At 35.9% G+C, this 144179-nt stretch overlaps 1 protein-coding gene across 1 annotated transcript; it reads right to left on the bottom strand.

Moving 5' to 3' along the window:
• Nucleotides 1-34324: 34324 nt before the first annotated feature.
• On the bottom strand, nucleotides 34325-130898 carry LOC141674307 (uncharacterized). Its single transcript, XM_074481033.1, has 4 exons — nucleotides 130893-130898; nucleotides 130667-130787; nucleotides 34878-35648; nucleotides 34325-34797 (listed from the first exon to the last, which is right to left on the bottom strand). The coding sequence occupies exons 1-4, from the start codon at nucleotides 130896-130898 to the stop codon at nucleotides 34325-34327; spliced, it is 1371 nt and encodes a 456-aa protein (XP_074337134.1).
• Between the last annotated feature and the right edge of the window lie 13281 nt (nucleotides 130899-144179).

Below are 144179 nucleotides of genomic sequence, written 5' to 3'. Positions count from 1 at the left end.
GACTGAATCATCAATTCTTGAGCCTTATCATCTTATACATGTTGATCTATTTGGTCCAGTAAATGTCATGTCTATTGCAAAGAAGAAGTATGCGTTGGTCATAGTGGATGAGTTCACCAGATACACATGGGTGTATTTCTTGCACATAAAAAGTGAAACTGCATCTATCTTGATTGATCATGTCAAACAGCTGGATAAAATGGTCAAAGATTCTGTGAAAATTTTAAGGAGTGATAATGGCACTGAGTTCAAGAATCTGATAATGGAAGAGTTCTGCAAAAGCCATGGAATAAAGCAGGAATTTTCTGCTCCTGGAACTCCACAGCAAAATGGAGTTGTTGAAAGGAAGAATAGAACTCTCATTGAAGCTGCACGTATAATGCTTGAAGAAGCAAAGCTTCCAACCTATTTCTGGGCTGAAGCTGTGCAGACTGCTTGTTTTACTCAAAATGCAACACTCATTAACAAGCATGGAAAAACACCATATGAGATGGTGAAGAAAAAGAAGCCAAATCTGAAATATTTTCATGTATTTGGATGCAAGTGTTTTGTTCTCAAGACTCATCCTGAACAGCTATCAAAGTTTGATCTAAAAGCTGATGAAGGAATCTTTGTTGGATATCCACTTTCCACAAAAGCCTTCAGAGTCTATAATTTGAGAACAAAAGTGGTCATGGAATCTATCAATGTCTCTTTTGATGACAAGAAGATCACTGGTCTTAAAGATTTCGTTGATCATGATCAGCTGAGATTTGAAAATGAAGACTCATATTCTGATACTGAAAAACCTGACAGTCTAAGTCCTGATACTACAAACTCTGACGGATTAAACTCTGATGTTATTGAAACTGTGGTGACTACGTTAAAGGAAGATGCACCTATGCAGGGGGAACATACTCAAGATTCTACCACATCTCAAGAAACATCAGAACATGCATCTGGCTCTTCAAGTTCTGATTCGTCAAGTTCTGATAAGCCAAGTTCTGATAGTGCTGAAAATCTAAATACTGAAGAATCCAACTCAGAGAGCATAGTTTCAGGGGGAGCATCAGAAAATGAAAATGAAGATAGCATGGATCATGGGGGAGCATCCAGTTCTAGAGAAAACATTCCATCTGCAAGGAAGTGGACAAAATCACATACACCTGATTTGATAATTGGAAATCCTGATGCAGGTGTCAGAACTAGAACAGGTACTTCAAATGAGTGTCTATACAATTCTTTTCTCTCTCAGACTGAGCCAAAGAAAGTAGAAGAAGCTCTTCAAGATGCTGATTGGGTGCAAGCAATGCAGGAAGAGTTGAATGAATTTGAAAGAAACAAAGTCTGGACCCTAGTGCCAAGACCAAAGAATAGATCTGTTGTTGGTACAAAGTGGGTATTCAGAAACAAAACTGATAGTGATGGCATAATTACAAGAAATAAGGTAAGGCTGGTTGCAAAAGGATATTCTCAACAGGAGGGAATTGATTATGATGAAACATTTGCACCAGTTGCTAGGTTAGAAGCCATAAGGATATTTTTGGCTTATGCTGCTCACAAAAAGTTTACTGTCTTTCAAATGGATGTGAAAAGTGCTTTTCTCAATGGAGAATTGGAGGAAGAGGTATATGTTGAACAACCTCCAGGTTTTGTAGATACCAAACATTCAGATTATGTCTACAGGCTTGATAAAGCACTTTATGGACTTAAGCAAGCTCCTAGAGCATGGTATGAGACTTTAGCTCAGTTTCTTCTGGAAAGTGGATTCAACAGAGGGACAATAGACAAAACACTGTTCTACCTCAACCATGGAAAGGACTTACTTCTGGTCCAGATTTATGTTGATGATATCATTTTTGGATCTACAAATGACAAACTTTGCAAGCAGTTTGCCAAACTAATGCAGTCAAGATATCAGATGAGTATGATGGGGGAACTTAGCTATTTTCTGGGCCTTCAAGTCAAGCAGAATGAGGAAGGCACTTTTATTTGTCAAACCAAGTACACCAGAAACTTGCTAAAGAAATTTGGAATGCAAGATTGTTCAAGTGCATCCACTCCAATGGCCACTGCAACAAAATTGGATAAGGATACCCGTAAATCAGTAGATATTACTGACTACAGAGGTATGATTGGCTCTCTACTCTATCTAACTGCTAGTAGACCTGATATCATGTATGCTACCTGTCTTTGTGCAAGATTTCAAGCAGATACAAGAGAACCTCACTTAACAGCTGTAAAAAGAATCTTTAAGTATCTTAAAGGAACAGCTGCTCTGGGATTATGGTATCCTAGAGAATCAGATTTTAAACTAATAGGTTACTCAGATGCAGATTTTGCAGGTTGCAAAATTGACAGGAAAAGCACAAGTGGAAGCTGCCAATTTCTTGGAGGCAGATTGATTTCTTGGTACAGCAAGAAACAAAAGTCAATTTCCACATCAACTGCAGAAGCAGAGTATATTGCTGTAGGAAGCTGTTGTGCACAGATTCTTTGGATGAAGAATCAGTTACTGGATTATGGGGTAACATATTTCAAAATCCCTATTTACTGTGATAATCAAAGTGCTATTGCTATGACAGGTAATCCAGTTCAACACTCAATGACAAAGCACATCAGCATCAGGTACCACTTCATCAGAGAACATGTGGATGAAGGTACAGTGGAATTGCATTTTGTTCCCACAGATCAACAGTTGGCAGATATCTTCACAAAACCATTATGTGAAGCTACTTTTACAAGATTGGTAAATGAACTTGGAATGGTTTCAGGTTCTTTCTTTAAATCTGCTTAGACTTGTTCTGTGTTATCAGACTTTATGCTCAGTATTTACAGAATTAATATCATTGTGTATTCTGTGCTTAATTGATAAATGTCTTTAAGTACTGACTGTTGTCTGATATATGTTTCTAAACTCTGATAAGTGATATGTTTGTTCTAGTACCTATTCTATCCTATGAGGATAACTGTGCTAGATACTGACCTAGTAATCTTCAATAAACAAATGACTCCATGGAAGAAGTAATTATTTCAATGGAAATCTTATGACACTAGCAAATTCTGATAACTGAGCTTAGTTAAGTTCACTTTTTATATCTTATCACTAAGTCACAAATTAGAATAATGCTACTCATCTGTTAAGTTCTGATACTAGTTAAACTGCTGAATGTACTAAGTGCTGATAAACCTCCCTTATCAAAAGAAAAAGCAAAAAGATTAAAGAATAAAATCAGGTACTCCTTTGAGATCTAGAGTAAAAATGTGAGAGGGACGACCCAAGTGCATTGCTGGTATTAAGTAAATATGCATTAGAAAAGCAAAATATTTTCTTGGTGACTTTTCACACTCTATGATTACTGGAGAAATACTCTGATAATAGCATAAATTCTAATAAACAGTCGTGACTCACTTACACTGAGAAGCCACTGTAAAATAGAATTTCAAAAGATGCATAAAATGAGCACAAAACAGTTGAGGTGGACTCAAGCATGAACTCATTCATCAGTAGATTTCAGGACAATGACAGATCTTTAGCAAAAATTTTAGTTTTGCCTTATTTCTAAGATATACTGAAGTGAATCAGACTTTACTCTTTGTCTGTTTTTAGCTTAATGCACACACTAATCACTCCATCTGAATGATGAAAATTTCTGTGGTGGTCTATGTTATTTTAGATAAACAGTCATTGTGTCATTTTTGCACAAATTCTGAGGACAAGTTCTAGTTACACGTTCTGATGGTTAAGTTCTGACGTTCATAACTAAGAACTTGTATGAGGATTTACTAAGATGAGCATTACTTTTTCGAGTTAAGAAATTATGTTCTGATGACTGTTAAGTTCTGGTATAGGTCTAAGTTCTGATTTCTCAGTCTAATCCTTTACTTGGCTTATCTTTGAATGAAATTTAATAACAGTCTCAGTTTATACTCGCATATGTTGAAGTGGAAGATTAATAGTCACTATGATTAGGATTAATGGTTTTGTACTTGAACAGTCCACTGTTTCTTGTGTTTTGTGCGGTCTAGACCATGATTCCTCTTTCCAATGACTGTTATTCTTTTTGAAAGTCTAGGGAGCCGAGGTAGAATTAATTCTACCTGTCAGCATTAAATATCTTTGCGTCTCTTGGCATTCTTTTGCCTATTTAACCAACCACTTCACATCAGTCTTTCCATCACATTCTTCTCACACACTTATCCTCCTTCTTCTGTCAAAAACACAATGGTTCGATACAACATGTTTTTGAACACACAAACCTTCACCATGTAGCTCAGTTGTGCCGAGTGGCAGCAGGAGTGGCATGTAACAGTCATTCCTGAGGAGATCTGGGACTCTGTCCCACAGGAGGTGCTGGCTGACCTTCTATTCTTCGAGATGGATTATTATCGCCATCTGGAGCGCCTGGAGGAGGAAAGGCGGGAAGCTATCCGTCAGCAAGAGCGAATCATACGACTCGCCATCTTGTTCGTCGAAGATAGGAAGAGGAAGATGACTTAATCTCGTCTTCTTCCTGTTCTTCTTCATCCTCAGCTTTGTCAGGCTTCTTAGCTAGGACTAAAGCTGTTGACGTTAGGATTAGAAGCTTAGGGAAAATCTTGTATTGATGTACTTTCTATTTCATATATGTATTGACTTGATATATTAATGAAAACTATTTTTACTTCAAGATTTTGTCTCTGAGTTATTTTATCTTGTGTTGTTAAATCCTACTTGATATTCTGATGACCATTTAAATTTTGTCTTTATTTAAGTTCTGATTCTTTGTCAGCACTTATTCATCGAAATTATCTCGGTCATTTTTAACATGATTCATTTTCAGAATATTAATGTTGCAGTGAAAAATAATTCAATCAGTGCTAACGGTTTAAATTTTGAATTAAAACTGTGTCTCTCGATAAATGGAACGGTTTTTCCTTGAAACACGGCAACTGGGTAAGTAATCATTCCTGTTTTCTCGAGCCCAGTAACTATCCGTTATTACTGCATGTCTGACAGGTGTCCAACGGTAACATTTTTTTTTCAGAGTATAAGAACAACAGAGAGAAGATTTCTTTAATCTTTTATTTTCTTTATACTTTATCTCTCTTCTTACTTTTACTCTCTTTCTCATTCTTTCTCACGTTGGTTTTTCATACAGACATTATCTCAAACACCTAACAGGCATACTTGAATCTCAATATTTTTTCACATGGCACCAAAGGATTTAATCATTGATGGAGCAAAGTTTGTTCCAAACAACTATTCTGCAATTCTTGATCATGCTGAAGCTCCATCTGAATTGCACTTTGTGCAAGATCTTCTTGCACATAGTGAGGTTGGGTACGCCTTAACTCAGCCTGAATTATTTTCAAGTCAACAAGTTCTGCGGTTCTGGAGGACTGGAGTTTTTGATGATGGTGGTAAACGAGGCACTCCCAGTATTATCTTCCAAGTGGGTGATTCATCCTATGTAGTCACTCCTGGTACAGTACGAAGAGCATTACATCTTCCAGAAGATTGTACCTTCTCTATACCAGAGGAATCAGAACTTCGGGGGTTAATGACTGATTTGGGATATGAAAAGAGTCTGACGAAACTTGGACAGTTGAAACGGGCTAATATCAGAAGCGAATGGAGTTTCTTCTTCGATTGCATCACCAAGGCTTTTGGCAACAAGTGTTCAAATTTTGATGCTATTCCCATTATGAGTCAGCACATCGGGTATGCAATTATCAATCAAACTCATTTTGATTTTGCAACTGCTTTAATTGGTTTTATTGGGGATAGAATGACAGAGGATCGAGATGTTGTTTATTTTGCTAGATTCTGTCAACTTATTTACACTTATTGTACTGATGAACCTCAGTTAGTCAGCACCCAAACCCCACCTTTTAAAGTTGCAAAAAGGTACTTTAATGATCTAGTAAATGCTGATACTAAGAAGAAAATGGTTAGATCATTACAGATTCCTAAGTCTGTAAAACAGATCCTGGTAAATGATGATCCTGATACCTATAGATCTGTTTACTCTGATGTTCAACCACCTCCAACCACCCAAAATCCATCAACCTCAGAACCTACCTCTCATTCTACTCAACCTACCCTCAGAACTTATCTCCAATCCTATCTCTCCACTTCACAGACTGCTCAACCTTCTTCTTCAGCACCTACTGTGAAGCCTACATCCTCTAAGCCAAAGAGAACAAAGACTGTTCCTCACACACCTCAAAAGAGGAGGAGAATTACTTTGAGAGATGAATCAGATTCTGAGGATCAGATTCCTTCTTCAGAACCTGTGGTAAATGAAGCTGAGAAGGCAACTTCTCAGAAGGATTCTGCAATTGGGGGTTCTAGGCTTCTCAAGAGGCTTAGACGTATGACGGTTCCTGAAACTCCTAAGGAATCCAAATCAACAAGGAAGTACAAGAAACAGAGGGCACAAAGGCCAGTTTCAGATGATGAGGAGGAAGCAGCTAAGGAAGGGGATCAGGAATCTCTGATCTCACAAGACAAGGAATTTGCTCCAGTCACTTCTTCTCCATCAACTCCATCTCAGGAACTTGTATCTGACAAGGCTAATTCACCTTCTGTGTCTCTTGTTGATCCATGCATAAGTGCTGAAATTGATATTCAGAACCTGGTTGTGCCTGAAATACTTTTCTTAGAAGCTCCAACAACAAATAATCCTTCCACAACACCTGTTACTGATGCTGTTCAAACTCCTGAGTTATCACTAACACCTTCTCTGCATCAAGATGCTGATGATCAGATTTTAGGTGAGCATCAGGATATGGCTGTTGATCAGAACTTAATATCAGATCAGCAATTAGAGGATGCTGAAGCCTCCATTGCTACTCACACTGTTGTCTTATCAGAAGATACTGATTCTCTAAGTTCTGATGCTGCAAATGTTGGAGATACTGGTGAGGCTGCTACAACTGTAGATGCTGATGAAGCAGGTCCTTCAGGACATACTCCTCCACTGACTCTTCCTAAGTCTGAACTGGTAAAGGAGTTTGTTATCAGGGATGCACCAGTACCTTGGAGTGAAACTCCTGCAGGTCAGGAGTGGACTAAGGAATGGAACTCAGTTTCATGTGTTCCAAATGCTTTACATCTTGCTGAGCACTTGACTAAAGCTGATGAAATGTTACATTCTGATGATTTTAAAACCCAGCTTAGAGTCACTGCATTGAGTACTAAACATCTACAAGGTCTTCATTCTAACACTCATGCAGAGCTACACAAGATTCAGAAGAACTTTATCAAACAGGAACAAGTTTGGAAAATTGATAAGAAAAAGTTCTTCCAACCTACCATTGACAGGGTTGCTTATATTGAGAAAACTCAAGAGAAGCAACAAGCTCAGATTGATCAAATTCTGACAAATCAAGCTTCTCAGCAATCGCAACTTACTGAAATCCAGACCTCAGTGGAACTACTTATCTCTCTTTTATTACCTGCTGATGCCAAAAAGGGGGAGAAGGTAATTAAGTCCAAATGCAAAACCAACAAGACACTGCAAGGAAAGGATGATGGAAAAGATGACCAAAGAAACTCTGGAATGGGTAGTGGTCATAGTCAAGGTAGAAGGTTTACATCAAGACAAGATAGTCACAGAACAAGTTCTGATACTGGGAAAAGAATAAGTTCTGCTGCTGGTAAAAGGATAAGTTCTGATGAACTTCTAGATCTTGATGAGGAAATGTCAAGACAGTTATTTCTTCAAGAAAATCCAGGGATGGACTTGGAAAGTTTAAAGGAAGAAGAAGCCAGACTTAAATCAGAGAAAGTCACATCTAAATCTGAAGCTTCTGGTAAAAAGTTACTTCCAAAACCTAAAGGCATTGTGATCAAAGAAAGGATACATACTGAAGAAACTTTGGCTAGATCACAACCACAGATAGATCCAAGATCCAAGGGTAAAGAAAAGGTTGGTGAACCTATCAAGCCTTATGTACCTCCTGAGGAAGAAGAAATTACTGATGGAAAAGATGATCTTGCTCTGACTTCAAGAAAAGTTCTTAAAACAACCTCTGACATGGCTCAAGTTGTTCAGAGTCAAGAAATTGTAAGTTCTGATATTCAGAAGAAGCAAGTAACCTCTGACAGTGCTCAAGTTAACTTAATATCAGAAAATAGATCTAAAACACTCCTACCAGGATTCACTAAAGCAAAACAGACTCAATCTTTGAAGACTACTCCAAGTGGTTTTGAAGCAAGAGTAGTTACTGGAAAGGAAGCTAGAGATAAAACTGGATTGGGAAGTGCTGATGAAAGAAGAGTACACAACACTACCGATGATCCAACTTCCTTGAGTGAACCAGGTATTGGAGCAACTCCTGAGAGATTGAATCAACTAGAATCTGTACAGATGGTTTACCATACCTACTTGAAAGAATACATCATGTTGTATTTCATGACAGATGGTAGGGTTTATCATATAAGACAAAATGCCATTCCTTTGAAGTATTTTGAAGAATTGGAGCATGTACTTTTCTTACTTCAAGTGGATGACAGAATAACAGAGACTGCTGCAAACTACTTAAAAGAACAGATTCAGAGACAGAAAAGGCTTTATTCTGTTAAGTCTGACAGCAGATATGTTCCAAAGTACAGAGATCACAATGGGGATATTGTTGATATGAAGCCTAATACTGCACAGATCAGAACGTATCTTGGTATTAAGGGACTTGAATTCAATCTTGAATCTGACAAAGCTTATGTCATAAGACTAGACCAGGAGTTAAGGAAAGCAAAGATTAATGATCTCAAAGCTGCAATCTTTCAAACTGGTGAAGATACTGCAGAGCTTAAAGGTGTTAAAAGGAGAATGATTGATGAACTAAGATATGCTGAGAAATGTTTGTTGAAGAACTATCTCAGAACAACTCCTGACATCAGAGAGATCAGAAGTTGATGAAGCCAAGTCGAAGATCTACAACTGCTTAAATTCTGATATTTATGCAGATTGAAGTTGTTATCAGAAGTTGAAATTGGTAAAACTTTAAGGACTGTAAGTTGTAGTTATCTAGTCTATTTCTCATGCATTTGTACTTAATGTTTTTGACATCATCAAATATCTGTTTAACTTGTATATTTTGTTAATTTACAAGTTGGGGGAGATTGTTAGATATATTTGATAATGTCATGACTAATATGTCTTATGTTTAGCTTTCAGATCTTGTGTGAACAGGATAGATCAGTACTTAACTGTTGATCAGTACTTATACTGGAAGTCAGGACTTAAGGATATCAGTACTTATATTATCAGGAGATAATCATCAGAAGATAGATATCAGAACTTAAGTGCTGAAGGACGATCAGATAAGGACAGTAGCTGATTAAAGGAAAGAAGATAGAGATAAAACATAAGAAGAGATATGCATGAAGAAGGAATTCCGTGAAGAATGGAATACTTGGAATAGAAGATATCTGATTGATATATTTTAGGAAGCAGAATTATATTCCATATCAATTAGCGATTATCTTGTAACTGTGTAGTATATAAACACAGGCATAGGGTTTACACTATAAGTGTTATCATTATCAAAGTTATTATTCTATATAACCCTAGCGGCTCTCGTGATATTTGTTCATCACTGAGAGGTAACAGTTCCATATTGTAACAGAGTTTATTATTTCAATAAAGTTTGTTTTCTGTTACTCAAGTTCTTTAAGTTCGATTTGAGTGTACTATACACTGTATTCACCCCCTCTACAGTGTGTGTGTGACCTAACAAGCTCTAACACTCTTTAGTTCTTCAATCTTCTTCAATACTAGTCTTCTTGCAGTGACATTGAACCCAAAGTTCTTCTTGAAGGATGAATAAACTTTAATCAGTACAACTTGGCTCTCTTGAAGAATCCTGTGAAGTGGCCACTGAATCTCCTTTCCTCCTTTGTACTTGAACACTAACCTTTCAGGTAGGTTTCTGTATGCATCAATTCCCCTCACTTCATCTAGTTCATCCAGATAGAGGTTTAGATCAGAAAATTCTTTGATGTCACACAAGTACAAGTAGTCTCCCTTATTGACTCTGGGCTGAGCTTTGACTACAAATTTGGATTTGAGGGGTGACAATTTCACTTTCTTGACTGCCCTTGACTTTGTCCTTTTTGGCTTGCTAAGAATTGGTAGACTGAAGTCAGGAATTGGTATGTTGTCCCATTCTATTGGCTCATCCTTGGGCACAATAGGTTCACCATGAATGTTTCTGTAGGGATCCACTACCCTTATATCTTCAAATACCACAAAGGGCTTTGATGCTTGAGTTGTAGCTGGTGTGGGTTCCTTAGGAAATTGATCTCCCAATTCCTTGTCAATAATATCCAGTTTCCTTTTTGTTCTTTTAGCCAATTCTTTCTTTCTTGGAGATTTCTTCTGTTCTTCAACTTGTTTCCTTGATTCAGTAGCTTCAGATGGTTGAGAAGGAATTTGTTGTGATGAATTCACAGCCTGTAGCTTGGCCAAGATAGCAATCTGTTCTTTCTTTTGTTTAGCCTTCTTTACATCTAGAACAGCTTGCTTCTTTTCCTGTTTTAATCTGGGTTTCTTCTCTCTTTGCTTGAGCAAATTGAGGATGTCCAGCTACCACATAAATTTCCTTTCCATTTATGAATATCTTAACAATTCTCCTTATTAGGTCCCAATGTGTTTGTAGAAGGGGGGGTTGAATACAAACAACACCGAATAATCGAATTAAATGCGGAATAAAAAATGTGAAACAAAATTCAAGTTAAATAAGAATATTATTAAACTTGAAAGGTGTTACAACAACTGTATCGATTACAAGGAATTAATCTCAAATTAATTATCACAAATCTACAATAAATTCGACATGAACTTTTTCTATTTTTGTAATAAAAAGATTCAAATGCTAAACGCAATTTGAGATTAAGTTCTAGGGATTTTGATCCGCTAGATAGTTACACAAGAACAAGATAAAGATTTCTAGTGGTTTGGATTTAACTTTACAATCTAGAAATTGATCTTGAAGTTTGCAGATGAGATGAAATATTTTTCTGCTTCTTTTTCTTTTGTTCTCGGGTTCTGTTTTTGTTGGATGATTGATTGTGTTCTGCTTCTGCTTCTTTTAATCAAACAACAGAATAGAATCAACTGCAATGACAATCGGTGAGACAATCCAATTGTACTAGCAAGACAATCTGTTGAACTGGAGAGACTTTCGGTATGACAATTGTTTGTACTAGCAAGACAATCTGATTGAACTAGCAAGACAATTATCTTCCAGTGTAACTTTCGGCAAGACAATTGTTTGTACTAGCATGACTTTCGGTATGACTATTGATTGTCATACCGATTGTCATACTAGTACAATCAGTTTGACTTGCTGAATTTAAATGAATTTTAATCCAATTTAAATTCTGAAAAACCTTAATATTAATTCTGAATTAATTAATCAATTAATTTAATTAATCAAATAAATTAATCTTTGCAGATATAATTTATTTTCTTAATTAAATTATATGACTTAATTAATTAATAGAGAATTAATACTAACCCTGAGCAACAACCAATCTTCTGAATATCTTCTGAAAATCACTGAGAATTATGAATCAATTCCACCACTTCAACGTTGACACTCGATGTACTGTCTGGTTCATGAGTGACTAACTTCCGTGATGTTTCTTCATGTCTTGACTTTGATAATTGATTTTCTTCAGATTAAATCCTTGTAATTATCTGATACCCTGACGAGATCTCTGTCACTTGATTAAATCCACACTCTTGATTTATATCACTGAGGCATGATCAATTTCTTGAACTTCTTCCAGTGAATTAATTCCTCAAGTCTGTAGATGAACCTTGTTTCTGAATCCTTTGACAGATATTACTCTGTGAGATCTCTTTTGACGGTAGATCCACTATTTACTTATTACATTCTTATTTGAGTTGAGTTGAATCCTCGAATATACAAATAGGCTATGACATATGACTTACACTCCTTTTTGAAGCTGAATCAGTTGGATCTTTATAGAAAACAATTGATCTTGACAGAAGCTTCTTCTCATCAGGCTTGGGTGTCTCATACACAGTGTCCAAGGGGTTCTTCAAGGATGATTTTGAGTAGTTTGCCCTTGGTTTAAGAATCATTTCATCCTTTGGAGACTTGATGCAGGAAGATTGTCCTTTTTCCAGATAGTTCATGCTCATCTCATTCACACTGATTTGCTTGACTTGAGAATGATGGATGACTAATTTAACTGGCTCCTTGACAAGTTGGAACTTCTTCTGTATCTCCTCATCAATCTTTTCCCAGTTGACTAAACTCAACTTTTCTTTCTCAGCAGCTTTCAAGTTGGCTGCTGCTGCCTGAATCAGATCTATACCATCTGCAGCTGGTGGCTTTGAGACAGTAATTGAGGACACAATTACTTTGCTGATTTGTATTTGAAGTTTCTCCCCTTCATTTGGTCCTTTCTCCCCCTTTTTGTTATCATCAAGTTGAGGAGTCGGGCCTTGTGCTTTAGCCAGTTGTATGAGAAGACTGGTCTGAGACTGTTAATTTTGAAGAATGGTGACCACAGAGTTTTCAATACCTTGAACTCTGTTTTCCAATTTGATCAGCCTCTTTTCAACATCTGATTTTTTTCTTAATCTCAGTAATAGATCCTGCATGGTACCATATGGCATGACTGAATCCAGCTTCTTAGAATTATAGGTCTTCAAGTCAGCTATATCCTTTTTGAGTTCATCCACACTCAGATTCTGTCTTAACTGCTGTAGCTTCATGAGATGTAGAGAATCTAGGTGAGCTTGAAGAATAACCTTGGTACCAGCATTTGAGCTCTTCTGAATGGCCTTTTGGATAGACATGATTTGGTTGACCAAGGAGACATTAAATTATCCAGGTGTAGACTCCTTTGTCAAGGCCCATTCAGGTAAATCTGGAATAGAACTTGGGCCTTCATCTTCCCCTAAGTTCATGCTTCCATCAAATGAAATAGAGTCATTATCATTAGAATTTACTCCAAATTTTTCAGATGGCTCACCAGCTGTAGGAGGCATTAAATTGACAGCAACTTTATCCCTTTGTAGAGATTCTGAAGTATGCACCAGATTCAAAGTCTTTTCTGCCTCCTCATTGCCCTGAGCAGCCAACAGTTGATAGGCTGACACAGGATGAGTAAAAGTGTTAGCATCCAAGGAAATGTTATCAATTACAGCCTTGTAATGTTGCTGAAATTGTCTTTCCTTTTCAGCATCATCCACAATCATTGACTCATGAGCAATGGCTGGATCCACCCTTATACCCTCTGTACTTGCTTTTCTCTCGTGTTCTCTCTTTTGTTGCATCAGGGTCTCACCCTAGCTCCCCACCCTCACACCCTCACCTTCACCTTCTAAGGTGGGACTCCTCTCACTCCCTTTTGCCAATCCTGAAGAAATGGATTGCAGATTTTCACTCATTTCCTCTCCTTTTGCCTGGGAACAACCCAGCCTCTCACTCAAGACACTCTCCTCTCTCAATCCTAAGAGTGACTGTACAACCACTAAATCTTCTGCACTTGAAATAATTGAAGTTTAAAGTTGTGCAGAGATATTCGACGGATGAGTGATATCCATCGAGTGAGTTGTAATGCTATCCGACGGATAACTGCCGTTAGGCTTATCCATCGGGATATAATCACTACTCGACGGATGAACAATATCCGTCGAGAGAGTAGAAATGAATGAGTTGGGAAGAGAAACTATTGTTGACTCTGTGCTGATTGAAGATATTTAGGGCACAGATGTTACAATAGTTTCTGAAAGAATTGGCAAGTGAGCCAACAAATCATCTAAAAGATGATGCTCACTTGTACTAGATTTTGGCTTCCCCAACAGAGTTAAAGAAGGGGAATCAGGAATTGATGTGTGTATCATATCCACATCCATAGAGTTTGTTGGTGAGTATGGTGTATGAGGTGCTTCTATAACTAGAGATTTTGGCTGTGACTCCACATTTATTGGAGCCACATCAAACTGAATTTGAGAGAGTGCAGGGACTGTGTCTTGAGCACCAGTTTGCACTGTGTGTGTGCCCTGTGCATCCCCAGAGGTTTTAGATTTCTTCTTTCTTGTATAAGTTTGGGGTGAGCTTGTGTCCCTAACCCTTTTGGCCTGTGCTCTTGGCTGAGAGCTTTGTTCAATAACCACATTCTTTTGGGAGGATGCAGTTAGAAGTGAGCTTTTATCCTTTTTAAGCACTACAGTTTGTTGGGAAACTGCAGTGTGGCTAGGCTGAGATTCACTAAACTCTCCAACCTTATTCTTGGGGTTTCTTTGATGTTCACCCCTTCCCTCACCTAACTTACCCTCCTTCACACTCCCCTCTTTGGATTTGGTGGAATTTTCAACTGGTATCTTTTAAGAGATACCAGAGGGGGTTTTCTTTGATTTGGATTTGGAAATAGTAGTAGGTTTGGCAGCTTTGGTAGGCAACTGTTTGGTCATTGGTACAATTGCCATAGCTACTCCTGAACTCAAAGAAATTGTGGAGGTTGGAATAGTTGTAGGGATGGATGAACTTACCTCACTTACCTGAGGTGCCTGCATTACGGGAAAGTAGAACATTGGCACATCCTTATGATGATTGGCCCTGTTCAAATCTATAATGAGTCTTCTCTCTTGAACCCAACAATCTAGTTTGTTGTTAGGGTTCTCAAGCACAATCTCTTCACAGAGGTGGTTAGCCAATAACATGAAAAATCTAGCATAATACATATTTTTACCTCTTTTAGCCAACTCACCCAATTTAAAACCTAACTCAAATAGGACAAGGTCACTGAAATTATATAATTTATCTGTAACTAGCATATATAGCATGTTAAGCATGGAAATATTCACTGAATCAAAATTACTGATTTTTCCAGAGAAAACCTTAGTAACTACATCACACATAAAACTCCACTCCTTCCTAAGACCCATTCTCCTAATATCACTCAGTTTAGAAGTAGGAAGTGCATAATGCATGAAATTAAGCATATTGATAATATCAGTGTCATTGTGTGGGGAAGTCACATTATTATCAGGAATTTTGAAACATGCTTTTATCACATCACTATTGATTCAAAATTCTTTACCTTTGATGGTTAGAGTGATGGTCTTGTCAGTAGAGTTGTAGATAACAGTGGTCCACATCTCTTCAACAACTTCACAGAAGATTGTGGGTGATTCCAGCATGGCGTAATTGAGCTTACAATTCTTCACAAAGTCCATCATCTTGTGGTAGTCCTCTGATTGCTGAATACCCTTATTGACCAATGCAGTGAAATTGTTCTTCTCATAAATGAACTCAGTTTGAGACATAATCTTTACTACAGGTGCCATTGTTAGAGAATGAAAGCATGAAGAGAAGGAGAATAATTGCTTGAGAGAGAATGAAATTAGAGCAGTTGAATTTGAGAATGATAAAAGAAAATAATTGCAATGAAATAAGCTTTTATACTATCTCAAAAATAACTGATAAAAATAATAAAGTAAAGTAAATTAACCAATAGAAATTGCCTAAAATAGCCGTATAAAAATAAACTGTAAAAATTCCACCCATTATCCGTCGTGTTATGCTTACAGACTGTAAGTATACTCGATGGATAATGTACAGGGAATTAACGGCTAAGATTAAGACAATTCGACGGATGAGGATAGACTGTTATCCGTCGAGACATAAGATATTCCAGAAAAGTAATTGATTTTTATTAGCAAATAGTGTGTCGACGGATGACCAAACTCGATGGATAAGGGTCATCCGTCGAGATGTAAATTTTGACTTAGCCAAAAATTTCATCCAGAATTGAAAAATCAATTAACTTTCTGGCTGCATTTCAACTTGAAAAAATAACTCAGATAGATTTAAGAGTAATTAAGCATACCTAACTCACTTACCAACCTCGAAAAGGTGGATTCATCCAGTGGCTTGGTAAAGATATCTGCAAGTTGCTTCTCACTTAGAACAAAATGTAGTTCCACAGTACCATTCATTACATGTTCCCTTATGAAATGATACTTGATATCTATGTGCTTTGTCCTTGAATGTTGCACTGGATTTTCAGTGATGGCAATTGCACTTGTGTTATCACAGAAAATAGGAATTCTCTCAACTTGCAAACCATAGTCTAGCAATTAATTTTTTATCCATAAAATCTGTGCACAGCAACTGCCAGTAGCAATATATTCAGCTTCAACTGTAGAAGTAGAAACTGAATTTTGCTTTTTACTGAACCAGGACATAAGCTTGTTTCCTAGAAATTGACAGGTGCCTGTTGTACTCTTTCTATCAATTCTACAACCTGCATAGTCTGCATCTGAATAACCAGTTAGATCAAAACCAGAATCTCTAGGGTACCAAATGCCAAGGTTTGGTGTTCCCTTGAGATATCTGAAAATTCTCTTAATAGCTATCAAGTGAGATTCTCTAGGATCAGCCTGAAATCTAGCACATAAACATGTAGCAAACATTATATCTGGCCTACTAGCTGTTAAGTACAGAAGTGAGCCAACCATGCCTCTATAACTTGAAATATCCACAGACTTTTCAGTAGTGTTTAATTCAAGCTTAGTTACAGTGGTCATGGGAGTTTTTGCAGATGTGCAATCCATTAGATCAAACTTCTTTAAAAGATCAAAAATATATTTAGTTTGACTAATGAATATTCCATCACTAACTTTCTTAACTTGTAAACCAAGAAAGTAAGTTAGTTCTCCCATCATACTCATTTCATACTTACTTTGCATCAATTTGGCAAACTTTTTGCAAAGTTTCTCATCTGTAGAGCCAAAAATAATATCATCCACATAAATTTGAACAAGTATACTAGAGCCATTAACATTTCTGAAAAATAAAGTTTTATCTACAGTACCTCTTGTGAAGTGATTTTCCAAAAGGAACTTTGATAAAGTGTCATACCAGGCTCTAGGTGCTTGCTTCAATCCATAAAGTGCTTTCAGAAGATAATAGACATATTCTGGAAAATTTGGATCTTCAAAACCAGGAGGTTGACTGACATATACTTCTTCCTCCAATTCTCCATTCCGAAAGGCACTTTTGACATCCATTTCATAGACCTTGAAATTGGCATGGGCTGCATAGGCTAAGAAGATTCTGAAGTCTTGCAACAGGAGCAAATGTTTCATCAAAATCAATTCCTTCTTGCTGACAATAGCCCTTAGCAACCAATCTAGCTTTGTTCCTGACTACTATGCCATTTTCATCCATCTTGTTTTTGAATACCCACTTGGTGTCTATTGGATTCTTTCCTTTAGGCTTGGGTACCAGCTTCCATACATTATTCCTTTCAAATTGGTTTAGCTCCTCCTGCATAGCTAAAATCCAATCAGGATCAAACAAAGCTTCTTCTACCTTCTTTGGTTCTTCCTTGGAAAGAAAACTGCTGTATAGACATTCTTCCTGAGTTGCTCTTCTTGTTTGAACTCTAGAAGAAACATCACCAATGATAAGCTCAAAGGGATGATCTTTTGTCCATTTCCTTTGTTGAGGTAGATTAGCTCTAGATGAAGAGACCTCATTGTTGTCTTGATGTGTAATTGAGTTTTGACTAATTGAAACTCCCCCCGAGTTTGTGAATCTTTGATTTGAGAAAGGGGAACTTTCTGTAGGTGATCTGTCTTGACTTCCTGCACCTTTTGATAACCCGACGGATGGTGAATTTTGAGTACCGACGGATAAAGCAGATTGTCTCTCGACGGATAACGCAGATTGCCTTCCGACGGATGAAGCATTGTACAACTCGACAAATGTTGAGTTTTGTACTTCATTAGTGGTAGATTTATCTGCATTATCCTTAGATACACTCTCTTGATCACTTTCATCATCACTGTCATCACTAACCATCTCCACATTATCAAATTTGAGGCTCTCATGGTAATCTCCATCCTTCAGTCCTTCAATCTTTTTATCATCAAACACAACATGTATTGATTCCACAACAATGTTGGTTCTTAGATTGTAGACTTTATATGCTTTACCAACAGCATATCCATCAAAAATTCCTTTATCTGCTTTAGCATCAAACTTCCCATTTTGATCAGTTTGATTTCTCAGGATATAGCATTTGCAGCCAAAAACATGAAGAAAGTTTAGAGTTGGCTTCTTGTTCTTGAACAATTGATAGGGAGTCATGCATCTTGCTTGATTAACCATAGAAATGTTCTGAGTGTAGCATGCAGTATTTACAGCTTCAGCCCAGAAATATGTTGGTAGTTTAGATTCTTCAAGCATTGTCCTTGCAGCTTCAATAAGTGATCTGTTCTTCCTTTCCACTACTCCATTCTGTTGTGGAGTCCTTGCTGCTGAAAACTCATGCAGAATCCCATTTTCCTCACAAAATGCTCTCATGACAGAATTCTTGAACTCAGTTCCATTGTCACTCCTGATTCTTCTAACTTTGAAATCAGGATGATTGTTGACTTGCCTTATGTGATTGATGATGATTTCACTAGCCTCGTCTTTAGACTTCAGGAAATATGTCCAAGAGAACTTTGAGAAATCATCTACAATTACTAGGCAAAATCTTTTCCTTGAGATGGACAATACATTGACTGGTCCAAACAAATCCATGTGAAGCAGTTGCAAAGGCTCTTCAATTGTTGAATCAAGTTTCTTCCTGAATGATGCTTTGATCTGCTTCCCTTTTTGGCAGGCATCACACAGTCCATCCTTTGAAAACTCCACTAGAGGAATGCCTCTTACCAGTTCTTTCTTTACCAGCTCATTCATGGTCTTGAAGTTTAAATGGGATAGCTTCTTGTGCCATAGCCAACTTTCATCCTGACTTGCTTTATTGAGAAGACAAGTTACATATTCTGCTTTGGATGAGTTGAAATCAGCTAGATACACATTTCCTTTTCTCACACCAGTGAGTACCACTTTGTTGCTTCTTTTATTAGTCACAACACAGGCTTCTGAGTTGAAGGTTACTGAATTGCCTTTATCACAAAGCTGGCTGATACTCAACAGATTGTGTTTGAGACCATCCACTAATGCAACCTCCTCAATGATGACATTGTCCTTTGAAATCAAGCCATATCCCACAGTATAACCCTTTCTATCATCTCCAAAAGTAATACTTGGGCCAGCTCTCTCCTTAAATTTTGTGAGCAGGGTAGAATCACCAGTCATGTGTCTTGAACAACCACTATCCAAGTACCAAAGGTTCCTTCTGTTTCCCTGCACACATCAAAATCAAATCAAGTTGATTTTGGTACCCAAGTTTCCTTGGGTCCTGCCTTGTTAGCTTTCTTTTTCTGTTTCTTAGGTCTTGTCTCATTTGACTTAGGAATTTCAAATTCATCCTTAGTCATTTGGGTTGGACCTTTGAAACCATTCATTGCAACAGAATTATCATGCATATTATGACTAACAGGAAATGGCATGCTTGGTGTAAACATGTTATTCCAGTAAGGCATGCTAAATGGCATTTGTGGCATACTATATGCAGCATAATAAGGATTAGGTGCAAATGGCATATTAGCAAACTGTGCATTCATGTTCTGTGTAGGCATAGCATTAACAGGCATGAGAGGCATGGCATTCATGTTAGGAAATTGAGACTGAACAGACATGGGAGTAAGCCTGGCAGATTTGCCATTAACAGATAAATGATTTACACTACCACACTTGACACAGATTTTTCTAGGAGAATTTTTATCAGGTGTGTAGTTATTGTGTTTGTTAATCCCTACTTTACCATTCCTATTGTTTTTTCTTTTAGTCTCTATTTTTACCTCAATTTTCTCAAGTCTGTCACTTAACTGTTTGACAGTCATGTGACCAACATTAGCCTTTTTCCCTTTCTTAACTTTACTTGACTCTCCTGAAACAAAGTTCTTGGAAACAGACCCATACTTCTCATTCAGCTTAACTAGTTTGGCTTTGCTAATGGGCTTGCTCACAGCCGACGGATGAGGATTTTCATCATTCGACGGATAACACTTTTTGTTATCCGACGGATAGTCCTCATCATCCGTCGAGTCTACATCTGTTAGCAGTCCATCTACCAAATTAGGTTCTAGTTTCCCTTTGTTCTTTTTCCAGGCTTCATCACAGAAAGACTCGATTCCATGAACTTTGGTGATTTGAGCATGGACATCCCTGGATGTTTTCCAAGCTTTAATCACCTCTTGTTCACGCTCGAGCTGCTTCTTTAAAATTTCTTCCTTTTTCAAGGACTCAGTTAATTCCTCCTTAGCAATCTTACACTCAATTCTTAATTTCTCAAAATCAATAAACTGAGACTCAAGCACATTATTCCTCTCACTTAAAAATAAATTATTTTCTTTGATTTTAGCATTTTCTTTAGTAAGAGACTTAAGTGTAACACGCAAGTGATATAACTCTGTAGACATGTCATTTATGGCATCATTACACTCAGCTTTAGATAAATATGCAAGGTTTGTGGTAATTACCTGATTGCTTGAGGAACTTGTCTCTGTCTCATCAGACTTGGCCATTAGGGCTAGATTGACATAGCTGACATCTTCATCTTCATCCAGACCATCTGCTACCCAGTCATTTTCTTGTGTAATAAAAGCCCTTTCCTTTTGTTTGAGTAGATCAAAGTATTGTTTCTTATAATCCACAGACTCAAACTTTTTCTTACTGGAATCTGACTTTCTACACTCATTGGCAAAATGCTTAGCCAAGCCATATTTGAAACATTTGAATTTTGACTTATCCACCATGTTTCTATTTGGCTTGGCTGCTCCAAAGTTCTTCTTGAACTTGAGCTTGGAAAATCTCCTGGAAAGAAATGCTAGGTGCTCATCAATGTCCTCCATGTCATCTTGGCCCAATGAATCTTCACTTTCCACTGCAAGCGCCTTGCCCTTGTTTTCACAGACCTTTGAAGTTGATTCAACAGCTTCTATCTTCACTTCCTTCTCCTTTTCCAACTCAACAACTAGTGCAATGGATCCTCCTTTCTTCTTTCCTCTCTCCATCCTTTCATCCTACTCTATTTCAATCTCATAGGTTTTCAGGATGCAATACAATCTATCCAAAGTAAACTCCTTATAATCTTGTGAGTTTCTTAATGAGACTGTCATTGGTTTCCATTCCTTTGGAAGAGATCTAAGGAATTTCAGATTAGAGTCTTTAGTCTGATAGACTCTCCCATGCAACTTAAGAGCATTTAGTAGTTTTTGAAACCTACTAAAAATGTCAGTGAGAGACTCACTTTCCTCATTGTGAAAATGCTCATATTGCTGAATCAAGAGCTGCATCTTATTTTCTCTAACTTGCTCAATGCCATCACAGATTATCTGTATAGTATCCCAGACTTCCTTGGCAGTTTTGCAGTTGATAATGTTGTCAAACATGTCTACATCAACTCCATTAAACAGAATATTCATGGCCTTTTTATCCTTCCTGACTTGTTCAATGTCAGGATCAGACCATTCATGCCTTGGCTTGGGAACTGATGGCTTGTTTCCTGTTGCAGCTCTTATTGGAACATGAGGGCCTCTTTCTATGCAGGCCACATAGGCCTCATCTTGAGAAAGCATATGAAGATGCATCTTTACCTTCTAATGATGATAATTATCTTTATCTAGAAAAGGAATCTTGACTCCAACATCCTTCTTGTTCATCTTGCTGAATTATTTTGATCTTTAAACTCTTTGTTGATTAAGAGCTTGCTCTGATACCAATTGTTAGTCCCTTAACAATATAGCAAGAATTACAGAAGGGGGGTTGAATGGAATTCTTGAACCTTTTTCTTAAAATAAAATTGTTCAAACTCGAATATAAATATAAGTGTTTTGATTAGCACAATGCGGAATAAAAACTTAAGTGAATCAAAATATAAGTAATTGAAAACAAGAGTCTTTAAAAACTTTCTGGTGGATTTAAATAATTCCACCAGAGATATATATTATATCGAGAGAACTCTGTGTGCAAGAATGCTCACAGCTGCTTACAAATTTGAACTATTGAGAATACAGAGAAATGCTAATAATTCTGCTTACAAATGTTTCTCACTTTTTGTATCTCAGATCTTAGTTTCTATTTGCTACTTCTTGGTTTATATAATACCAAGATTACAAAGTCAAAAGACAGGATCATTATAAAAACTATTGGGTCTAATGCTTTGTTACTTTGTTCTCTATTACCCAGTTAATAGGCTTCATCATTCCATTTGCATACACTTCGACGCATGTGACCAGTTGTCACTATCAACTGATATTTGAATTCTTTATCCGTTGAGTACATGATCATCCGTCGACTTTTATGATCATCCGTTGATGGCTTCATTGATCATCCGTCGACTGCTATATAAAGCATCTATTGATAGCCATTTGATCATCCGTCGATGGCTTTGTTAATCATCCATCGGTAGCTATTTTGGCACTTGACTTCAATTCATTTATGCAGAATTACAAGACATCATCTATGTACAATTAATCAACCTATTCTGCATATCTAGTTAAAGTCAACATGACTTATATGCTACTACAGAATCTATACAAAGGTGTATGCAGAAATGTGCTACAGACTCATTATTACATAAGCTACTCACTCGATGGATAATAAGTCATCATCCGTCGGGACTATAATGAGTTATCCGTCGGGACTATAATTCTTATCCGTCGAGTGCTACATTATTTCACCAAGTAAAATCTACTTAGGTGTTTTGTTTATGAAATCATCAAGTACATAACATATGCACAACAAGAACATAATTAAATTAAGCTCTAAAATCCTAATTTTCTAACACAAGATAATGTTTGGCTGTTACGTGCCAACTTCCCTCGAGATGGAGGCTAAATTGGTGGCTCCAAGCTTGGACTTAGATTGCCTGAAAACGTTGTTGTGAAAGTGGTTTTGTGAGTAACTGGTGTACACATGACTAACCCAAACACAATACTGAGATGTGTGTTCCATGAAAATATGAAAAACATGATTCACGCAATAGATTTGAATCCAGAACATTTTAGCTGTGATATAAGTAACTGCTTTGTACTCGGTTTAAGTTGACGACTAAGAGATTGATTTTTATTTTATGAAGTTTTAGAATATAGGATTAGAGCCGAGATATATTAATATGGTCCATAACTTGTTGCAGAAAGAAAGATCAGTGGCAAATTCCTCACCCCAATAGATGTCGCAAAATATACTTAAAATGATATTTTATTTAAGAATAAGTCATAGTAAACAGTCCATGTCAAAAAAAGGGTCGTAGTAAATGGTCTAAGTATTATGATCGTAAATGAGATTGAGCCGAGTTGATTGTTCGTATATTGTTCATTAAAAGTTATTAAACTTTGAACCGGATCTTGAAAATTTGTATGTGGTTAGTTTGTTAAGAATAAGTGTCGTTTATGAACAGTCGATGAACACACAAAATTTCATGAACTTAGCTGGCAAATTTTTTAGAAATTATTTGTTTCGTCAAATTCGGGAATTAGGCATGGTTTCCCGTCATTTCAATCTTAAATCTGTTGTTTGGTTAAAAAAATAAAATTTAATATCCAATTATCAAATCCTCAAAATATGAGTTTTTCATCCCAAGTAGGGAGGTAGGGAGGTGGTTACGAATGAGGGGTATGAGTATCAACATTAATATTACTATATTAATTTATATTTAAGTAATTAGATATAAATATTAAATACTAAAACAAATCTATGAACCAAAAGTATATTAAAATAATAATTAAATTAATATATAATTAAATTAAATTTATTTATTTAACATATTTTAAATTAAATAAATTCATTATCGACCATTAACACATTCCTGATTCTCATATCAACCAGAGCGTACTAGAAATTTAAGGTTCTTTAAATTAAGCCAAATTATAATAAAGTCATTTCAATTCGAGGAATGGCTCTCAACTCTGGCAACGACTCTCTGGGTGCAACTAACGGGAAGAAAATTCAAATCAGTTAAACCAATGAGGATGGATCAAAAGCAGGCAGGAAGGGTTCTCAGGTGGATGCAGCTGGAAATAGTAGAGGTGATGTTGGAGAACAAATACTCAAAGATTTTGTTTGGGATCACAAGGATTTGTTGGACAAAAAGACAAGTGTTAATATCTTCAGAGATGATAAACAAGCTGTTACGGAAGCCCTTATTCAGATCCATTGAAGACGTTTGAAAGCAAAGAAAGGTTTGAATTGGAAAGAGAAGGGGAAAGATGAAGGGAAGTCATGGGGTGATAAGAATCTAGAGAGTACCAAGACTTATGCTCAAGTCCTGAAAAATGAGGAGAGCAATATAAAAAACAATAAGAATGTAAGTGAAGAAGGGGAGTGGCAAGTGGTTCAGAAGAAGAATAAGAGTAAGGTTAGTTCCTCATTAAGCTTTATGATTTTTTATATGAAATTTCAGATAAGGCTAAAGTTTGGGTGATCTGGGATTGTTTTAAGAACACTGAAAAGGTGCTAGACATTATTCTACCTAGAAAGAGGGACAAAAAAGGTAAAAGATATGGATTTGTTAGGACTTCATCAGAATTAGAGGCATGGACAATAATTTTAAATGCAAAGGAGAAGAGGGGTTTATGTTTAAAGATTAAAATGAGTCTTAATGGGAAACAAGATTTTGGAGGCCAAAATGCAGGAGATAGGAGATTGAATAATCTCAATGTGATTTTGGAAAGAGACATAAGATTTTTAAGGAAGGGCAAGGAACTATAAAAAAGGAGGTGGAGTTTAAGGTTAATAACAAGAGTGATAAGTTAAGCAAGGATTTGGGTACATAGATGTTCGGGTATATTGAAGCTGTAGTAGATAAAGATATTGAGGAAGGTTTGTTTGATATTAAGGTTGCTTACTCCAAATTTGATGAAACGGCTAGGTCTCTGCAGAATAAAATAAGGGCAAAAGGAGTTTCAGAAGTTAATGTAATTTGCTTAACTTCTAGAAAGTTTCTGCTTGCAAACATGAGTGAGAAGAGTTGGGAGGAGGTTGCCAATGAGCCTTTTAATAAGTGGTTTAGTGGTTTGAGAAATTTTGATGAAAAAAACTTAATTGTTCCAAGGACAGTTTGGTTGCAAACATATGTGATTCCTATGAATGCTTGGTTAGAAGAAAATCTAAAGGGCTACACTAGATGGATGAGGGATTGGGTCAGCTGGTCTTATCAAAAGGATGGGGAAGTGAATTTTTGAATCCAGGTATTTATCTTTCCACTAATCGGTTAGAAAAAATTGAAGAAAAGATGAATATCTTAGTTAATGGTAAGATTTTTCCAGTCAAGTTTGTTGAAGTATCAGAGTTAGAAAAGGCAAAGAATAGAATTCAACCAATGAATGATTCTGGTAGTGTTTTGGAAGTTGCAGCAAAGGAAAAGAAAAAAAGTATAGATTTCAAAGATAAACAATCGAAGATAGATAAAGAGTTAAATTTTAGAGAGGTGGAAGAGTCTTACTCAGTTATTGAAGACATTAAGGATAAGGGTACTGCATCTATAAGCTCGGTAACATTGAATATGGAAAGATTTAGTAAGAAGGGATTGGATTTAGATAATCCTCAGAGGGTATCTCCTTTAGAGTTGAAGGAGTTGGATGATGGTAAATTGAGTTTGATTGGTGAAAGGGCTATGGGAGGAGTTTCAAGGTTGGAAATCTTTCAACTCAATAGAGAAACACTTTTAAGTTCTGAATCTTCTTGTCATGAGAAAATAGTTGTACGGTTATCTAGTTCAGAGTTAGGGGGTTTAATTGATCAATCTCGTGGATCTCTTTATAAAGGAATTGATAAACTCAAAGTTAAAGGGGTTGGTAGAAATTTGGAAAGAACAGGAGGTTGGGACCTTGTTTGGGGTTTGGAAGATATATAGAAACTATTTCAGAAAAAGTAGAGAACTCAAAGGAAGATGTTGCTAGAGAAATAGTTGAATATGATGAGCAGATGGGTCTAGCAGTAGTAGGAGATAAGGAAATGGTTCTTAAAACGATTGCAGCCCAGCTGCACCACGGGGAGTTGTAAGTCAGTGATTGTTTAAGAATCATATTGATTGTTAGTTAAAATTAGTTATTATGTCAGCAAAAAATATCAAAATAATCTCTTGGAATTGTAGAGGGTTTTGTAATAGTGTGAAGAGAATACTGATTAAAGATTTAGTTAGAGAGATGGGGGTAAATATTTTGTGTTTACAGGAAATAAAATGTGTAAGTTGGAATAAATATTGGGAGGGAGCAATCTGGAATAATGATCAAATCGGGTGGTTGATACAAAATTCAGATGGTATGTCAGGAGGATTAGTCTTGGCCTGCGATAAGTTTTGTTATCAAATATTAGGAGTGGCTTCAAGTAAAACCTGGTAGTAGGTTCAACTCAAATGCATAATTTCTGGTGAAATTTTCCATGTGGTTAATGTATATGGTTCTTTAAGTTTGCAAGTTAAAAGAAATTTGTGGGGGGGAGTTTTCAGAAATCTTGACAATTGCAACAAGTGAAAGGATATGTGTAGTAAGAGATTTCAACAACATTAAGGATAATAGTGAGAGTGTAAATTGTAAGTAAAGAACATTGGATCTTCTGGGGTTTAAGGCTTTAATTAAGGTTAATAATCTTTGGGATATTGGGTTTATCAATGAAAAATTTACTTGGCTTGGCCCTATTGGAAAGTGTAGTAAGTTGGACAGGTTTTTAGTAAATAACATTTGGTTTGCTATGGAAAATTGGGAAGTGACTGCTTTGAATAGAATGATCTCTGATCACAGACCTATATTGTTGAGTCCTGAGCAAGTCAAAAGTGATCCTATACCTTTCAGGGCATTTAATTGGTGGCTTGAGGAGGAGGGGGTTAGGAAAGAAATAGAAAATTTCTGCAAACAGTGTCAAGAGAATGGATCTCAAGAGAACTTTCAAGTTCTCTTGAAGAATTTTAAATTAGGTTTAAAGCAGTGGTGTAAGGGGGCTAAAGATAAGCTATAAGTTGATATTGTGAAGTTAAAAAGACAAGTTAGATTATTTTGATAACAATCACACTTGGGGGGTTGAAGTCTTGTAATGTAATGCAGATCTGGATACATGCTATAAAAAGGGGGACTCTATGCTAAGGCAAAAGGTAAGGCTTCAGTGGAATTTGCAAGGAGATAAAAACATCAAGTTTTTCCATAAGGTAATTCTGAAAAGAAAATGTAGAAATAGAATTGATAAAATTATGGTAGATGGGAAGGTGTTGAATGATCCAAATAAGGTTAGAAATGCTTCTTTTTTTTAAATATTTCATAAATATTTACAATTTACAGAATAAAGAATTATTTGAGTTGGATTCACTGATAGATAGAAGATTAAGTGAGGAGGAAGTGAATTTCTTCAATTCTTTCAGTAATGATAAAGCTCCAGGCCCAAATGGTTTCAATATGAAACATATTAAGGAATTCTGGCTTTTTTGAAAGACAAAGTTCTGGAAGGGTTCAATTTGTTTGCCAGTTCAGGGGTACTTCCTAGAGGTTTTAACTCCTCATTCATAGCTTTGGTCCCAAAGGTGAATGCGACGCCCTCAATCTCGGGGTTAGGAAATGAGGACCCACACACCAATATACTAATACCATAATAGAAGAAATATGATAAATCCCGATTGTAACAGTATCTAAACTGGATAAGGTATGAGACAAGATTACAACTACTAATCAGAATATAATTATTACAACCCAAAATATAAATAAATTCAATTTATTCGATTCCGACTTAGAATCAACAGATAACCCAAAAGTATCTGATTCAACTATTACACTTCCCACCATTGCTTGCTCACACAACATTTACCTAATCTGGCATCTGAAATCCTACAACGAGGTAGGGACCACCAGGAACGCTCTTACAAGCGGTGCGCCTAAGTCTGGCCATCTTCTTGCTTAACTACCATGGTTAGATCAAAGCAAATAAATGAGCAAAAAATCTCAGCAAGTAACTATATAGCAGTTCTAAATATCAATATAAACAACATTAATTAAGGCATTCTATTTCCGGATAACACTGAACTAGGTGGCAGTATTCTTTTAACGGCTAGGTAAAGGCATTGAAAAAGGTTCCGGGTTTTCAAGATTCAAAGTTTTGGAGAAAGCCGACATTCATCATAAATCAATAACAAGATTCTCAAGAAGTTTCTTATTTCAAAGAAAGCAATCATTCAAGCTCCGAGAATCAATAACAAAGTAACAGGGTTCTCGACCAAGTTTCATAACTTTAAAGAAGATACTACTCATTCTGTTTTGTTTCAAGTAATTAAGCAAGTTGCTTTATCAAAGATATACATTACCCTTTTCATAAAATATTAAAGAACCCTGGATTGGAATATCTATCTTTTAAATATAATAAGGGTGATCATCATGTACTGACCTCCATCCGGTCATTAAGGTACCTATGGCATTATTTCAGCCTTATAGTGGACTAGCCCCGCTAGTCTTTTATATGACTAGAATAGTCCCAGTAGTCTCTTACGTCTCTAACTAATCTTCAAGGAATTCATTTGGAAAATCTTTGTGTTGGAATACAGAAAGTTTATCTAAATTCAGTTTTAACATTACCGATAAGTGAAATCATTTGGACTCTTTCAAGTCGAAAGTCATTCTTAAGTTCAATTCAAGAATTAATGAAAAGTGAATAAATCGAAAGTAAATGGGGATCATAAGTTAAAGGTATTGATCAATGTTGAATAAGTGTATAAGTTCACAATAAGGATAGTTCCAAAGAACGATACGTAACAAGGCATAAAGGATATCAAGGGATCTCAGTTAACAAGATATAACATGTGAAAAGTTCATAAGGCTCTCTTTAGGATCAAAGGATCGTAAGTTAACAAAATGTAAGGATAGGTTATACGTACTTGAAACAAAGGGGTTACTATTAGGGTTCATCACAAGGATTGATAACAGGTTTATCGCAAGGGACAATATCAGGGTTTCTATAAGAATCAATAGCAAGTTTCACAAGAATCCTTTACTCTATCATGGAATCAACAATAATCTTTCTGTTATCAATTCATAATAGAAGGCAAAGCTACTTGCCTCAAATAGCTTTCCTGCTTAATAGAACCTGAGCTACTGCCATATAAGATATCCTTCCCTTTACTAGCTTGAATGCCTCTTCTACCCAAATTTACAATATAAAACAGAACTCTAATTAGCAACTTGATCGATTCCCGGTGTTTCTCAGAACGTCTAACTTCTACCCCAAATGTTTTAAACTTTAACTTACAAACACGAGTATAATCACATATCACATAATATGATATACTCCTATACTCTTGGTATCATAACTATACTTATCATTTAGCAAATAATCATCGACTCAAATATTATGACACGAAAAACACTTCTCCCCTTTCTCTTTTATCAAACATTCGAACCAACATAAAGAATAACCAAGTAAATTCTTTTGAATAATCGACATGCATTCACTATTACAAAACATGCATTTTTTTAGATAGAAACCAACCTATCTCGACCTATATCATACATCACATCGACTCAATCAAGTTATTCAAACCAATACCTTGCTAAAACTATGATTCATCCAAGTTTTTAATCAAAATAATGACATGCAAGGAACAAAATCAACATGCAAGTTCAAGGATCATACATCGACTTTAATCTAAGCCAAAAACTATCAATTCGAACCATTCTTCTTAAAAACCGAACCTCACAACCAAATTTTCGAACCAAAATTCTTTGTAAACTCAAATCAATAACAAATTCCATATTAAATATACTAAATCCATTACTCTAGATTACAACCAACCTTTTTAACTCTTACAAGCCAAAATTGATAACATGCAATCACAAAACTTGACATGCATGTGACATTTAACCAAAAATTCATCCGAATCAATTATATAATCAACTCAAACACATAATTTAAATCTAACTATGAATAATCATCTAATTTAACAAATCATTTCAACCCAATTCTTTTTAAACCAAAATAGCATTCGGTTTTTCTAAAAAACACAACATGCAACAATCGAACCAAGTGCTTTCAATTTGTTAGAGCTCAGCCAAGCATCATAGCTCATCGCCGACTCACCGGAGTTCCTCGCCGGTGGCGGTGGCTTCTCGGTGGTGCTCTCAATCGAGGGTATACTAGAAAAAATCACTGATTCTCAAGCAATCACACAAGATAACTAACATGCATACTATCAACATCACTTTCTTGCAAAGAATCAAACTCAAAACTAAATCAAACTCAAGAACCAAATAGTTCTTGATTTAAAACCGAACATCACCCACACAAACACACGCATGCAAACATGTATGTGTATATTTAGAGCATGAGAAACTCAAATCTTAGATGAAGATTGAGTTTTAATAAAGGATTTGAAAGAATCAAGAGAGAGAGAGAAAGATGTATACTGAGAGAGAGAAAAGCCGAGAGAGAAAGAAGAGAAGAAAGAAAAATGAGAAAAGAGGAGAAGAAAGAGTGTGGCCGGGTGGAGAGAAAAAAAAGAAAGAGTGTGGCCGGGTGGGTTTATATAACCAAAATGGCAGGGGCATTTTGGTAAAATGCAAATTTAATTTCTTTGAATTTTTATTTTCTTTTCTCTAGCAATTTTCATAAACCCTTTTATAAATTATAAAACATCTTTATAAATTTAGAAAATATTATGAATCCCATTTTTAAAACAAAGATCATAAAATTTGCTCTTTTCCCATATTTTAAAATAAATTTTGAGCGAACAGATTATTTATTATAGATTTTACAAATAAATCCCAAATAATGGAAATAAATTCCATAAAATCATTTTAAAACATCAAGACATCAACATAAATCCAACTTTTATTTTTAAAAGTCCCTTAGACTATTTTAAAGATAATAAAATCAATCTCGCACCTTGATCACATTTCTATAATTTTATAAAAATATTTAAGACCTAATATAATCAATTAAATTCATTTAAAATCCCACAAATCACATATTCGTACACACAATCAAGATATATCATATAGTTACACATGAACTTCAAATATATTTCACATATTCTCGTAAGTATAGACACCAAAATTTGTTTTGATACACTTTAGCACAAAATTCTCTTTTAATCCATCTTTTAAATAACGAGTCCCGATCTACTTGACAACCGGACAATCACATCTTAAGCCCTTAGCTGACTCATCAAACTGGAACGAGACTTTATCTGTTCCTTAACGCTATTTCACAGAAATTATACATAAACCACAAAATCATTTATCCTTTTATTTTATTCACATAAATCCACGTAACAGCACAAGAACTATACTTTATTCATATAAATATATTGCGAAAATTCCAATCGCTACAATCTACCCCCTTAAAAGGATTTTGTCCTCAGAATCTAGTCTGAACAAATAGATGGGGATACTTTTTACGTATTTCGCTTTCTAATTCCCAAGTTGACTCTTCGACTCTAGGATTTCTCCACAAAACTCTAACTAATGGTACCACTTTATTTCTAAGCGATTTCTCTTTGCAATCTAGAATTTGCACGGGTTGTTCCATATAAGATAGATCTTGTTGAATTTCCACTGGTTCCAACTCGATCACATGACTAGCATCCGTATTATACTTTTTTAGAAGTGAGATGTGAAACATGTTATGAAGATGTTGCATTTGCGGAGGTAACGCTAACTCGTAAGCCACTTTTCCAACTTGTTTCAATACTTCGAATGACCCAATATATCTGGGGCTCATCTTTTCTTTCTTTCCGAATCTAGATAAGCCTTTCCATGGAGATATATTTATTAGCGCTTTGTCTCCGGGTTCAAATAGCATATCCTTACGGTTCTGATCAGCATATTTCTTCTAGTCGATCTTGAGCAGCTACCAGCCTTTTTGCGAATCACTTCCACTTTCTCTTTTATTTGTTGGTCCAGTTCTGGGCCCAACAGCTTGCGCTCACCAACTTCATCCCAATACGTAAGGGATCTACATTTTCTTCCATATAACGTTTCATAAGGCGGTATGCCAATACTTGCGTGATACCTATTATTGTAGGAAAATTCAATTAGTGGCAAATGATCATCCCAATTTCCTTTGAAATCCAGCACACAGGTTCTCAACATATCCTCGATCGTTTGAATAGTCCTTTCGCTTTGCCCGTCTGTCTGCGGATGATACGTGGTGCTCATTTTCAACTTCGTTCCTAAATGATCATGAAATTGTCGCCAAAATCTCGAGTTAAATCTCGGATCTCTATCAGACACGATAGACACTGGTACTCAATGAGGCATCACTATTTTGTCCAGATACAACTTGACCAATCTTTCCAATAAAGATCTCTCATTGATAGGAAATAAATACGCTGACTTTGTTGGTCGATCGATTATTACCCAGTCGCATCATGATTAGCCTTGGTCTTTGGTAATTCTACCACGAAATCCATCGCGATATTTTCCCACTTCCATTCAGGTATGTCCATTGGTTGAAGCAATCCTCACGGTCGTTGATGTTCCGCCTTTACTCTTTGACACGTGTAGCACTTACTTATCCATTATGCGATTTCCTTTTTCATATTCGGCCACCAATAATTCTCTTTCAAATCTTTGTACATTTTCGTGCTTCCTGGATGAATCAAAAATATTAAATTATGTGCTTCATGTAAGATTTCATTCTTTAATTCCGCAATGTTAGTAATCCAGATACATGAACAAACTTTGTATATCCCCTTATCATCCTTTTGAGCTCTAACTTCTTCTCCTGACATCTTATCTTTCTCGTGCTTTAACACTTGCTCCTGACAGCGTCGAATATTTTTCAAAATCTCTGGCTAAAATGCCATTGTGTACACCGTTTCATTTCCCAACTTCAGATATTTTATCTCTATTTTCAACTTCTCGAATTCTTTGATTAATTATGTAGACGAAGTCAACATATTCAATCTTTCCTTGCGGCTTAGCGCATCTGCTACCACATTCACCTTTCCGGGATGATAACTTATTATGCAATCGTAATCCTTGATTAATTCCAACCATCTCTTTTGTCTCATATTTAACTCATTCTGCGTAAAGATGTACTTTAAGCTTTTGTGATCCGTAAAAATTTCACATTTCTCTCCATACAAATAGTGTCTCCAAATCTTAAGAGCAAACACAATTGCTGCTAACTCCAAATCATACGTAGGATACTTTTGCTCGTGCGGCTTCAATTGCCTTGACACATATGATATCACCTTTCCGTGTTACATTAGAACACAACCTAATCCTTTATACGAAGCATCGTTATATATTACAAACTCACCTTTCTCATCGGGTAGAACCAATACTGGTGCTGAGACTAATCTTCTCTTTAGCTCTTGGAAGCTTTCTTCACACTTATCTGTCCAAACGAACTTTTCATTCTTTCTTGTCAACTTTTTCAGGGGAACTACAATCTTAAAGAAATCCTGAACGAATCGTCGATAATATCCAGCTAATCCCAAAAAGCTTCTCACTTCCGTTGATGTCTTTGGTCTTTCTCAATTCATAATAGCTTCAATCTTTGCAAGATCCACTTTGATCCCTTCACTATTGACTACGTGTCCACGAAACTGAACTTCTTTCAACCAAAACTTGCATTTAGAAAATTCCGTGTATAAATTTCTCTTTTCTCAGAATTTCCAAAGCAATCCTCAGATGCTTCATGTATTCCGCTTCTGATCTTGAGTAAATCAAGATATCGTCGATAAACACTATCACGAACTTGTCCAAGTATTTGTTGAATACTCGATTCATAAGGTCCATAAATGCAGCTGGCGCATTTGTCAATCCAAACGCCATTACCAAGAATTCATGATGTCCATATCTCGTTCAAAATGCCGTCTTGGGTATATCTTCCACCTTAATCTTTATTTGATGATATCCCGATCTTAAATCGATCTTTGAGAAACAAGTAGCTCCCATTAGCTGATCAAACAAGTCATCGATTCACGGGAGAGGGTACTTATTCTTAATAGTCAACTTATTCAATTCACGATAATCAATACACAATCTCATGCTTTTATCTTTATTTTTGATGAACAACACTGGTGCTCCCCACGAGGAAATACTCGATCGAATAACTCCTTTATCCAACAATTCTTGTAATTGCGTCGCTAGTTCCTTCATTTTGATGGGCTTCATTCGATAATGGGCTTTTAAATCTGGTTCTATTCCAGGAGCCAAATCAATTATGAACTTGATCTCTCAATCCAGAGGTTGTCCAGGTAATTATGGGGAAACACATCGGGAAACTCCTTAACTACAGGAGTTTCCTCAATTTTTAAGGATTCCTTCTCTACATCCTTCACATGAGCCAAATAAACTTCGCATCCTTATCGTAAAAATCTTATTATCTGAATCGCCGTTAGAAACTTCTTATCTTGCCTCTTTCCTTTGAATATCACTTCAGCTCCATCCTTGGTTCTCAATTTCACTTTCTTATTTCTACACACAATTTACGCATCATGGTTTGCTAACCAATCCATTTCGAGAATAATGTCGAATTCTCCTAACTTAAACGGAATTAAGTTCGAAAAAAAGTGCCGAGCTTCTATGACAATATCACAATTGGGACAAATTCTATAGGCAGTAACTCTTTCTTGATTTGCTACTTCTATAATCAAATTAGATTCTAAAGGGTATGCAACACACTTTAGTCTATCAACAACACTTTCAGATTTAAATGATCTAGTAGCTCGAGAAATCATTAACACTTTGACTTCTACTGAATTTATAGCAAGCGTACCTGCTACTACATCCGCATCCTGCACTGCATCTTTCATTGTCATGTTAAACATCCACACCTTTGGCTGGACTGTTTGTGCCGGTGGAGGCGGTGGTCCAGCAATCCTAAGAACATTTTCCTTCTGAACAAGCTCCTTGCAATTCTTAGCCATATGGCCAACTTTTCCACATTTATCAACTCCAGCTTTCCCGAACCGTATATGCATTCAGATGAATAATGTCCTTTCTGGTTACACTTGAAGCATGTCACGTTGAGATTATTACATCTTCCGGGGTGTCTTTTTCCGCAAGTCTTGCACTCCTGAATTTGGGGTTTACTCTCATTCGTTGACTGTCTAGCTTTCCAAAAATGATTCTTTTGATTCCAATTTCCGGGCTTAAACCTCTGGAATTTCTGGTTCTGACTTCCAACATTCCTTCCAAACTTCCCTCTAAACTTAGAACTTCCATGATCTTGTTCGGTATCCTCAAACTCCCTTTTCTTTCCTTTGCTTTCCCTTTTAGTTGCTTCTCTTTCTCCTTCTACAATCATGGCTTTCTGTACCAAAGCAGTGTAAGTTCTTACCTCAAGAAGAGCCACTTGACTATGAATCCATGGCTTGAGTCCTTGTTGAAATATTTTAGCTTTCTTCGCTTCTGTATTCACATACTCGGGCATAAAGCTTGCTAACTCTGAAAACTTCACTTCGTATTCCACTACCGTCATGTTCACTTGCTTTAAATCCATAAATCTCATCTCTAACTGATCTTGCATGTAACTCGGTAAGTACTTCTCCAAGAGTAGCTCTGTAAAATTCTCCCAAGATATAGCTTCGCCTTCTAGCAACACCTTAGTAGATTCCCACCAGTAACTGACCTCATTCTTAAGATAGTAACTTGCATATTGCGCTTTCTTATTGTCCTTAACTTCCGCTAACTCAAAGGCCTTCTCTATTTCTCTTATCCAGGACTGAGCTTTGATCGGATCTGGAAAACCTACAAAATCCGGGGGATGAACGGATTGAAAATATTTGATAGAAACCAACCTATCTCGACCTATATCATAGATCACATCGACTCAATCAAGTTATCCAAACCAATACCTTGCTAAAACTATGATTCATCCAAGTTTTTAATCAAAATATTGACATGCAAGTAACAAAATCAACATCCAATTTCAAGGATCGTACATCGACTTTAATCCAAGCCAAAAACTATCATTTCGAACCATTCTTCATAAAAGCCGAACCTCACAACTAAATTTTCCAACCAAAATTCTTTGTAAACTCAAATCAATAACAATTCTATCTTAAATACACTAAATCCATTACTCTAGATTACAACCAACCTTTTTAACTCTTATAAGCCAGAATTGATAACATGAAATCACAAAACTTGACATGCATGTGACATTTAACCAAAAACTCATCCAAATCAATTTTATAATCAACTCAAACACATAATTTGAATCTAACTACGAATAGTCCTCCAATTTGACAAATCATTTTAACCCAATTCTTTTTAAACCAAAATAGCATTTTTTTTTCTAAAAAAAACAACATGCAACAATTGAACTAAGTGTTTCCAATTTGTTAGAGCTCAGCCAAGCATCATAGCTCACCACCGACTTACCAGAGTTTATCGCCGTGGAGGTGGCTTCTCGGTGGTGCCCTCAATCGAGGATATCCTACCAAAAACCACATATTCTTAAGCAATCACACAAGATAACTAACATGCATACTATCAACATCACTTTCTTGCAAATAATCAAACTCAAAACTTAATCAAACTCAAGAACCGAATGGTTCTTGATAAAAAACCGAACATCGCACACACAAACACACGCATGCAAACATGTATGTGTATATTTAGAGCATGAAAAACTCAAATCATAGATGAAGATTCAGTTTTAATGGAGGATTTAGAAGAATCAAGAGAGAGAGAAAGATGTATACCGAGAGAGAGAAAAGCCGAGAGAGAAAGAAGAAAAGAGAGAAAAAGAGAAAAGAGAGATAACAAAGAATGTGGCCGGGTGGAGAGAAAAAAAAGAAAGGGAGGGTGGGTTTATATAACCAAAACGGCAGGGGCATTTTGGTAAAATGCAAATCTTATTTCTTTGAATTTCTAGTTTCTTTTCTCTAGCACTTTTCATAAACCCTTTTATAAATTATAAAAAATCTTTATAAATCAATAAAATATTATAAATCCCATTTTTAAAACAATTATCATAAAATTAGCTTTTCTCCCATATTTTAAAATAAATTTTTGATCGAACAGATTATTTATTATAGATTTTACAAATAAATTCCAAATAATGAAAATAAATTCCATAAAATCATTTTAAAACATCAAGACATCAACATAAATCCAACTTTTATTTTTAAAAGTCCTATTGACTACTTTAAAGAAATAAAATCAATCTCGCACCTTGATTACATTTCTATACTTTTATAAAAAAATTTAAGACCCAATAAAATCAATTAAATTCATTTAAAATCCCACAAATCACAGATTCATACACACAATCATCAGATATCATACAGTTACACAGGAACATCAAATATATTTCACATATTCTCGTAACACTAGATACCACAATTCATTTCGATAAAATTTAGCACAAAATTCTCTTTTAATCCATCTTTTGAATAACGGGCCCCGTTCTACTTGACGCCCTGACAATCACAGCTTAAACCCTTAGCTGACTCATCAAAATGGAACGAGACTTTACCTGTTCCTTAACGCTATTTCACAGAAATTATACATAAACTACAAAATTATATATCCTTTTATTTTATTCACATAATTCCATGTAACAGCAACAAATTATTTATCCTTTTATTTTATTGACCAAAATGTTGGCTACCAGGCTTAGTTTAGTATATGAGAAGTTGATTGGCATGAGCCAGTTTGGTTTTGTAACAGGTGTTAGTATTTGTGCCCTAGAGACAACACTATGATATTTTAGTTTAAGACATTTGGATTATTAATGTATATGTTCTATCGATTATTCTCTTTATAATTTATTAATTCTTAATTTACTGTGATATAAATGTTAGATTAATAAATGTCTTTGGAATATGATATGCAATTCTATATCTCTAAGTACGTGACTTAGAAATGAGATTATGAGGATAATATCAATATTCCTAAAGGTCCCTAGTCGAGTATTATTATTAAGGGTGTATTAAGACTAGTGTGTTTGTTGACTGATAATCACATCTCATTGATCATAGGTATAATGATACTAAAGTAAAAAAATACAAGCATATGTAAATGTACATGGTGCTGGACAGACCCGATGTGAGATTCTATATGTCTGCTGTGTCATAAGTAATTCTCACAGTGATAATGATGTAATGGTCCTTAGACCCGAAGTCATTATATTTCTATACGGGAATTAATTTACATTGATTCCATTAAAAGTTATACTTGACCGGGTAATGATAAAAGTGGACATTGGGTATGTTAGGTAATGAATTACAAACGGGGGGGGGGGGGTGAATGTGTTTTTATGTTTTTATGCTTTTCTTGAACTATTTTGGTTGTGAACAAAGTAAATCAATTGTTATAGTGAAATGTGTTCATACATGTAATAATAAAGAACATAGACCTTTCAAAACTCACTTAATTTTATATTAAAATTAAGAATGTTTTGCTACAAAATTTCTAAGCTCTTTGTTGATAAAGAGCTTAACTTCTTTCTAGAGAGAGTACAAGAGTTCCTGATTTAAAAATTGTTACATCTAACAAAGGACCAGTGTTAACTTTATAATTTAGTTAACTGCTGGTTTACATAGTGTATAATAAGACATGCTATTAACTTTATTAAACTGTCACTTGTTATTTCCATTTTAGGAAAAGTATATCTTCCATTTCTGGCTTAGCATATCTTTGCATACTGTGTTAACTTTGATCTTCCTTTGTCAGTTAATCTTCACCCTTGATCTTGCACACTCTTCAAGCTACTTTGTCTAGACTTTTCAATCCAGCTGGTTGGATTATTTATTGATTGTAAATCTTGGATATTGAACTGGTATGCAATTTTGTACTTTGAGATTTTACCTCGAGATCTCCAGTTTGGTCTATAGAGAACTTGACATCTCGATAAGTATATTGGCTTATCGAGATTTCTAATACTCCATTGTAAATTTGACCTGTAGAGGTCTCTGAGTTCTTTATAAGAGAATTTGGCTTGTCGAGATCTCTAGTCTTCATATCTTCACTTTGACTTATCGATATCTCTGAGTTCTCTAGTGGTTTATTGACTTATCGATAACTCAGAGTTCTCTAGTCAAATTTGACTTGTCGATAAATCAGAGTTCTCTAGTGAATTTTGGCTTATCGATATCTCTGAGTTCTCTAGTGGAATTTGACTTATCGATAACTCAGAGTTCTCTAATGAATGTTGACTTGTCGATAACTCTGAGTTCTCTAGTGAAGAAATGACTTGTCAATATCTCCAATCTTCATGTCTTCAATTTGACTTGTCGATATCTCTGAGTTCTCTAGTAGCTTTCCTGAGTTCTCTATAAGTCATTTTGGAGTTCTCGAATGAGTTCTCTATAACACTAAATCTGTTACTTGTAGAGATCTTGACTTTGAACATTTTTCCCAAAACAGATTTATTCAACTCCAAGCTTCTTCATAATTCTTATGAGGCGTGATCTTCTTCCAGATAGAATTCTTAGGCTTGATACTGTTTAAAAGAAAAAGACTCAAGTCTACTCTTTGACATTTTTGCAGACTTTAATGTTACAATATAAAATGCAAACTAAGATTACAATACAACTTACTTAGGATTGTCAATTTGACTTAGTCTTGTTAAAAGTACAGGCATGTCTTACACAACAGGGTATATTATGAATTATATGAGAAATATGAATGATCTAGATGGGATTTAACCCTCCTATTTTAGGAGTGATATTATTGGCCTCTTGAGTGAGCTAGACTTTGAAATGTGTGGCCACGCTCAAATGTTGATTTGATATGATAGTCTACTCATTGATCAAGGAAACTTGGATTAAACTATGATGAGGATGACACATTACATGCCTCTAGTTTAATCTATAATATTTGGTTAAAGGGATTATATTACATTGTGCATTATTCACAAAAGGTTTAATCGATCACCGATTCAATTATTATTACTCGGGTAGCAATAATGTATTACTAGATGCCGCTCATTGTGTGGCGCCCTCTAAACCGGATCAGATGTTTGGGGTCCACAAAACACACACACACATCATATATAAACCTAATAATAATAATATATGCAATGCCCCTACTTACCATAACCATAGATCGCAACAGTTCAAAGTATGTCAACAAGTCACAACCTTATTTATTTAACAAATATACCAAATCCCAGTTTTTTATCTTACGACTGAAGTAAACTTTATTACAAACTATCAACACAAACTAAGCCAAACATCATCTGCTAGCTTATTCCATTTCAACCTGGAAACCTAGCTCGCACACTTGTCTGGGGATCCTCGCCACCACCAATTTCCTTTTTAACTGGAAAAGAACATAAACAGATTTACAAGAGTGAGCTAACTAGCTCAGCATGTCATGATAACAACACCGAGCTTAAACAGTGATCAATTGAAATAATAAAAGGAATTGAGTTTCCTGATAAGCAATGTTTAGAATTGGATATTCATTTTTATTTTAAAAACCAAGGTTAGGCTGCTGACCAGTCATGCACTAACCCCGAGCAAGGCTACCATCTTTGCTCTATATACCGGATCCAAGGCACACATTGGCTTATTATGACCACGAATCTGGTCCGACCACAAATCTGGTCCATATTTGAAAATAATCCAATTTTATAATATCCATATGATAAAGAATGTAAATCAATGAACTGAATCATAATCAACATTTATCTTGAAGCATAAGATGATTCGTAATACCCTAAAGGTATAACATGGTAAACATGAAGATCGACTTTCAACCAAGGAAAGAATCAGGATGTAAAAGACCAAGGGTTCAATGGTTATAAAGATTGGTCTTCTATTATACAAGGCATAAAGGTTCGTATGTTAAATAATTCCATATCAAGAACCAGTATGTGATAGATATGTATTTGTGGAGTGGTATCGTATGTATGTGGTTTGTATATGAGAATTCAACAATCAATAGTTTACAAAGAATAAGATTTACGGCTCAAAATCAATAACAATAATTAGGGTTTAGGGTTAAGTACTTCAAAGTATTTGTAATATAGAACCTGAACTATTTGAACTACTTGCAACATATATGAAGAAAGTTCAGGAAATACTTGCAATTATACTGTAAGAAAGAGCAGAAGCATTTATAATTATACTACAAGAAAGTTTAGGGACACTTGCCTTATCAATCCAGTTTTACTTTACTAGCACTGTCAATTGATGCCCACTCACTGACCACTTATTTTCACTTTCTACGTCTCGCTTCCTCTGTTAGACATCATATGTACTTATCAATACTACTTCTCATCTTATTTGATTCGTTACAAGCTTTTATCTAGCCTCCGTTTCACCCAAATCCGACGTACGGATTGAAAGTTATGAATAAAACCGTCATACAATGCACATAAAGTCATATTATACAGCAATCAGATCACAGATAGCATAGCACGTAAGATATTCGATCAAAATAATTTTTCAAAGAAGATTCGGGGTTAAAATAATATTTCTGGTATTTAATACGAATTTTTTTAAACCTTTTTCGGAATTAAATTGGATTTTCGAATCATTTTATAATTAAATAATAAGGTTCGAACACCCGAATCTGACTTATGATTTAATAATAATTATCGAGTCTTGAAAATAATTTAAAATAATATTTTAAAGCTAGAAATTATTTTTCGAAATTTTTAAATCCAAATAAATATTAAATTAATTAAATAATCAAATTAAATTAATCAATAACTAATTAAATTAATTGATCAATTAATATTTAAATTAGTTGACTAATTAAAAAATTAATTATCAACTAAAATTAAATTTATTAAATAATTAAGATTTATTTTTGAATTAAAAATAATTTTTAGTAAATAAAATAATGAATTTTAGAATTTTTAAAAATAATTAAAATAAATTTTTCAAAATAAATATAAATAGAATATCATTTTTATAAGTTTTATAAACAGAAATCCAACATTTGTAAAAATCCTAAAACTTTAGTGGCTGAATTGCAAAAACAGGTTTTGAGAATTGATTTGGGAAAATTTGGATCAAAACCGGGTCAAACCCAGGGTCAAAATCGACCCGAACGGGTCAACCGAAAGCTGAAGAACCCGCCGAAAAAGCAGAACCCGACGAGTCGAATTCGAGCAAATCCTGAATCATTTGGTTCGATTCTTTGTTTCAATAAATTCCTGAGCGTGCCAGCAACCTGAAGCTGTGATTTGTTTCTGTTCATAACCCCGGAGCTGCGTTTTCCGGCGAAAACGCCATTAAAACCGGCAAGCTTCGAGCTTTTTCCGGCAACTCGATACAATCAGCCAACACAACAATCAAATACATGAATCGGTTCGTTTTGAGACGATCTATAAGTTGGTATTAATCACTCATACCCAGAATTAACATAAATGAAATCCCCAAATCGAATTAAGGACATTCAAACAATTAAAAACCTTAATTCTACAAATTCAAGAATCAAACCTCAATTTCTATATGTTATTGAACTCCAACTCAGTCATATAATATACCAAAATGATCAGGAAGAAAAGATCTACATGATTCAAGCATTAAATCAAATAAACAATATCAACATAAAAAATTCCTCTTTTAATCACTAATTAATTCGAATTAAAATAAATAAATAAGAAAATAACCTTGATTTATGCACTAAAAGTGATGATTGATTCAGGAAGATCTTTTCGAGAGCTTCGAATCGGTATATGGCATGCTTGATTCTGAATTCGGTAACACCTTCGTTCTTGGGTTTGATTTTCAAGAACGCGACGATTTATTAGGGTTTTCTCTGTATTTTATCGGTTTTTACTGGTTGATTATGATTATACGAATAAAATGAAATAAGAAATAGGCTATTTATATTTATGGAATATTAATACGTGTTGGATCATGTTGGATCGAAAAATAAGTTGCTTAGCCGCTATGTAACTGCAAAAATGATCTGATTTGATACCCGTATTGGATAATTATCCAAACCAGGCTTCTTATAAAACACTTTATACGAAAATAATGTAATAATATCCCTTCTTTCGAGAATACGGGTTTTATTGATCTATTGAAACGAATATCGTATCTAAAATTTTGCACCGGGACGCATACAGGTCAAATCGTAATCCGGATCGAAAAAGTCAAAACACGGAAAATGTCCAGAATTATCAGGTTAGGTTAGGAAGGAGTTTTCCGAAGAGTTTTGGGTTGTAAAAACGTAAAAACGGTTGAAGTTGGACGATTCGCGGCTTTATAAAATAGTTTTGTAATAATTCAGAAAATAATTAATAAATTCATAAATCTATATAGAATCATATAACACTCCAAAAATTACCAGAAAAATACCATAATTATCAATATTTTATTCTGGACATAATAAAATTAGCATACCTATACTTTACCACATATAAACATCCATATATCAACACCAATCATCAGATAATTCACCAATAATCACATTATAATCACATAATAATCACATAATAATTACATAATAGTTATTTATTGATAAAAACAATTACACGTTATGTCCCGGATAATACATTCTTCCCCTTAAAAGGATTCTGTCCTCAGAATCTCCTAAGTAAATAAATGAGGTTACTTTTCTTGCATATCACTTTCTAACTCCAAGGTTGATTCTTCAACCTTTGGGTTTATCCACAGTACTTAGGGCTGAGCAAAACCGAACCGAAACCGAAAAACCGACCGAACCGGATAATTTCGGTTCGGTTTGGTTTATATTTTTTTCTAAATTTCGGTTATTTCGGTTTTAACCGAAATAAATTCGATTTGGTTCGGTTTCTTCAAATACCGGTTCGGTTAAACTGAATTAACCGAATTATATATATATATTTAAATAATATATATATATACAATATACTATATATTAATTATTAATTATATTACTTATAGTTTAATACTAAGTAGTAGTAGTCTAACATATTCACGACTCCCAGACCCCAGGTACTATCTTCGCCAATATAATCTAACTGTGCATGTGCATCCGGCTCCGACTGGTGGACTCCGGTAGCTCAATCTGTAATCTCCAATTGTCGATCCAATTTTGAGTACAAAAGATTGTTCATATTCTTTATTAATTAATAACTGTTAATTAGATATTAGAGATTCATCAGCCTATCTTGCACTTTCTTTAATAATTATCCATGTAAGTATGTGTATGTATATGTGATTAGTACTTGATTTTCAAATATTTCGGTTTTGAAAAACCGAACCGAATAACCGAAATATTTCGGTTCGGTTTATACATAAATTTGGTTCGGTTCGGTTTGAAAAAAAATAAAAATTTCGGTTTCGGTTAATTCAGTTCAGTTTGGTTTTTAACCGAACCGACCGAATGCTCAGTCCTAACAGTACTCTTACTAAATTTACCACTTTATTCCTCAATACTTTTTCCCTCTTTTCTAGAATATCTATTGGATTCTCTATATAAGATAAATCTGCCTGAAATTCTATCGGCTCATACTCGATCACATGCCTAGAATCTGGATTATATTTCTTAAGCATCGATATGTGAAAAATATTATGAATGTGCTCCATGTGCGGAGGTAACTCCATTTCGTAAGCTACCTTACCGACACGTTTTAAAATTTCAAAAGGTCCAAGGTATCTAGGACTCAACTTCCCTTTCTTTCCAAATCTCAATAATCCTTTCCACGGTGACACTTTCAATAACACTGGGTCTCCTTCTTTTAATTCCATATCCTTTCTGTATTGATCTGCGTATTTTCTCTGACGATCTTGTGCTGCAATTAGCCTTTTCTGAATAACCTCAACAACTTCCTTTGTATGCTGTACCAATTCGGGTCCAAGTATTTTACGTTCTCCGACTTCGTCCCCATATACCGGTGATCGACATTTGCGTCCATAAAGAGCTTCATAGGGAGGCATTTCGATACTGGCATGATAACTGTTATTGTAAGCAAATTCCACTCAGGGCAAATGTTCATCCCAATTTCCTTTGAAATCAATGAATTGTTTGGATTTTTCTCTCGCTTTGGCCAACCGTCTGTGGATGGTAAGCCGCACTCATGTTCAATTTAGTTCCCAAACATTCTTGAAAACTTCTCCAAAATCTTGAATTGAATCGTGGATCTCGATCTGATACAATAGACACAGGCACTCCATGACGCACTACTATCTCCTTCAAATACATGTGAACCAACTTATCCAGTAAAAATCTATCATTGATAGGCAGGAAATGAGTTGATTTGGTTAGTATGTCCACTATAACCCAAATAGCATCGTGATTCACTTTCGTCCTTGGTGATCCAATTATAAAATCCATAGCAATATGCTCCCACTTCCATTCTGGAATCTCTAGTGGCTGTAACAATCCGCTTGGTCTCTGGTGCTCCTCCTTAACTCTTTGACACATGTAACATTTGCTAACCCATTCCGCAATTTCTCTTTTCATGTATGGCCACCAATAATTCTCTTTTAAGTCTCTGTACATCTTGGTACTTCTTGGATGAATTGAATACCTTGAGTTGTGAGATTCCCATAGAATTTCATTCTTCAATTCTGTCACTGGTGGAATTCAAATTTCGGAAGAAAATCTGAGAATGCCTTGATCATCTTTCCGAGTGCATAACTCTTCTCTAACCAAACAATTGATATCTTGATCCATTATTTCCTCTTGACATTTCTTTATCTTCTCTAGAAATTCTGGCTGAAAAGTCATACTATACATCTTTGCTTCATTAGGCTTGCAAATTCTAACTTCTAATTCTAACTTCTGAAATTCCTTGTATTACTCTTCAGGTACTGTTAACGTGTTCAATCTTTCCTTTCCGCTAAATGCATCTGCTACTACGTTCACTTTTCCTGGGTGATAGTTAATCGTGCAATCATAGTCCTTGATCAACTTTATCCATCTTCGCTGTCTCATGTTGAGTTCCTTTTGTGTGAATATGTACTTCAAGCTCTTGTGATCCGTATATATCTCATATTTTTCTCCATATAGATATGTCTCCAAATCTTCAAGGCGAATACCATTGCTGCTAGTTCCAAGTCATGAGTAAGATACTTCTGTTCATGAGGTTTCAGTTGTCCAGACGCATATGCAATAACTTTATCATGCTGCATCAAAACACAACCTAATCCCTTATGAGAAGCATCACTATAGATTACGAAATTTCCTTGATCATCTGAAAGGGACAAAACAGGTGCCGTGATTAGTCTCTTCTTCAATTCCTGGAAACTTCTTCACACATCTTGTTCCATATAAACTTCTCATTTTTCCTGGTAAGCTTCATCAAAGGCGTCAAAATTTTTGACAAATCTTGAACAAATCTTTGATAATATCCCGCTAATCCCAAGAAACTTCTCACTTCTGTTGATATTTTTGGCCTTTACCAATTCATAACAGCTTCAACCTTTGTTGGGTCTACTTTGATTCCTTCATTACTGACTACATACCCTAAGAATTGAACTTCTTATAACCAAAACTCATACTTTGAAAACTTTGCATACAACTTCTTCTTTCTCAAAATTTCCAAAGATATCCTTAGATGCTCCGCATGATCTTCCGTTGACTTCGAGTAGATCAAAATATCATTTATAAACACAATGACAAACATGTCCAAATATTCCTTAAAAATTATGTTCATCAAGTCCATAAATGCTGCTGGGGCATTGGTCAATCCAAAGGACATCACTAAAAATTCATAATGACCGTACCTTGTTCTGAAAGCTGTGTTTGGTATATCTTCAGGTTTGATCTTCAATTGGTGATATCCACATCTCAAATCAATCTTAAAAAAGTACTTGGCTCTTTTCAGTTGATCAAACAAATCATCGATTCCAGGTAATGGATACTTGTTCTTGTTAGTCCCTAACAATGCAACAAGAATTACAGAAGGGGGGTTGAATGGAATTCTTGAAACTTTTTCTGAATTATATAATGTTCTAACTTAAAATATATATGTCAGTGTTTTGATTTGCAAAGTGTGGAATGACAAGTTAAATATGAATCAAAACATAAAGTAATAAAAACACAAGTCTTTAAAACTTTCTGGTGGATTTGAATGTATCCACCAGATATATATATATATATATATATATATATATATATATATATATATATATATCGAGAGAACTCTGTGAAGCTTGAATAGCTCACAGCTGCTTACAAATAAGAACAACTAAACTTTACAAAGAAATGCTAAATGATTCAGCTTACAAATGTTTCTCTCAGAGAATACTTGCTTAGTCTTGTTGTTGTTCTATTTACTACTCTTGGTTTATATATCACCAAGATTACACAATAATAAGAAAAGATAATAAAACAAAAACTATCAAGTCTAATATTATGCTACTTCACTACTCTATTCCAGCATCTTTGAATATCTTCATAATAGCATGGAAATGGTAATGCTTCTTTGTTCTCAAAAACCCAGTTGAATAGGCTTCCACATTCCTTTTTCATACACTCGACACATGTGATTGTGTTGTCACTATCAATAGATGTTTGAATTGATCATCCATCGGGTACATGATCATCCGTTGGGTTGCCTTGTTGATCATCCATCAGGTAGCTTTGTTGATCATCCGTCGAGTAGCTATTTGGAACTTGACTTCATTTCATTTATGCAGAATTACAAGACATCATCTATGTACAATTAATCAACCTATTCTGCATATCTAATTAAAGTCAACATGACTTATATACTACTACAGAATCTATACAAAGGTGTTTACAGAAATGTGTTACATGACTTATTGTTACATAAGCAACTCACTCGATGGATATCAAATCATCATCCGTCGGGACTGTATTGAGTCATCCGTCGGGACTATATTTGCTTATCCTTCAAGTGCTACATAATTCACTAAGTTGAATCTACTAAAGTGTTTTGTTAATGAAATCATCAAGCTCACAACATATTCCCAACAATCTCCCCCAATTTATGTCTACTAGAATTGTAGCTATAAATTAAAAGAAACTTGATAATAACAAAACACTCTAAAAATACAAATTTAAATGAAAGTAGATAAAACTGTAAATTGTTGCAAGTAACAAAATGTACAAAGATTTCCTTGATGATTTGGATCTCTTTCCAAGCTTTCTGTTATTTTCTTCTATCTGATTTTGGAGCTGTCTGTGGAATTCCAGTTCATCAGATTTTGAGAGATTTAGCATTCCTTGCATTTCTAAAAGTGTCTCATTGCTAGAGATGCTCAATTGGTCTTCTAATCTGAAGAATCTTCTAAATCCCTTATCATCCATGAATTCCATCAACCAGTAGGGCCTTAGATGCACTCTACTTCCAGTGTAAGGAATAGTTAGAGTCTTTGAGAGTGCATCTTTGGCTCTAATACTCCTCAGTTCTTCAATCTTCTTTAAAACTAGTCTTCTAGCTGTCACATTGAATCCAAAGTTCTTCTTAAATGATGAATAAACCTTTATCAACACATATTGGCTTTCTTGAAGGATCCTGTGAAGTGGCCATTGAATCTCTTTTCCTCCCTTGTACTTGTAAACTAACCTTTCAGGTAGATTCCTGTAAGCATCATTCCCTCTAACTTCTTCCAGTTCATCTAGATAGAGGTTTAAATATGAGAATTCCTTGATGTCACAGATGTACATAATGTCTCCCTTATTGACTTTAGTTTGAGCTTTGGTTAGGGACTTGGATCTGAGAGTTGAGGGCTTCACTTTCTTGACTGCTCTGGTCTTTGTCTTCTTTGGCTTCATAAAGTGAGGTAGATTGAGTTCAGGTATTGGTAGACTATCCCAGTCTATTGGATCATCCTTTGGAATGATAGGTTCTCCATGAAAATTCTTGGATGGATCTATCTTGAATTCTCCATGTGCCACAGAGGGCATAGATGTTTGAGTTGTTGCAGATGTAGACTTTTTAGGAAACTGATCTTCCAAATCCTTTTCATCAAAGTTTACTTTCATCTTTGCATGAAGTTTGTATCTAAAACTTTTTCTCTGCTGTGATTCTTCTTGCATTTTCAGCTCCTTAGATTCAGTGGTTTCAGATGATTGTTCAGGAATTTGTTGTGTAGGTTTCACAGCTTACAGTTTGGCCAAGATAGCAGCTTTCTCCTTCTTTTGTTTAGCCTTTTTAGCATCTAGAGCAGCTTGCTTCTTTTCTTGCTTCAATCTTGCCTTTTCTTCTGTTTTTGCTTCAGCAAATTGAGGGTGTCCAGCCACCACACAAATTTCCTTACCATTCCTGAAAATCTTGGCAATTCTTATTTTCAATGCTGAATCAGCTGGATCCTTGTAGAATGCAATAGATCTTGACAGCAGTTTCTTTTTATCAGGCTTTGGTGTCTCATACACTGTATCCAAAGGGTTCTTTAGAGAAGGTTTAGGATAGTTCACCATTGGTTTCAAAATTAGCTCATCCTTTGGAGATTTGATGCAGGATGGCTGTCCTCTTTCAGATTATTCATGCTCATATCATTCACAGAGACTTTCCTGACTTGAGAGTGATGAATGGATGATTTTTCTGGCTTCTTTGCTAGCCCAAACCTCTTTTGAATGTCCTCATCAATTTTCTCCCAGTTAATTGGGCCTAAACTGCTTCTTTTCAGCTGCTCTCAATGTGGCTGCTGCTTCATTAATCAGATCAATGCTATCTTTAGTTGGTGGCTTGGTGAAAGCAATTGTAGGCTCAATTACTTTGCTAACTTGAATATTAAGCCGGATCTCCCCCTCACTTGAGCCTTTCTGCCCCTTTTTGTTATCATCAAGTTTTGTGGGAGGGAGTGGAGCAGCCATTAACTGTTGGAGTAGTGCAGTCTGAGATTCTTGATTATTAAGTATCTTGGCCATTGACTTCTCTACAACAGATAATCTTGAGTCCATGGCCTCAACTTTCCTATTGAAATCAGCCTCCTTCCTTAGCTTTGGAACAATTTCAGTCATGGTGGTAGCATGAAGTCTAGCATCCAACCTTTCTATGACATTCTGCTTTACTTCATAAATTTCTTGCTTGATTGCATCCACACTCTGATTGTGTTGGAGGGCTTGAATTTTATGCAGCTGGAGTGCTTCAAGATGTGCTGTGAGTAGCCTCTTTGTGCTGGCATTAGTAGATGCCTGAATGGCTACTTGGGTGTCATGAATTAGCTTGAATAGTGTTGATTGAAGATGTGAGTAGGAGCATTCTTTTGTTAGCAACCAGGCAGGGACATCTGCATCTCCCCCTATGATCATGCTATCTTCCTCATCATCCCCACCAGCATCCTCAAAAGAAGTTTCATCCAGTTCAAAATCACTGCCAATGTTGGAAGGCATAACAGTGATTGCATCCTTTGCTCTTTGTAAAGATTGTGTAGTATGCACCAAGTTCAGCAATCTTTCAGCCTCCTCATTGCCCTGTACAGCTAGAGTTTGGTAAGCTGTCACAGGTGAGTAAATGTCTCAGCATCCAGGGAAAAAGAATCTATAACAGCTTGATATTCTTGCTGAAAGAGCCTTTCCCTTTCTGGCATCATTGACATTTATTGACTCACTTGCAATGATTTCCATCCTTATCACTCTTGTACCCGCATTTCTCTCATGATCTCTCTTTTGTTGCATCAAGGTCTCACCTTGGCTCCCCACCCTCACACCTTCACCTTCACCATCTAAGGTGGGACTCCTCACACTCTCTTTTGCCAGTCCTGAAGAAATGGACTGCATTGGTTCACTCTTTTCCTCACCTTTTTCCTTGGAGCAACCCAGACTCTCACTCAGTTCACTCCCTTCCCTCAGTCCTAGGAGTGATTGCACTACTACGAAGTCTTCTGCACTTGTAATAATTGATGAAATTTGGAGCTGTGCAGAGACACTCGACGGATAAGGAATATCCATCGGGGTAGTAATTTTACTAACCGACGGATGACTGTTGTTAGGCACATCCGTCGGGATACAATCACTACTCGACGGATGAACAATATCCATCGAGAGAGTAGAAATAAATGAGTTTGGAGTGGAGACTATTGTGGACTCTGTGCAGATTGATGAAAATTTTGGCACAGATGTCTCAACAGTCTCAGAAAGAAATGGCAAGTGTGCCAACAAATCATCTAGAAGATGATGTTCACTTGCTTAGATTTTTGGCTTCTCCATGAGAGTTAAAGATGGAGAATTTGGAAGTTATGTGTTTATCATGTCAACATCCAAAGAGTGTGTGGGAGAGTTTGGTGTTTCAGGAGCTTCTATTATTAGAGATTTTGGCTGTGACTCCACATTTATTGGAGCCACATCAACCTGACTTTGAGAAGGTGCAGTGACTGTGTCTTTAGCACCAGTTTGCACAGTGTGTGAACCCTTTGCATCCCCAAGGGTCTTTGATTTCTTCTTTCTAGTGTAAGTTTGGGGTGAGCTTGTGTCCCTTACCCTTTTGTCTTGTGCTCTTGACTGAGAGCTATGTTCAATAGTCACATCCTTTTGGGAGGATGCAACTAGTAATGAGCTTATATCCTTATTAAGCACTGTAGTTTGTTGGGAAACTGCAGTATGGCTAGGCTGGGAAACACTCACCTCTCCAACCTTATCCTTAAGGCTTCTTTGATGTTCACCCTGTCCCTCACCTTTCTTACCCACCTTCACACTCCCCTCTTTAGGTTTTGTGGATTTTACAACTGGCATCTTTCAAGAGACACCAGAGGGGGGTTTCTTTGTCTTTGTTTTTGAAATTTTGGATTTGGTAGCTTGGGTAGGCAACTGTTGGGTCAATGATACAGTTGCCATAGCTACACTAGAATGTAAAGAAGTTTGTGAGGTTGGAAGAGTAGAGACAGTTGAAATTACCTCACTTACCTGAGGTGCCTTCATAACTGGAAAATAGAAGAGTGGCACCTCTTTGTGATGGTTTGCCCTGTTCAAATCTGCAATGATTCTCCTTTCTTGAACCCAACAATCTAATTTGTTGGTTGGGTTCTCAAGCACAATATCCTCAGAGAGGTGGTTAGCAAGCATCATTAAAAATCTAGCATAGTAAAAACATTTTTACCCCTCTTATTTAGTCCCCTAACTTAAACCCCAACTCAAATATGCTAAGATCACTAAAGTTGAAAAATTTATCAGTTACTAGCATGTAAAGCATGTTGAGCATAGAGATATTAACTGAATCAAAATTGCTAATTTTACCAGAAAATACCTTAGTAACTACATCACATAGATAACTCCATTCCTTCCTAAGACCCAACCTCCTAATTTCACTTAATTTAGAAGTAGAGAGTGCATAGCCCATGGAATTAAGCATATTAACAATGTCAGTGTCTGTGTGTGGAGAAGTTACAGTATTATCAAGAATTTTAAAACATGCTTTAACAATATCACTATTAACACAGAATTCCTTACCTTTAATTAGGGTTGTCAAACAGATAATTCAGATACGGATCTGCCTATATCCGGATCCGGATCCGAACCCGAAAATCCGTATCCGTATCCGAATCCAGAAATATTTAAAGAATAATATCTGAATCCAGATCCGACGGATACTATCCGGATACGTTCCGGATAGTATTCGGATCCGAATCCGATTTTCAATCAGATTTTTTTATTTTATATTAAAAATTAAAAAAATTGAAAAAAAAATAGTTAAAAATAAAAATTCATTTTTAAAAATTAAAATAAGTGATAAAGTGATTTAATTATATTTTAATTTTTTCAAATTAATTTTATTTTTCTTTTAAATATAATCGTTATCTTTAAATTGTTGAACTTAAACGATTTTTTTCTATATGTCTATAAAATTGTATAAACATAATATTTAATATATATATATATATATTTGTGTGTGTGTGTATACACATAAACACACTATAAATTTAATATAATATATTTTTAAATTATTTAAATATTTAAATATAAAATATATTTATTCGGATTCAGATATTATCGGATACGAATATGCCTATATCCGTATCCGTATCCGCAATCGTCGGATTCGAATACGGATAATATCCTCTTTGTGTCGGATACGGATAATATCCGCTTCATTTCAGATACGAATGCGGATTTTTCGGACGAATATCGGATTTTTCAAATTTTTTTGGCAGCCCTACCTTTAATAGTGAAAGTGATAGTCTTATCAGTTGAGTTGTATGTTGCAGTCGTCCACATTTCTTCAAGAACCTCACAGTAAATGGTGGGTGATTCCAGCATGGCATAGTTGAGTTGGCAGTTCATCACAAAATCCATCATTTTGTGGTAGTCGCCGGACTGCTGAATCCCCTTGTTCACTAGAGCCGTGAAGTTGTTCTTCTCATAGATAAATCCAGTTTGAGACATGATCTTGACGACTGTGCCATTGTTAGAGAGTAAAAATTGCAGAGAGAGAGATGATAATTGTGACGCCCTCCAAACCTGGGTCAGAGGTTTGGGGTCCACAACACATACACCATATAAAAACCTGTATATGAAATATTATTTGCAATGACCCTGCTTTACATAACCACGGATCGCAACAGGTTAATGTATGAAAATAAGCCACAACCTTAACTTTTATTACAACGCACCAAATCCCAACTAATTTAATTTACAACCGATAATGGAATTAATCTTACAATCTTATTATCTCACTACCTCAATAAGCTCATGCTAACTCGATCCAACTCAATCTGGGGTCCTAGCTCGTACATTGAACTGGGAAACCTCGCTATCAACCGTATCCTTCTTAACTGTAGAATACATAAAAAGATTCGCAAGAGTGAGCTAACTAGCTCAGCAAGTCACCATGACAATAATTGAGGTTAATCAATGATCAAATGAGATGATTAAGAGGAATCAAATTTATTGCTAAACAATTATTAGAATTGGATATTCATTTTAAGTTTTAAAAGCAAGGTTAGACTGCTGATCAGTCACGCACTAACCCCGAGCAAAGCACACAACACTGCTCTAATTACTGGATCCAAGGTACATATTGGCCTATAATTGACCACGAATCTGGTCCACATTTAGAAAACTATCCAATTCTAAAATAATTCAGTGTAATAAACAATGTAATTCAATAAGCAAGATCATAATCAACATTGATAAAGCACTTGTACAAAAGCATAATGCAGTTCATGAGTATCAGAAGGGTATATCAAGGTATATATAAGAAACAGTTTTTAGTTTGTAAAAGCATCAGGTATTAGATCAGTAATGATTTTTCAAGGTGTAGTTCTTTGATGTTATAAGGAATGGTTGAAGTATAAAAGTTTCTGTGTTTCAAACAATTTTCTTCCAGTGTTTGGTGTTTGGTAGTTAAACATTTGGGGAGCAGTATCATATTTGGGTGGTTTGGTATCTGAAACTCAATAAAGGATGGTTTACAAAGAATAAGGCTTATGGCTCAAGATCAAGAAAAATCAGGATTCAAGGTTAAATAGTTTAAAGCACTTGCATTATAAAACATGAGTTACTTTGAATAATAGCGACATGTTATGAAACAGTTCGAAAATACTTGCGACATATCTTGAGGAAAAGTTCAGAAGTACTTGCCTTATAGGCCTTTACAACTATTACTGATCAACGCTGAGCCGACTCTGCCGCTCAGGCTTTAACGTCCAACCACTAGTCCACACTAGATTCGACCACGACACTCAGGTTTTTCTGTTGAGACTCTACTGAGCTCATCGGCTGACTACTAGGTCATTTCTAGTCCAACATCTACTTCCGGTTGCCCTGACTAGAACCTACAGGGTCAAAATACCCTATGTTAGATGTCCAGGTATGCTTGACATATCCCAAATACCAATCCTACCTAAATAATAACAATCCCGACTCGTACTTATATGGATTATTATAATATAACAACACACCCAATAGTCAGGGTTCACACTCTCGAGAAATCGGTTTGGTGTTCGTTTTCCGAAAATACGTATACTTGTAATTTTACAAAATCAGGGTTATGGATTTTAGCAAATTATTTCATCACATCGTGCAATCAAGTTTCATATAGAACACATATATATCTATGTAACCTTTCGACGTCCCGATAATCGTTGGATACGCTCCCGTATTCTCGTAGGTAAATTTCCCGGAAATCGGGCAGCGTCTCCTCTGTTTATCGGACTACCTGTCGAAACATCAATCGACGTCAATCTAACAACAATCAAATTCACACAACCACAATTCCAACCACCAGTTCAACCCAACAATCAATCCAATCACAATTCGTCAACTAAATTACGTACTCGACTTTAATGTAAAATCAAATTCTCATTTCAAAGATAATTTCACGAACTAATTTATTAATTTTAAAATACTAGGACTCAGAATAAATATCACAGTCCACTGTCGGCTCGTCGAGGCTCATCACCGACGGCGGTACAATTTATTGGTGCCCGATATAGTACGGGTTTCCAAATAAATTACACCGATTTATTCGATTAAAGCCAATTGAACGGATTTATTTACATCACAAATTGTATTCATAATTCCCTGTAATAAATAAAATAATACGAATTAATCCAAATCAATCGAACCAAACGCAGTCAACGAAATAGGGCAGGGGCAACACGCGCAACGCGCCACCACAGAACCGCAACAACAAACTTAACCGAAGTATACAGATACATACATATGCGTGAGCATATATATATAACATACCAAGGACCACGCCTGAATTCAGAACCCAGGCGACAAGTGATCGGAAAAAGGAAGAAAGGCGATGACAATCGCTGCCGAAGAAGACGGAAATAAGGCGGCAAGAAGGAATCGCAACCAATCCCTACCCTCCTCGCGGCTAATACACACACATACATATATATATATATGTTCATGTGTATGTCAACCAAGCAGAGGCTGGGCAAGGAATTGCAAGCGAAGGAATAGCCGGCGGTTAGCCGGAATTAGACGGCGGTGAAACAAACAAAACAGAGAGGAGAGATTACTGAGATTAAGCCGAAATGAAAATACAGGGATAAGGAGTTGTATCTGTTTGTGGTTTCCCTTTTTTTTTATTTCTCAACTGTACAAATCAATGCAGTACACATGACAGTACAATTAGTAGTACAATTCTCGTAATTCAAACACGTATATTATTGGATAATTACGAAGATTCTGAGACCCGGTTTATCCCGAAATTTGAAACTAATGGACAAAGGTGCACGCGAAACAATTTTTGAAAATTATGAAAATAATCTTAAAATGTCATAAATATCCCGAAGTTTACAAAAACATAAATTCCGAGATTTTAAAACAATTTTTGAAACGCAATTTATACCTGCTTTAATCCATAAAACGAAACAGTGCGCGGGTAAAATTAATCCCAAAAATTTCCAAAATAATTTTAAAATTCTCAAAATATTCCAAACTTAAATAAATATGAGTTTCATAATTTTTGAAGAATTCTAAAATTAAATATGGATTTTACAAATAAAAGTAATCAGAAAATTATTTAAAGATAAATAATTAATAAAATATTGATTTCTTAATTTTATAAAATTCTAAAAATAATTATTGTAATTATAAAGTCATAAAAACAATTTTAGAAACATTTCAAGTATTTACGCAAATAAATTTGTACCAAATCTATTTTTGAAAATGAAAACAATTCAATACGACTCCATAATTAATCACACGAACAGCCCGGTACATTATAAATCAGACATCAATTATCAAACAACACATCGCGGTCAAAATCAATACACATATTTTATTTTATTTATTTAATAATTTCCATAATTACATAATTAAATAATTAAAAAATACACGAGTCGTTATATCTTCCCCCCTTAAAAAGACTCTTTCCTTAGAAGCTGGTCTAACTAAACGAGTGAGGATATTTGTCAAGCATATCTGATCCTAGTTTCCAAGTAGACTTTTCTACTCGAGGGTTTTAAACGTACTTACTATGGATATATTCTCTTTTCCAAGAACTCGCTTTTAACGATCAAGAACTTGGATCGATCATTATATGCAGAATAAATTTGGACAAGAGCCCATTGGCTCTTAATCAATCACTTAATTCAAATCAGATACTTATCGCTTTAACCATAACAGGCCAAACATATTACATGTACACATTGTTGCGATGGTAACATTAACTCATGAACAACTTTATCTCTATTTATCGATACCTCGAATGGTTTACTAATTTAGGGCTTAACTTCTCCCTTCTACTCAGACTTATCCAATTTCTTTCAATACGAAACTTTACTAACACTACTGGTCCTATTTCTATATTCATACTCTCTCTCGATACACTTTCGCCCTCTTTCTTTGTCTACTCTGAGCTGCTTCAGTCAATATCACTATGCTCTTGGTGTGTCGATTTAACTTAGAATTTGACAACTGTCTTTCTCCCACTTTATTTTAATCAAAATGGGGACCTACACTTGCGTTCACATGAAGCTTGGTAAAGTGGTATTTCAAAGCTGACATCGCTGATAAATGATCATCCCAGTGTTTCCTTAAAACTCAACCTCTCAACATATCTTACATTTCCTGAATTACTTCCTCGCTCTGACCCTTTGTTTAAGGATGATAGGCGGTGCTCGTCTTCAACTTGGTTTCCAAACATTCAAACATTTCTTATTCTTTTTTATCAGTTAAGGCTGAAAAGTAATCTCATATATTCACATATTATCACCTTTAAGTATTTGGACTTCAGATTCCACTTTTTTTTCCAATTTGTCTATTAACTCCTCGGGGGTCTTAATTACATCCAATCTTTTCTATCGGCATAAGGCATCTGTTACCATACGATTTTGCTTAGGTAGTTGTTAATAGATTAATTCAGAATCTTTTGTTAACCTTAGTCAAAATTTCATTCTTGAAAACTCAACGTATAGTTGCTTTCCTTCTGATCTTTGGAGAAAAATCCTTGGGCATTCCACGCAGACTTCTTTATTCCTTGAATAACTGATGATGTTATCAATAAATATAGTTTGCTTATCCGAGTACTCCTTATATACCATGTTCCTTAATTCCTTATAATCAACTTATACATTTGTTATTTCGCATAATATCACCAGAGCTTGTAATGTTCATAACTCATTTTAATCGTAATCTCTAATATGTTCTCAAGTCAGATCTTAAGTTAATTCCCGAGACATAACACACTTCTTGTATTAGGTCTCGTACGTAATCAATTCTTTATAGGGGTCACTTATTCTTAGTCATCGTTTTATTGAACTCCCACTAATCAGCACATAATCTCATAATTTCATTCATTTTCTTCAACAACATCACTGGTACATTTAACGATCCGCCTCTTATAAAACCATTCATTGGTCTGCTTTGTTCCCTAGTCCTCTGATACTTCACCTTAATTCTTCGACATGTCCAACATTTCCCAATCCATTTTGAAATTTCCTTCTTATACCTGATTATCACTATTTTTCTTTAAATTTCCGTATATCTTGGCATTTTTTCAATAATTTAAATACTTTATATTGTGAATTCCCTGTGGGATCTCATTTCTTAATTCTTCTACTTGTAGTATCCAAGTGCTGGAAGAAAACCCGGTGATATCGTGATCGTTCTTCTGGGCGCATAAATTTCCTTTTACTAACTACTAACATCGTGATCCATTATCTTCTCTTGACATCCTATCTTTCCCTTCACAACTTCAACTGAAAGGTCATACTATCCATCTTTGTTCCTTTTGGATTATGAACTTTAGCTTCCAATTCCAACTTCCAGAATTCTATGATTAATTCCTCTAGTGTAGTCTCTATGTTCGTTCTTTCCTTTTTGCTTATCGCTTGCCACTACATTTGTATTTCCTCGTGAATACATACTTCAAACTCTCACGGTTCATATAGATCTTACACCTTTCTCCATACATATCATGTTTCCCAATATTTCAAAATAAATATTATTACTGTTAGTCCCAGTTATGAGTAGGATACTTCTGCTCATAAGATTTCGGTTGTCTGGGTGCATATGCAATAACTTTATTGTGCTGCATCAACACACATCCTACTCCCTTATGAGAAGCATCACTATAAACTACCAAATCTCCTTAATACTTTCAAAATGATAAAGCAGGTGCTGTAACCATTCTTTCATTTAACTCCGTAAAAATTTCTTCACCCTTCTCTACTTCAGATAAACTTCTTGCTTTTCCTGGTTAGCTTCGTCCAAGATGTTGTAACTTTCAAGAAATCTTGCACAAATTTTCGATAGTAACCGGCCTATGATAAAACTTCTTACTTTTGTTGGTGTTTCTGGTCTCTTTTCATTCATAGTAACTTTAATTTCTGCTGAATCTCTTTTGATCTTCTCCATATTGACTATTTATGCTAAGAACTATACTTCATACAACTTCTTTCTTCTCCAACTTCCCAGTTATCATTAAATGTTTTGCATGGTCCTCCGTTGACTTTAAGTATCACAACTACAGCTTATCCCGATGTTCCTTAAAAATTCTGTCCATCAAGTTCAAATATTACTAGTATATTGGTTAATCCAAATGGCAATACGAAAATAATACTTAGTTCTGAAAATTATCTTTGATATATCTATAGGTTTAATCTTCAAATGGTGAAATACCAAGTCTTAAATCAACCTTATAAAAGTACTTTGCTTCTTTCGTTTGATCAAACAAATCATTGGGTCAAGGTAACAGATACTTGCTTTTGATAGTAAACTTGTTGAGCTTTCGCTAGTTGACGTATAATCTCATACTTCTATTTTTCTTATTACTAATTAGTACCGGTGCACCTCATGGGATACACTGGGTCTAATCGCTTCTTTTTCGAACGTCTCTTGCATCTGTTTTGCTAACTTCCTCATTTTAACTGGGGCCATTTTATATAAGGCCTTAGTCACTGGCTTCGTCTCAGGTGCTAAGTTAATTGCGAGCCTCATTTTTCCTATCTCGAGGGAATGTGGATACTCTTCTGGAAACATATCTTGAAACTCTTTAATTGCTATAAAATTTTCAAGTCCTCTGAGCTCCTGACTCTCATTTATAATCGCCATAACGCTTACATCTTGGTCATCGTAACCTTTTAACTTAAATTATTTCTAACTGTTGGATTTTTAAACGCAGCGGGGGCATGGCAAAACACTTTTACACATATAAAATCCAAATAAAAGCATACAGATCATGAATAAAAATTCGAGGGATCGAATCTAACCTTTAAAAAATAATTCGGAGACAAAGATCAGAGATCCTTAGCAGTTGCTCCTCAAGTGTGAAGCACTCCACCGGTATCCACCAAGAAAACGATGTTAAGGAGGAGGAAGGAGGTGGAGAGAATTGGGTTTTCCAAACTTTTTGGGTTTTCGGGTTCTGAGGTTGGAATAAAATTAGGGTCTATAATAGTGTATTTATAGGCAAAATTTTCAGCTGAAATTTTCCCATAAATATTATTATTATTATCCCATTTATTATTCTCTTTTTATGGTGTGACCCTGTAGGTTCAATATTAAGCCGGTAGTAGAAATAAATAATAATAAAACTATTTTATCATTATTTATATAAATTCTCTAATTTATTAAATATGATTAATTAATTAATCACATTTATTCTACATCGTGAGTGATGCTTCTTAACATATCGCGACTATCCGGATAATATAAATTCACTGCTTAGAATACCAAGAACCTGTCAGTGAATAGTTACCGTACAATAAACTCCTTCTACCCTATAATGTCCCGATTAAATACAAGGCATGGATCTCATGTCAAGCCTATCTAATTCAATCACTTGCTTACCATTTACTATGCGTAGTTCTATGCAAATTAGAAACTCCTTTCTAATTTCATTCACTCTGGCCAGAGATTCCTGAACTAGCATAGGTGGATCAGCCTTGAACATTTGCTTCCTTCACTGGAAGGGGTAGATCCTTTATTGATCATACACTATCTTCGTGTACAAATTCCTATACCCAGAAGAGCCCTAATAATTGTCCCTGGAGACTAAGAACTAAACCAAAGCATAGTTCAGTGTACACAAGATGACTATGATGACCTCAAGTCTAAGGATACTTGTACAACTATCACTATGTGAACAACTGCTGACACGTGAGTGAACTCCATCAGTTATTCAGCTGTGCGAGTCATGTTCAGTGAACTTATTCCATAATAAGCACCTACATACTAGCTATAGTGTCACCACACAAATGTCTATGAGAACAGACATCCTTCATAATGAAGCAAGCATAGTATGTACCGATCTTTGCGGATTATTAATTACCAGTTAGTAATCCTACGACCAGGAACTATTTAAGTTTAGAGTTATCATCTTTTTAGGTCTCACTATTATGATCTCATCATAATCCATAAAAAGCTTTACTCTAAACTATGGTATATCTTATTTAAACACTTAAATAGATAAAGCCCGTAATAAAAACAAAACAAGTCTTTTATTAATATCAATGAAATCAAAACAGATTACATAAAAGTTATTCCTAAATCCTCATACATGATTGGACTTAGGACATATTCCTTTCAATCTCCCACTTGTACTAAAGCCAATCACTCTGGTATCTAATACCCATCCTGTCATTATGATGATCAAAGTGACTTTCATAAAGTAGCTTTGTGAGTGGGTCTGCTATGTTGTTATGTGTGTCAACTCTAATTCAATACAATACAAGAAATGTTACCGCGCTCCCACTAACCCTTTTGTAGACGCATGGTTCATCTACGTTTTTGATAAAATCAAACTCTTTGATTGTCTCATCAAAACGAATGTTCCATCTTTCGAGAAGCCTGCTTTAAACCACATATGGTTCGCAGTAGCTTACACACTAGGTTTTCATTTCTCTTGGAAAGAAAACCATCTGGCTATATGCCAGATCTCATAGTCGTAGTAAGCAGCAATCGCAAGCAAAATCCGAACCGATTTTAACAGGGCTACAGGTAAAAGGTTTCATCAAAGTTAATCCATTGCCTTTGTTTGAATCCTTTTGCCAAAAGCCTGGCCTTAAAGGTCTCCACCTGTCCATCTGCTATAATCTATGTTTTGTATACCATATACATAGATTCCATTCCGGATTTCATGGCACTATGCCATTTCTCTGAGTCAACACTACTCATAGCCTTATTATAGGTCACAGGGTCGTCATCATCAATGATCGACAACTCATTGTCATTCTCAATGACAAGGCCATAATACCTCTCAGGTTGGCGAGACACTCTCCCTGATCTATGAATGGGCTGTTCCACAAAAGGTTGTTCAGTCAGAACAGGTGTTTCCACTTGATCCGTAGTAGTTTGTGCTTCTTGAAATTCATCAAGTCTAATTTTGCTCCCACTATTTCCTTCAAGGATGAACTCCTTTTCCAAGAAGGTAGCATGTCTGGAGATAAACACCCGATGATCGGTGTAAAAGTAATACCCTATAGTCCCTTTAGGATATCCCACAAAACTACATTTTACGGATCGATATTCCAGCTTATCTGGGTCAACTTTCTTGACATAAGCTGGACATCCCCAAATCTTAACGTGTTTAAGACTCGGTTTCCTTTCTTTCCATATCTCATATGGAGTTTGAGGAACAGATTTGGAAAGCACCTTATTCAGTAAATATGCTGAGGTTTCCAATGCATAACCCCATAGGAATACTGGAAGATTTGCATAGCTCATCATGGACCGAACTATGTCTAACAAAGTTCGATTTCTCCTTTCAGATACTAATCTGGAGGAGTCCACTGGGAGACTATACCATTTACTTTGAGATAATCTAGAAACACTCCATTAAAGTATTCACCACCTCGATCTGATCGAAGAGTTATAATACTATGTTTGGTTGTTTCTCCACTTCATACTTATACTCTTTGAACTTTTCAAAGGCTTCAGACTTGTGTTTCATCAAACACATATCCGAATCTAGATCTATCATCTATGAAAGTAATGAAGTATGAAAATCCACCCATGGCTTGCGTAGACATTGGTCCACATACAACTGTGTGTACCATTCCTAGCAAATCTGCAGCCCTCTCTCCATGTCCACTAAATGGAGACTGCAGTGCCACTATAAAGTGAGATTTTCATCATCCCTTTTCTTTTATTAGTTTGTTCAATCTGAAATAAATTATGTCACATACATACAGACCATTATTTAAAGTACCACATCCATAAAGAATATTATCTCTAAGAATAGAACATTCATTATTCTCAATAATAAATGAAAAATCCACCCAAGTCTAACATGGGAATAATATTCCTCACAATCGAGGGAACAAAATAACAATTATTTCAAACAATAGTCTTGCCCGTAGGCATATGTAAATGAAATGATTCTACATCTTCAGCAGCAACTCTTGCTCCATTTCCATCAGTAGAATCACCTCCTCTTCCTCAAGAGTCCTACTTCTCATTGGTCCCTGCAACAAATTGCAGATATGAGAACCACAGGCGGTATCTAATACCCAAGTAGAAATTTGATTTAATGACATATTCACTTTTATCATAAACATACCTGAATCAGAAGCGGTAGTCTCACTACCCTTCTTCTTCTTCAATTCTGCAAGGTAAACCTTGCAGTTCCTCTTCCAGTGCCCCACCTTGTTACAGTGAAAGCAAACAACTTTGCTCTTGGGGTCTTCAGCTTTTGGTGGAACCGGCATTTTCTCACCTACTTTCTTCTTCTTGGAAGGGTTCCTCTTCCTTTTCTTAGGATTGGAGCCTTCACCAATTAGAAGAACAGAACTCTTCTTAGGGGGAAAATTCGATTCCGCAGTCTTCAACATGTTGTGGAGTTCAGGCAGGCTAACATCCAACTTATTCATGTGAAAGTTCATAACAAACTGCGAGAACGAACTCGGAAGCGATTGCAAGACCAGGTCTTGGCTCAGCTCCCCATCCATGACAAAACCAAGTTTTCCCAGACGTTCAATCAAATTGATCAACTTAAGTACATGGTCATTCACAGATGATCCCTCAAACATCCTACAACCGAACAGCTCCTTCGATATCTTATATCGAGCTGTCCTCCCCGCCACATCATACAACTCTTGTAGATGCATGAGGATAGTGTGAGCATCCATATGCTCATGTTACTTCTGTAGCTCAATGCTCATGGAAGCTAGCATGATGCATTGAGCAACATTCGCATCATCTATCCACTTACGATACACAACATGTTCATCATCATGTGCATCACTAGCAGGTTCAGTAGGCTTAGGTGAGTCAATCACGTATTCCAGCTTCTCAATCCTGAGAACAATTCTCAAGTTTCGAAGCCAGTCAGCATAATTAGGACCAGTCAATTTGTGAGCATCTAGTATGCTCCTGAGTGATAGTGCAGAAGACATAACGTATATTGTAAATCTGTAAATGATAAACACATAACAACACTTAGCAAATATTCGATTTCATTTCAAAACACTATATGAATCAGGTCTTTATTCATAAGTGGCTCCCACTAGTTTTCCTAATTTATTCAACCCCCTACGTGAAAAATTAAGCATTCATAATGCTAGTGGGAATAGGGATCCTACATTCCATTACACGACCCCGGCTGTAGCACGAACCGCCATGCAATGTTCAAACAGCAGACAACTCTTGTCAATTACATCTCATGTTATTCCCTAATCAAACTTTAGCCTCTTGAATAATTGAGTCTCGGCTGTAGCACGACAAACTCAATATTCTAAGTCAAGTCTAACCCAACATTCCGTACAGTTGAATCAGTCCCCAAAGGCCCACGGCTGTAGCACGTACCGACCTTTAGATTCTTATTCAATGTACACATCTCTATGTAATAGATAAGTATTTCTTATTTCGAAATCAAAGCCCTCGGCTGTAGCACGAACCGACAATGATTCAAAAATAAGAACTACTTTCTACCATGTTGGAAGGCTATGACCGACACAAACCCGTTGTATCATTGGCCAATTACTACTTGATATTATTTAATTTTAGAGGGATTATATTACGTTACAATCATAATCATATTATAAAGAGATTCTTCCTTTTAAATTAAATATTTCAAATCAATAATCAATAATCAGACGATTCCCAGATCGGGTGGAGCATTGTCAAGAGGCGTCACTTAATAACCCTTTCTTACAGATAGAAATCTGTTGTTGACAGAATCATCCTTTCTCTCATATCGAAAATTCATATTCAATTACGTGTTTCACAAACACAAGAATCTCATGATTGTATTCATAATATTGTTCTTAAGGTTATGAAACAATTTCACTATACTAGGTTGTCTAACAAACGCCTTATGTTTATTTAAGTTCACCTAAATCTATCATCGCATGATAAACTAAGCATATATCACATATATCAACATGAATAAACATCAAGGTAGGCATGTTACATCATCTATCATATAGGTCTAAGCATTATACATCTCTATGTATCACATGAAACGTTTAAAAGCAACTAAAACAGTTAAAAATAGCTTTAAAACAATTCATGGCAATATAAACAGTTCAAAACTTTTATATAAATTAAAATTGATCACTCCATTAGATCCGTCTCGAAAAAATGAATCCAACGGTATATTGCACGCCCAAAACGGAGTTACGAAACTCCCAGAAAATCAATTTTAATATGGACAGTCGGGCTGTAACGCATTACAAGAACGCGTTACAAGCCCTGTAACGCATTCCGGTGATGCGTTACAGCGCTTTTAAGCCAATAAAGGGTGTAACGCATTCCGTGAATGCGCCACAGGTGTGTAACGCATTCCCGGAATGCGTTACACCCCTATATTTTTTTATTTTTTTATTTATTTTTTCAGCCGCCTAACAGATTCTATTCTCGGTTTGCGTGCCTGTACTTCACCTGTCTCCTTTGCTTTGCTTTCTCCGTGCAGTCAGACTTTAAAAACAGTAGCAGAAACATCATATGCATATGAAACAAATATATATATATATATACTATATATACATATATTTACTTATTTAATTACGAATTTTAATTACAATAACTTCAAAAATTCATAATAAAAAATTTATACATCATAAAATTATGAAAAAAATACCCAGACGATCTACAACACTTGTAGAATCCAGATCAACATTCAAAATTATTCTGAGAAACGATTTCTCATCAGACAAAATTAATCCATGATATAACTTGTAAAAATCATAATTAATTCATACAAGCACATAAAATTCTGAAATTTTTACCACAGATCTATATGCATACAACCTATGCTCTGATACCATTGTTGGATTTTTAAACGTAGCGGGGGCATGGCAAAACACTTTTACACATATAAAATCCAAATAAAAGCATACAGATCATGAATAAAAATTCGAGGGATCGAATCTAAACTTTAAAAAATAATTCGGAGACAACGATCAGAGATCCTTAGCAGTTGCTCCTCAAGTGTGAAGCACTCCATCGATATCCACCAAGAAAACAATGTTAAGGAGGAGGAAGGAGGTGGAGAGAATTGGGTTTTCCAAACTTTTTGGGTTTTCGAGTTCTGAGGTTGGAATAAAATTAGGGTCTATAATAGTGTATTTATAGGCAAAATTTTCAGCTGAAATTTTCCCATAAATATTATTATTATTATTATCCCATTTATTATTCTCTTTTTATGGTGTGACCCTGTAGGTTCAATATTAAGCCGGTAGTAGAAATAAATAATAATAAAACTATTTTATCATTATTTATATAAATTCTCTAATTTATTAAATATGATTAATTAATTAATCACATTTATTCTACATCGTGAGTGATGCTTCTCAACATATCGCGACTATCCGGATAATATGAATTCACTGCTTAGAATACCAAGAACCTGTCAGTGAATAGTTACCGTACAATAAACTCCTTCTACCCTACAATGTCCTGATTAAATACAAGGCATGGATCTTGTGTCAAGCCTATCTAATTCAATCACTTGCTTACCATTTACTATGCGTAGTTCTATGCAAATTAGAAACTCCTTTCTAATTTCATTCACTCTGGCCAGAGATTCCTGAACTAGCATAAGTGGATCATCCTTGAACATTCGCTTCCTTCACTGGAAGGGGTAGATCCTTTATTGATCATACACTATCTTCGTGTACAAATTCCTATACCCAGAAGAGCCCTAATAATTGTCCCTGGAGACTAAGAACTAAACCAAAGCATAGTTCAGTGTACACAAGATGACTATGATGACCTCAAGTCTAAGGATACTTGTACAACTATCACTATGTGAACAACTGCTGACACGTGAGTGAACTCCATCAGTTGTTCAGCTGTGCGAGTCATGTTCAGTGAACTTATTCCATAATAAGCACCTACATACTAGCTATAGTGTCACCACACAAATGTCTATGAGAACAGACATCCTTCATAATGAAGCAAGCATAGTATGTACCGATCTTTGCGGATTATTAATTACCAGTTAGTAATCCTACGACCAGGAACTATTTAAGTTTAGAGTTATCATCTTTTTAGGTCTCACTATTATGATCTCATCATAATCCATAAAAAGCTTTACTCTAAACTATGGTATATCTTATTTAAACACTTAAATAGATAAAGCCCGTAATAAAAACAAAACAAGTCTTTTATTAATATCAATGAAATCAAAACAGATTACATAAAAGTTATTCCTAAATCCTCATACATGATTGGACTTAGGACATATTCCTTTCACTAACAAGTTCTTTACCTTCCTTCGTCCTTTAAACCTCATCCTATTCCCATTGACGTCTTCAGAATTATCTTTAATCACGATGATCCATCTTGGCATCACGCTCAAATAGTTAAGCTATTTCTTAGAATAATTTCTAATCCTCTTATCTCAAATGATATCAACTCTTCATAATTTATTGCCAGAGATCTCAATCCCACCGTTGGTACTTACTTATTTAATAATTACACATTCTTGATTTGCTAATCCTTTAGTCATAATCTTATCAATTCAACAGGGTAATTCATCTTATCAACAAAACCTTGAGAGATAATTAATCAAGTTGCTCCCATATCTTTCCATACTTTAACGCGTAAGGTATCCGCAATAATCATTCCCGTCATCACATCCGTATTCTGAACAACATATTTCACAGAAAAATCACATATTCTCGTTCTCGAAGACGTATTCCTTATTGGAGTAGTTTACCTTGATTCTTAGTGCATCTTTGACTGGGGCTAGTGATTTGCAATTCTCGTCATATGCCCTTGTTTGCTTTCCATGCGTGAGAGGTAGATGGAACTTTGCCCGCTTGGTCCATAATACGTTGATTTATGTTGGAAAAACTCTTGCAAAGAACGACAGTACAACGAAACAACTAGAAGGATTCACAACTCAACAAAATTTTAGAGTTGAAAGAAAGAAGAAACAAGGATTTGAATATGAATGAGAAAATCACATTGGTACTTAAGATGGCCAGTCTTTCATACCATATGGCATACAGCACATGATTAGGTGGCGTCCCACCAGAATCTTCGTTATTTTGACAAAGTGTCTCACCATAACACTGTTTGTCCCAATCAGAGAGCAAAACTTTAGGGAAACAATTAAATTTGAAAGGAATACAATATCCTCCTTTTCAATATCATAGCAAAGAGTTTATTTAAGAAAAAAAGTTCATACTTATTTAGGAATCAAAAAGGAATATACGCTGTAATATTGAAAACAAGAACGATATCATTGGTCACCATCCACATTTCATTTGTATTCATCTTTTGAGCTTGATCGATCACATCCTAATTGCGTCATATAACAAATTTAGAGGGTACACTGAAATGCCTTTACAAATTAAGCATTATGGTAGATTCCTACTTATCACGTCTTGCGTCTTTAATATTGCACCCACACGTATAATACTTTAACAATTTGATCATAATGGCGTTCCTACCAGATAACTTTGAGTTTCCTCTTTTTGATTTAGAATAACCACAAATCATTCAACATAACGACCCTTTTGTTAATAATATTCTTCTTTTTGAAAAGTTTGGAAATCTTCCCAATCTTCTTCGATCACGCCCATGCTCCTTTTACATCAATGAATTCTTTAAAGCTTAATGGTCTCTGTCACTGGGTGAATAATTACTCCGTACGCGAATTCTGTTGTTAACCTTGTCAAACCGCTAGGAATAATCAACTTCTTCATAATCGCGGGTTACTTCTTTCGTTGAATTAACAATACTAAGTCTGAAACAAACATTCTTCCAGGTAATCCGAGTCTTTTAACAAACAAGAAACTCAAGTAGTAACTTGACAACCAAGGTTTAAAACTTATTTTATTAAAACAACTTTTGAAAATTGTTAAGAAAATCTCTTTCGAGAGTTTGTTTATGAAAATTTGGAAAATCGCACACTTGGTCGTCCTTACTATATGAGTTGGTTGCTGTTCTTCTTATCTATAGCAAGGTACCAAATTAAAGAAACAATCACATAAAAGTCCATTCACTTCAATCTACCTTTCCTCATTCATCGTGTCCATTTGCCTTCCTTAATCAACGAAAACTTCAATTATCGTTGCATGTTATCTTATTCGTAGCTTTACATCAAAGCTTCCATACTGGTAATATTCCCAATATTATCGTTGCAGTAGTCAAGTAGAACATGCTATCCAATAGTCAACAAATTGGCTGATATCACATCACCTTGTTACTATATATATCACATCATCATAACACCATTATCTAACTCCAAGAAATCTCCAGATCCATAATCTTCTCTAACTCTCTATTTTCAACACTTATCTACTCTATTCCACAAGCTAGTCATGGGTGGCCTAATCTCTAATGGCTTCTTTTAATCTGGTAACAACTATCCTTTGAAACACTTGAATCTTCTTTCTAGACTTCTTCTCACCTTTATATATATCTTAAGTACTTACCCTTCACTGTAACTTCCGAATTCATCCTCGTAGGTATTGTTGCTTTATAGGACAAGTTTTAAACCGAGGGTATAGAACAGGATGTAGGGTAAACTAAAGAGATACACCCACAACCGAATGTCCAGTAGAACAAAATTAAACAGATGGAGGTCCTTAAATAGGTCGTCTCATATCAAGAGGTGGTAGAATAGCGTAGAATAGCTTGAAGAGGTATAACTGTCATAACGGAAGGTAGTACCATTAATACTGATGGAGGAACAAGGTACAAATCAAATCTGAGAAAAGATGACGATCCTCGAATAGAAAGCTCCAAATGATCAGATGATACCAGGAAGTCAGGATCTACCATTGCCGTTGCCCGGAGATCACGTCGTAAGTTAAGAATCCCGAATCGCAATATGAACCGTGCCGGAGACCTACTATACAATCGCACTCAACCTCACAACGTCTTATCTTTCTATTTCCTATTCCTAATCCTAACCCTCTACCCAATCCCGATAATCTAGGCTTGTTTCAGTGACTTATAACCTGTAGCTCTGATACCAACCTGTGACGCCCTCCAAACCCGGGTCAGAGGTTTGGGGTCCACACTGTAACACCCCCAAATCCGGGGTCGGGGATCCGGGTTGTCACGAGTTCCATTTCCCTTAACAACACCCAATCTTAATAAATAATCAACTACTCTATACTGTGACCCCACAATAAACACACACACCACAAGTTATAGTCTCAGAGATGAATATCCAAAAATAATCACAAGTCGTTTTATTCCACAATTATATGCCAATACACCTTAAACAGGTTTCTGAATAAATTTACATTTCTTTGCCATTATTACAATTCATAAATATACATAATCTGATACATCAAAAGTTGAAAGCCTAGCCTATTGGTAGTTCCTACCTCAGCTATGGCGGCATCAGTGCTTCTAGAAAACTGCGGAACGTCTCCTAACCTCTTGCGAATCGGGAGCTTGGTCCGGTTCATCTTGTCTATCTGATGTTGTGTGATGAAAGAAGAAAGCAAGGGTGAGCAGCAAGCCCACCAAAATAATATGTATAATGATTAACAATATATGAGCCTTCTCATAGTACTCATGAAAGTCTTGGTCAAAAGAAATGAACCAAGTTGATATCTTAATGCGATGAAGTCGCAAAATATTCAGTATATATATATATACATATATACTTTTCAAAATATTGGAAGTCCTCTTCCATGCACAATATACACAAAGTCCCAGTGTATAACTGTATAAAAAAAAATATCGTTGCAAGGTGATCTCATATATCTAACCTTGTCTCAACGTTTTTCTGAAAATCTTTGTCATTCATAAGACAATTATTAATTAGATATAAGTTTAAAAGATGAAGTTACAAGATACCCCAATATACTTATATCTTTCCCAAATACTACTTGAACTACCACCGTTCAAGTTATAATTAGCTTCAAAAGTTCATCACATAGATGAGACTATAAGGCAAGATTTGAATAGATTAAATTTTTAAAATATTATCAAAATAAAATGAAGTTACGAGATACTTCATTTGATGTAAACATCATTTTGAAAACTTGACCCTGCCAACACTCAACAATCGCCCAACCGTAGCCTTTCTATCGAAGTGCTCAGGGTAGTGTTGCAGAAATTATCCAATTGGATGATGAACTCATTACGGGAGTTTGCCGCGCCAGGAAGACCACTTACGATGATCAGTCGTAGTAGTACAACCCCACCATTTTCTACATGTAGAGGAGAACCTGTCGGATTTACTTGTCAACCGAACACTGAACTCCTAAGGAATGGACCGCCTTAGCGGAACTTCCAGGCCATTTGGGCCAATATAATAAGGCAGGGCCGGCGCCACTCGACCACTTACGCCACTCCTAGTTCAGATGAAATCCATGACTCTGAAACGTAAAGCTCGTTCCCCCTTCCCCAAGTAGAAACTTGTTGATACGGCTCCACCAAGAAGTCGTATCTAGTTGGAAATGAGAACTCACCGATATTTCCCAGGCGATGCCTGTTAATGGATTAACTTGTTCCAAGAATTTTACTTCCCGAGTGTTGGGTAAGTAATCGATTCATTTAACAAAACAGCAACCTTGTTGCGAATATAAAACACACCATAGAGCCGGATCCCTCAGGTTTTGAGCGAGTATTTAAATCCTCTTCGAAAGGAGGATCTTAAATATAAAAATGAGTTTTGGGATCCGCTCTAACTTTTAAAAAAATTATTTTGAAGACTCGCAAAACATTTTTTAGAATGTTTGGAGTGAAGCTGATTTAATGAAGTAAATCAGTCCCCAGAATATTTAGAATATGTCTGAATATTATTATTTAAATAATATTCCCATAAAGAATAATCTTTATAAAATAATTGAAGTAGAAGTATTAAAACTTATACTTGAAATGAATAGCAAATAATCAAAGATATACTTATACGAAAGTAATATCTTTATTTGAATAATCAAAAGTAAGTTTGATTATCGACACCTTATTCTTTAATACAATAAAGAATATTATTAAGTAATAAGCGGAGTCATAATACCTCGAATGAATACTATAAATAATATTCATAAAATAAAGGAGTCATACATCCTCAAATGAATATCCAAGTAATATTCAATAATAATATAAACTGAGTCATAAGCCCTCGAATGAATATTCAAATAATATTCAAATAATAAAATAAACTGAGTCATAAGCCCTCGAATGAATACTCAAATTAATATTCAATTAAGTAAAATAAAGGTATCGAATAAACCTTATTCGATCCATAGTTTTAAAAACTATATCCATATATATATAAATATATATATATATATAATATACTCGGGAACATCGATTCCCGGTTTAGAAATATGTTCACCTTTTATCCCCTATACTAAGGGTATACGCAACTACTTGCTTATTTCTAGCATAGGTATTATGCAACTATAAGTATTGAAATCAACAGATAGATAACCAGATTACGAAACAGACATGCATATATACCATATCAGCATGCTCCAATATATCGCAAAATTTGCTAATAACAATCATGCACTATCACAAGATAATGCATATACATATATTTACATCACAACAACAGTATATCGGATAGAAAACTTGCCTGAGCGACTGGGGGTTACGAATGGCTCGGGACGAGTCTGGTAACCTATAAACAATAAGTAAGTTGGAATTAAACCAAAGTCACTTGTAAATCTATACTCTAACCAACTCAGACTCTAACGCTCGTTTTGCGCTTACTGATTCTCTTAAGTCACTCGAGTACCCTCGGCTCCACCATTTTTAATAATTTAACCTTTACGAGTTTTAAGGCGATTCCTTCGCGAGTGTCTTACCAACTGCCTAACACACTTACCATAAATGTTTCATGCATTAATTAACCCTTTTTGGTCTTTAACCTATGTTTCAAAGTAAGGCGAGGGGAAAAGTTTCGTTCGCGAAACGCCGTTACTTGAAACGGTCGTTTCTCCTAAACCGTGCATCGGAATCGAACGAACTACATATCAAAACGAAGCTCGTAACATGAGCTATCTAAACATGGCAGTGGTCATAATCTAGCAGGGGGTTCTCGGGTCCTAATGTTATGCACAAAAACAGTCCAAAGAAACTCGGACGTTATGACGGCTATGTTTACGCGATTACCAATGTTTAAACTACTCCAATTAACCACCAACCAACTCATAACCATCAATACAACAAAACTTCACCTAAACCATATCACATCAGTCCATAATCTCCAAGGTTTTCAACTCAAACAACCACAATCACGACCTATGAACTATAATCAAGCTTCAATTACCAAAAACACTTCCAAATCAAACCAAACTACTAATAATCACAATCCATGCTTCTCATTTCACAACACCAACCATTAAACTTACTAACAAATAAAGTAAAGGCTAGGGTTTGAAGTTTATACCTTCCTTGGGAGGTGTTAAGTTGCTAGGAAGCCTTAGGGAGCCTCCTACAAGCTTGATCTTTCCAAAGAAATCAAGAACACAAAGTTAGGCTTTGAAGTTTCTAAAAGTCCGATTTACAGAACTGTAAAAATGAGGGTCTTACCATGATTATTTGGACGAGACTTGTGAACAAGAGTTGTAGGCCATCTCAATACCTTTCCAATGAGCTATAGAACACAATATTTGAGTGAGAAATGAAGGAGATACAACAGTTTTAGTGTTCTGGTTCTGTTTTGGCCGAGAGCATGAAGAACAATGCCTTGGTTTCTTTTTGATTTTGATGAAAAATGATTTGCTTGGCTTGGTTGGTTTGATTTTTGTGTTTATTTTAGTAAATTACCTAGTTGCCCTTGATTTTGTGTGGTTAAAAAGCCACCACATCTCCTTCCTTCCCATGTCATGCTTGTGTCATCCTCATGATGTCATCCTCCCCTCCTTGTCCTCTTCTCATTGGTTGGGTGACATCATCCTCTCTAATCTCTTTGATTAACTTCCTAATTGTTTGCCTAATGACCGCTGATCTGTTATACGGTTCGCTTAACTTTCGTTTTCGTTTATCGTTTGAAGGATCATACCCGGGATCTTATTACTTAGGTTCCCTTAACCTTTCTCAATATATTATATTCCTTTTTATGATCCTCTCCTATAATCCTTTAATTTAAATCCTTTTTATCCTGTTACCTTTTTCTCAAATCTTTCCGTATCTAGTGTATTTCCGGGAAAAATCAAAGTGTTCGGATTTGGATTCTGACGATCTTTACATACACTTATATCACATATAAAGTACTAATAAAATCTCAGAATATCCATATCAGAACCCCTACATAGTGTGGCATGAAAAGTTTTCTCATTCAGCAAAAACACTATTCATAAGGGTTTCAAAAATTTCCCAAAAATTGGGGTTATTACAGTCTCCCCTCCTTAAAAGGATTCCGTCCCGGAATCAGATAGAAAATGAATAGGGATACTCTCTTAGTATTGCACTTTCTAACTCTCGAGTAAATTTTCCTACATTGTGGTTCTACCATCAAACTCTTACTAGTTTGATAACCGTTCTCCTAAGCACTCGTTCCTTTTTACTCTATACCCTTCCTGGTTGCTCCATATAGGTTACGTCTGGTTGCATGTCTATGCGCTCATATGCCCCTATTTGTCTGGCATCCGAATTACACTTCCTTAACATTGATACGTGGAACACGTTATGAACTTGCTACAGGTTCGGGGGTAGGGCTAGCTCATATGCTAACTTCCCAAACGTCTTAATATATCCAAGGGTCCAACAAATTGTAGACTTAGCTTTCCTTTCTTTCCGAACCTCATCAATCCTTTTTCAAGGGTTTCCAAGGGGATACCTATAACATTACTAGGCCCCCTATTTCATACTCTTTTTCCTTTCGTGTCAAATCAACATACTTATCATGTCCATCTTGGGCTACTACCAGCCGTCCTCTGATTAGATCTATCATATCCTTGGTCCTTTGGACTACTGCGGGTCCGAGCATCTTGCGCTCTACAACTTCATCCTAACATAAGGGAGATCGACATTGTCTTCCCTCAAGGATCTCATAAGGCGATACCTCAATACTGACATATGATCTATTGTCGTAAGAAAACTCAACCCGTGTTAAGTGATCATTCCAATTTCTTTCAAGTCTATTGCACAGACTCTCATTATAGCTTTTAGCATTAGAGCTTTTGCTTCTCACTACCCATCCTTTTTCCCAGTTCGTAGTCGCTACTATCTTCCGTTCCTAATATTATACTAGTTATACTTTTGCTCGTTAGCGTTCTATAACCTTTTAATAACCACGTCAACCTTAGTATCACGAATGTGTTTCCATTCCGAATACTACCACAACTTTATTACTCCTTTTTCAACTGTTTCTATTTCCCAAAGTTTGATCAATCATATAGAAGTAAAGGAATTTGTTGAGAGATCACTATGATCATGAACACTTGTTATCTCGCATAGTTAGTACAGAAGGTGGCCAGCCTTTAGTACTTGACAAGCAATTAAACAATAGTTGGTATCCTACTAGGCTTCTATCACACAGATAGACAGTCATTCGGCAATACCTCCCCTTCTGGAAGGGTTGTTCTTCTCAACTTACATGAAATGAAAAGAAGAGAAAAGAACGAACTGAAGAGAATTGTATATATATAAAAAAAATATACTGCCACAAAATATCTGGCTTGGAACCTACCTCTGAACTATAGAGGTTTTTCATAGGAGAACAAAACATATATGTATTTATATCAACATCAAGTATTATAGCATCCTATTTCACATGCCTAAATATTTTTGCTATTCCGTCCATCATTCTATGGACCCATGCTCTTCCTCGAGCTTATACACAATCACCTTTGAAACTCCCTCGACATCGAAAATCGAATCTGGGATCTCATTCTATACATCATCGTTACTAGAATTCTATGCTTGCACCGCAACCTTCCTCGTATAATAATACGACTCTCTATTGATAAGAAAGAATAATAATTCACTAGGTAGATACTCTACTTAATTAGTCTATCAATGATAACTTATACACTACCACGACCCGATTAGTGGTACTCAATCTCAACACCCATTCCAATACAACTCTCACAGTTGTAATCAGCTCATTACTCGCAGAATCATTGCTGCCTTACTATGGTCCACCACTGACCTACTGTAGTCATTCATTTTCCATGAAGTCTTAATAGCTAACCATACGGAGTCCATACATCTCGTATCTAATTCTCCTAAGGAGTTAACATAACCACCAATCACAATTCATGAAGAACACTCCAAACTCTGACGTACTTCCATGACATGAAGTAGATAAAATTGCAGAAGAGTTTCAATCAAAGCAACGATAGTAGGTTAATACCATTCTTAATCATATGCCTTAAATAGAAGACTTAACTCAAAGGTTCGTCTAGTCCTTTTTGAAACATGGTCCTGGCTTATCTCAAGATAGGACCTCCTAAGATAGATAGCCCGCTCATGGCGATTACACGAATTAAACCTTTACCAACTACTATTACGGTTGGGTATTGCACAGTCATCAGAAGGAATGTCAATCTTCCAAACCATAATACAACCTTCACAGTTTTAACCATCCTCACTGTATTATTTTGGCACAAGCGCCTATAATTATCCTCTTACCTTTAAAGTGTCGGCCACCTCTTTGGCCTTTCCTGATAGTAAAATTTCCTTACAGTCAATTTCATTTTAACCACTTTCACAAATTTTCTACCCTATTTCCGATCACTGCTTGAGTGAAGATGTTTTCCTTAAAATCTGATAAGTAAAAAAAAAAATCACCATTTTTCCATAAGTTATTGCCTCAGTCTTTAGAGGTTAATCACTGTCATGACTGACTCTCAATCATAATTAGAACATCTTTTATCTTAAGTCCTAATTGCCCTGAATAATTTCGACCATTACTGGTTCGATCCATACTTTCTCGTGGTTTAACACGTGCCCCACTTGGCAACACTATAATTACATCATATTTCCTTTATCCACATTTCTATTCTTGAGAATTTTGAATATTACATTTCTCCTTGTAAAACCTCTAAGGTTATCCTTCAATCGTTCCTCCTGTATTCCCTAGATACAGGGCATATTAAAATACCATTTACTATTACTAGAACCATTGTCTATATACTTCTGAAAAATTTCTCCACTGATTCTTAAAGGTTGTTATTATCTTAATCCTTTCCAATTCATACTGTCAAATTTCATACTATCCCTATTAAGGGTGAAATGCCAACCTTTATGCATTCCCCTAGGATTCATTTTAAGTTACCGATGTTCTATCCTTAATTCCACCTTTGAAAAGGTACATGCATCCATCCATGGATAAACCAAGTCAAATATCCTTGATAGATTATCTTCTTCATCATTCCCACCTCGATAGTCTATACCTAACTTCATAATAGCATCCTTATTCAAATTGAGGTCAATCCATATGGCCTCCAAAAGATAACAATGGTCATCCGCTTTTCTTTCCTGATTTGGTAATGACAACATGGATGTTCTGGAAGATATTGGTCATGTTCAACATGAACTTCTTCTTAATAATTCCTTATTTACTTTTGTTGTTTATCTCAACAGTCACCTCAATGTTGGGATATCTTTCATACCTGGCGTCTCCCTTTCTGGGTATCATGCCACCGGTCTTACACTTCACATTCTTGAAGGTCACTTCCTTCATCCAATTTTTCCTAATTTCTTACTTCCTTGTCTCCTCAGTCTATCCGCGTCTCATTATTTATCCTTCGAACTATTTCAAGGTTTCCTCGAATCCTCCCAACTTAAAGGGGATAAAATGTACATAACTCGTATGCCTTTAACCATCAACTTTAACTCATGGTGAATCACCCTCATCCTGACGATTACATACTTTTCTATGTCTATTGCTACGAGTCTTTAGGGTTTCCTCATACCCAACTCCCTTATCATACCTCAAACTCTATTGCCTTTATATTCCTTTACACTTCAGTTTCTTTTTATTTTCCTTTCTCTTATCATTATTTCATGAACTAACACAACATAAGTATTGATTCTAAACATCCCGTCATTCTGGATTCGTGTCCTCAGAACGAATCTTGATAACTTTTACAACTTAGATTCATAATTCATCATACTCATCCACTTTTGTTCTAGCTCCAAAGCTTTTACACTATCTCCATATCTTTGGGAATTACTTTCCCGAAAACAATTGACTGAACTTAAATCAGTTTATTCTAACCTCTGGCTCCGTGCCTTTCTTGGTCTTTCACCAGCGGGTGGTCTCTCTCTTAGGAGGGTAAGTGACAAAATAGTCTTTTATGGTTCATCAATCATTTAGAATCTCAAATGATTCATCTATTTCCTTTAGCCAGGCTCTTGCCTCGACTGGGTCAGCTTGTTTCTTGGAACTCTGAGAGCTTAGCGACTTAAAGGTCATGAAAGAATTTCCCACCGCACTGTCTCCTCAGGGTGGTGGTTGGGGATAATAGTCTAAGTTCTCTTTAGACAGGTCCATGAATTGCCGTATAGGGGTACCATCTCGGGTCTCCTGTCCTTACTCGACTTTTGTTTCCTCAGTCTAAATATTTCTTCCTACTCCCCATAATTGGGGTCATCTTACATAATTTAAATCCTCATTTTCCACTTCATCATGTTATGGGTTCCTTTTGTCTTGGTGGCAACCTCCCTGACTATCACGTTCAGGGTTTGCTATAACTCTTATTCCTCAAACTAGCTTTCATCTAAGATTTCATCTTTAAGCTCTTAAACCTTTGGAACCCAAATTCTATAGGAATACCTCATTATTCCCTTATCATCACTCTCGGTATTAATCTCATACCTATTTGTTGGCTCTCTGCCTTCATTCATCACTTTTACTGGCACAATATGTTCTTTTCCAATACTTCGGGCTGTATTGCTATCTCAAACAGCTTTTCGGTACCGGCTCCGGTTACCTTCACTACTATTTCCAAAATCTCTTATAAACTCTCCCAAAGACATTATCATCTTGAGTCTCTCCTTTTTACTAAGGGCATCAGCCACCACATTGGCTTTCCCCGAATGATAAAGAATCTCCCAATCATTATTCTTGATTAGCTCTAACTGCCTCCTCTGGCATATGTTGAGCTCTTTCTACGTGAAAACGTACTAGAGTACTTATGGCTTAGGTAATTCTCGCACTTCTCTCCATACAAGTAGTGCCTCCAATCTTTAGGGTAAAACTATTGCCACGAGCCTAAGCTCATGGGCGGGGATATCGAATTTCATATTACCTTAATTGTCTTGACATGTACGCGATTACCTTACCGTGCTGCATAAGCACGCACCCTAAGCCCTTGTGCGAAGCGTCACTACACTTCACAAAATCTCCTTTTCCATCCGGCAATGCCAGCATAGGGGCCATCACCAACCTCTGCTTCAGTTCTTGAAAGCTGTTCTCGCATTTCTCTGTCCATTCGAACTTCTCAGTCTTACGAGTAAGCCGTGTTAAAGGGGTTACTATCTTTACAAACTTGAACGAACCTCCGGTAGTGACCGGCCAATCCTACCTCTGGTAGTCGACCTAACCATGGTCATCAATTCATCAGTGGTCCTTTATCCAATCTTGTCAGGATCCTCCATGGGATCCTCCTCAACAACTATCCCTTCTAGGACAACATCCTCAACCGCTACATCCTCAATATCAACATCATCCGGTCCTGCATTAGGACACTCTATCGGATCCACAATCCGATCTCCAATTAGTAATAAAACATCATCGCGCTGTTGCTCCTCAACCTCAGGGTTCGGAGTCCCGCTACCATATACGATAACGAACTACGCTCCTATCACGATATTTATAAGGGTTCCCATAAGGGTTTTAACTGTCAGTACTACGTTAGGTAGCCTGACTATGAACTTGGCAAGAGTTCTTATTATCTTTGTGAACTTATTATCTTAATGTCACATCATCTCTGAGGTTTATAACGCTTAGCTCTGATACCATTTCTGTAACACCCCCAAATCCGGGGTCGGGGATCCGGGTTGTCACGAGTTCCATTTCCCTTAACAACACCCAATCTTAATAAATAATCAACTACTCTATACTGTGACCCCACAATAAACACACACACCACAAGTTATAGTCTCAGAGATGAATATCCAAAAATAATCACAAGTCGTTTTATTCCACAATTATATGCCAATACACCTTAAACAGGTTTCTGAATAAATTTACATTTCTTTGCCATTATTACAATTCATAAATATACATAATCTGATACATCAAAAGTTGAAAGCCTAGCCTATTGGTAGTTCCTACCTCAGCTATGGCGGCATCAGTGCTTCTAGAAAACTGCGGAACGTCTCCTAACCTCTTGCGAATCGGGAGCTTGGTCCGGTTCATCTTGTCTATCTGATGTTGTGTGATGAAAGAAGAAAGCAAGGGTGAGCAGCAAGCCCACCAAAATAATATGTATAATGATTAACAATATATGAGCCTTCTCATAGTACTCATGAAAGTCTTGGTCAAAAGAAATGAACCAAGTTGATATCTTAATGCGATGAAGTCGCAAAATATTCAGTATATATATATATATATATACATATATACTTTTCAAAATATTGGAAGTCCTCTTCCATGCACAATATACACAAAGTCCCAGTGTATAACTGTATAAAAAAAAATATCGTTGCAAGGTGATCTCATATATCTAACCTTGTCTCAACGTTTTTCTGAAAATCTTTGTCATTCATAAGACAATTATTAATTAGATATAAGTTTAAAAGATGAAGTTACAAGATACCCCAATATACTTATATCTTTCCCAAATACTACTTGAACTACCACCGTTCAAGTTATAATTAGCTTCAAAAGTTCATCACATAGATGAGACTATAAGGCAAGATTTGAATAGATTAAATTTTTAAAATATTATCAAAATAAAATGAAGTTACGAGATACTTCATTTGATGTAAACATCATTTTGAAAACTTGACCCTGCCAACACTCAACAATCGCCCAACCGTAGCCTTTCTATCGAAGTGCTCAGGGTAGTGTTGCAGAAATTATCCAATTGGATGATGAACTCATTACGGGAGTTTGCCGCGCCAGGAAGACCACTTACAATGATCAGTCGTAGTAGTACAACCCCACCATTTTCTACATGTAGAGGAGAACCTGTCGGATTTACTTGTCAACCGAACACTGAACTCCTAAGGAATGGACCGCCTTAGCGGAACTTCCAGGCCATTTGGGCCAATATAATAAGGCAGGGCCGGCGCCACTCGACCACTTACGCCACTCCTAGTTCAGATGAAATCCATGACTCTGAAACGTAAAGCTCGTTCCCCCTTCCCCAAGTAGAAACTTGTTGATACGGCTCCACCAAGAAGTCGTATCTAGTTGGAAATGAGAACTCACCGATATTTCCCAGGCGATGCCTGTTAATGGATTAACTTGTTCCAAGAATTTTACTTCCCGAGTGTTGGGTAAGTAATCGATTCATTTAACAAAACAGCAACCTTGTTGCGAATATAAAACACACCATAGAGCCGGATCCCTCAGGTTTTGAGCGAGTATTTAAATCCTCTTCGAAAGGAGGATCTTAAATATAAAAATGAGTTTTGGGATCCGCTCTAACTTTTAAAAAAATTATTTTGAAGACTCGCAAAACATTTTTTAGAATGTTTGGAGTGAAGCTGATTTAATGAAGTAAATCAGTCCCCAGAATATTTAGAATATGTCTGAATATTATTATTTAAATAATATTCCCATAAAGAATAATCTTTATAAAATAATTGAAGTAGAAGTATTAAAACTTATACTTGAAATGAATAGCAAATAATCAAAGATATACTTATACGAAAGTAATATCTTTATTTGAATAATCAAAAGTAAGTTTGATTATCGACACCTTATTCTTTAATACAATAAAGAATATTATTAAGTAATAAGCGGAGTCATAATACCTCGAATGAATACTATAAATAATATTCATAAAATAAAGGAGTCATACATCCTCAAATGAATATCCAAGTAATATTCAATAATAATATAAACTGAGTCATAAGCCCTCGAATGAATATTCAAATAATAAAATAAACTGAGTCATAAGCCCTCGAATGAATACTCAAATTAATATTCAATTAAGTAAAATAAAGGTATCGAATAAACCATATTCGATCCATAGTTTTAAAAACTATATCCATATATATATAAATATATATATATATATATATAATATACTCGGGAACATCGACTCCCGGTTTAGAAATATGTTCACCTTTTATGTAATAACCCCAAAATTTTTCAACTTTTTGTAACCCTTGTGAATAGTGTTTTAGCTGAATGAGAAAACTTTTCACGCCACACTATGTAGGGGTTCTGTTATGGATATTCTGGGATTTTATTAGTACTATATGAAGTATATAAGTGTATGTAAATATCGTCAGAACCCAATTCCGAACACTTTGGTTTTTCCCGGAAATCCACAAGATACGGAGAGAATTGAGTATAAGGTAACAGGATAAAAAGGATTTAAATTAAAGGATTATAATAGAGGATCATAAAAAGGAATATAACGTATTGAGAAAGGTTAAGGGAACCTAAGTAATAAGATCCCGGGTATGATCCTTCAAACGATAAACGAGAACGAAAGTTAAGCGAACCGTACAACAGATCAGCGGTCATTAGGCAAACGATTAGGAAGCTAATCAAAGGGTTTAATGGGAGTGATGTCATCCAACCAATAGAAAGGAGACAAGGAAGGGAGGATGACATCATAAGGGTGACATAAGCATGACATGGAAGAAGGGAGGTGTGGTTGATTAAGGACCACACAAATTCAAGGGCAAGGTGGTAATTTGCTAAATCAAAAACAAAACCAAGCCAACCAACTAGCAAATCATTTCATCAAAAATCAAAAAATCAGCCAAGGCATTGTTCTTCATATTAGCTCTCGGCTTTTTGCCTTTTTCAAAGAAAAAAATTTCCAAAATCAAGATCCAAGCATCCTTAATTGGTAAGAAAATTCCCTAACCATCTTTATGCTTAGTTATGGCTATATCATGAGTTTAAGCCATTAATTCTTTCTCTAGCTTCTTCATTTAATCAATAAAGAAGACAATGAATAGTGTTTTCAAGTTTTTAACTTGAACTTTTTCTTGTTTTCTTGAAGATCCAAGCTTTCCTAAGGCTTCTCCAAGCTTCTTAAGGCTTCCTAGCTCCACCCACCAATCCAAGGAAGGTATACCATTTTCAAACCCTAGGTTCATATATATTATAAGGTGATTTTGATGAGTAGGATGTTATTGTAGTTGTTGTTATGATTAGAGTTTGAGATTTGGTATGGTAGTGAAATGAGATGGTAATTTTGTGGTTTTGATTTAAAGAAACTTAAGAATGATTAAAGTAAAGTTTAAGCATAAGTATGAATGGTTAAATTGAATTGGTTGGGATTGTTATGATGTGATAAGGATGGGTGTTTGTTGTGTGTTGGATTTGAGGATGGTTTGTGTTGATTGTGGGTAGTTTAAAAAAATGGGAAATCGCGTAAACATAGCCGTCGTAACGTCCGATTTTCTTTGGACTGTTTTTGTGCATAGCATTAGGACCCGAGAACCCCCTGCTAAATTGTGACCACTGCCATGTTTAGATAGCTCATGTTACGAGCTTCGTTTTGATATGAAGTTCGTTCGATTCCGATTTACGGTTTAGGAGAAACGGCCGTTTCTAGTAACGGCGTTTCACGAACGAAACTTTTTCCCTCGCCTTACTTTGAAACATAGGTTAAAGACCAAAAAGGGTTAATTAATGTGTGAAACATTTATGGTAAGTGCGTTAGGCAGTTGGTAAGTCATTCGCGAAGGAATCGCTTTAAAACTCGTAAAGGTTAAGTTATTAAAAATGGTGGAGTCGAGGGTACCCGAGTGACTTAAGCGAATCGGTGAGCGTAAAACTAGCATTAGAGTCTAAGTTAGCTAAAGCATAGATTTACAAGTGATTTTGGTTTAATTCCAACTTACTTGTTGTTTATAGGTTATCAGACTCGTCCCGAGCCTTTCTCACCCCAAGTCGCCCAGGCAAGTTTTCTACCCGTTATAACTGTTGTTGTGATGTATATGTGTATATGCATGATCTTGCGATAAATGCATATTTTGTTATTAGCAAATTCTTGCGATATATTGTAGCATGTGATATGGTACATATGCATGCCTGTTTCGTATTCTTGCCATATATATCTGTTGGTTCAGTTGATAATACCTATGCTAGAGAATAGCGGTAATTTGCATATACCCTTAGTATAGGGACCCAAAGGTGAAAACATTTTCTAAAACCGGGAGTCGAGGATCCCGAGTAGATTTTATATATATATATATATATATATATATATATATTTATATGTATATATATATATATGGTTATAGTTTTCAAAACTATTAATCGAATAAGGTTTATTCGATAACTTTATTTTACTAATGAATATTATCTTGAATATTTATTCGAGGACTTATGACTCTTTTATATTATTTATTGAATATTATTTTGAATATTCATTCGAGGGCTTATGACTCTTTTATATTATTTATTGAATATTATTTGAATATTCATTCGAGGGCTTATGACTCTTTTATATTATTTATTGAATATTATTTGAATATTCATTCGAGGGCTTATGACTCAGTTTATATTATTTAATGAATATTATTTGAATATTCATTTGAGGATCTATGACTCCGATTATTTGCTGAAATATATTCTTTATTTTATTAAAGAATAAGGTGTTAATAATCAAACTTATTTTCGATTATTCAAATAAAGATAATACTTTCATATAAGTATATCTTTGGTTATTTAATACTCGTTTCAAGTATAAGTTTTAATACTTCTACTTCAATTATTTTTATAAAGATTATTCTTTATGGGAATATTATTTAAATAATAATATTCAGTCGTTTTCTAAATATTCTGGGGACTGATTTACTTCATTAAATCAGCCTTACTCCAAACACTCTTTAAAGTATTTTCGAGTCTTCAAAATGATTTTTTTTTTAGTCAGAGCGGATCCCAAAACTCATTTTTTTATATTTAAGATCTTCCTTTTTAAGGGGATTTAAATACTCGCTCCAAACCTGGGGAATCCGGCTCTGTGGTGTATTTTATATTCGCAACAAGGTTGCAGATTTGGTAAATGAATTGATTACTTGCCCAACGTTCGGGAAGTAAGCCCCTCTCATTGAGTCGGCATAAGCGACAGGCCGGGGTACGGTCTATTATTGTGTAAGTGGCTCAGTGGGAGTCCATCAAATGCATAAGTGGCTGAGTGGCAGTCCAGCATAGGTCTTAATTATGACCAGGGTGATGACCAGTGGGGAATTCGTCCATCTACTAGTAGAAAAGGTTACTTATTGGTATCTTTGCCTGATCAGCGAGATATCGGGTTTATGCCAAAATTCTTTTCCTTTCCAAAATTCATTGGATGTTTCGAACTCTGTTCATACTTCACATAACAGAGGTTCCAGGAAATGTTTTCGGGATATATATATATATGTGGATATATATATGTATCGGGACTAAATAAAGTATCTCATAACTTTTTCATTCAATAATATTTCAAAGATTGAATCTATTCAAGTCTTAACTTGTGGTCTCATCTATGGGATGTTTTTCTTAAAACTTATAATACTTTGAACGGTGGCAGTTCAAGTAACTTTATATGATATAAGTGTGATGTAGTATTGGTAACTTCATTCCTTGTTTTTACTTATATCTAGCAAGTAATTATCTTGCATATGATAGAGATGCTAGTAAGTATCCATTTAGATACTTATATTATTGTTACCACTATATATATTATCTTGCGAGCTGTAAGGCTCACTCTTGCTTTATTTCTTCATCACACAACAACAGTTAGGAGAGATGGCCAGACTCCAGCAGACCCAGCGCAAGCGCGTGGGAAGCGTCCCGCGTCTTCCCGCTGATATTGTAGCTGCTATAGCTGCAGAGGTAGATCCATTGTAGTTTAGACCATCTACTTTTGAGAATCAAATTATGTATAATTATAACTTGTGGCAGATAATGGCAATTAACTGTAAATTATCAAGTAATCATTTTGGGTTGTAATAATTTTAAATTGTGGATTCAAAGACTTGTACTTATTTCAATTTCATCTCTGAGACTATAACGGGTTGTGGTGTGTGTTAGTGTGGGGTCACAATATGAGGTTATTTATTATTAATTAAGTGAAGTGATATTGTGGAAAGAAAGACCGTGACAACCCGGATCCCCGACCCCGGATCTGGGGGTGTTACAGAAATGGTATCAGAGCCAAGCGTTATAAACCTCAGAGATGATGCGAGGATATAATAATAAACTCACAAAGATAATAAGAACTCTTGCCAAGTTCATGGTCGGACTACTTAAAGTAGTACTGACAGCTAAAACCCTTACGGGAACCCTTATAAGTATCATGATAGTAATTTAGCTCGTTTAATGTGTAGGCGCCTGAGATGGAGGACCCTGAGATGTACGAGCGTGAGCATGATGAGGCACTGCTAGATGTTGAGGATCAGGAGGAGCCTGAGATGGAGGAGGATGAGGAGGACCCCTCAGAGGAGTCAGAGACGGAGGTCATTGCTATTTCAGATGAGGAGGACCCGGATGAGGTCCCAGTAGCTGAGGAGTGTGTTGGACCTATGGTAGTGTATGATGGTATCCCTTTACCCACACTTCCGGTGGTCAGAGCCCCTACCCCTCCACCACTATCTTGGATTCCTGATGATGACAGCTCAGAGACCCATACTTCCGAGCCTAGGCAGACCGAGGAGGCACCCTCAGCGGCTCCGGATTCACCACCTCTTGACCCTGCCCAGAGGCAGTCTTCGTTAGCTCATGGATATGTTCAGGATGTTTTGAGGACCCGAGTGGCTGTTGCCGAGGCCCGACTGGATGAGGCCAGGAGGGAGTTGGATGCAGAGAGGGCGGGTAGGCGTACCCGAGCTTATGAGACCAGGGCTTCTATACCCCGATCCTTGAGGAGGGAGCTTACGGGGATAGAGCTCACGTCCCGAGCGAGACTCAGATCTCTCCAGGGGGACAGGCATGGTAGGATCTCCAGGCGGCAGGCCGACTATATCTTCCGTCGTGCGATGGAAAGGGTTTGGGAGCTGACCCGCTCCGGTGTGTGATTCAGGATTGATGAGGGAATAGTCTAGTTGTCTAGTTAGCCGAGGCCTTAGTAAGAGCCAATTTTCCGGGATAGTTGACTTGTATATAGCATCCCTTTTTCTGACTAGACAGATAGACTCTTGTGTATCACTTTTGGGACAGATGACTGTAGCACTGTTGTACTTTTGACCAGATCAAACTATGTATTCTCGCAGTATGTATATATTTGTTTCCTTTCGGTTCAGTTCCATAGTGACGGGATCACTGTTTTATTATTATTATTACTGCACTTCGTATTAGAACTTTCTTAAATTAATAGAATTGCGATATACGTTCTCCCCATTATAAGAGCTGTGCAAGGCACAATGTTGTATATGATTGTGACCTAGCGTTGAATTTTTCTCAATAATTGTTTTTATTATTATCAGAATCATGCCGCCAAGAAAGATTGGAACTAGGGCGAACCCTGGGTCTGAGGACCAGGGAAGCCATAATCAGGACAATAGAAACCAAGAACACAGTGAAGAGGAAGATGAGGATTATGTGGAACAGGATGACTCCCTGTATGAAGAGGAAGAGGAAACGTATGATGTTGAGGGATTTGAGATAGAGGCTGAAGAAGGAGAAACCGAGGTTGAGCAACCAGTACTAAACCCAGGCATGGATCCCATGGGCCAGTTTATGCAACTCCTAAGACATAATTTGGAACGTCAACCCAACCCACCCCCTCAAGGAAGTAACAATGCAGTGGCAAACTCTTTCAGGGCTTTTAAGTCCCTTAAGCCCCCTGAGTTCCACGGATCAGCCGACCCAGTTGAGGCAAGGGCATGGTTAAAGGAAATGGAGAAATCTTTTGAGATTTTGAGTATCGATGAGGCACAGAAAACTGTATTTGCTACCTACCTTCTGAAAGGAGAAGCTAACTACTGGTGGGAGGCCAAGAAAAACATGGAGACAGATGCTATAATAACCTGGGAGAGGTTTAGTCAGTTGTTTCTGGGAAAGTATTTCCCGAGGTTTATGGAAAACCAGATGGAGCTCAAGTTCTTGGAGCTAAAGCAGAATAACTTGTCTGTAGCAGAGTACGAAGTGAAATTTACTGAGTTATCAAGGTTTGTGCCAGAGTTTGTGAGCACCGAGGAAAAGAAAGCTAGGAGGTTTCAGCAGGGACTGAAACCATGGATTCAGAATAGGGTGGCAATCCTTGAGCTTACGGACTATGCCACTCTGGTGCAAAAAGCAACGATTGTAGAAGTCGGAAGTGAACAGATGCAGAAGGAAAGAGAGAAGAAAGGAATAAAGAGGAAAAGTATGAGCATGGGTGGAGGTTCCGCAGGAAGGAGCTTCCCAACTAGGTTTAATCGAGGAGCAGTGTCCCTGCCAGGAAGGAACACTGGGTTTAAGCGACCAATGAGTGTGAGTGTGAGCCAGGGCGGCCAGAAGTCAAGAATGTCCTATTCCAACCAGTCTCGACCCCCATTGCCAGCCTGTAACAGATGTGGAAGGAACCACACTGGGGAGTGTAAGGAAAGGCCAGTAACCTGTTTTAAGTGCGGTCGGGAAGGCCACTATTCAACTAAGTGCCCATCATCAACCCCTGCCGTTGTTCCAACCACCAATTGTCATCAGTGTGGACGCCAGGGTCATTGGAAGAAGGATTGCCCAATGAACAAACCAGCAGCTTCGGGAGCAAGCAGGGCTGCTTCCAATAAGCCACCTACTGCGAGGACTTTCAACATGACAGTCCAGGATGCTATGAAAGATTCAGATGTGATAGCAGGTACCCTTTCTCTAAATTCAGTCAGTGCAAATGTTTTATTTGATTCGGGAGCAACTAAATCTTTTATATCAAAGGACTTTGCGCGTAGGTTAAGACTTAAGGCTAAACCTTTGATAGAACCCTTACAAGTAGAAATAGCCAATCATGAAATTATTCCTGTTAACCAGATTCACCCCGCCTGCGAGATAGGCATAGGGGAGCAATCTTTCAGTGTTGATCTGATTCCTTTTAAATTAGGGGAGTTTGATGTAATTTTGGGAATGGACTGGCTATCTAGCAACGATGCTCAGATAGACTGTAAAGGGAAGAAAGTTAAGTTAAATATCCCCGGGAAGAAAGAAGTTATATTTAGAGGAAAGAGGCAGACGCAGAAATTTTTGACTATGGCTCAGGCCAAAAGGATGCTACGAAAAGGAAGTGAGGCTTACCTAGCCTATGTGGTGGACACACAGAAGGAGGTGCCCAACTTACAAGATATTCCAGTAGTCAACGAATTTGAGGATGTATTCCCCCAAGACCTTCCGGGATTACCACCCGATAGAGTGATTGAATTTGCTATTGAGTTGGCCCCAGGGACGGCGCCAGTTTCAAAAGCACCTTACCGGTTAGCCCCGTTAGAAATGAAGGAATTAGCTATCCAATTGCAGGAACTCTTGGATAAGGGTATGATAAGACCCAGTGTGTCCCCGTGGGGAGCACCAGTTTTATTTGTTAAGAAGAAAGATGGGAGCATGAGGTTGTGCATAGACTATCGAGAGTTGAACAAGCTAACCATAAAGAACAGGTACCCATTACCTAGAATAGACGATCTGTTCGACCAGCTAAAGGATGCTGTTTATTTTTCCAAGATTGACCTGAGAACTGGATATCACCAACTAAAGATTAAACCCGAAGATATTTCCAAGACAGCGTTCCGTACCAGGTATGGGCATTATGAGTTCTTGGTAATGTCCTTTGGATTAACCAACGCCCCAGCAGCTTTCATGGATTTAATGAATAGAGTATTTAAGAAGTACTTGGACAAGTGTGTGATAGTTTTTATCGATGATATTTTGATCTACTCAAGGACTGAGGCAGAACATGCAGAGCATTTGAGGATAGCTCTAGGAATACTCAGAGAGGAGCAGTTATATGCCAAATTCTCGAAGTGTGAATTCTGGCGGAAGGAAGTACAGTTTTTAGGACATGTGATCAATAAAGAAGGAGTATTGGTCGACCCCTCCAAGATAGAGGCGGTCTCAAATTGGGAAAGGCCAACCACACCCACAGAGGTGAGGAGTTTCATAGGATTGGCCGGCTATTATCGTAGATTTGTACAGGACTTTGCGAAGATCGCAGCCCCTTTGACACGACTTACTCGTAAGACAGAGAAGTTTGAATGGACGGAGAAATGCGAGAACAGTTTTCAGGAATTAAAGAAAAGGTTGATAACGGCTCCGATATTGGCATTGCCGGACGGAAAAGGAGATTTTGTGATATATAGTGACGCGTCGCACAAAGGATTAGGATGTGTGCTTATGCAGCACGGTAAAGTTATCGCGTATGCGTCGAGACAATTGAAGGAATATTACTGGTGGCCCAACATGAAGAGGGACGTAGCAGAATGGGTGAACAAGTGTTTAACTTGCCAAAGAGTAAAGGCAGAGCACCAGAGACCCAGTGGACTTTTGCGACCCCTGGAGATTCCCGAATGGAAATGGGAACAGATAGCGATGGATTTTGTTGTAGGCTTACCAAGGACGAAAGCCAATCACGACGCCATTTGGGTAATTATAGACCGACTGACAAAGTCAGCTCATTTCATTCCTATCAACGAGAGATACACAGTCAATAGACTGGTGGACATTTACCTTAAGGAAATAGTGACGCGACATGGAGTCCCAGCGTCCATTGTCTCAGACCGAGACCCAAGGTTCAACTCCAGATTTTGGAGGAGCTTTCAGGAATGTGCGGGGACCAAGTTAAATATGAGTACCGCGTACCATCCCCAGACGGATGGACAGAGTGAAAGGACCATCCAGACACTAGAGGATATGTTGAGAGTCTGTGCAATAGACCTTAAAGGAAGTTGGGATGATCACCTGCCGTTGATCGAGTTTTCTTATAACAATAGCTTTCATGCTAGCATCGGGATGCCGCCTTATGAGGCCTTGTACGGAAGAAGGTGTCGATCTCCCTTATACTGGGATGAAGTAGGAGAGCGGAAGATGCTCGGACCCGAAGTGGTCCAAAGGACCAAAGATATAGTGGATCTTATCAGAGGGCGACTTGTAGCAGCCCAAGACAGACAGAAGAAATATGCAGACCTAGCCCGAAAGGACAAGGAATATGAAGCAGGGGACTTAGTACTGTTGAAAGTATCCCCTTGGAAGGGATTAATGAGGTTCGGAAAGAAAGGAAAACTAAGCCCAAGATACATTGGACCTTTTGAGATATTAAGACGGATTGGAAAGTTAGCTTACGAGCTAGCCCTACCCCCTAATTTGCAACAAGTTCATAATGTGTTCCATGTGTCAATGCTAAGGAGGTATCATCGAGATGCCAGGCACATAGTGGAGTACGAGCAGGTGGATATGCAGCCAGATCTAACTTACGTGGAGAAGCCAGTAAGGATTATGGATAAGAAGGAGCAGGTGCTTCGGAACAAGGTGATCAAGCTAGTCAGAGTACTATGGCAGAATCATAATGTGGAAGAATCGACTTGGGAACTAGAGAGCGCAATGCTAGAAAAGTACCCCCATTTGTTTTCTGTTTGATTCCGGGACGGAATCCTTTTAAGGAGGGGAGACTGTAATAACCCCAAAATTTTTCAACTTTTTGTAACCCTTGTGAATAGTGTTTTAGCTGAATGAGAAAACTTTTCACGCCACACTATGTAGGGGTTCTGTTATGGATATTCTGGGATTTTATTAGTACTATATGAAGTATATAAGTGTATGTAAATATCGTCAGAACCCAATTCCGAACACTTTGGTTTTTCCCGGAAATCCACAAGATACGGAGAGAATTGAGTATAAGGTAACAGGATAAAAAGGATTTAAATTAAAGGATTATAATAGAGGATCATAAAAAGGAATATAACGTATTGAGAAAGGTTAAGGGAACCTAAGTAATAAGATCCCGGGTATGATCCTTCAAACGATAAACGAGAACGAAAGTTAAGCGAACCGTACAACAGATCAGCGGTCATTAGGCAAACGATTAGGAAGCTAATCAAAGGGTTTAATGGGAGTGATGTCATCCAACCAATAGAAAGGAGACAAGGAAGGGAGGATGACATCATAAGGGTGACATAAGCATGACATGGAAGAAGGGAGGTGTGGTTGATTAAGGACCACACAAATTCAAGGGCAAGGTGGTAATTTGCTAAATCAAAAACAAAACCAAGCCAACCAACTAGCAAATCATTTCATCAAAAATCAAAAAATCAGCCAAGGCATTGTTCTTCATATTAGCTCTCGGCTTTTTGCCTTTTTCAAAGAAAAAAATTTCCAAAATCAAGATCCAAGCATCCTTAATTGGTAAGAAAATTCCCTAACCATCTTTATGCTTAGTTATGGCTATATCATGAGTTTAAGCCATTAATTCTTTCTCTAGCTTCTTCATTTAATCAATAAAGAAGACAATGAATAGTGTTTTCAAGTTTTTAACTTGAACTTTTTCTTGTTTTCTTGAAGATCCAAGCTTTCCTAAGGCTTCTCCAAGCTTCTTAAGGCTTCCTAGCTCCACCCACCAATCCAAGGAAGGTATACCATTTTCAAACCCTAGGTTCATATATATTATAAGGTGATTTTGATGAGTAGGATGTTATTGTAGTTGTTGTTATGATTAGAGTTTGAGATTTGGTATGGTAGTGAAATGAGATGGTAATTTTGTGGTTTTGATTTAAAGAAACTTAAGAATGATTAAAGTAAAGTTTAAGCATAAGTATGAATGGTTAAATTGAATTGGTTGGGATTGTTATGATGTGATAAGGATGGGTGTTTGTTGTGTGTTGGATTTGAGGATGGTTTGTGTTGATTGTGGGTAGTTTAAAAAAATGGGAAATCGCGTAAACATAGCCGTCGTAACGTCCGATTTTCTTTGGACTGTTTTTGTACATAGCATTAGGACCCGAGAACCCCCTGCTAAATTGTGACCACTGCCATGTTTAGATAGCTCATGTTACGAGCTTCGTTTTGATATGAAGTTCGTTCGATTCCGATTTACGGTTTAGGAGAAACGGCCGTTTCTAGTAACGGCGTTTCACGAACGAAACTTTTTCCCTCGCCTTACTTTGAAACATAGGTTAAAGACCAAAAAGGGTTAATTAATGTGTGAAACATTTATGGTAAGTGCGTTAGGCAGTTGGTAAGTCATTCGCGAAGGAATCGCTTTAAAACTCGTAAAGGTTAAGTTATTAAAAATGGTGGAGTCGAGGGTACCCGAGTGACTTAAGCGAATCGGTGAGCGTAAAACTAGCATTAGAGTCTAAGTTAGCTAAAGCATAGATTTACAAGTGATTTTGGTTTAATTCCAACTTACTTGTTGTTTATAGGTTATCAGACTCGTCCCGAGCCTTTCTCACCCCCAAGTCGCTCAGGCAAGTTTTCTACCCGTTATAACTGTTGTTGTGATGTATATGTGTATATGCATGATCTTGCGATAAATGCATATTTTGTTATTAGCAAATTCTTGCGATATATTGTAGCATGTGATATGGTACATATGCATGCCTGTTTCGTATTCTTGCCATATATATCTGTTGGTTCAGTTGATAATACCTATGCTAGAGAATAGCGGTAATTTGCATATACCCTTAGTATAGGGACCCAAAGGTGAAAACATTTTCTAAAACCGGGAGTCGAGGATCCCGAGTAGATTTTATATATATATATATATATATATATATATATATTTATATGTATATATATATATGGTTATAGTTTTCAAAACTATTAATCGAATAAGGTTTATTCGATAACTTTATTTTACTAATGAATATTATCTTGAATATTCATTCGAGGACTTATGACTCTTTTATATTATTTATTGAATATTATTTTGAATATTCATTCGAGGGCTTATGACTCTTTTATATTATTTATTGAATATTATTTGAATATTCATTCGAGGGCTTATGACTCTTTTATATTATTTATTGAATATTATTTGAATATTCATTCGAGGGCTTATGACTCAGTTTATATTATTTAATGAATATTATTTGAATATTCATTTGAGGATCTATGACTCCGATTATTTGCTGAAATATATTCTTTATTTTATTAAAGAATAAGGTGTTAATAATCAAACTTATTTTCGATTATTCAAATAAAGATAATACTTTCATATAAGTATATCTTTGGTTATTTAATACTCGTTTCAAGTATAAGTTTTAATACTTCTACTTCAATTATTTTTATAAAGATTATTCTTTATGGGAATATTATTTAAATAATAATATTCAGTCGTTTTCTAAATATTCTGGGGACTGATTTACTTCATTAAATCAGCCTTACTCCAAACACTCTTTAAAGTGTTTTCGAGTCTTCAAAATGATTTTTTTTTAGTCAGAGCGGATCCCAAAACTCATTTTTTTATATTTAAGATCTTCCTTTTTAAGGGGATTTAAATACTCGCTCCAAACCTGGGGAATCCGGCTCTGTGGTGTATTTTATATTCGCAACAAGGTTGCAGATTTGGTAAATGAATTGATTACTTGCCCAACGTTCGGGAAGTAAGCCCCTCTCATTGAGTCGGCATAAGCGACAGGCCGGGGTACGGTCTATTATTGTGTAAGTGGCTCAGTGGGAGTCCATCAAATGCATAAGTGGCTGAGTGGCAGTCCAGCATAGGTCTTAATTATGACCAGGGTGATGACCAGTGGGGAATTCGTCCATCTACTAGTAGAAAAGGTTACTTATTGGTATCTTTGCCTGATCAGCGAGATATCGGGTTTATGCCAAAATTCTTTTCCTTTCCAAAATTCATTGGATGTTTCGAACTCTGTTCATACTTCACATAACAGAGGTTCCAGGAAATGTTTTCGGGATATATATATATGTGGATATATATATATATCGGGACTAAATAAAGTATCTCATAACTTTTTCATTCAATAATATTTCAAAGATTGAATCTATTCAAGTCTTAACTTGTGGTCTCATCTATGGGATGTTTTTCTTAAAACTTATAATACTTTGAACGGTGGCAGTTCAAGTAACTTTATATGATATAAGTGTGATGTAGTATTGGTAACTTCATTCCTTGTTTTTACTTATATCTAGCAAGTAATTATCTTGCATATGATAGAGATGCTAGTAAGTATCCATTTAGATACTTATATTATTGTTACCACTATATATATTATCTTGCGAGCTGTAAGGCTCACTCTTGCTTTATTTCTTCATCACACAACAACAGTTAGGAGAGATGGCCAGACTCCAGCAGACCCAGCGCAAGCGCGTGGGAAGCGTCCCGCGTCTTCCCGCTGATATTATAGCTGCTATAGCTGCAGAGGTAGATCCATTGTAGTTTAGACCATCTACTTTTGAGAATCAAATTATGTATAATTATAACTTGTGGCAGATAATGGCAATTAACTGTAAATTATCAAGTAATCATTTTGGGTTGTAATAATTTTAAATTGTGGATTCAAAGACTTGTACTTATTTCAATTTCATCTCTGAGACTATAACGGGTTGTGGTGTGTGTTAGTGTGGGGTCACAGTATGAGGTTATTTATTATTAATTAAGTGAAGTGATATTGTGGAAAGAAAGACCGTGACAACCCGGATCCCCGACCCCGGATCTGGGGGTGTTACATTTTATCCCCTATACTAAGGGTATACGCAACTACTTGCTTATTTCTAGCATAGGTATTATGCAACTATAAGTATTGAAATCAACAGATAGATAACCAGATTACGAAACAGACATGCATATATACCATATCAGCATGCTCCAATATATCGCAAAATTTGCTAATAACAATCATGCACTATCACAAGATAATGCATATACATATATTTACATCACAACAACAGTATATCGGATAGAAAACTTGCCTGAGCGACTGGGGGTTACGAATGGCTCGGGACGAGTCTGGTAACCTATAAACAACAAGTAAGTTGGAATTAAACCAAAGTCACTTGTAAATCTATACTCTAACCAACTCAGACTCTAACGCTCGTTTTGCGCTTACTGATTCTCTTAAGTCACTCGAGTACCCTCGGCTCCACCATTTTTAATAATTTAACCTTTACGAGTTTTAAGGCGATTCCTTCGCGAGTGTCTTACCAACTGCCTAACACACTTACCATAAATGTTTCATGCATTAATTAACCCTTTTTGGTCTTTAACCTATGTTTCAAAGTAAGGCGAGGGGAAAAGTTTCGTTCGCGAAACGCCGTTACTTGAAACGGTCGTTTCTCCTAAACCGTGCATCGGAATCGAACGAACTACATATCAAAACGAAGCTCGTAACATGAGCTATATAAACATGGCAGTGGTCATAATCTAGCAGGGGGTTCTCGGGTCCTAATGTTATGCACAAAAACAGTCCAAAGAAAATCGGACGTTATGACGGCTATGTTTACGCGATTACCAATGTTTAAACTACTCCAATTAACCACCAACCAACTCATAACCATCAATACAACAAAACTTCACCTAAACCATATCACATCAGTCCATAATCTCCAAGGTTTTCAACTCAAACAACCACAATCACGACCTATGAACTATAATCAAGCTTCAATTACCAAAAACACTTCCAAATCAAACCAAACTACTAATAATCACAATCCATGCTTCTCATTTCACAACACCAACCATTAAACTTACTAACAAATAAAGTAAAGGCTAGGGTTTGAAGTTTATACCTTCCTTGGGAGGTGTTAAGTTGCTAGGAAGCCTTAGGGAGCCTCCTACAAGCTTGATCTTTCCAAAGAAATCAAGAACACAAAGTTAGGCTTTGAAGTTTCTAAAAGTCCGATTTAAAGAACTGTCAAAATGAGGCTCTTACCTTGATTATTTGGACGAGACTTGTGAACAAGAGTTGTAGGCCATCTCAATACCTTTCCAATGAGCTATAGAACACAATATTTGAGTGAGAAATGAAGGAGATACAACAGTTTTAGTGTTCTGGTTCTGTTTTGGCCGAGAGCATGAAGAACAATGCCTTGGTTTCTTTTTGATTTTGATGAAAAATGATTTGCTTGGCTTGGTTGGTTTGATTTTTGTGTTTATTTTAGTAAATTACCTAGTTGCCCTTGATTTTGTGTGGTTAAAAAGCCACCACATCTCCTTCCTTCCCATGTCATGCTTGTGTCATCCTCATGATGTCATCCTCCCCTCCTTGTCCTCTTCTCATTGGTTGGGTGACATCATCCTCTCTAATCCCTTTGATTAACTTCCTAATTGTTTGCCTAATGACCGCTGATCTGTTATACGGTTCGCTTAACTTTCGTTTTCGTTTATCGTTTGAAGGATCATACCCGGGATCTTATTACTTAGGTTCCCTTAACCTTTCTCAATATATTATATTCCTTTTTATGATCCTCTCCTATAATCCTTTAATTTAAATCCTTTTTATCCTGTTACCTTTTTCTCAAATCTTTCCGTATCTAGTGTATTTCCGGGAAAAATCAAAGTGTTCGGATTTGGATTCTGACGATCTTTACATACACTTATATCACATATAAAGTACTAATAAAATCTCAGAATATCCATATCAGAACCCCTACATAGTGTGGCATGAAAAGTTTTCTCATTCAGCAAAAACACTATTCATAAGGGTTTCAAAAATTTCCCAAAAATTGGGGTTATTACACACACCACATACACCATATAAAAACCTGTATAAGAAATATTATTTGCAATGACCCTGCTTTTCATAACCACGGATTACAATAGGTTAAAGTATGAAAACAAGCCACAACCTTAACTTTTATTACAACGCACCAAATCCCAACTAATTTAATTTACAACCGATAATGAAATTAATCTTACAATCTTACTATCTCACTACCTTAATAAGCTCTTGCTAGCTCGATCCAACTCAATCTGGCTCGTACATTGAACTGGGAAACCTCGCTATCAACCGTATCCTTCTTAACTGTAGAATACATAAAAAGATTCGCAAGAGTGAGCTAACTAGCTCAGCAAGTCACCATGACAATAATTGAGGTTAATCAATGATCAAACGAGATGATTCAGAGGAATCAAATTTATTGCTAAACAATCATTAGAATTGGATATTCATTTTATGTTTTAAAAGCAAGGTTAGGCTACTGATCAGTCACGCACTAACCCCGAGCAAAGCACACAGCACTGCTCTAATTACTGGATCCAAGGTACACATTGGCCTATAATTGACCACGAATCTGGTCTGACCATGAATCTGGTCCACATTTAGAAAACTATCCAATTCTAAAATAATTCAGTGTAATAAACAATGTAATTCAATAAGCAAGATCATAATCAACATTGATAAAGCACTTGTACAAAAGCGTAATGCAGTTCATGAGTATCACAAGGGTATATCAAGGTATATATAAGAAACAGTTTTTAGTTTATAAAAGTATCAGGTATTAGATTAGTAATGATTTTTCAAGGTGTAGTTCTTTGATGTTATAAGGAATGGTTGGAGTATAAAAGTTTCTGTGTTTTTAAACAATTTTCTTCCAGTGTTTGGTAGTTAAACATTTGGGGAGCAGTATCATATTTGGGTGGTTTGGTATCTGAAAATCAATAAAGGATGGTTTACAAAGAATAAGGCTTATGGCTCAAGATCAAGAAAAATCAGGGTTCAAGGTTAAATAGTTTAAAGCACTTGCATTATAAGACATGAGTTACTTTGAATAATAGCGACATGTTATGAAACAGTTTGAAAATACTTGCGACATATCTTGAGGAAAAGTTCAGAAGTACTTGCCTTACAGGGCTTTTCAACTATTATTGATCGACTCTGAGCCGACTCTGCCGCTCAGGCTTTAACGTCCAACCACTAGTCCATATTAGATTCGACCTCGACACTCAGGTTTTTCTATTGAGACTCTACTGAGCTCATCGGCTGACTACTAGGTCATTTCTAGTCCAACATCCACTTCCGGTTGCCCCGACTAGAACCTACAGGGTCAAAATTGTTGGGTTTCGAAGGCATAAAACGCAGTGGATAAACGTAAATAAAACAAAAATTTCGAAACCCAAAAACAGGATCCATGTATAATTATGGGCAGATTATGGAGATAACGAATCATACCTTTCAAGAGCTTAACTTTCACGAACTCAACGGAGATCCTAGCTATCACGCTTTGTGTCTACCTCTCGGAGAAACACCTCTATGGTATCCACACGAGCACCTTCAAGAACGTCTCACGAACTTGACTACGGAATGGATGTACTAGCCTCCTTCTTGACGATCTGAATTGCCTCTGCCTCTCTTTGCTGCTAGGGTTTTCTCAAAAACGTACAAGCCTCTTTAACCTATCATTATGTATTTATAATGGCTGATTAAAAAGGCCCATAACAGCAAAGCCCAACCCTAGTAGGTATTGGATTAAATAATAAAAATGAATTTCTATTATTTAATTAATAACTAAGTCATACTTAATTATTATGGGCAAAAAACATTCCTTTTAATTCGAATTTATATTATCTCAATTAAGTCTTACTTAATTATAATAAAAATCAAATAATCATCAATTAATTTAAATCCATAATTTAAATTAATTATTCCATTAAGTGCTCTATTTGTGCGACCCTATAGGCTATTATTTAATTGGCAATAATTTTATTCTCTAATAAAATTATAAACAATGAGCGGTATCTAGTAATACATCATTGTTACCCAATTAAACAATAATTAAATCGTGATTAAATAAAACCTTTCGCGATTAATGTTTTTCGTGTAATATAATCCCTTTAACCATACATATTATAGATTAAACTCGAGGCATGTATTTAGTCATCCTCTTCAACATTTAATCCGGGTTTACTTGATCCATGAGTAGATTATCGAGACAAATCATTATTTGAGCATGACCATGCTTTTATAATCTCACTCAATCAAGAGGCCAATAATATCTCTCCTAATTATAGGAGGGTTAAATCCTTTATCTATCATTCATATTTCTCATACGACTCATGATATACCCGATGTCCACTTTTGTCATCACCCGATCAAAAGTAACTTTTAATGTAGTCAAAGTATATTAATACTCGTATAGAAATATAATGATTTCAAGTCAAAGGATCGTTACACCATTATCATTGCGAGTCTTTCTTATAACTTTATTAAACATGAAGAATCTCACTGTGGGTCTGTCCAGTACCATGTACTCTCACATGTACCTATGTACTGACTTTAGTACCCCCATACTTATAACCAATGAAATGTGGTTATCTTGTTAAACAACATACTAGTCTATCTATGTATTATTATTGTCCTATATAATAATACTCGACTAGGGACCTTTAAGAATATGATATATTATATAATCTCAAGTTCAAGTCATGTACTTAAACTATACAATTTGTATCATGATTCTAAGGACATATATTATGCTAACAAAATATTGCAGTAATTAAGGTCATAATAAATACATTTATTGAATGATCAACTGACATAAAGATTATAAAAGAATAATGTATTGCCTCTAAGGCACCTACACTAACAATCTCCCACTTGCACTAGAGCCAATCACCCATATATCTAATACCCATGGAAATAGTGTGACCATCGTGCTTCTGCTGCGACAAGCCTTTGGTCAGTGGGTCTGCAATGTTATCATTTGTGTGCACTTTACATATGTGTATATCACCCCTTTCATTAATCTCTCGAATAAGGTGAAATCTCCTGAGTATATGTTTAGCCCGGGAGTGTGATCTAGGTTCTTTAGCCTGTGCAATGGCTCCATTATTATCGCAGTATAGATCAATGGGATCTGCGATCGATGGAACCACTCCCAAATCAGAAATGAACTTTCAAATCCAAACGGCCTCCTTAGCTGCTTCACAAGCTGCAATGTACCCAGCCTCCATTGTAGAATCAGCTACTATTTCTTGCTTTGAACTTTTCCAGCTTACAGCACCTCCGTTTAGACAAAACACAAAACCAGACTGTGATACAGTATCATCTCTGTCTGTTTGGAAACTTGCATCGGTGTAACCTTTTACAACGAGTTTCTCTTCTCCTCCATACACCTAGAATGAATCTTTAGTTCTTTTCAGGTACTTAAGAATATTCTTAACTGCCGTCCAGTGACCTTCACCCGGATTAGACTGGTATCTGCTTGTCATGCTCAAAGCATACGAGACATCTGGGCAAGTACATACCATTACATACATGATAGATCCAATTGCTGAAGCATATGGAACTTTATTCATGTGGTCCTTCTCATCCAATGATTTCGGACACTGGTCCTTGGAGATCGTTATCCCTTGAGACACGGGGACATATCCCCTTTTTGCATTTTGCATTCCAAAATGATGCAAAACCTTATCAATGTATGTGCTCTGACTTAGACCGATCATCCTTCTAGATCTTTCTCTATAGATCCTCATTCCTAGAATGTAGGATGCCTCTCCTAAGTCTTTAATGGAGAAATTGCTCCCTAACCAAGTCTTAACAGCCTTTAGAGAAGGTATGTCATTCCCCATTAGTAGTATATCATCAACATATAGTACTATGAATGCCACATAGCTCCCACTAACCTTCTTGTAAACACACGGTTCATCTTCATTTTGTACAAAGCCATACTCTGTGACTATTTCATCAAAATGGATATTCCATCTCCTAGAGGATTGCTTCAATCCATAAATGGATCGACACAATTTACATACCTTGCCAGCATTCCTTGGATCGACAAAACCCTCAGGTTGTGTCATGTACACATCCTCTTCAAGGCTTCCATTAAGGAAGGCTGTTTTGACATCCATTTGCCAGATTTCATAATCATGGAATGCTGCAATGGCAAGTAAAATCCTTAAAGACTTGACCATAGCCACTGGTGAGAAAGTTTCATCATAGTCAATACCATGAATTTGTTTGAAACCTTTTGCAACCAGCCTAGCTTTATAGGTCTGAACATTTCCATCCATGCCCTTTTTTTTCTTAAAAACCCATTTGCACCCTATGGGTTTTACCCCTTCAGGTGGATCCAAAGTCCATACTTCGTTTTCATACATGGAATCTATCTCGGATTTCATGGCTTCAAGCCATCTCTTAGAGTTTGGACTGTTCATATCATCTTGGTATGTGAGAGGCTCATCTTCATCTATGAGCATCAAATCACCACACTGAGTCATGAGAAATCCATATCTCTCTGGCTTATGGCGAAATCTACCAGATCTACAAACAACCTGTGTTTGTTGAGCATTATCATTATTCTGCTCTTGTTCCACTTGAGGTTCAATGCTATTTTGCGGTTCTCGATCTTCATCGAGATCTATAGTTCTCCCACTGTTTCTTTTGGAAACAAAATCTCTTTCCATGAAGACAGCATCTCGAGCAATAAACACTTTCTGCTCAGAAGGACTATAAAAATAATACGCATTTGTTTCATTAGGGTATCCTACAAAAATGCACTCTTCGGATTTAGGTCCAAGCTTGTCAGATTCTTGACATTTCACAAACGCCTTACATCCCCAAACTTTCATAAAGTTCATGCCTAACCGTTTCTCCTTCCATATCTCATATGGAGTCTTTTGAACCTTCTTAGTAGGAACACGGTTAAGTGTGAAAGCCGTTGTTTCTAGAGCGTAACCCCAGAAACTAATTGGAAGATCTGCATGATTCATCATCGATCGCACCATGTCCAACAAGGTGCGATTTCTCCTCTCTGAAACTCCATTCCATTGAGGTGTTCCTGGCGGAGTGAGTTGTGATACAATACCACACTCTTTCAAATACTCTCTAAATTCGGTGCTTAAGTATTCACCCCCACGATCGGATCGTAAGATCTTAATACTTGCATCTCCGCCAATTTGCTTCTCTACTTCAACCTTGTATTCTTTAAATTTTTCAAAAGAATCGGATTTGTTCTTCATAAGATATACATATCCATATCTACTGAAATCATCAGTAAATGTTATGAAGTAGTAGTAGCCTCCTCTAGCCATTACACGCATTGGGCCATATACATCACTATGTATTAGCTCCAGACGTTTAGTGGCCCTTTGACCCTTACCAGTGAAAGGGGCTTTAGTCATCTTACCAAGCAAACAAGATTCGCATTCTTGGTATGATTCAAAATCAAACTTATCCAAGTATCCATCCTTATGTAATTTGGATATGTGTTTCTCATTTATGTGGCCTAGACGACAATGCCAGAGGTATGTTTGATTTAAGTCATTCATTTTAAGTCATTTGTTTTCTATATTACAGACAGGGTTATCTAAATCAAGAATATATAAACCATTAAATAAACGCGCAACACCATAGGTTAAATCATTCAAAGCAAAAGAGCAATTGTTGTTCTTTATTGTAAATGAAAAACCTTTCTTGTCCAAACAAGAAACAAAAATAATGTTTCTGTGAATCGCAGGCACGTAAAAACAGTCTTCTAGTTCTAAAACAAGCCCAGAGGGCATAGATAAATAATAAGTCCCTACAGCTAAAGCAGCAACTTTTGCTCCATTGCCTACTCTTAGGTCCACTTCTCCCTTAGCCAAAGTTCTACTTCTCTGCAGGCCCTGCACATTTATACAAATGTGAGAAGCACATCCAGTATCAAATACCCAAGATGTAGAAATAGACAAATTGACTTCTATAACAAAAATACCTGATACAGAAATCTAAACTGCTTTCTTTTTCTTCAGATCCTCCAAGTAAATTGGACAGTTTCTCTTTCAGTGACCATCTTTCTTATAGTAGTGACATTCACCCTTGGCCACACCACCTTTAGGCTTTAAAGCCTGTTTGGGACCTGACTTTGGCTTGAGTGTAGAATCAGATCCAATCTTCTTCTTACCCTTCCATTTGCCCTTCCCTTTGGCCTTACCTTTATTTCCCACCATCAGTATGGGAACAGGTTCAGCTGTCTTCATGTTGGTCTCATATGTTCTCAACATATGCAACAATTCAGTAGGTGTTTTGTCAAATTCATTCATATTGTAGTTCACAACAAACTGAGTGAATTTGTTGTTCAAAGAATTTATGATTAGGTCAATACCAGTTTCCGGACCAATCGGGAAACCCAAAGTTTCAAGGTACTCAATGTAACCAATCATCTTCAGAACATGTGGGCCAACTGGTTCACTCGCCCCTTGTTAGCAATTAAAAAGTGACTTACTCATGTTGAACCTTTCTTGACGAGTTTGGCTTGCAAACATGCTTTGCAAGTGCTCATTGATAGTATATGCATCCATATGCACATGCTGTCTTTGAATCTCATCACTCATAGTTTCCAACATAAGACATGTAACATCATTTGCATCATTCTCATCCCTTGTACCTGCTGCTCGTTCATCAGCAGTAGCACCCTCAGGAAGGGGGCCTGGAGGAGGAATATCAATGACATGAAGCTTGCGCTCCTGCCTGAGGACAATCCTCTAATTCCTCTGCCAGTCTAGGAAGTTGTTTCCTCCTGTCAGCTTATCCTTTTCAAGGACTGAACGTACGAATAGTGTGTTTGTGTTGTTTGCCATTACTCAGTATCTACAATAATAAAAGTGCAAAATAAGCATTAGATTGTCTGAGTTAAAATTTTATGTTCATATGATTATGATATATTTATAATATATCTCCCACTATTTTTTTTATCAAATTAATAGCCCTAACTATTAATTCGGAAAGTATATCCCATAAATCTTTCTAGTGAGCCAAGATCCATATTTCGTCATGTTCTAAGTCAACCACTGGTATCCTCAAAACATGATTATTTAGGTAGACAACAGTTGTCAATTATATCATATATAATTCTTGGATAATTTGGTGAACAACAATTGATCTTATCTATCTAATAGATTTTTAACCAAACTCTATGCTTCTAAGTTCATAATAGTTGAATATAACCGTTTATATTCACCTTATTATGATGACTCGGTTAAGTTAGACCCAATGATATAACGTCCGAATATAACCGTTTATATTCGTCGCATTTCACCATGATAGATAGGAGTCCCCTGCCACTGACAGCCCTTCCCCTTATCGATCTAGGATTTAATGAGTGTTCATTCATTGGAAAGCATCTGATTAAAACTTAATATTTTTACTTAGGGATTTTTAATTTAGAACGATCATGATCCCATCATAAAGAGATTCTCAATTTTTCCTTGAATAAAATACTTCAAATCAATACTCGTCAATGGTTTGATTTCCAGGTAGTGGAGGAGTCACATCGGTCTCGCTTAAAATCCACAGCCTTATAAGTTCTATGAACCCGTTGTTGACAAAATCGCCCCATGTCTGAAATAAAGAAAATTCGTATTTTATTCCGTGTTTCATAAACACAAGAATCTCATGATCGTTTGTTAATTTTAAATCTTGAGTCGTTACAGATTTTATCTTGTTTAAAGGCATGGCATGGGTGATGTATCTAATACATACATACATCATTAATCTAATTAAAACATGCATTTTCTACTCTACACATACTATTTATACATCATATGAACAGTGTGTAAAGTAAACGTGCAATAGTTATGGCCCAATCTTATGTGATCTTTTCAGGCTAATGAAAAGATCAAGGTCAGTCTATGGTGTAAAAATAACTATTACATATGTCTTCTCTATTACTTCCATTGTCTCCTTGGCCTCCATAGGATGCCTCCTTTTTCCCTTGTCCTTCTTGGATGTTACATTAAGAATTATACTAATGAACTTACAAAAGAACTCGAGTTACATTCGAGATAAAACAACTACAAATAGAAAACGACATGCAAGTCGTATTTATTACAAACTAAAAGAATAAACCATTACAACTAAGGTCTTAAGGCCATAACTATGCACCATGCTCAAGTAACCATTAAAGAACATGATAGATCGTATAAAGATGACATACTATTTATCACTTATCATGATCCAATCAAGAATAATAAATAAGTAAAGCATATGTCATAAGCACAAATTAAAAATGAAACCCTAAGCACGCGGATCGACCTCCGCGGTTGGGTCGCTGGGGGGGTTTGGGGGGGCAGCGAGCCCCCCGATGGCGGAAATTTTTGCAAAATCAAGTATCAGAATATTAGCAAAACATGTATCAGAATACTATTCCAGAAGCATGTATCAGTATACACACGATCCATATCCCAGCTACCAAAAACATGTATCAGTATACATATTTTAAGAGATCGCATACATATGAGTTATGGCAAATCTTAAACATACTAGTATCATCATATAGATCATTAACAGATTCATCATATCATTCATATAACATAACTGTTATCATGGCAGACTCATATAACATAACTGTTATCATGGCAGACTCATCACACATGCATACTTGTAAAAATACAGTAAACACGTAACCAAATCAGCCCCTTATACACGTAGCTCTGATGCCATTGTTGGGTTTCGAAGGCATAAAACGCAGCGGATAAACGTAAATAAAACAAAAATTTTGAAACCCAAAAACAGGATCCATGTATAATTATGGGCAGATTATGGAGATAACGAATCATACCTTTCAAGAGCTTAACTTTCACGAACTCAACGGAGATCCTAGCTATCACACTTTGTGTCTACCTCTCGGAGAAACACCTCTATGGTATCCACACGAGCACCTTCAAGAACGTCTCACGAACTTGACATCGGAATGGATGTACTAGCCTCCTTCTTGACGATCTGAATTGCCTCTGCCTCTCTTTGCTGCTAGGGTTTTCTCAAAAACGTACAAGCCTCTTTAACCTATCATTATGTATTTATAATGGCTGATTAAAAAGGCCCAAAATAGCAAAGCCCAACCCTAGTAGGTATTGGATTAAATAATAAAAACGAATTTCTATTATTTAATTAATAACTAAGTCATACTTAATTATTATGGGCAAAAAACATTCCTTTTAATTCGAATTTATATTATTTCAATTAAGTCTTACTTAATTATAATAAAATTCAAATAATCATCAATTAATTTAAATCCATAATTTAAATTAACTATTCCATTAAGTGCTCTATTTGTGCAACCCTATAGGCTATTATTTAATTGACAATAATTTTATTCTCTAATAAAATTATAAACAATGAGCGGTATCTAGTAATACATCATTGTTACCCAATTAAACAATAATTAAATCGTGATTAGATAAAACCTTTCGTGATTAATGTTTTTTCGTGTACTATAATCCCTTTAACCATACATATTATAGATTAAACTCGAGGGATGTATTTAGTCATCCTCTTCAACATTTAATCCGGGTTTACTTGATCCATGAGTAGATTATCGAGACAAATCATTATTTGAGCATGGCCATGCTTTTATAATCTCACTCAATCAAGAGGCCAATAATATATCTCCTAATTATAGGAGGGTTAAATCCTTTATATATCATTCATATTTCTCATACGACTCATGATATACCCGATGTCCACTTTTATCATCACCCGATCAAAAGTAACTTTTAATGTAGTCAAAGTATATTAATCCTCGTATAGAAATATAATGATTTCAAGTCAAAGGATCGTTACACCATTATCACTGTGAGTCTTTATTATGACTTTATTAAACATGAAGAATCTCACTGTGGGTCTGTCCAGTACCATGTACTCTCACATGTACCTATGTATTGACTTTAGTATCCCCATACTTATAACCAATGAGATGTGGTTATCTTGTCAAACAACATACTAGTCTATCTATGTATTATTATTGTCCTATATAATAATACTCGACTAGGGACCTTTAAGAATATGATATATTATATAATCTCAAGTTCAAGTCATGTACTTAAACTATACAATTTGTATCATGATTCTAAGGACATTTATTATGCTAACAAAATATCGCAGTAATTAAGGTCATAATAAATACATTTATTGAATGATCAACTGACATAAAGATTATAAAAGAATAATGTATTGCCTCTAGGGCAACTACACTAACAAAAATACCCTATGTTAGATGTCCAGGTATGCTTGACATATCCCAAATACCAATCCTACCTAAATAATAACAATCCCTACTCGTACTTATTTGGATTATTATAATATAACAACACACCCAACAGTCAGGGTTCACACTCTCGAGAAATCGGTTTGGTGTTCTTTTTCCGAAAATACGTATACTTGTAATTTTACAAAATCAGGGTTATGGATTTTAGCAAATTATTTCATCACATCGTGCAATCAAGTTTCATATAGAACACATATATATCTATATAACCATTCGACGTCCCGATAATTGTAGGATACGCTCCCGTATTCTCGTAGGTAAATTTCCCGAAAATCGGGCAGCGTCTCCTCTGTTTATCGGACTACCTATCGAAACATCAGTCGATGTCAAACCAACAACAATCAAATTCACACAACCATAATTCCAACCACCAGTTCAACCCAACAATCAATCCAATCACAATTCGTCAACTAAATTACGTACTCGACTTTAATGTAAAATCAAATTCTCATTTCAAAGATAATTTCACGAACTAATTTATTAATTTTAAAATATTAGGACTCAGAATAAACATCACACTCTACTGTCGGCTCGCCGAGGCTCATCACCGACGGCGGTACAATTTATTGGTGCCCGATATAGTACGGGTTTCCAAATAAATTACACCGATTTATTCGATTAAAGCCAATTGCACGGAATTATTTACATCACGAATTGTATTCATAATTCCCTGTAATAAATAAATTAATACGAATTAATCCAAATCAATCGAACCAAACGCAGTCAACGAAACAGGGCAGGGGCAACACGCGCAACGCGCCACCACGGAACCGCATCAACAAACTTAACCGATATATACAGATACACACATATGCGTGAGCATATATATATAACATACCAAGGACCACGCCTGAATTCAGAACCCAGGCGACAAGTGATCGGAAAAAGGAAGAAAGGCGACGACAATCGCGGCCGAAGAAGACAGAAACAAGGCGGAAAGAAGGAATCACAACCAATCCCTACCCTCCTCGCGGCTGATACACACACATACATATATATATATATGTTCATGTGTATATCAACCAAGCAGAGGCTGGGCAAGGAATTGCAAGCGAAGGAACAGCCGGCGGTTAGCCGGAATTAGACGGCGGTGAAACAAACAAAACAGAGAGGAGAGATTACTGAGATTAAGCCGAAATGAAAATACAGGGATAAGGAGTTGTATCTGTTTGTGGTTTCCCCTTTTTTTTTATTTCTCAGCTGTACAAATCAATGCAGTACACATGACAGTATAATTAGTAGTACAATTCCTGTAATTCAAACACGTATATTATTGGATAATTACGAAGATTCTGAGACCCGGTTTATCCCGAAATTCAAAACTAACGGACAAAGGTGCACGCGAAACAATTTTTGAAAATTATGAAAATAATCTTAAAATGTCATAAATATCCCGAAGTTTACAAAAACATAAATTCCGAGATTTTAAAACAATTTTTGAAACGCAATTTATACCTGCTTTAACCCATAAAACGAAACAGCGCGCGGGTAAAACTAATCCCAAAAATTTCCAAAATAATTTTAAAATTCTCGAAATATTCCAAACTTAAATAAATATGAGTTTCATAATTTTTGAAGAATTCTAAAATTAAATATGGATTTTAAAAATAAAAGTAATCAGAAAATCATTTAAAGATAAATAATTAATAAAATATTGATTTCTTAATTTTATAGAATTCTAAAAATAATTATTGTCATTATAAAGTCATAAAAACAATTTTAGAAACATTCCAAGTATTTACGCAAATAAATTTATACCAAATCCATTTTTGAATATGAAAACAATTCAATACGACTCCATAATTAATCACACGAACAACCCGGTACATTATAAATCACACATCAATACTCAAACAACACATGGCGGTCAAAACCAATATACATATTTTATTTTATTTATTTAATAATTTCCATAATTATATAATTAAATAGTTCAAAAATACACGAGTCGTTATGATAATTGCTTTTGAGAAAGAGAGAAGTTAGAGCAGATGATTTGAGAATGATAAAAGAAAAGAAATGAAAATGAATTATGCTTTTATACTATCTCAAAAATAAATGTCAAAAATAATAAAGTAAAATAACGTAACCAATAAGAATTGCCCAAAATAGCTATTTAAAAAATAAACTGTAAAAATTCCATCAATTATCCGTCGTGTTATGCTTACAAACTGTAAGTATACTCGATGGATAATGTTCAGAGAATCAACGGCTAAGAATAAGACAATTCGACGGATGAGGATAAATCAGTTATCCGTCGAGACGTAAAATATTCCAGAAAAATAATTGATTTTATTAACAAATTATATACCGACGGATGGTCAAACTCGATGGATAATGATCATCCGTCGAGATGTAAATTTTGACTTAGCCAAAAACTCATCCAAGACTGAAAAATCCATTAAATTTATGGCTACATTACAACTTGCAAATTATCTGAAAAGGTTCAAGAGTAATTAAGCATACCTAACTCACTTACCAACCTTGAAAAGGTGGATTCATCCAGTGGCTTGGTAAATATATCTACAAGCTATTTTTCTATTGGAACAAAATGTAGTTCCACAGTACCATTCATTACATGTGTTAGATATATTTGATAATGTCATGACTAATGTGATTTATGTTTAGTTTTCAGATCTTACTTAAACAGGACAAATCAGTACTTAACTGAAATCAGCACTTATACTGAAGTCAGAAATTAAGTCATCAGTACTTAAGGTTCAGGAGATATTTATCAGAAGATAATATCAGGACTTAAAGGAAACGTTCAGATAAGGAAGGCGGCTGATTGAAGAGAGAAGATCGAGACAAACGTAAGAAGAGATATGCATGAAGAAGGAATTCTATGAAGAATAGATTACTTGGAAGAAAAGATATCTGATTGATATATTTTAGGAAGCAGAATTATATTCCATATCAATTAGCGATTATCTTGTAACTGTGTATTATATAAACACAGACATAGGGTTTACACTATAAGTGTTATCATTATCGAGAATATTATTCATTGTAACCCTAGCAGCTCTCGTGATATTTGTTCATCACTGAGAGAGGACAGTTCCATATTGTAACAGAGTTTATTGCTTTGAATAAAGTCTGTTTTCTGTTACTTGTGTTATTTGAATTCGATTTGATTGTGCTATACACTGTATTCAACCCCCTTCTACATTGTGTGTGATCTAACAAGTGGTATCAGAGCAGATCTGTTAACACACAAATAATTTAAGATCCAAAAACAATCATGTCTGAAGTAGAAACTCCAACTAAGCCCACCAAAACTGAAGAACCTCCAAAGACACAAATTCATAGTCGATATGACGCTATTAGAGTTCCCATATTGAAGCCATCTGAATATCCCATATGGAAGGTGAGGATGACTATGTTTCTGGAAGCTACAGATCCAGAATATCTTGATAGAATCAAGGAAGGACCTCACAATCCAACAAAACTCGCTGTTGTTGTTGCAGGTGAAGCAGCAAAGTCTGTACCAAAAGAGAAAAATGATTACACTGCTGAAGATATCGCATCAATTGCTAAGGATGCTAAGGTACGACACTTGCTGCATAGTGCCATTGATAATGTAATGTCAAACAGGGTAATAAACTGCAAAACTGCAAAGGAGATATGGGATGCCTTAGAAACAAGATGTCAGGGAACTGATTCGATTAAGAAGAACAGGAAGACTATACTCACTCAAGAGTATGAACACTTTGACTCAAAGGCTAATGAGTCATTGACTGATTTATATGATAGATTTGTCAAACTCTTGAATGATTTTTCACTGGTTGATAAGGAGTATGATCTTGAAGATTCAAACCTTAAATTCCTGTTAGCTCTTCCTGAAAACTGAGATTTGAAGGCCACAATCATAAGAGACAACTATAGTCTTGAAGAAACAACTCTTGATGAAATCTATGGGATGCTCAAGACTCATGAACTTGAGATGGAACAAAGAAGCAAGAGGAAAGGAGGAAAGTCAAGGACAGTTGCTCTTAAGGCTGAAGAAGAATCTCCCAAGGAAGCTACCTCAAGGAAAGGCAAGGGTAAAGCACTCTTCACGAAGTCTGATACTGAGTCATCAAGTTCTGATAGTGATGGTGACTCAGAAACTGAAAGCTCGCCTGAGATGGATGTTGATGAATAGATGATGAAGCTGTGTGCTCTTATGGTGAAAGGAATCACAAGGATTGCATACAGGAAGTTCAGGAAGGGAAAGAAGTTTTCCAGGAAAGGTGCAAGTTCTGATAAGAAAGGTTTCAGAAAATCTGACAAAGGCCACATATCTCCTGATTGCAAGAAAGTGAAGAGTGACTAAGGCAAGGCTCTTGTCACAAAGAAGAAAAGCTGGACAGACACTTCAGATTCTGAAAGTGAGAAGAACTATGCCTTGATGGCAATGCTGATATGGCACATGCTAATAGCAGTCCTGAAGCTGCTGAGTTAAAGGTACCTCAAACTACTTATGCCTTTCATACTGATGATATTAATGAGTTGAGAAGATATCTTAAAACCATGTTCATTAGCTATAGAGATCAAACTTTGACATGTGAAAGATTAACTTCTGAAAATCTTGCTTGTAAAAGGAGGAATGATTATTTAGAAAGGGAGTTAGTCATGTTCCATCAAACTCAGAAAGATAGAGATGATGCTTTCTACGTTAGGGATGGAGTACTTAAAATGAATGAATCTCTAAAAACTGAGTTAGAAAAGGAAAGAGAGATTATCAGGACTTGGACTAACTCTGGCAGAACAACTCAGAATTTGTTAAGTAGTGGAAACTGGAAAGAGGGCTTAGGTTATGGAGATGATAAAAATGATAGAGGAACTGTAGATATTAAGCCTATAGTTGTTAAACAAAAGCCAAAGTTAAAACCTGTTGAGTTTGTAGCTATAAAGTCTGAAACTGAGAAATCAGAAGTTAAAAAGGAATTAACTTCTGACAAACTAAAACAGGAAAAGACAACTGAAGTAAACGTAGGCTTAATGACCAAGAAGCAGCTTAAGCATAAGCTGAAAGAAGTTAAGAATGCAAACAAGGTAAAATCACCTAGGAAAAATAGGAATGGAAAGGAAGGTGTGAATAAAAGCAATGATTATAAGCCTGTTCCTGATGCTCCTAGAAAAACATGTCATAACTGTGGAAGTTCCAACCATCTGGCTTCTTTTTGCAGGAAGAATAAGAACATAAACTCCTTACCTACAAAGTCAGGAGTTAAGAGTCATTCTGTTAGATATAAGCCACAAAATCCTTGTTTTCATTGTGGTAGTTTATGGCATTCCATTTATACTTGTAAGGAATATCATAGTTTGTACTATGATTATTATCAAATAAAACCTTCTTTAAAGAAAGTTAGCATTGTTCCTTCTAGTGTAAGTTCTGATTCAAAGTTTGATAGTGTAAATTCTGATAAGAGAAATGTTAACATAAACTCTGATGCTAAATCCGCTGCAAATGTTAACAAACTTAATAAGGCCAAAGGATCTAAGGAAGTCTGGGTCCTTAAAACTAATCATTAGTGGTCTTTGTGATTGCAGGGCAACAGGAAAAACATCCTAGTTCTGGACAGTGGATGTTCAGGACATATGACTGGAAATAAAGCCCTGCTATCAGACTTTGTGGAGAAGGCTGGCCCAAGTGTTTCTTATGGAGATGGAAACATTGGAAAAACCTTGGGATATGGCAATATCAATCTTGGGAATGTCATTATTAAAGAAGTAGCTTTGTTATCAGGACTTAAACACAATCTGCTGAGTGTTAGTCAAATCTGTGATAGAGGTTATCATGTGGATTTCTTTGAAGAACACTGTGAAATTGTAAGTAAATCTAAAGGCAAAGTTGTTATAAAAGGATACAGGCATGGCAGGCATGGTAACATTTATGAAGCTAAGCTTTCAACAAGTACTGATGGTTCTGCAATCTGTCTGATGAGTAGAGCATCAATTGAAGAAAGCTGGAACTGGCACAAGAAACTTTCTCATTTAAATTTCAACAATATAATTGAACTAGTCAAGAAAGATCTTGTGAGAGGACTGCCAAAGTCAGTATTTGCTCCTGATGGCCTTTGTGATTCTTGTCAGAAGGCTAAACAAAGGAAATCTTCATTCAAGAGCAAGACTGAATCATCAATTCTTGAGCCTTATCAGCTACTACATGTTAATCTATTTGGTCCAGTGAATGTCATGTCTATTGCAAAGAAGAAATATGCTATGGTCATAGTGGATGAGTTCACTAGATACATATGGGTGTATTTCTTGCACACAAAAAGTGAAACTGCATCTATCTTGATTGATCATGTAAAGCAACTGGATAAATTGGTCAAAGATTCTGTGAAGATAATAAGAAGTGATAATGGCACTGAGTTCAGGAATTTGACAATGGAAGAGTTCTGCAAAGACCAGGGAATCAAGCAGGAATTTTCTGCTCCTGGAACTCCACAGAAAAATGGAGTTGTTGAAAGAAAGAATAGAACTCTTATTGAAGTTGCACGAACTATGCTTGATGAAGCAAAACTTTCAACCTATTTCTGGGCTGAAGCTGTGGAGACTGCTTGTTTTACTCAGAATGCAACACTCATTAACAAGCAAGGAAAGACACCATATGAGATGGTGAAGAAAAAGAAGCCAAATCTGAAGTATTTTCATGTATTTGGATGCAAGTGTTCTGTTCTTAAGACTCATCCTGAACAGCTATCCAAATTTGATCTAAAAGCTGATGAAGGAATCTTTGTTGGATATCCACTTTCCACAAAAGCCTTCAGAGTCTACAACTTGAGAACAAGGGTGGTCATGGAATCTATCAATGTCTCTTTTGATGATAAGAAGATTACTGGACTTGAAGATTTCAATGATCATGATCAGCTGAGATTCGAAAATGAAGAATTAAATTCTGATACTGAAAACCCTGACAGTCTAAGTCCTGATACAACAAACTCTGATGGATTAAACTCTGATGTCATTGAAACTGTGGTGACTACGTCAAAAGAGGATGCACCTGTGCAGGGGGGGCATAATGAAGATACAACCACATCTCAAGAAGCATCAGAACATACAACTGGCTCTTCAAGTTTTTATTCATCAAGTTCTGATAAGCCAAGTTCTGATAGTTCTGAAAACTTAAATACTGAAGGATCCAACTCAGAGAGTATAGTTTTAGGGGGAGCATCAGAAGATGTTGATGAAGATAGCATGGATCATGGGGGAGCATCCAGTTCTAGAGAAAACCTTCCATCTGCAAGGAAGTGGACTAAATCACATACACCTGATTTAATTATTGGAAATCCTGATGCAGGTGTCAGAACTAGAACATCTACTTCAAACGAATGTCTTTATAATTCCTTTCTTTCTCGGACTGAACCAAAGAAAGTGGAAGAAGCTCTTCAAGATGCTGATTGGGTGCAAGCAATGCAGGAAGAGTTAAATGAATTTGAAAGAAACAAAGTCTGGACCCTAGTGCCAAGACCAAAGAACAGATCTGTTGTTAATACAAAGTGGGTATTCAGAAACAAAACTGATAGTGATGGCATAATTACAAGGAATAAAGCAAGGTTGGTTGCAAAAGGATATTCTCAACAGGAGGGAATTGATTATGATGAAACTTTTGCACCAGTTACAAGATTGGAAGCCATAAGAATATTTTTGGCTTATGCTGCTCACAAAAAGTTTACTGTCTTTCAAATGGATATGAAAAGTGCTTTTCTCAATGAAGAATTAGAGGAGGAAGTATATGTTGAACAACCTTCAGGCTTTGTAGATCCCAAATATCCAAATCATGTCTACAGGCTTGATAAAGCACTTTATGGCCTTAAGCAAGCTCCAAGAGCATGGTATGAGACTTTAGCTCAGTTTCTTCTGGAAAGTGGATTTAACAGAGGAACTATAGACAAAATACTGTTCTACCTCAACCATGGAAATGACTTACTTTTGGTTCAGATATATGTTGATGATATCATCTTTGGTTCTACAAATGACAGACTTTGCAAAAAGTTTGCCAAACTGATGCAGTCAAGATATCAAATGAGTATGATGGGGGAACTTAGCTATTTTCTGGGCCTTCAAGTCAAGCAGAATGAAGAAGGCACTTTTATTTGTCAAACCAAGTACACCAGAAATCTGCTGAAGAAATTTGGAATGCAAGATTGTTCAAGTGCATCCACTCCCATGGCCACTGCAACAAAACTGGATAGGGATACTGGTAAATCAATAGATATTACTGAATACAGAGGTATGATTGGCTCTTTACTCTATCTAACTGCTAGTAGACCTGATATCATGTATGCTACCTGTCTTTGTGCAAGATTTCAAGCAGATCCAAAAGAACCTCACTTAACAGCTGTGAAAAGGATTTTCAAGTATCTTAAGGGAACAGCTGATCTGGGATTGTGGTATCCCAGAGAATCAGATTTTAAACTAATTGGTTACTCAGATGTAGATTTTGCAGGTTGCAAAAATTGACAGGAAAAGCACAAGTGGAAGCTGCCAATTTCTTGGAGGCAGATTGGTTTCTTGGTTTAGCAAGAAACAAAAGTCAATTTCCACATCAACTGTAGAAGCAGAGTATATTACTGCACGAAGCTGTTGTGCACAGATTCTTTGGATGAAGAATCAGTTACTGGATTATGGGTTAACATATTTTAAAATCCCTATTTACTGTGATAATCAAAGTGTTATTGCTATGACAGGTAATCCAGTTCAACACTCAATGACAAAGCACATCAGCATTAGGTACCACTTCATAAGGGAACATGTGGATGAAGGTACAGTGGAATTGCACTTTGTTCCAACAGATCAACAACTAGCAGATATCTTCACAAAACCACTGTGTGAAGCTACTTTTACAAGATTGGTAAATGAACTTGGAATGGTTTCAGGTTCTTTCTCTAAATCTGCTTAACTTTTGTTCTGTTGCATCAGACTTTATAATCAGTATTTACAGATATTACTAACTTTGTGTATTCTGTGCTTAATTGAAAATTGCTTAAGTACTGATTGTTGTCTGATGTGAATTTCTAAACTCTAATAGTGATATGACTGTTTCTGTGACTATTCACTCCTATGAGGATAACTGTGCTAGATGCTGAACTAGTAGTCTTTAATATTCTAAAGATCCCACGTTTGAAGTAATTATTTATGTGGGAATCTTTTAACACAAGCAAATTCTGATATTGAGCTTAGTTAAGTTTACTTTGTCTATCTTATTACTAAGTCAAAAAACTAGAATAATGCTTCTCATCTGTTAAGTTCTGATGTTAGTAAATCTAATGGATGTACTAAGTGCTGATAAACCTCTCTTATTAAAAAAAACAAGGAATAAAAATCAGGTACTCCTTTTAGATCTAGAGTAAAAATGTGGAAGGGACGACCTAAGTGCATTGCTGGTATTAAGTAATATGCATCAGAAAAGCAAATAATTATTTTTCTTGGTGACTTTTCACACTCTATGATTACTGGAGAAATACTCTGATAATAGCATAAATTCTGATAAGCAGTTGTGATTCACTTACACTGAGAAGCCACTGTAAAATGGAATTTCAAAAGATGCATAAAATGAGCACAAAATAGTTGAGGTGGACTCATGCATGAACTTATTCTAAAAGTAGACTTCAGAATCATGACAGATTTTGAGCAAAGTTCTTAGTTATGCCTTATTTCTAAGATGTACTGAAGTGAATCAGACTTTAATCCTTATCTGATATTTAGCTTACTGCACACACATACACTCCATATGAATGACGAAAATTACTGTGGTGATAAATGATGTTTTAGATGAACAGTTTATGTGTCAGATTGCACTAATTCTGAGGACAGATTCTGATGAAAGTTCTGATGATTAAGTTCTGAAGAACCGAAATCAGAATTTGTATGAAGAATTACAGAAATAGGCATTCATTTTTTGAGTTAAGAAATCATGTTCAGATGACTGTTAAGTTCTGATATAAGTCTAAGTTCTGATAATAAATTCTGATTCTTTACTTGACTTATCTGTGGTTAAAATCTGAACAGTCTTATTTTAAATCAGAATATGTTCGGGTGAGATATTAACAGTCAATACAATTAGGGTTAGTGATACACATCCATGCACAATAATGTTTACTTGTTTCTTGTGCGCATTAAACCCTGTTTTACACTTCCAATGGCTGTTTTTACTCTCCTCAGTCTAGGGAGACGAGGTAGAATTATTTCTACCTATAAGCATTAAATTTTCCTTGCGTCTCCTGGCATTCTATTGCCTATATAAACCAACACTTCATTCCAGCCAGTACATCTCTCATTTACACTCAAACTCTCAAACTCATTTCTTTTTCACTGATCATAATCATGGTTAATTACAACTTAGCTCTGAACTATGATACTTTCTCTCTCACCATGAGCTGTCCAGAATGGCAGCAGGAATGGCATGTTACTGCCATTCCTGATGAGGTTTGGGACTCTGTTCCCCAAAAGGTTCTGATAGACCTCTTGTTCTTCTATATGGATTACCATCGCCATGTTGAGCGACTGGAAGAAGAACGGTTGGAAGCTCTTCGACAGCAGGAGCGAATCATTCGTCTCGCTGTTCTTTTTGTTGAAAGTAGGAAGAAGAAATATGATTTGTAGCTTATGACAATCTTCTAATATTTTGCTGTAATTTAAATTTCATGAATGTATTTTCTCAATATATTAATGAAATTTTATATTTTTGCAAGATTTTGTCTCTAAGCCGTTTAAAATTCTGATGCATTTTTAAATCCTGATTTACCCATATTCTGATGACCGTTTTTATATCTGATACAAATCAAGTTCTGATTCTGACGTGGAAGTACCTGTTTACTTGATTTTTTTTGGTCATTCTCTCACATAGTGTATTTATACAGAATATTGGTCTCGCAGTAAAAATAATTTATTAAGTGGGAACAGTTTAAATTTTAAAACTAGACTACCTTAATTAATGGGATTACTTGGTAAGTGGAACGGTTTTTCCTTGAAAAACTGCATGTGATAAGTAATGATTACTGTTTTCCCGTGCCCATTAATTATTCTTTACTGCTGCATGTCTGACAAGTGTCCAACGGTTACTTTTTCTACCATGTATAAGTAAAAGAGATAGAAGATTGTAAAATATTTTATTTACTTTCACACTTTATCTCTCTTTCTTTACTTCTATTCTCTCTCATCTCCTGACGTTTTTTTTCATACAGACATTTTATCAAACACCTTACAGGCAACCTTATTTCTCCATTTTTCTCATGGAACCTAACGATTTGATTATAGATGGAGCTAAGTTTGTACCCAACAACTATGCTGCAATCTTAAACCATGATGAAGCTCCATCTGATTTGCACTTTGTGCAAGATCTTCTAGCACACAGTGAGATTGGGTATGCATTGACCCAGCCTCAAGTCATTTCCAGCCAACATGTTCTGACGTTTTGGCGGACTGGGCATTTTGATAATGGTGGTGCTACTGGTACTCCAAGCATTATTTTCGAAGTAAATGATGTTGAGCATGTGGTAACTCCTGGAGCAGTTCGTAAAGCTCTACACTTACCAGAAGGCTGCATTTTCTCAACACCGGAGGAACCCGTTCTCCAGCAGCTCATGGCCAATTTGGGGTATGAGAAGAGTTTGTCCAAGCTTGGACAGTTGAAAAGAGCACATATCAGAAAGGAATGGAGCTTTTTCTTGGACTGCATCACTAAAGCATTCGGCAATAAGTGTTCCAACTTTGATGTCATTCCCATTATGAGTCAGTACATCGGGTATGCTATTATTAACCAAACTCATTTTGATTTTGCAAGTGCTGTGCTAGGCTTTATAGGGGATAGGATGACAGAGGATAGGAATATAGTATACTTTGCTAGATTCTGTCAGCTTATATATACTTTTTCCTGTGCTAATGAACCTCAACCAGCCAGTTCTTTATTTCCACCCTTTAAACTTGCAAAACGGGCGTTTAATGACTTGGTAAATGCTAACCTTAAGAAAAAGGTGGTTAGACCCTTACAGATACCTCAGTCTGTAAAACAGATCCTGGTAAATGCTGATCCTCACACTTAAGGATCTGTTTACCCTGATATTCAACCCACCAGCACATCCCAGACACCACAACAACCATCAGAACATATAGAAGAGAAGAAACCCACCAGGTGTTCTGATGTTCTGTGGTGAAGCCTTCATCTTCCAAGCCCAAGAGGACAAAGACTGTACCTCAGACACCACAGAAGAGAAGAAGGATTGTTCTGAGAGATGAGTCAGACAGTGAGGAACAGGTTCCTGTATCAGAACCTGTTATCAAAGAAGCTGAGAAGGTCCCTTCTCAGAAGGATACTGGAATTAGGGGATCTAAGCTTCTTAAAAGGCTTAGAAGAATGTCTTATGCTGAAACTCCCAAGGAATCTCCATCTTCAAAGAAAAGAAAGAAACAGAGAGCTCACAAGCCAGTTTTAGATGATGATGAAGAAGCAGCTAAGGAAGGAGATCAGGAATCTCTGATCTCGAAAGAGCCAGAATTTGCTGAAGCTACTACATCTCCACCTCCATTGTCACCAACTCAGGAAGCTGCTACAGATAAAGCATCAACACCACCTGTGTCTCCTGTACATGCACCAGTATCTACTGCAGACCCAGGCATAAGTGCTGAAATTGATATTCACAACCTGGTTGTGCCTCTACTTAGAAGTTCCACCAGCTCCACTCAATCCATCAACAACACCAGTTCCTGATGCTAATGATACTCCAGAATTGTCTACAACACCTTCTCTGCATCTAGAAATTGAAGATCAGACTATAGGTAAGCATCAGAATATGGCTGTTGATCAGAACTTGGAAGCAGATCAGCACTTAGAGGATGATGTTGAAGCCTCCATAGCCTCTCATACTGTTCTTTTATCAGAGGATGCTGAATCTGTAAGTTCTGATGCTGCAATTGCTGATGATACGGGTGATGCTGCTATAAATGAAGATGCTACTGCAGCTGGTCCATCAGGACATGCACCTCAACAAACTGTTAACAAAAGTGAGATAGTCAAGAAGTTTGTTACAGGGGAAGCACCAGTACCTTAGAGTGAAACTCCTAGAGGACAGGAGTGGACTAAGGAGTGGAACACAACTACTTTTGTTCCTTCTCAATCGATTCTTGCTGAGCACTTGGTAAAAGCTGATGAGATGCTAATTAATGATGATTTCAAGACACAGCTACGAGTTACTGCATTGAGTACTAGACATCTTCAAGGTCTACATTCAACAACTCATGCTGAGGTGCATAAAATTCAGGAAGAATTACTCAAGCAAGAAATGACTATGAAAATTGAAAAGAAAAGTTTTTTCAAACCTACCTTTGATAGAGTTACCTACATTGAGAAGACCCAAGAGAAGCAACAATCTCAAATTGATGAAATTTTTAAAAATCAAGCTTCTCAGCAATCTCAACTCGATGAAATCCAATCCTCCGTGGAATTGCTTGTCTCTCTTCTTTTACCTGCTGATGCCAAAAAGGGGGAGAAGGTAATTAAGTCCAAATGCAAAACTGTTAAGATACTGAAGGGGAAGGATGATGAAAAAGATGACCAGGGAAACTCTGGAATGGGTGGAGGTCATAGTCAAGGTAGAGGTCTCTCATCAAGAAGAGCTGAAGCTACAAGTCATAGAACAAGTTCTGATACTGGAAAAAGAATTACTTCTGATACTAGTAAAAGGATAAGTTCTGATAAACTTTTGGATCTTGATGAAGAAATTTCAAGACAGTTATTTCTGAAAGAAAATCCAGGAATGGACTTTGAGAGTCTATTGGAAGAAGAAGCTAGACTTAAGTTAGAAAAAGTTAACTCTAAATCTGAAGCTTCTGTTGGTAAAAAGAAACTTCCAAAGGCCAAAGGCATTGTGATAAAAGAAAGGACAAATCTTGAGGTAACCAAGGCTAAATCACAATTGCAGATAGATCTAAGGTCCAAGGGCAAAGAAAAAGTTGGTGAACCTATAAAGGTTTATGTGCCTCCTGTGGATGAAGAAATTACTGTTGAAGATGCTGATCTTACTCTGCCTTCAAGAAAGATTTCTAAGACAACCTCTGACATGGCTCAAGTTGTTCAGAGTCAAGATTTAGTTAATTCTGATATTACAAAAAAGCAAGTAACCTCTGACATAGCTCAAGTTGACTTGATATCAGAAGATAAATCAAAGGAAACCTCTGACATTACTCATGTTAAATCCTCAAAGTTACTCCTACCAGGATTCACCAAAGCCAAACAGACTCAACCTTTGAAGACTGCAACAAGTGGTTTTGAAGCAAGAGTGGTTACTGGAAAGGAAGCAAGAGATAAATCTGGATTGGGTAGTGCTGATGAAAGAAGAGTACAGAACACAACCAATGATCCAACTTCCTTAAGTGAACCAGGTGTTGGAGCAACTCCTGAAAGATTGAATCAACTAGAATCTGTACAAATGGTTTACCATACTTAATTGAAAGAACACATCTTGTTATATTTCATGACAGATGGTAGGGTTTACCATATAAGGGAAAATGATATTCCACTGAAGTATTTTGAAGAAATGGAACATGTTTTATTTTTACTTCAAGTGAATGACAGAATAATTGAAAGTGCTGCAAATTATTTGAAGACTCAAATTCAGAGACAGAAAAGGCTCTATTCTGTAAAGTCTGACAGCATATATCTTCCAAAGTACAGAGATCACAAGGGTGATATTGTTGAGATGAAGCCTAACTCTGCTAAGATTATAACTACCTTTCTGGGTTATAAGGCTGTAGAATTCAATCTTGAGTCTGATAAGGCATATTTGATCAGACTGGATCAGGACATAAGGAAAGCTAGAATTAATGATCTCAGGGCTGCTATCTTCCAAACTGGTGAAGATTCTGCAGAGCTTAAAGATGCTAAAAGGAGGATGATTGATGAACTCAGATATGCAAAGAGATGTTTGTTAAAGAACTATCTCAGAACAACTCCTGACATCAGAGAGATCAGAAAGTGAAGCCAAGTCAAGATCTATAACTGCTCAAATTCTGATATGTATACATACTGAAGTTGTTATCAGAAGGTAAAGTTGGTAAAGCTTTAAGAACTGTAAGTTGTAGTTATCTAGTAAATTTCTCATGCATTTGTACTTAATGTTTTTGACATCATCAAATATCTGTTAAACTTGTATATTATGCTAATTTACAAGTTGGGGGAAATTGTTAGATATATTTGATAATGTCATGACTAATGTGATTTATGTTTAGTTTTCAGATCTTACTTAAACAGTACAAATCAGTACTTAACTAAAATCAGCACTTATACTGAAGTCAGAACTTAAGTCATCTGTACTTAAGGTTCAGGAGATATTTATCAGAAGATAATATCAGGACTTAAAGGAAAGGTTCAGATAAGGAAGACGGCTGATTGAAGAGAGAAGATCGAGACAAACGTAAGAAGAGATATACATGAAGAAGGAATTCTATGAAGAATAGAATACTTGGAAGAAAAGATATCTGATTGATATATTTTAGGAAGCAACATTATATTCCATATCAATTAGCGATTATCTTGTAACTGTGTAGTATATAAACACAAACATAGGGTTTACACTATAAGTGTTATCATTATCGAGAATATTATTCATTGTAACCCTAGCAGCTCTCGTGATATTTGTTCATCACTGAGAGAGGACAGTTCCATATTGTAACAGAGTTTATTGCTTTGAATAAAGTCTGTTTTCTGTTACTTGTGTTATTTGAATTTGATTTGATTGTGCTATACACTGTATTCAACCCCCTTCTACAGTGTGTGAGACCTAACAACATGTTCCCTTATGAAGTGGTACTTGATGTCTATGTGCTTTGTTCTTGAATGCTGTAATGGATTTTCAGTGATGATAATTGCACTTGTGTTATCACAGAAAATAGGAATCCTTTCCACTTTCAGACCATAGTCTAGCAATTGGTTTTTTATCCACAAAATCTATGCACAGCAACTGCCAGCAACAATATATTCAGCTTCAGCTGTAGAAGTAGAAACTGAATTTTGCTTTTTACTGAACCAGGACACAAGCTTGTTTCCTAGAAATTGATAGGTTCCTGTTGTACTTTTTCTATCAATTCTGCAACCTGCATAATCTGCATCTGAATAACCAGTTAGATCAAAACTAGAATCTCTAGGGTACCAAATGTCAAGTTTTGGTGTTCCCTTGATATATCTGAAAATTCTCTTAAAAGATACTAAGTGAGATTCTCTGGGATCAGCCTAAAATCTAGCACAAAGACATGTAGCAAACATTATATCTGGCCTACTAGCTGTTAAGTATAGAAGTGAGCCAACCATGCCCCTATAGCTTGAAATATCCACAGACTTTTCAGCAGTGTTTAATTCAAGCTTAGTTACAGTGGCCATAGGAGTGTTTGCAGATGTGCAATCCATTAGTTCAAACTTCTTTAAAAGACCATAAATGTATTTAGTTTGACTAATGAATATTCCATCACTAACTTGCTTAACTTGCAAACCAAGAAAGTAAGTTAGTTTTCCCATCATGCTTATTTTATATTTACTTTGCATCAATTTGGCAAACTTTTTGCAAAGTTTCTCATCTGTAGAGCCAAAAATAATGTCATCTACATAAATTTGAACAAGTACGCTAGAGCCATTAACATTTCTAAAGAATAAAGTTTTGTCTACAGTACATCTAGTGAAGTGATTCTCTAAAAGAAACTTTGACAAAGTGTCATACCAGGCTCTAGGTGCTTGCTTCAGTGCATAAAGTGCTTTCAAAAGATAGTAGACATATTCTTGAAAATTTGGATCTTCAAAACCAGGAGGCTGACTGACATAGACTTCCTCCTCCAAATCTCCATTCAGAAAGGCACTTTTGACATCTATTTGATAGACCTTGAAATTGGCATGGGCTGCATAGGCTAAGATGATTCTGATGGCTTCAAGTCTTGCAACAGGAGCAAATGTTTCATCAAAATCTATTCCTTCTTGTTGACAATAGCCCTTAGCAACCAATCTAGCTTTGTTCCTGACTACTATGCCATTTTCATCCATCTTGTTTCTCAATACCCATTTGGTGTCTATTGGATTCTTTCCTTTAGGCTTAGGTACCAGCTTCCATACTTTGTTCCTTTCAAATTGGTTTAGCTCCTCCTGCATAGCTAAAATCCAATCAGGATCCAACAAAGCTTCTTCTACCTTCTTTGGTTCTTCCTTAGAGAGGAAGCTGCTATATAGACATTCTTCTTGAGTTGCTCTCCTTGTTTGAACTCTAGAAGATACATCACCAATGATGAGCTCAAAGGGGTGATCCTTTGTCCATTTCCTTTGTTGAGGTAGATTAGCTCTAGATGAAGAGGGCTCATTGTTGTCTTGATGTGTGATTGAGTTTTGATTATTAGAAACTCCCCCTGAGTTTATGGATCTTTGATTTGAGAAAAGGGAACTTTCTGTAAGTGATCTGTTCTGACTTTCAGCTTCTTTTGATGTCCCAACGGATGGTGAATTTTGAGTACCGACGGATGAAGCTGGTTGTCTCCCGATGGATAAGGCAGATTGTCTCCCAACGGATGAAGCATTTTGCAACTCGACAGATGTTGAATTTTATGCTTCATTGGTAGTAGATTTTTTTGCATTATCCTTTGATACTGTTTCTTGATCACTTTCATCATCACTGTCATCACTAACCATCTCCACATTGTCAAATTTGAGGCTCTCATGGTAATCTCCATCTTGTAGTCCTTCAATCTTTTTATCATCAAACATAACATGTATTGATTCCACAATAATGCTGGTTCTCAGATTGTAGACTCTGTATGCTTTACCAACAGCATATCCAACAAAAATTCCTTCATCTGCTTTAGCATCAAACTTCCCATTCTGATCAGTTTGATTTCTCAAGATATAACATTTGCAGCCAAAGACATGAAGAAAATTTAGAGTTGGCTTCTTGTTCTTGAACAATTGGTAGGAAATCGTGCATTTTGCTTGATTAACCAAAGAAATATTCTGAGTATAGCATGCAGTATTTACAGCTTCAGCCCAGAAATATGTTGGTAACTTAGATTCTTCAAGCATTATCCTTGCAGCTTCAATAAGTGATTTGTTCTTTCTTTCTACTACTCCATTTTGTTATGGATTTCTTGCTGCTAAAAACTCATGCAAAATCCCATTTCCTTCACAAAATGCTCTCATGACAGAATTCTTGAACTCAGTTCCATTGTCACTCTTGATTCTTCTAACTTTGAAATCAGGATGATTGTTGACTTGCCTTATGTGATTGATGATGATTTCACTAGCCTCATCTTTAGACTTAAGGAAATATGTCTAAGAGAACTTTGAGAAATCATCTACAATTACTAGGCAAAATCTTTTTCTAGAGATGGACAACACATTGAATGGTCCAAACAAATCCATGTGCATCAGTTACAAAGGTTCTTCAATTATTGAATCAAGCTTCTTTCTGAATGATGCTTTGATTTGCTTTCCCTTTTGGCAAGCATCACACAGTCCATCCTTAGAAAACTCCACTTGAGGAATGCCTCTAACTAGTTCTTTCTTTACAAGTTCATTCATGGTCTTGAAGTTTAGATGGGATAGCTTCTTGTGCCACTAAGGCAACCTCCTCAATGATGACATTGTCTTTTGAAATAAAGCCATATCCCACAGTATAACCCTTGCTGTCATCTCCAAAAGTAATATTTGGGCCAGCTCTCTCCTTGAACTCTGTGAGCAGGGTAGAATTACCAGTCATGTGTCTTGAACAACCACTATCCAAGTATCACAGATTCTTTCTATTTCCCTGCACACATTAAAATCAAATCAAGTTGATTTTGGTACCCAAGTTTCCTTGGTTCCTGCCTTGTTAGCTTTCTTCTTCTTCTGTTTCTTAGGTTTGATCTCATTTGACTTGGGGATATTAGATTCATCCTTAGTCATCTGAGTTGGACCTTTGGAACCAGTCATTATAACAAAATTATCATGCACATTTTGATTAACAGGAAATGGCATGCTATTAGTAAACATGTTATTCCAGTAGGGCATGCTAAATGGCATTTGAGGCATACTAAATGCAACATAATAAGGATTAGGTGCAAATGGCATATTAGCAAATTGTGCATTCATATTCTGTGTAGACATAACATTCATAGGCATAGAAGGTATGGCATTCATGTTGGGAAAAGGAGGTGGCACATATATGGAAGTAGGCATGGCAGTTTTGCAATTAACAGACAGATGATTTACACTACCACACTTAACACAGATTTTTCTTGGAGCATACTTATCAGGTATGTAGTTGTTATGTTTGTTAATCCCTACTTTACCATATCTATTGTTTTTCTTTTTAGCCTCTGTTTTAACCTCAATCTTTTCTAGTTTGTCATTCAATTGCTTGATAGACAGATGACCAACATTCACTTTCTTCTCCTTCCTCACTTGACTAGATTCTTCTGAAATGAAGTTTTTGGAAACTGATCCATATTTTTCATTTAACATGACAAGTTTGGCTTTACTCACAGGTTTGCTCACAGCCGGCGGATGAAGATTTATGTCACTCAACGAATAATCCTTTTGGTTATCCGACGGATGACTCTCATCATCCGTCGAGTCCATATCTGTTAGCAATCCTTCACCAAATTGGATTCCAGCTTCTCCTTATTCTTCTTCCAGGCTGCATCAGAAAAGGATTCAATACCTTGAACTTTGGTGATTTGAGCATGAACATCTCTAGATGTTTTCCATGCCTTAATCACATCCTGTTCTCGTTCAAGCTGCTTCTTCAAAATCTCTTCTTTCTTCAACGACTCAGTTACTTCATCCTTAGCAATCTTACACTCAATTCTCAATTTTTCAAATTCAATAAATTGAGACTCAAGCACATTATTCCTCTCACTTAAAAACAAATTTTTTTCTTTAATTTTAGCATTTTCCTTAGTAAGAGACTTAAGTGCAACACGCAAATGATATAATTCTGTAGACATGTCATTGATAGCATCATTACACTCAGCTTTAGATAAATGTGCTAGGTTAGTGGTGATTACCTGATCATTGATAGCTTTCATCAGACTTGGCCATTAGGGCTAGATTGACATAGCTGATATCCTCATCCTCATCCAGACCATCTGCTGCCCAGTCATTTTCTTGTGTAATGAAAGCCCTTTCCTTTTGTTTGAGAAACTCAAAATATTTCTGTTTATAATCCATAGGCTCAAACTTCTTCTTGCTGGAATCTGACTTTCTACACTCACTGGCAAAGTGTCCTGCCAAGCCACATTTGAAACATTTAAATTTTGATTTATTCACCATGTTTCTATTTGACTTATCTGCTCCAAAGTACTTCTTGAACTTGAGCCTGACAAATCTTCTGGAAAGAAATGCTAGATGTTCATCAATGTCATCCATATCATCTTGGCTCAAAGAATCTTCATTTTCTACTACCAGCCCCTTGCCCTTATTTTCACAGACCTTTAAAGTAGACTCAACAACTTCTATCTTCATCTCCTTCTTTTTCTCTAACTCAGCAACCAGTGCAATGGACCCTCCTTTCTTTCTCCCTTTCTCCATTCTTTCATCTTACTCTATTTCAAGCTCATAAGTCTTTAGAATGCCATACAGTCTCTCTAGTGTAAACTCCTTGTATTCTTGTGAATTTCTCAAGGAGACTGTCATTGGTTTCCATTCTTTTGGAAGGGATCTCAGAAATTTGAGGTTAGAATCCTTGGTTTGGTAGACTCTTCCATGCAGCTTTAGAGCATTTAGTAGCTTTTGAAATATATCAGTGAGAGTTTCACCTTCTTCAAAGTGGAAATGCTCATATTGCTGAATTAGTAACTGCATCTTATTTTCTCTAACTTGTTCAGTGCCATCACAAATAATCTGAATTGTATCCCAAACTTCCTTGGAAGTTTTACAATTAATTATGTTGTCAAACATGTCACCATCAACTCCATTGAACATAATATTCATGGCCTTCTTGTCTTTCCTGACTTGTTCAATATCAGGATCTGACTATTCATGCCTTGGCTTGGGAACTGATGGCTCATTTCCAGTTGCAGCTCTCATTGGTACATGAGGGCCTCTCTCTATGCAATCCACATAGGCCTCATCTAGAGAAAGTAAATGAAGATGCATCTTTACCTTCCAGTGATGGTAATTATCTTTGTCCAGAAAAGGAATCTTGACTCCAACATCCTTCTTGTTCATCTTGCTATTTGTTGTGATCTTTAAACTCTTTGTTCTTCAAGAGCTTGCTCTGATACCAATTGTTAGTCCCTAACAATGCAACAAGAATTACAGAAGGGGGGTTGAATGGAATTCTTGAAACTTTTTCTAAATTATAAAATGTTCTAACTTAAAATATATATGTCAGTGTTTTGATTTGTAAAGTGCGAAATGACAAGTTAAATATGAATCAAAATATAAAGTAATAAAAACACAAGTCTTTTAAACTTTCTGGTGGATTTGAATGTATCCACCAGATATATATATATATATATATATATATATATATATATATATATATATATATATATATATATATATATATATATATATATCGAGAGAACTCTGTGAAGCTTGAATAGCTCACAGCAGCTTACAAATAAGAACAATTAAACTTTACAGAGAAATGCTAAAGAATTCAGCTTACAAATGTTTCTCTCAGAGAATACTTGCTTAATCTTGTTGTTGTTCTATTTGCTACACTTGGTTTATATATCACCAAGATTACACAGTAATAAGACAAGATAATAAAACAAAAACTATCAAGTCTAATACTATGCTGCTTCACTACTCTATTCCAGCATCTTTGAATATCTTCATAATAGCATGGAAATGGCAATGCTTCTTTGTTCTCAAAAACCCAGTTGAATAGGCTTCCACATTCCTTTTTCATACACTCGATGCATGTGCCTGTGTTGTCACTGTCAATAGATGTTTGAATTGATCATCCGTCGGGTACATGATCATCCGTCGGGTTGCCTTGTTGATCATCCGTCGGGTAGCTTTGTTGATCATCCGTCGGGTAGCTATTTGGCACTTGACTTCATTTCATTTATGCAAAATTATAAGACATCATCTATGTACAATAATCAACCTATTCTGCATATCTAATTAAAGTCAACATGATTTATATGCTACTAAAAATTTATACAAAGGTGTTTGCAGAATTGTGTTACATGACTTATTGTTACATAAGCTACTCACTCAATGGATGTCAAATCATCATCCGTCGAGATTGTTTTGAGTCATCCATCGGGACTATATTTGCTTATCCTTCGAGTGCTACATAATTCACTAAGTTGAATCTACTAAGGTGTTTTGTTAATGAAATCATCAAGTTCATAACATATTCCCAACAGTTCTTGATCGTAAGCTTATTGAGTTCTCGATAGTCGATGCATAACCTCATGCTTCCGTCTTTCTTCTTAATAAATAGTACCGGTGCACCCCAGGAGGATACACTGAACCTAATCACTCCTTTTTCTAATAACTCTTGCAATTGCTTTGCCAATTCCTTCATTTCCACTGACGCCATTCTGTATGGGGCCTTAGATACTGGTTCCGTTCCAAGTGCTAAGTCGATTGCAAACTCAATTTCTCTATCTGGAGGAAGTCTTGGCAACTCATTTGGAAACACGTCTGAAAATTCATTTACCACTGAAATGTCTTCCAGTCTTGCTGGCTGCTGACTTCTATCTATCACATAAGCAATGAAATGCTCGCATACTTGTCGTAGTAGCTTCTTAGCTTGAATCATTATTAAGAACTTCTTTGTTTGCTTCTTACCTTTAAACGTCACCACTTTCGCGTCTGACGTCTTCAAGATTACTTTCTTATTATGACAGTCTATCTGAGCATCGTGCTTAGATAGCCAGTCCACTCCTAAAATAACGTCGAACTCTCCTAACTTAAATAATATCAAGTCAACATCAAACTTATTGCCAGAGATCTCAATCTCACAGTTCGCACACACTTGGTTAACAGATACATTCTCCTGATTTGCTAATTCTACCGTCATAATTTCACTTAGCAATTCAATTGGACAATTAAGCTTATCAACAAAATCTTGAGAAATAAATGATCTAGTTGCTCCCGAATCTACTAGCACTTTAGCAGTGTATTATTGACCGGAACTGTTGTCTTGTAATCTCTTACTATGTGCTCTGGCTTTCCGTACTTGAAACATGTATAACCAATTGCTGGAACTTTGCCTGCCTGATTCCTGGTAGGCTGATCCTTGTTGACTGGCTCTCTGACTGGCTGATTACGGCACTCCCTTGAATAGTGCCCCTCTGGTTGCATCTGTAGCAGACCACATTCAGCTTGCTGCAAACTCTTCCATGTTTCTTTCCACATACTTGGCAGTCTGGTAGAATTGGCCTCTGCCGGGTTGGCTATTTTCCAGTGGCTGGACGATTGCCTTTTCCTCCATTTCCTGCATTCTGTCTATTAAAATTTCTTTTGGGCTGAACATGCCTTTTCTCTGATTAAAATTTGGAAACTTCCCTGTTTGGTATTGTCCTTCACTTCCCTCAAACTTCCTTTTCTTACCTTCCTTTTCATTCTGTGATATTTCACTCTATGTCTTCGCAATCATAGCTTTCTGCACAACTCCCGCATACGTGTCCAATTCAAATATGGCCACCTTCCCACAGATCCATGGCTTAAGACCTTGTTGGAACCTCTTAGCTTTCTTCCTATCAGTATCCACATACGATGGTACAAACTTAGACAACTCCTTATTTTTACTTTCATAATCCGTCACTGACATATTTCCCCGCTTTAATTCCAAAAATTTCAATTCCATTTGATCCTGGACAAACTGAGGGAAATACTTCTCCAAAAACAGCTCCTTGAATCTATCCCACACAACATCATCTCTACCTTCCAACACTTTAACAGTTTCCCACCAGTAGGTGGCTTCATTCTTTAGATAATAACTCACAAACTCAGTCTTCTGTTCCTCTTTTACCTTGGCTAAGGAAAATGCCTTCTCAATTTCTTTCAACCAGACTCTTGCCTCAATGGGATCTACAAAACCCTTAAATTCCGGTGGATTTACCGCCTGGAAAGTCTTAAAGGTTACCTGAGAATTAGTTTGCCTTTGCTGTTGTTAAGTTAGGTGGACTGTCTGTTGGGCCAAGATCTGAAGAATCTGGGCTACAGTTGGGTCTATGGGACCTAGATTGGCATTCTGGTTATTGCTTTCTTGGGTGTTGTTGTTGTTGGTTTCTTCATTCTGGTTGGTAGAACGGGTATTTCTTCTGGAAGCCATTTTCTGTAAAGAATCAAACAATTTATTTAGCCTTTAAATCAAATCCTTTTTGTGAAAAGATTTTGTAAAATAGAAATATCTCTTTTTGAAAACATTTTCAATTATTGAACTAAGTAAATTGCATTCTTCTTTACAGAATGCAAACAGTTAGGAAATAGGGCACATGTTATCACAAGAGTTTAAAACTGGTGCAATAAGTAGGATCAAACAGGTATAGTAATAACAATGCTGGAAAGGAAAGGTACCGATATATATATATATATCAAAGTTTTGTAGTACAAGCGCGAAATGTTTTATTAAAGGAAAAGATACATCAGGCCTATCCATTATTCAGCAAGTCTAATTTATTTATATACCCAACAAAAGTATGATAATACACATTACACACTATTATACATATATCAGTTGCCACATCATTTCTGTCATTTAGTGTTATGGAAACTCGGGTCCGCCAAGCCTCCCAAAATCCTTCAATACCTCTCTAGCCCACCCCATAAGATTATCTGGGGCTGCATACTCGTAAGTAGCTCCATGAAGTCTAGCCTCAAGTATTCTATGGGTTACCTGAATCTCATTCTGAAGCTCCCTCAATTTCCTGTCAACATCTATCGTCTTTATGATGTGTTGTAGCTCTTGAATATGGGCCAACAAGGCCTCTCGCTCTAAAACAAGAGCCTCATACTTATAGTATGGAACATGGTGTAGAGTAAATTGGAAGGATGCACCTGCCACTGAATGTCCGGTAGAGTCAGAATCAGTAGGTGGGGGTCCTCGAATAGGTGGTCTCACACCAGGAGGTTGAATAGCTCGCAGTAGTGCAACCGTCCTAACTGGTATTATAGTTGATACCGGTGGAAGAGTAGGACGTAGATCAGATGACGGTCCTCCGACTGAAGGCTCCGAGTGATTAGATGATATCGGGATAAAGGAATCTGCAATCTCTGCTATCTGAAAATCACACTGCTAGATAAGAATCTCGAATCTCAACACGAATTATAGCAAAACCTACTATTTAGTCGCACTCAACCTCTCGATGTTCTATTTTTTTTATTTCTTAACTCTAACCTTAACCCTCTACCCATTCCCGATAATCTAGGCTTGTGGCAGTGACCTTTAAACTGTAGCTATGATACCAAACCTGTGGCGCCCTCTAAACCCGGGTCTGAAGTTTGGCGTCCATAATACACACACACATCATATATAAACTTATTTATATAATAATAATATATACATTGACCCTACTTACCATAACCACGAATCGTAACAGTTCAAAGTATGTCCACAAATTACAACCTTATTAATTTTACAAATGTTCCAAATCCCAGGTTATTTATCTTATGACTGAAGTGAACTTTATTACAAACTATCAACACAAACTAAGCCAAACATCATCTGCTAGCTTATTCCATTTCAACCTGGAAACCTAGCTCGTATAATTGTCTGGGGATCCTCGCCACCGCCAATTTCCTTTTTAACTGGAAAAGAACATTAACAGATTTGCAAGAGTGAACTAACTAGCTCAGCAAGTCATGATAACAACACTGAGCTTAAACAGTGATCAATTGAAATTATAAAAGGAATTGAGTTTCCTGATTCGCAATGATTAGAATTGGATATTCATTTTTATTTTTAAACCAAGGTTAGACTGCTGATCAGTCACACACTAACCCCGAGAAAGGATCCCAGCTTTGCCTATATACTGGATCCAAGGCATACATTGGCCTATTATGACCACGAATCTGGTCCGACCACGAATCTGGTCCATATTTAAAAATAATCCAATTCCATGATATCCACATGATAAATAATATAAATCAATGAACTGAATCATAATCAACATTTATCTTGAAGCACAGGGTGATTCTTAATACCCTGAAGGTGTAAAACCCCCAAATCCGGGGTCGGGGATCCGGGTTGTCACGAGTTCCAGTTCCCTTAACAACTCTTAATCTTAATAAACAACCAACCACTGCGTACTGTGACCCCACAATATACACACACACACACCACAAGTTATAGTCTCAGAGATGAATACCAAAAAATAACACAAGTCATTTTATTCCACAATTATTAGTCATTATACCACAAAAGGGTTTCTGAATAAATTTACATTTCCTTGCCATTATTATAATTTATATAGATACATAAGTCTAGTGCATCAACAGTTAAAAGACTAGCCTATTGGTAATTCCTACCTCAGCTACTGCGGCATCAACGCCTTCAGAAAACTGCGGAACGTTTCCTAACCGCTTGCGAATTGGGAGCTTGGTCCTGTTCATCTTTTCTATCTGTTATTGTGTGATGAAAGAAGAAAGCAAGGGTGAGCAACAAGCCCACCGAAATAATATGTATAATAATTAATAATATATGAGCATTCTCATAGTACTCATGAAAGTCTTGGTCAAGAAGAAATGAACTAAGTTTGACATCTTAACGTGACCAAGTCACAAAATATTCAGTATATATGTACATATACTTTTCAAAATCTTGGAAGTCCTCTTCCATGCATAATAAACATAGAGTTCCAGTTTATAACTGTATAAAAATATCGTTGCAAGGGGATCTCATATATCTAACCTTGTCTTAACATTTTTGTGAAAATCTTTGTCATGCATAAGATAATCATTAACCAGATATAAGTTGAAAAGATGAAGTTACAAGATACTCCAATATACTTATATCTTTTCCGAATACTACTTGAACTACCACCGTTCAATGTATAATCAGTTTCAAAAGTTCATCACAGGGATGAGACTACAAGAAAAGACTTGGATAGATTCAATCTTTGAAATATCATTATAAATAATGAAATTACGAGATACTTCATTAAGTCCCGATATATATATACACCTATATATATACATTTCATACACTCCTTGAAAACCTCTGTTATGAAAATTATAAACAGAGTTGCAATATCCAATGAATTTGGAAAGGAGAAAACCTTGGCATAAACCTGATATCTTGCTGATCAGGAAAAGATACCAATAAGTAATCTTTTCTACTAGTAGATGGACGAATTCCCCACTGGTCATCACCCTGGCCGCATTAGGACCTATGCTGGACTGCCACTCAGCCACTTACGCATTGATGGACTCCCACTGAGCCACTTACACTTTCATGGACGCCCACTGAGCCCATGTTGCTTATGCCGACTCAAATATATGGACTTACTTCCCGAATGTTGGGCAAGTAATCAAGACGTTTTCTCAAAACAACAACCTTGTTGCGAATATAAAATACACCTCAGAGCCGGATCCCTCAGGTTTTGAGCGAGTATTTAAATCCCCTTTGAAAGGAAGATCTTAAATATTAAAATGAGTTTTGGGATCCGCTCTAACTTTTAAAAATCATTTTGAAGACTCGAAAACATTTTTAAGAATGTTTGGAGTAATACTGATTTAATGAAATAAATCAGTCCCGATATATTAGAAAATATCGGAATATTATTATTTAAATAATATTCCCATAAAGGATAATCACTATATAAATAATTGAAGTAGAAGTTTTAAAACTCATACTTGACATGAATAATAAACAACCAAAGATATACTTATACGAAAGTACGATCTTTATTTGAATAATCGAAAATAAGTTTAATTATCGAACATTATTCTTTAATAAAATAAAGAATATTACTTAATGAATAAGCGGAGTCATAAGTCCTCGAATGAATATTCAAAATAATATTCATTAACTAAAATAAATGGAGTCATGAGTCCTCGAATGAATATTCAAAATAGTATTCATTAAATAGAATAAAGTTATCGAATAAACCTTATTCGATTAATAGTTTTGAAAACTATATTTATATACATATATAAATAAATAAATATATATATATATTATACTCGGGAACATCGACTCCCGGTTTAGCAATATGTTCACCTTTGGGTCCCCTATACTAAGGGTATACGCAACTACTGCTTATCTCTAGCATAGGTATTATGCAACTTATAAGCAATCGAATCAACAATTAGATATCAAGATTATGAAACAGACATGCATATATACCATATCAGCATGCTCCAATATATCGCAAGATTTTCTAATAACAATCATGCACTTATCACAAGATAATGCATATACATATATACATCACAACAACAGTATAACGGGTAGAAAACTTGCCTGAGTGTTCTCGGATAGACTTAATCTTAGAGTGGGTCCGATAACCTATGAACAACAACATAAGTCGGAATTAAACCAAAGTCGCTTAAGAATCTAGACTTTAACCAATAAGACTCTAACGTTCTCTTATGGTCGATTATACCCTTAACGATTCACTTAAGTCGCTCGAGTACCCTCGGCTCTACTATTTTTAATAAATTAACCATTAAGAATTCTAAGGTGAATCTTTCGCGAGTACTCTACCAACTGCCTAATCCACTTTACATAATTGTTTCATACTCCAATTAGTCATTTAAGGGCCTTAACCAAGGTTTTAAAGTAAGGCGAGGGGTAATGGTTCGTTCGCGAAACGACGTTACTTAAAACGGTCGTTTCTCCTAAACCGTACATCGGATTCAAGCGAACCACATATCAAAACGAAGCTAGTAACATGAACTATCTAATCATAGCAATGGTCAAAACCTAACAGTGAGTTCACGGGTCCTGAAGTTAAGAACAAAAACAGTCTAAGGTAATCGGGCATTACGACGGCTATGTTTACGCGATTACCAAATTTATACCACTCCAATCAATCCACAAATCAACCCACAATCATTACTACAACCAAACTATATCCATACTTTACTACAACAGCCCCAACATCTCTAGATTTTCAATTTATACTACCCTCAAACATGAACTAAAAGCTATACTTAAGTTCATTAACTAATAATCAAGATTTACAACTTCAAACTTATTACAAATCCAACCACACTCTAAGTATACAAGAATCATGCTTCTCATGAACCATACCAAACATAAAAACTCTAAATATTCACCTCTTCTTCCATGAATTATTGGAAGAGATTGTGAAGGAAATGGAAGCTTAGATTCATAGGATAACTATATCTATGCTTAAGGAACCTTGGATAATTACCTCACAAATTATCAAAGCTTGGATCTTGAAAATTGATTTTCTTTTCTTTGAAAATGAGAAAGGGCCGAGAGCTTGCTTGTTTGGAAATGAAAATTCAAGTTTTGTGTTATGATTTGCTTGGCTTGGTTGATATTGTTTTGTTTGTTAATTAACTTTTTACCATGGTAAAAAATTAATGGCTCACAATCAACCAACCAATCCCTCCATTTGCCATGCTTAAGTCACCATGCTTATGTCATCTTCTTACACTTGTCTTCCTCTTGTTGGTGTGATGACATCATCATCCACTAACCTCTTTGATTAACTCCTAATTACTTGGCTAATGATCGATGATCTGTTATACGGTTCGCTTAACTTTCGTTCTCGTTTATCGTTTGAGGGATCATACCCGGGATCTTATTACTTGGGTTCCCCTAAACCCTTCTCAATATTTTATATTCCTTTTAATGATCCCCTCTTAAAATCCTTGAATTTAAATCCTTTTTATCCTGTTACCTTGTACTCAATTCTTTCTGTATCTGGTGGATTTTCGTGAAAAATCAAAGTGTTCGAATTTGAATTCTGACGATCTTTACATACACTTATATACCACCTAGAGTACTAATAAGATCTCAGAATATCAATAAAAGAACCCCTACATAGTGTGGCATGAAAAGTTTTCTTATTCAGCATAATCAGCAAAATCACTATTCATAAGGGTTACAAAAATTCCAAAATTTTGGGGTTATTACAGAAGGTATAACAAGGTAAACAGGAAGATCGACTTTCAACCAAGGAAAGAATCAGGATGTAGAAGACCAAGGGTTCAATGGTTATAAAGATTGGTCTTCTATTATACAAGGCATAAAGGTTCGTATGTTAAACAATTCCATATCAAGAATCAATATGTGATAGATATGTATTTGTGGAGTAGTATCTTATATATGTGGTTTGTATCTGAGAATTTAACAATCAACGGTTTACAAAGAATTAGGCTTACGACTCAAGATCAATAACAATAATCAGGGTTTAGGGTTAAACACTTCAAAGTATTTACAATATAGAACCTGAACTATTTGAAATACTTGCAACATATATGAAGGGAGTTCATGAAATACTTGCAATTATACTATAAGAAAGAGCAGAAGCACTTGCAATTATAATACAAGAAAGTTCAGGGACACTTGCCTTATCAATCCGCTTTTACTTTACTAGCACTTTCAAGTGATTCCACTCACTGACCACTTGTTTTCCCTTTCTACGTCTCCCTTCCTTTGTTAGACATTACATGTACTTATCAATACCACTTCTCATCTTATTCTATTCGTTACAAGCTTCTATCTACCCTTCATTTCACCCAAATCCGACGTACGGATTGAAAGTTATGAATAAAACCGTCAAACAATACACATAGAGTCATATTAGAAAGCAATCAGATCACATAGCACATAGAACATAAGATATTCGAACAAAATAATTTTTCAAAGAAGATTCGGGGTTAAAATGATTTTCCAGGTATTTAATACGAATTTTTTTGAATATTTTTCAGAATTAAAACGGGTCTACGAATTATTTTATAATTAAATAATAGGGTTCGAACACCCGAATCTGACTTTAAAATGATTAATAATAATTATCGAGTCTTGAAAATAATTTAAAATAATATTTTAAAGCTCAAAACTATTTTTTCGTAATTTTTAAATCCAAATAAATAATTAAATCTAATTAAATAATCAATTGAAATCAATTAATAACTAATTAATTAATTAATTAATTAAAATTTAAACTAATTGACTAATTAAATAATTAATTATAAACTAAATTTAATTAATTAAATAATTAAGATTTATTTTTGAATTAAAAATAATTTTCAGAAAATAAATAATAAATTTTAGAATAATTAAAATCAATTTCTGAAAATAAATATAAACTGAATATAATTTTTATAAGTTTTATAAACAGAAATCCAACATTTGTAAAAATCTTGAAACTTAAGTGACTGAATTGCAAAAACAGGTGTTGAGAATTGATTTGGGAAAATTTGGATCAAAACCGGGTCAAACCCCGGTTCAAAATCGAAAGCTGAAGAGCCTGCCGAAAAAGTAGAATCCGGAGAGTCGAATTCGAGCAAATCCTGAATCGTTTGGTTCGATCCTTTGTTTCAACAAATTCCTGAGCGTGCCAGCAACCCGGAGCTGTGATTTGTTTCTGTTTATAACCCCGAAGCTGCGTTTTCCGGGGAAACGCTATTAAAACCGGCAAGCTTCGAGCTTTTTCAGGCAACTCGATACAATCAGCCAACACAGCAATCAAATACATGAATCGGTTCGTTTTGAGAAGATCTATAAGTTGGTATTAATCACTCATACCCAGAATCAACATAAATGAAATCCCCAAATCGAATTAAGAACATTCAAACAATTAAAAACCCTAATTCTACAAATTCAAGAATCAAACCTCAATTTCTATATGTTATTGAACTCTAACTCAGTCATATAATATACCAAAATGATCAAGAAGAAAAGATCTACATGATTCAAGCATCAAATCAAATAAACAATATCAACATCAAAAATTTCTCTTTTAATCACTAATTAATTCGAATTAAAATAAATAAGAAAATAACCTTGATTTATGCACCAAAAGTGATGATTGATTCAAGAAGATCTTTTCGAGAGCTTCGAATCGGTATATGGCATGCTTGATTCTGAATTCGGTAACGCCTTCGTTTTTTGTTTTAATTTTCGAGAACGCGACGATTTATTAGGGTTTTCTGTGTATTTTATCGGTTTTTACTGGTTGATTATGATTATACGAATAAAATGAAAAAAGAAATAGGCTATTTATATTTATGGAATATTAATACGTGTTGGATTGAAAAATAAGTTGCTTAGCTGCTATGTAACTGCAAAAATGATCGGATTTGATACCCGTGTTGGATAATTATCCAAACCAGGCTTCTTATAAAACACTTTATACAAAAATAATGTAATAATATCCCGTCTTTCGAGAATACGGGTTTTATTGATCTATCGAAACGATTATCGTATCGAAAATTTTGTAACGGGACGCGTACGGGTCAAACCGTAATCTGGATCGAAAAAGTCAAAACACGAAAAATGTCTGGAATTATCAGATTAGGTTAGGAAGGAGTTTTCCGAAGAGTTTCGGGTTGTAAAAAGGTTAAAACGGTTGAAGTTGGACGATTCCCGGCTTTATAAAATAGTTTTGTAATTATTCATAAAATAATTAATAAATCAATATAAAATCATATAACACTCCAAAAATTACCAGAAAAATACCATAATTATCTATATTTTATTATGGACATAATAAAATTAGCATACCTATACTTTACCACATATAAACATCCATATATCAACACCAATCATCAGATAATTCACCAATAATCGCATTATAATCATATAATAATTTTTTATTGATAAAAATAATTACACATTAAGTCCCGGACATTACACATTATTTACGATTTTATGTTAGATTTAAAATTCATTGCCAACGTAATAATAACCTATAGGGTCACATACAAAGAATGCTTGAAGGATTATTTAATTATTATTGGATTTAAATTAAATTAAAATATTTCGAATTATTTATAATATTAATTAAGTATGACTTAATTAATTAGATAAATAATGATATTCGAATTTACTAATATCAATTATAAAATTCAGTTGTTAAATAATTAAGCGTGACTTAATTATTATACAAATAGGAATTTCGAATTAATAATATCTGCTAATTAGTTAAGAGTTATAATTCTTTTTTATCTCCATATAATATCTCTTGTGTGGCTGATTTTGTGTGCAAGATTTTTACAAAAACCCTAGCCACCAAGAGAGAAGATGGAGAGAGCAAGAAGAAACGAGTTTGTGCTAGTACACATCTAATCCTTGAGTTCAAGCATTCGTGTGGATACCGATAGAGCGTAGATCGCGAGAGCGGGATACGTGGTGATTGAACAATCTTTGGATCTCCATTATTCAACCAATTTATAAAGCTTCTTAAGGTAAACAATCTGATCTACGAATTAAATATCTGTTTTTTCGCATGGATCTCGTGGTGGGTTACGAAAATTCTGGTTTATCACGTTTTTAATTATTGTTTCCATTACGTTTATGTGCTTGAAACCCTTCAATGACATCAGAGCTACTTGCGAAAATTATTTAATTCGTTTATGTGTTTACTGGTTTTATGATGATAACATGTATACAATATTCCATGACTGTTATGTATGCAATTTTATATATTTTACATGTTGTTATGTTTATATATGCATATGTATGTATATATTTTGAATATATGATATTCATGAGAGTTGTATAATCATATGATGATTATATAATCTGTATATATACTGATATATACATGTTTTGTATTTGTTCTTATTATAAGAATTGTATTTTATACGATTCTGAAACGGATGCAGCGGATTTGCTGAAATCTGTGTCCGGTGTCTGATTTTGGCAAACGAATATGCTATTTCATATGTAACTAAGCGTCTGAACAAAACTGATGGTTAAATCCATCATCAGCTCGTCTGTAAGGCGTTTGACGCTGTTTAGACCCTGTAATCTGCAATTTAATGTTATCAGATTTAATTTCGAATTTTATGATTTTTTTTCATATTTGTTTTTATGATTAGATCATGATGGGTATGATATGTTAAGATCAAATTATGTGTTATAACATGTTCTTATGTGTTAATTGAGCATGGTGGATAGTTATGACTTATGACCTTAGATTAATGGTTTTGGTTTTTTAAATACGGCTTGCATGTCGTTCGATCTTGTAATTATTATATCTCAAATGTAACTCGAGTTCTTCTTGTAAGTTCATTAGATTAATTTATATTTCATTCTCATAATGTACATTAAGACATGAAGATTTGAAGATCAAGGAAGGGTAATCCTACATGGAGGCCATCCAAGGAAGCAATACAATAAAGACGACATGTAATAGTTAGCCTGTATTTATTTTCCACCTTAGATTGACCTAGATCTTTTTTATTAGCTTGATAAAGATCACATAGGATGAAGCCATAACCAACTACATTTAATTTATCGCACTTTACATATATATGCTCATATGATAGATATATGTGTAGAGTAGTTTATAAGGTGCGTGCTTAATTAGATTAAGGATGTATGTATTAGATATGACACTCATGCCATGCTTTCTAAATAAGATAAAATCTATAACGACTCAAGATTTTAAAATGAACAAACGATTATGAAATTCTCGTGTTCATGAAACACGGAATAAAATACTAATTTTCTTTGTTTCTCACATGAGGGGATTTTGTCAAAAGCGAGTTCATTGAACTTGTAAGGTTGTGGGTTTTAAGCGAGAGCGTTGTGACTCCCTCATTACCTGGAAATCAAACCATTGACGAATAAGGATTTGAAGTATTTTATTCAAGGAAAAATTGAGAATCTCTTTATGATGAGATCATGATCGTAATAAAATTAACAAAACCGTAAAGTTAATATTAAGTTAATCAGATGCCTTCCAATGAGTCAAATGCGTTAATCCCCTAGATCGACAAGGAGTGGGTTCGTCAAAGCGAGGTACTCCCATCTATCATGGGGGATGTGTTAAAGTATATTGATACTTTTTGACTATTGGGTTTGACTTAACTAAGTTACCACAATAGGATTGTGAACTTAGAGGCATAGAGTTTGGCGAGATTTATTAGATAAATATGGACAAATGTTGTTCCGCCGAGCTATCCAAGAGTTATATAGTTGATATAATTGACAAATATTGTCTACCTAAATAATTAGATTTTAGGAGAAAAGCCAAAGCTGACCTAACGCATGGTGAAATATGGATCTTGGCTCATTAGAAAGGATATAAAAGATATTCTTTCCGAATTAATAGTTAGAGCTATTGATTTGATAAAATTAGTGGGAGATATATATTTTGAATATATATATATATGAATAATCACTTGAACATAATTTAATGATCATCTATAGACGAAGTCATTTTATGCACTTTAATATTGTAGATATTAAATGACAAATATAACAAATAACTTCTCTATGAAATAGTCCTTGAGAAGGACAAGCTGACATGAAATAATTTCCTCAATTGACATGGGAACCTGAGGATTGTCTTCAGGTTGAAGGATGTCACTCAAACCCCTCCCATATTTTTTCTAGCTGAGAATGAAACATGTGCTGAACAAAATGCTTACCAGACGTAAATTGATTATGCAACTGATATTTCATGTCTCATGCTTATAATTATGAGTGGTGAGCTTTAGAAATAATAAGAGCATAATGATGCTTATGATATCATTGAACACCTTCAATGGATGTTTGAAGGATAGGCTCATCATAAATATTTGACAATAATAAGGCACACTTTTGCATTAATGGGAGAATGATATCTAGGTATATGTACCTTGATATTTTTGGGTTTCAAGAATGGTCTAGAGACTCATCTTGATTTGATCAAATAATCTTTGAACAACTTCTATTCTTAGTTTGTTAAGAACAAAAGTAATGAGATAGACAGAACACTCACTGAGTTGTTAGGCATGTTTAGAACTGCTGAAAATAACACAGTATAGGCATGGATTATGTCCATATTGATGATGTACACATGGAATGCAAATGGGAAAGGAAAGTGGACAGGCAAGGTGAAGATTTGATCTTATTCGGTGCCAAACCAAAGTCCAATCCCAAATGGCTTTTGAAGCCTGATAGTGGTGTTGCTAAAGGAGGTAATTGTGATTTTTGTGGAAATAACTGGATGATTGAAAGTTAAATTGTCGAGCTTATTTGGAAGATCTAAAGAAGAAGATTAGCAATAGTCAAGCTTTAGGTTTCAGGTTAGAATTGGAGCAAAAGTTGTTGCTCTAGTTGAAGGAACTCGATACCTAATTTTATCCATAAGGCGAGATTGAAAACTTGATAAATTGTAATTACGTGCCTGCCTTTAGAGGATACATTAAATCAATTTCTTGT

Source organism: Apium graveolens, chromosome 7 (assembly GCF_009905375.1).
Source record: "Apium graveolens cultivar Ventura chromosome 7, ASM990537v1, whole genome shotgun sequence".
NCBI classification, from domain to species: Eukaryota; Viridiplantae; Streptophyta; class Magnoliopsida; order Apiales; family Apiaceae; genus Apium; species Apium graveolens.
This window is presented reverse-complemented; position numbering and strand designations above follow the sequence as displayed.

Coding starts and splice junctions, on each gene's coding strand:
- LOC141674307 (XM_074481033.1), bottom strand. Junction 35,649..130,666: donor GAAAGTGGTGACGTTTAAAG/GTAAGAAGCAAA, acceptor TCTATGATATAG/GTCGAGATAGGTTGGTTTCT. Junction 34,798..34,877: donor AAAAAGACACCCCGGAAGAT/GTAATAATCTCA, acceptor GGTTCGGGAAAG/CTGGAGTTGATAAATGTGGA.